This window comes from Myripristis murdjan, chromosome 13 (assembly GCF_902150065.1).
Source record: "Myripristis murdjan chromosome 13, fMyrMur1.1, whole genome shotgun sequence".
Classification (NCBI taxonomy): Eukaryota; Metazoa; Chordata; class Actinopteri; order Holocentriformes; family Holocentridae; genus Myripristis; species Myripristis murdjan.
In genome coordinates, this window is record NC_043992.1 from 34,880,430 (window position 1) to 35,024,608 (window position 144,179).

At 40.9% G+C, this 144,179-nt stretch overlaps 2 protein-coding genes across 4 annotated transcripts in view; both read left to right on the top strand.

Annotated features, from left to right (window-relative positions):
- The first annotated feature begins 7,073 nt into the window (after positions 1-7,073).
- b3glcta (beta 3-glucosyltransferase a) lies at positions 7,074-87,259 on the top strand. 2 transcript variants are annotated; one of them, XR_003929231.1, is made up of 16 exons: positions 7,074-7,392; positions 15,218-15,261; positions 28,208-28,247; positions 39,073-39,182; positions 44,344-44,420; positions 45,713-45,824; positions 48,259-48,395; positions 48,506-48,569; positions 50,332-50,463; positions 54,121-54,190; positions 56,851-56,964; positions 68,635-68,734; positions 69,207-69,326; positions 70,208-70,352; positions 71,840-72,073; positions 87,210-87,259. XR_003929231.1 is itself a non-coding variant. In XM_030067275.1 (15 exons), exons 1-15 carry the CDS (start codon positions 7,326-7,328, stop codon positions 72,005-72,007), a joined length of 1,500 nt encoding a protein of 499 aa, XP_029923135.1. In that variant the 5' UTR covers positions 7,074-7,325; the 3' UTR covers positions 72,008-72,373. The 2 variants fall into 2 exon arrangements, 1 of the variants encoding a protein (XP_029923135.1); XM_030067275.1 differs by lacking the exon at positions 87,210-87,259 and having other exon boundaries at positions 71,840-72,373.
- Positions 87,260-109,589: 22,330 nt separating this feature from the next.
- Positions 109,590-144,179, top strand: part of frya (furry homolog a (Drosophila)) — a 60,672-nt gene continuing 26,082 nt past the window's right edge. The window contains exons 1-27 of one of the 2 annotated variants that reach the window (XM_030067254.1): positions 109,590-109,959; positions 122,303-122,502; positions 127,370-127,423; positions 128,407-128,546; positions 128,722-128,812; positions 129,098-129,177; positions 129,256-129,336; positions 130,482-130,650; positions 131,344-131,436; positions 131,540-131,638; positions 132,321-132,422; positions 132,871-132,974; positions 134,888-134,996; positions 135,091-135,177; positions 136,766-136,937; positions 137,081-137,213; positions 137,439-137,546; positions 138,951-139,191; positions 139,727-139,909; positions 140,043-140,129; positions 140,701-140,960; positions 141,196-141,385; positions 141,644-141,768; positions 142,527-142,584; positions 142,721-142,812; positions 143,147-143,319; positions 143,808-143,968. In XM_030067254.1, coding sequence (XP_029923114.1) covers positions 109,743-109,959; positions 122,303-122,502; positions 127,370-127,423; positions 128,407-128,546; positions 128,722-128,812; positions 129,098-129,177; positions 129,256-129,336; positions 130,482-130,650; positions 131,344-131,436; positions 131,540-131,638; positions 132,321-132,422; positions 132,871-132,974; positions 134,888-134,996; positions 135,091-135,177; positions 136,766-136,937; positions 137,081-137,213; positions 137,439-137,546; positions 138,951-139,191; positions 139,727-139,909; positions 140,043-140,129; positions 140,701-140,960; positions 141,196-141,385; positions 141,644-141,768; positions 142,527-142,584; positions 142,721-142,812; positions 143,147-143,319; positions 143,808-143,968 — 3,609 coding nt within the window. In that variant the 5' untranslated portion in view covers positions 109,590-109,742. Of the gene's footprint in view, positions 109,960-115,344; positions 115,691-122,302; positions 122,503-127,369; positions 127,424-128,406; positions 128,547-128,721; positions 128,813-129,097; positions 129,178-129,255; positions 129,337-130,481; positions 130,651-131,343; positions 131,437-131,539; positions 131,639-132,320; positions 132,423-132,870; positions 132,975-134,887; positions 134,997-135,090; positions 135,178-136,765; positions 136,938-137,080; positions 137,214-137,438; positions 137,547-138,950; positions 139,192-139,726; positions 139,910-140,042; positions 140,130-140,700; positions 140,961-141,195; positions 141,386-141,643; positions 141,769-142,526; positions 142,585-142,720; positions 142,813-143,146; positions 143,320-143,807; positions 143,969-144,179 lie in introns of those variants that run through there. The other variant, XM_030067256.1, reaches the window with a different exon arrangement.

Below are 144,179 nucleotides of genomic sequence, written 5' to 3' on the forward strand. Positions count from 1 at the left end.
AAGCACATTGACTCCATAAATCCCAATGAGCCTTTGCACGTGTTCCTCTGCAAGTTTGCCACTAACACAGCTGCTGTACACTCGTTCACGTTAGGAGCAGAACAACATGAACTCTAAATGCTTCTCCGAGTAATGCTGCACTTACCTCTGGCTGCTCTCTTTTGCATTTTGAAAACGTGCAATTGTCCGGCTCCGGCAGCTGGCTTTAAGAGAGGTGGAGAGCTGTTGGGGACTCATTACCATCAGACTACAGCAGATGCAATGACTTTTGCACTGATGACTTCAGACTATGCAGAGGCACATGCTCTCCCCAGTTTTCCTTAGACAAGAGCGAACTAAATTAAGGACTGATTTTCTGCAAAAATGTAAAGCAATATCAAGATGTTGTCTTGGATGTAGTTCATTATAGAAGCTGGCAAAAGTAGTTTTATTGTGTAATTAATTTCACAGACACGAATTTACTTACCGTCACAACCTCCTCCTCCCCCACAGCTCCTCAACATCAATCTACTAGCTGGGGGAGTGGACATCTAACTTTAATGAGCCAGCTGCCCAAACTTCATTCGGAAAATAAGCTAAAATTAACTAAACAAATAACATATTTCACCACTACGGACCGTCCAGTGACAATGGCTAATTTGCAGAACGGACTTGTTCATATTTATATTGATGAATTCAGTGACTGAGGAGGTTGTCCGTCTTACATCATGTTCTTATTGTTAATCTGCAGGCCACAGACCTTCGAATTTGTTGGCCTTTTTGTTTCGCAAACGAATCATGTTGCTAACCCCCTCTTTCAACATCCTCATTAAAGTCTAATGCAGTGCCCTAGTTTTAGCCCCTTTCCACCTGCTGCACAACTTTAAGGGATGCAACAAAATGGGTGGCCTATTTGATACTGAGGTGAGTCCCATTGCACACCACCTGGCCTGGGTAAAGCAGAGGACGACAGAGAGTCTCTCAGTGCCTGATCGGACCACCTCTCTCTAGTATAAATAGTAGGGGCCGCAGCGTTTTACATCATATGATAGGAGTCCTGGCAAACACATGCATTCGGCTCTGTGCACCAGATACAACATTAAACCAATGGGAGGAGGGTGAGACCGAAGCCTGAAGCACAGTCATCTTTGTGCACACAAATTAAATTGTAACATAAAAGAACTGAAATGAGGATATGAGGTGTACTACAACACACATACAGTTGCATTTTGCATTTTTCATCATCCATTCAATGTTCCCCTCGATTTACTGTTAACCAGCAACCCTGTTCACATTTAATGCATCTCATGATGGATACTTAAGTACACTCACTTATACCACTAGTTTGTTGGTTAGTATGCAGATATGATGTTGGCCAACAGAGTCAACCGACTACTGGGCTTTTTAACTTCTGAGAATGAGACGAAGTGTTTGGGGTTCATTATTTCCTAAGCAGCTATTATTTTGAAGAGGCTTTATACAATCCCAGCAGTTGAAATGGCTTTGAAAAGGTCATAATAGTGTTAAAGTTGATTTTTCAGACAGGATGGCAGCAGGGGGAAGGGCTACGTTTCCCAAGAAATATCTGAGTTGTTTTATGGCTTTTGGGTAAATTCATATGTAAGCCAGAAATAACCTTGTGATAACAAAAATCATAATTATTAGTCACAGCTATGATTTAGTCACACCAAGGCTACACAGCCAAAATAAAAATGGTATTTGACTCCATCAGTGATGTGTGAGTGAAAATCAACCTGAAAACGTGATCTATTCAGAGACGCATGGTTTGTGTTATTCTTACAATCGTGAGACAGGTTTTCAATACTTATGGACACTAACAGCCCTGCCAAAACTAAAGAGCCAAGGCTTTAACGAGACGAAAACACGTAGCTGCTTCGCTGACAAAGAGCTGGAGAAAGGCTTTGCTTTTTGCATTCAAGAGAGCTCTTCTTCACTTTAGTGCCGACAGTCTTGAACCAGAAAATCCAACCCCATCTTTGTAAAATCACACTAAGTAACCGTCCCTGTCCACAAATTTGCTCGTTTATTTACTGTCTCTGGACTAAAATCCAGGACGACATTGTCTTGGTTTTCTTGTTTCTAGCTCTGGGAGAGACTTGTTTATGTTCTCAAATCTGAACTGTCAAAGAGCATCTGAATGAATGCTGCATTCGAGTGGCGACAGAAAAATCAGAAATATTGCTGTCAGGAGCTCAGCAGACATGAAACAAAGGGCTAAATACAACCACAGCCACATGATGTTTCTGAGACTGAGGGAATAAAAGCCATATCAACAACTGATGGTAAAACAGTTGCATTTCATCATGAGATGTTGTTTTGACTTTCTTTGTTGGAAAGGGTATTAGCTGTTGTTGTCATTTTCACTGTTTGACTTAACATTGTCACACATTTGTTTTCAATAAATGAATGCCTTTGGTCATTAAGAGACAAGTTGACTCATCTTTACCACCATGCACAGATGGTTTCCCACTCATCGTGTCTGTTCTCCACTTAGCACAATTTAACTGATCAAAGGAAGGAAATCTTTATGTGTGCATTAATGTAGAACTTGATGGATCTTCACACCTGCAGTGCATGCAGATTTTCAAATAAATCCAAATCCCTTTCTCTAATGAAATCATGTGACATCAAACAACACCCACACTTACTTCCAGCTTTGTTGCTGATGACTTTGTATGGACTGCTGTGATATGTACAACCAGCTACTTTTCTAGGATCACAGGACAGCTTGTAGGCGTAGTCATAAAAACTTGTTTGTGAGCTGTCAACAATTTTTTTTTTCAGTTTTTCAGTGTTTTTGACCATGTGACAATGTGTTTTTGACCTGCTTGGTCTTCCATAAGTATGAATCTGTAGCCTTCCTGCTATTTTTAACATCTTTGACTTCTCAGGCAGACAGTCACGTCTCCAGGTGACAGCCAATCTGCTCTAAGGGGCTGCCAGTGCCACCCCAGCTCCCCCTCCAGCTCCCCCCCCAACCGTGACTGTACGTGATGTAACAGGACACGTTTGCAAATGGTTCAGTTTGTCCTGTTAGCAAACTTTTTTCCAATAATGCACCCTCTTTGAAATATTTTTTCAGCCAACTACTCCCTGACCAGTGCAAAAAAAAAAAAAAAAAAAAAAAGCCTATACAAAGAGGTCCAACCCAGCTCCACCAGTATCTAAAACAACAACCTCATACTGAGGAGATTTTGTTGGCTCTCTTTTTGCTTTTTTTTTCTCACTTCTTTCTCCTTGTTTTCAGCTGTATGGCTGCAGCGTCTCAACAACAAATCCATTTTCTGGATTTTTGCTTGGCTGCCTGGTCATAGTGAACAAATGTTTTTACTTGACAATCTCATGGAACACATTTAAGCCAGAAATTTAAATTTATACTTTTTCTTTATTGAACTTATTATATCATATGGTAATTATTTTAGGCATTATGCATGACTGATATTTTTTGAATTAACTTTTTTTTTTTTTTTTTTAAAGATCTTACGTACCTCCTGCAGTACTCCAACGTACCCCTAGGGATACGCATACCCCCATTTGAGAACCACTGAGTGAGCAAACCAAACCAGTGCAGAGTTACTGTATTTTTTGCAGAATAGATCAATACAGCTGATAACCTTGGGGGTCAGAGAGCTGAGTTCACAGTCAGAAAAAAATTAATTCATTAATACTGAATTAATTTTGCACACAATGTTACCGTGCTTATTGTGACCTTTGGATTATGAGGTTATATCTGCTGGATGGAGTGCAGTTCTGAGACACCGAGCGCACCATCTGGCAAAACTGTTAAGCACTTTCTACCCTTTGAAATATTTATTCCCAAATGGCTCGTACAAAAGAAAAAAAAAAGAATAATGCGTGATGATGAACATGTGGATTACTCATCCCGTTTAAATAAAAAAGGCAGATAAAACCATATATATATATATATATATATATATATATATACAGTACAAGCCAAAAGTTTGGACACACCTTCTTATTCAATGTGTTTTCTTTATTTTCATGACTATTTGCATTGTAGATTCTAACTGAAGGAATCAAAACTATGAATGAACACATGTGGAGTTATGTACTTAAAAAAAGGTGAAATAACTGAAAACATGTTTTATATTCTAGTTTCTTCAAAATAGCCACCCTTTGCTCTGATTACTGCTTTGCACACTCTTGGCATTCTCTCGATGAGCTTCAAGAGGTAGTCACCTGAAATGGTTTTCCAACAGTCTTGAAGGAGTTCCCAGAGGTGTTTAGCACTTGTTGGCCCCTTTGCCTTCACTCTGCGGTCCAGCTCACACCAAACCATCTGGATTGGGTTCAGGTCCGGTGACTGTGGAGGCCAGGTCATCTGCCGCAGCACTCCATCACTCTCCTTCTTGGTCAAATAGCCCTTACACAGCCTGGAGGTGTGTTTGGGGTCATTGTCCTGTTGAAAAATAAATGATGGTCCAACTAAACGCAAACCGGATGGGATGGCGTGTCGCTGCAGGATGCTGTGGTAGCCATGCTGGTTCAGTGTGCCTTCAATTTTGAATAAATCCCCAACAGTGTCACCAGCAAAACACCCCCACACCATCACACCTCCTCCTCCATGCTTCACAGTGGGAACCAGGCATGTGGAATCCATCCGTTCACCTTTTCTGCGTCTCACAAAGACACGGCGGTTGGAACCAAAGATCTCAAATTTGGACTCATCAGACCAAAGCACAGATTTCCACTGGTCTAATGTCCATTCCTTGTGTTTCTTGGCCCAAAAAATCTCTTCTGCTTGTTGCCTCTCCTTAGCAGTGGTTTCCTAGCAGCTATTTGACCATGAAGGCCTGATTGGCGCAGTCTCCTCTTAACAGTTGTTCTAGAGATGGGTCTGCTGCTAGAACTCTGTGTGGCATTTATCTGGTCTCTGATCTGAGCTGCTGTTAACTTGCGATTTCTGAGGCTGGTGACTTGGATGAACTTGTGCTCAGAAGCAGAGGTGACTCTTGGTCTTCCTTTCCTGGGTCGGTCCTCATGTGTGCCAGTTTCGTTGTAGCGCTTGATGGTTTTTGCGACTCCACTTGGGGACACATTTAAAGTTTTTGCAATTTTCCGGACTGACTGACCTTCATTTTTTAAAGTAATGATGGCCACTCGTTTTTCTTTAGTTAGCTGATTGGTTCTTGCCATAATATGAATTTTAACAGTTGTCCAATAGGGCTGTCGGCTGTGTAGTAACCTGACTTCTGCACAACACAACTGATGGTCCCAACCCCATTGATAAAGCAAGAAATTCCACTAATTAACCCTGATAAGGCACACCTGTGAAGTGAAAACCATTTCAGGTGACTACCTCTTGAAGCTCATCGAGAGAATGCCAAGAGTGTGCCAAGCAGTAATCAGAGCAAAGGGTGGCTATTTTGAAGAAACTAGAATATAAAACATGTTTTCAGTTATTTCACTTTTTTTTGTTAAGTACATAACTCCACATGTGTTCATTCATAGTTTTGATTCCTTCAGTGAGAATCTACAATGTAAATAGTCATGAAAATAAAGAAAACGCATTGAATGAGAAGGTGTGTCCAAACTTTTGGCCTGTACTGTATATATATATATATATATATACATATATACATATATACATATACATATATATATATATATATATATATACATATATATGTGTATATATATATATATATATATGTGTGTGTGTGTGTGTGTGTGTGTATATATATATATATGTGTGTGTGTGTGTGTATATACATATACACACACACACGCACACACACACACACATATATATATATATATATATATATATATATATGCCATTTTCACTGTATGTCATCTGCACATTTTGTCCTCACTCAGCTGCAGCAGCCACCAACAAACAAGTTGCTTTTGGGTGAGTTTTATCACATTTTCAGGCCAAAAACACTTTGAAAGCCTCGGAAACAAGACATGAGAGATCAGGACATTCCAGAGATGCAAATTCATGGCGGGAGAAAAGATGACATTCAGGTCCAATTTGTAGACACAACATTATGTACCCCAGATCAATAAAATCGTGACTCAAAGAAATCAGTTTGTACCACAGTTATTATAGTTTTGTATTTTTTTTTTATTAGTTTGTATTTTTATTTCCTTTTTTATTTTTGTTGTCAATTCAATTTCATTTCAGTTTGTTTTCCAGACCAGACGGTGTTTTTTTTATTGTGAAGCAAACAAAGTATCAGTAGTTCAATATTCTTTGATATACACATTGCCTCATTTCAAATATGTGTAAACATAATATGAAACATGAGGTATAAATCACAAAATTAGTAAATAAATAAATAAACAACTCAAATAAAAAGTAATGAGACCTCTAACTCCCTCGCTGTCCCACCCCACCCATCAAGCACTGCTCAGGGCTGTGCTGTATCTTGTTTTAAATATGAGATTACTGGTCTCCAAATCTTTTTGAAGTCTTCCAAACTGTCATTAAGAGCATGTCGAATCCTCCAAATAAGGTAAGGTATCACATTTCAGTTTGTTTTCATAGCAGGTTTGCTCATTTCAGTTTAGTTTTTGTTTACAAATATTTTAGTTGTAGTTTAGTTTTACATTACTTTCAGTATTAGTTTTAGTTTTTTTATTATTATTATTTTTATAGCATGGGGGTGATTTTCAGGGGAAAGATTTAAGAAGTTCCAGAATAGATATTCTGAAACTTATATATTATATAATATTTGTATTTTAATTGACTTATTTTGGTAATTACATAATATTGTCTCAGTTAGTTTTTTTTCCTCTAAAGTCTAGTTTTTATTTTTATTTCATTTACCTAAAATGTTTCTTTACACCTAGCTTGAGCTTTTAGTTTAGTTTTAGTTAACGCTAATAACTTTGGATGGTAATCTGTTTTTTTTTTTTTTTTTTCCTAAAGTCTGGTTTTTATTTTTATTTCAGTTACCTAAAATGTTTTTTTTCTTTTGTCTTTAAACCAGTAATTAGCTTTTAGTTAAGTTTTAGTTCACTCTAGCAAACCCTGGGCGGTAGCCTGTTTTCCCAGCAGCACTTGAAGGCAGCAGCGTGCCCCTGTGTGAAAAGCGGGACGTTCCCCTTTAAGGTGTCCGCTCGCTCCGGCTGGCTGCCGGGCTCAGTGGACTCAGTCGGCCGGCAGAGCGCGTCCCTGCGCCTTGTACGGAAAGTGGGGATGCCACCACGCAGAACACACTCCCCGTTTTCCGTGAAAGAGTGAAAAGGAAAAGCCTCGTTTAAAAAAAGAAAAAAAGAAAAAGAAAAACAGTGTCAAAAAGCTCATGCACTGCGAGCTGCCTTGAACAGCACCCAGCACACAGGAGTCTCTCAGGATGCTCTCCAACAAGCCGCACGCCGGACACAAAGTGGCAGCTGGCTGTTTGCTTTTCCTCTCCTTCTGTAAGTACTCACTTACTTTCTCATGCTCATGTCAGGAGGCGACGCTGCACAGGGGGGACAACATTACTCACCAACGCACTCTGTGTTTGAAAATATATCAAATGTGTGGATTGTGTTTTCCAATCGGCCGTGCAGCTGGTGGCGGTCCGTGTGTCGAGCGACCCCGGGGAGAGAAGCAGCCCCGTGTGTTTGTGTTTCTCCATAACTGTTGGAGAAGTGGAGCCATGATTCCTCTCAACTTCCTGAGGAGTTGAGAGGCGAGCTGCACGCACAGTCCGGCCAGACAGGCGGCTGGCGCACCGCGGCGACCGCACTTTTACTTTTGCATTGATCATAAAGGAGGTCTGAAGTGACTATCGATCCGCTGTCAGCTCTCCCTCTCTTCCGCCCTTTCTGCTCCTCGCCGGCGACGAGCGGCTCTGTAGCAGCCCGTGTGCCTCACCGACGCTGTCAAGCCCGGGGCTGGAAGTGAGTGGACGCGCTGCAAATTCCGTGCATGTTTACTCATCTTGGACGCTTTGCACTAAAATGACACACTAAACAGCCGCGATTGTTTGATTTAAAAAAACAAAAAAAAAAAAACAAAACTGCTTTTTGTTTCCGTTCCAAAACTCATCTTCAAAAGTATGAAGCCTCACAGTGGCACTGCATTTTTCCATCGTACAATTTTTTTTTTATTAGTATTTTTCTCTATCTTTGTGGACATATTTTTATTCCGGTAAAGTTAGAAAATTGAGACATGGCATCCCCCTTCCGTCACGCCTGCACTTTAAATAGCCTTCTTAATTGAAGCAAATACTTAATTGCCACGATGGCAAGGTTTCCTGGATGTCACACACTCACACACACACGCCCTAACCTCCCATTAAAAAGGGCAAAAGTAATAGAGATGAGTGCACGTGCAGCGTGCGTGCAGACGGCACTGTGTGTTGTGCTCCTTCATGTGCACCGAGCAGGGTGGCTGCAGCTGGGGAGAAAATTGCTGCCAGTGACCAGTAATACATTGGCCCAGTGTACCGTCAGGGTGTTAGCCTGAACAGAATGAAATGCATCAAATAAATACTGAGGTCTGGAAAAGCCAACATCCCCTGCCTGGAAATTGTCACGGTGGTAAAGGTCTGAAATACACAGTTTTTTTCCTGTTTGTTTGTTTGTTTTTTCTGCAAGAAAGGGCAACAGCCACATGGATAAAAAGCATGGGGGTGGGTTGGGGGGTTTAAAATGCTGTCATGATGTGGGAGACCACAAGCAAACCATTTACATACTTAAAAAATTCAGGTTACTAGTGTATATATGAGTGCTAATGAACCGAGGAATTGGTATTTATGATATTCTGTATTAATGATTTACTGTTGGTTGCATTCTGCTTACAATAATCGATGTAGCTCACACTTGGTGTCATTTTCTCCTCTACCTTCCTCCTGCTGCTTGCATCAGATCATGTTCTTACCTTGGGAAAAGAAAATCTGCGTGGCTCTGATTTACTCTCTGCCATTTGTAAATATTGTGGGAATGCCGGAGCATTTGTGACATGTGTTGTCTGGCTGCTGTAGCTTTGACCCCCCCTTACTCCTCACTGTTGGCTGGAGATCCAAAAAATATAAGATAAGATAAGATAAGATCATTCTCCGGTTGTATTCATTTTTAGTCACCCCGGGAAAGAGTTGTCACCTAAATTCTTGACATGCACCCTTTTAGCCAAGCTTGAAAATGCAGTGCACTGAACGAAAATGTATAGTTGAGCGCAGCTCTCCGAGGACGTGGATCTGTCAGAATCAAAGAAATGCAGTCCATCTGCTTCTGCTCAGCCACACTGTGTGCCACCATGCTCAATGCACATGACAGAGCACAACGCTGAATGGAGCCTGCACATGCACTGATGGCTCGCCTTCTGTCATTTGGATGTCTTGCACTGTACTTGTGCCCTTTTAATGCGAGCTTACGGCATGAGTGTCCCGAGGTGGTATTGATGTATCACGTGTTGATTATTCTCTGACTTGCACTGACAAGCTCGCTCAAAGATAGTCGTAAAATCAATCACAGAACACCATTTTTTTTAAAACTGAGGATTAAAGCACCTGTGTGAGATCTTTGTAAGAAAACATGAAAGGTGAGTAAAGAAGCCTATTGTTGAAGTGTATGAGCTGAAGGACACATCTCCATAGTGACATATTAGACCTTATCTTGGCATCTCTGCTGTCGGCAGACTATATACTGGTAAGAATTCATACATTTGTAATGCAGACTGTTTCAGAAAGAGGCTGGCAGCGATGTTGTGGCGTTGGCTGTGCCATCAGTGCCCAGGTGGCCTCTGCTTATTTATACTGGACTGAATGTGGTAGTGGAATGCAGTCAAATGAGGAAGTGTTATAGGGTTTTGGCATATACCGTGTTAATGATTTATTTAGCTCAGATCATGCATTTTGAGTTTATTTTTAAGATCTGTAATCTAGTGAGATATGTAATTAGAGGAAAAGCGGGTGAAATCATGGTTTATCTGATCTTTCTCACCATGTTTGTTAAGTTTTAAGCCACAATTTTTTTTCAGTTCAGCACCACCTCAGTTTTTCTGGCCAAACTGTGCCCATTTCTACCACCAGTGGCTCTGCAAATGTATTAAACAATAGGCTTACGCAACATCACTGTGTTCGCGAGTTTCTCTGCTTTCAAAATCTATTTGAAAACGAAGCAGGCCTGTCCTAAACATGAAATAAACATGCCACGCACACCAGGCTGAATTGATCAAATGAGTGTGATATGGGCATATGTGCACTCCCAGATGTAGCCGGGTCCCAGGGGCCAGCTTCAGTGCTGAGCCTGCTCTGCTTCTCAGCTCTGCCTGGTACTTGAGCTTTAACATGCTTTAGCACGCTGAAACACAGGTAAAATGCGATTTCACCCTTTGAACACTGGTTTTCCTGCCATGCAAACCCACCTGCAGAATGACAGTTATGAAAAGTAGATGCACGCCTAAAATATCCGTCTGGTTACTGTAAAAGTAAAAGCACGAGTCTCTTACTCAGTGCAATTCTTGACCATTATGAGTTGAATTTTAGGCAGTAATCTTTATTTTTGTCTTCTCTTATAAATCTCTGGCAGAGTGAACTCATTTAGAAGTAATGCCACTTTTATTCCAATGATGCTAATCTTTCACCATGCCAGATGACGCCTGTGCCTTGTCTTCTTCGCTAATATTTTGGAGAGCAGTTTTCAAAAATAGACATATGAGATGCTATTATTACACTGACTCGTATGTGCAGTGCGAACTGCACCCCATCTGTGCCAATCTTTTGGGGAGCTATTTTTATTAGAACATAGTCTTTCTTGCCTGCGTGTTCACGCATTAAAAATCAAGGCAATATTCAAATGAGTCGCAATTCATATCCCATTTTTGAACAATGGACTGTGAAACATTGAGAACTAAGGGTTTTCTTAATAAGCATTTGTCTTTGTTATGAGACTAAAGAGGGGAAAACACACATATAAAGAAATATTGTGTTCTCGTAATTAAGTTTCTGCAAACACTGGAAAAAGATAAAAACAGAGGTTAAAGAGGCTTGAGGGTGAGGTAAGCCTGAGCGCCACATGGCACAGATGAGCTTACTGTGCATTGGAGTTGTAATGGAAGAATTATGCATGTAAATGAGTGTGATTGTCCATTTTCAGCCCCAGTGCACTTAATGTTCTTGAGCAAAGTCTTCCTCTTAGACCACTTTAGATAGTTTGAGTTTCTGCCACTCCTACCGCATTATTTTCTGTTATGTTTTTACCATTCCCCTGCATGCCTAAAGGCATGAATGGATAATAAACTCTTTAACTGTTTGCAGTTGTAAATATTTATTTTTCTACTCTTAAATACTTAACAAGTAAAATATGTTGGTCTTAATTCCCATGTCGTGCAGTAAGATAATACAGGAGTTTGCCCTCCAACTCCTACACAGATTGGAGCCTCATGCTTCAGGATGTTGTCTTGAAAGTGTTAACACTTATCTGCTGGAAAGCCATCAAGGGCAAATGTAAACTAAAGAGAAGCTCTGTTTCAAAAAGTTTGAGTGATTAAAATAGTTGATTCTTGTAATGAACATTTTTAATACGCCTGCTGTAACTTGCAAAATGACAAAATCATGGAAACACCTGTGAATCTCTCTCTCTCTATCCATATATGTGTGTGTGTGTGTGTGTGTGTGTGTGTGTGTGTGTGTGTGTGTGTGTGTGTGTGTGTGTGTGTGTGTGTGTGTGTGTGTGTGTGTGTGTGTGTGTGTGTGTGTGCGTGCGCGCGTGTGCGCGTGTGCGTGTGTGTGTGTAATAAGGGGTAGTTCCATGCTGGGTGTAGAACAGCTTCAGTCGTCACATGCCTGCTGTCCTCGACTGTGTTTAGTGGGACACTGAAACATCCAGCAGAAAGGAAACACCCATCTTGTTTTTTTTTTGTTTTTTTTTAAGAGATAAAGGACGTGGAAATGTACTTTGCACTTCAGTGTCCAGAAGTTCCCCTGAAGGTTCAGTGATGCTCAGATCAGCTGAATGTGGAGGCCTGGGACGGCTGTGAACTTCATGATGGTGATCATGAAAGTGCTGAATCAGTTGAATTTGTTCATCATTGCAGTGTGTGTGTGTGTGTGTGTGTGTGCGCATCATCATGTGGGACGATGTAGGGACATCGGAGCAGTATTTATGCTGTACGGCCGCTGCTCGTCCTGTTAAATGGCCTCCTGCTCTGTGGCTGTAGGACAGGCTCCCGGAGAGATGCTTCATTGGACTTAACGAGTCCGAGGAGGTGGCTGCCAGTTCAGTATCAGTGTACATCCACCACCATGTTTAACAGTTTTGTCTCGTTTTGTTTTGCTACCACTACCTGACTACCTGAGTTTTAAAAAAAAAAAAAAAAAAAAAAAAAAAAAAAAATTTGTAAGGCCACAGTTTTGCATCCTCTAGCAACTGCTTTCAAACAACCACCGATCTCTGTGGTGAGCTCTGACTTGCAATGACTGACTTTTTTCCAGTGAAGTTTATCTTTTTGTGGCACATGCCAAGATTTTCAAGACATTTCCCCTCACTACATGAAATAATTTTGCAGTTTCTGCTTTGCACTGTTTGTCTCTCATTTATTTGTTTATTTATTTAAACATACACAAAAGCGGTGATTGTTTTACTTATTTTAAAGGTGACACAATGCATAGTGGCACTCAGCTTCATATTGGCAAATTAATCTGTGTAGTTGTCTTTCTAAATGGGATTCAGTTCAAAATGAAAACTGTATCTCATGTTTTTTCCATTTTTGTGTCCACATGTGGCCCTGTATTCATTTCAAAAAGAATTTTTAAAGATGCTCTATGTACAACTGCATTGAAATGGGCGCTGTTTACTGTAGACTCAACTGACAGGAGGAATAAAATAAGCAGGAAATGTGAAGGTTGAATGTACACAATTTTCATCTTTGGCCCGACTCAGTGATGCATTACGGTCTTTTTCTGCACTTCTTTAATCAGTCGACTCCAAACGGTTTTTAGAGCAATTAACCATCATTTTGCATCTTGAAGTCCTGGATTTGAGCAACGAGTAAATCAGACATCACCCATCTGTCACTGAAGTAGATCATCACTTATCAATCACACAGTCAAATGTCTCTTTTTTTGAATTAAGGTCAGCAAGATATAGCATATGGTAGCAGGGCTGAGCAAAATTGACCGAATTAAATATCACGATATCTTTGACCCAGTATCTCAATATTCATCCAGCATTGTGACGATATTGTAGACAGAGACAGAGAGAGAAGTTGGGGGCTCCACCCTCAGCTTCATAAGATGTACACACATGATTTTTAATAAACAGTCAGAGGAAATGTGGATATGTTGACCAAGCCGGCAGAGACAATAGAGCAGCCAGAACAGTCTAATAAAAAATTAAGTCCCTTCACTTTAGTGCAGTTTATAAATATCCCTGACAATATTTAGCCTCATAATGTTGCTATATCAACCCGCCCTGTAGAGTCGGCTTCCATATGAAGAACATATGAGAGCCCTTTCGAGTTATTTTGCACAGCATATGTCTATAATTACGGAACATATGTGTGTTTTCGTCGTTGTTGGGCTGTTTAAATGTTGCTGGAATACGATCAGGAGAATCTGTCGGGTGTGAGGTTCCTGCATCAGCGCCGGTGACATCATGAAGGATGTACCCCTCAACTTCTGCGCGTCTCTGCCTCTTCGTCTCCAGGGTGCGCCATGAAAAAGATCGTGAGGGTTTTTGCGGCAGATGTAGCAGAATGCATTGTGAACTTGGATGTATTCCTGTAGGAAGCTTTGTTTCAAGCCAAATGCTGCATTTTTAATCCTGACAGAAACTGGGTTTGCCAGATGAGGATGCAGGCAGTCTGTAGCTCTGTAAGCTTCCGTTTCAGCGCAGAACCCATCATTTGGTGGCTCCTGTCTTATGTGTCTGAACTCTACATTGCAATCAGGATCCACTCACTTTCGAGCGTCTGTAAATGGTTTAGCTGACTCCTAATCGCTAATGAAAAAGCAGGCAATTTAATGGTTAACTTTGAAATAAGTACAAGTTCTATTATACTATACTATTATACTGTGTAATTTAGTAGTGCAGGGTTTTCTTTAAGAGTTTTATATGCCCTGTGAGATACAGTACACTTGGATGCTGCGGCCGTTTTTTTTTTTCAAGCCTAATGGAAACAAGTTAATGGGGCTTTGAGATTTTGTCTGTGAGATTAGGGCACTACCTTAATTAGGTTCTGAACTCAGAGATTTTACAGAGGTGTTTCCATCCCGTCCAGACCCGTTTATTCTGCCTTATTTCTTAAAGTAGCACAAGGAAAAAGCAGTGTTGCCGTGGCTTGGATTGTAATTTTCGAAAAACTGGCATGCATCCCCACTGTCTTCCTGGTGTGCTCATTACTAAAATAATTAGGTTCGTAACATTGTTCAAGTTTGTTCTGAAATGGTGGTTTTACTCCAGGCTTTACACATAGAAGTGTTTTGAAGTCAACTGAGCTCTCTACATAATTTAAGAGTTTCTTTCTACAATGGGTAGCATTCATTTCTGACCAATTTACTGGAGATTGGATTAGAAAAGTAGTCACAGAGTGTATTTATGCTATAAAATATGTATTATGTAGAGTTATATTAAGACTTTATTAAAATCACAGTACTGACTGTATCTTAGATGGTGGATGTTTAACTATAGAGGGAACTTCTATCTGTGTTTTCATTAATCTTGCAGATTATCTGTCTTTAATCAACACTTTTGGTTGCCCCCTGACAGGCAGAAATGAGATTTGTCTCCTGTGTCCTACCCTCTGATTAAAGTCCGATTTAAAGCTGAAGTCGGGGTGCAGACCGTTGCCTGATCTGATGTTGACGGGTGCATAGGTTCATTCTCAATGACGCCGGTGTTTTTGATGTATTGATTTGAAATCCTGGGAATCGTCTCGCTAAGATTTTCTTGTCTCAGAATCGATGGCGATGTAATTGGATAGAAGCTCTCTGGGCTCTAATTACAAACTTGGATAGATGAACGGGGTGCAGCGCTCTCAGAAATCCAACATAGACTCAGCACGAAGGAACTGGGCTCCGAGGTATCTTTTAAATCCCTCTCAACTAACCTTTTTGCAAAAATTATATCATGAGGCAGGCGTTTTTTTTTTTTTTTTTTTTTCCTGAGTCCCGCCTTTTAATTGCAACTTTTATTTAGAAGAGTGATCTAGCCTTAAGGCAGAAAGAGACAGTCTGTGATTCAGTCTAAAAGGATCAGTTGCTGTTTATATCGGTGTCTAAAATTAAATGAAATTTCTCCTTTTTTGTTTTTACAGTTCACATCAACCTTGCCACGGGCAGCTCAGGAAAAGGCTCACAGGTAAAGATTGCCTTGGCTATATATATATATATATATATATATATATATATATATATATATATATATATATATTTTCTTGCATGCAAATTAAGCTGACAATTTGTTGGTTTCTTGCTATTTTCTTTGTGATTACCATGTTCCTCATTAATTTCCCAATTTCCTCACCTCTGTTAATCTTTACTACCTGAGCAACTCACATAAATCTTCATGCTTTAAAAAAAAAAAAAGGTTTGATCAATGGCCGGTAGATCACTGCTCTACAAATCCATACCCTGTTTCCTCTCCCTCAAGTGTCAGATAATTTTCCTGCTGCATTTCTAAGTCTGCAGTTGCTGCTCAATAAATAATTAACATGTTCAGTTGCTCTACTTCTTATTGGTGTGAGAAAAGTTTGACAGTGGGGCTCTTGGCAGAGGTGCTTAGCATCACAGAAATGGGAAATTACTGTGTTGCTTTTTACCGATGTCAGCCATTTCTGTCCCCTCAGTCGATGCTTCACCCTTTCACTTTGTTACTTTTTCATCTCGCTGATTGTGAAATGATGTTAGGCAGAAATTGTCATCAAGGAAAAAACTACAGAAAAGGAAAAAAAAAGAGAAAGAAACCCATCTCGAGACAGCTGCTTTTCGCTTTCTCATTACATTTATTAGGAACGTACACAAAGATAATGATCACTCATATGGCCTTCAGAGATATTAAACTTTGCTTAAATCAGTTTTCCTTCGGAAGTGTTTTTTGTAGTGCTGCATTATTAGTAAAAATAAAAAAAAGCTCAGTCATAGCACATCCTGATGAAGGTTTTTTTTCCTCCATAAAAAGGAGGATTAGGGGACAGCTGTGCCAAAGTGAAGAGGGGAAGATTTAATTCACATCCATTCAGGAGAAGGAAGGCGTTCAGGGAATGAATATGAAAATGGAAAAAAAAAGAAAAGAATGGAAACATAATCGGGAACAAAAGTGATGTCTGAAGTGATGGTGTGAAAAGAAATCATCATTCTAAAAACTAGGAAAGCGCTCTATAATTTTTCTTTTTGTCTCTTGACAGTTGTTATAGTTTTGGACGTAAATGCTGTCGGAGAAAAGCATTAGAGAAGCAACACCAATAAACATTTCAAAGTTGATTTCTATCTCTCGCCTTCTCCTCCCATCGTGACCCTGACGTCTGCCTGTTAGTGCCTTTGAGAGCTCGCCAAGGGGGGCGTTGCCTAGTTACCACGGGGCCGTGGTGGAAGCTCATCTCCTTCATTCTGCCTTCAGTCTGCTCGTTTTTAACAAATGCATTGGCACCCCAGGGTTCCCATTGCCCGTGGCTTTTCTGGAGTAGCAAACAATTTTGGGAGGTGCAAGCCAGATGAGGAGAGCCAGGGAAAGGCAGGGAATAACAGAGATTTTTTAGAAAAGGGTCACTTTACAGTAATATACCGAAATGTTTTTTCACAACTTGTTTCACAAATTTGTTGTTGCAGATCTTGTCTTTTCTCCACATCAAGCCAAAGTGGAAGCCAGATTGTGAACCCTGCGAACTTTCCTGAGCTAAAAAAAAAAAAAAAGAACATTGGGGTAAAAACAACAAATCAGGAAGAATAAGAATTTTAGGTCAGCGCTCCAGTTATTGAACGTCATGGAAAAGTCATGGAATTTTACATGTGGGCCACGACGGGAAGCCTGACAGTCATTATAAATTTGCAGACTCAAACAGAATTAAATCATGAGCTCGAAAGTAAGTCGCTCTTTGAACAAAGCAATTAATTATGGCTCATTCCGCAGAGGATTAATCCTCGCTCAAAACCGTGCCAAGTTATACGCAAGTCTAGTCTGGCTAGTCTAGTTCACAACAAACAGTTTTGACGTCTTGAACATTTTAAAGTTTTCCTGAAAGTTGAAAGCATTTCTGTGCTCAGTTGTGTTTTTGGTGGAGTTTTGGTGTAATTCGCTGCATTCAGCACTACGTTGATGAACATAGAGCACATAGTTGTTGTTTTTTTTTCTCTCCTATACTGTGTAGCTCAACTCCAAGCAGCAAACATTAAAGACTCACACGGTAAAGACACAGAAAAATAGGGCATGGACTAATTCCTCTGACTTAACCTTAGGCGACACTGTGTAAGTTGTATCCCAGTTTAACCCAGAGGTTTTTCACCCTGACAGATCAAGGCTGATTGCAGCAGCTTTTGCAGCAGTCAGCCCCGGCGTAGTCAGCAAAGAAAATCTTGAACGTCAAAACAGAAACAAACAAACAAAAAAAAAAAAAATCATAATCTGTACCATTTACCAATATGCATGCTTTGAAATTAGATTGGGGTTAAGGAGCTGTGAGTTCAAAACATCTCTTTCAGCCTATCTTGTCCACTTTATGAAATCCCTCTATCACACACACACACACACACACACACACATTTCTTACACACATGGTTCTTGGTGTCATGTTTTCCGAGTTGAGATGTGTGTTTTCCCCAGTGGCTGTCTCATCACCTTGCGTTTGCTCCCATCCGACGTGCAAACAAATTATGAAAAGCCGCTTAATTACAGTGCGAATTTACCCCAGCTTTCATTTTTGGGCACGTTTTCAAAAAGTTGTCGCCCAGCTTTGATCAGTATTGTTTGTTGTATGTAATAGCTACAGAAAGCTTTATAGTGTACAGAGTGTGCAGTGTGTGACAGCATTGCTGGACATCACACTGTAATTTTCAGGGGCTTTCTTTGAACACAGACCACAGTCCTTTGAAGGCAGCCTCTGATGACTGACATTAATTTTAACTTGGAAGGACTCAGAAAAGTTGGCACAGGCGAGCACAGGTGCCGAGATGGTGTGCTGCTGCAGGGCTTAATAAGCAGCCTAAGTAACAAGTGCACCTACATCTTTGCTAATGTAAGCACCGGCGCCTTGATCTTATGCACTCGCAGGACGCACAACACTGAAGGGATGCAGGAGGACTACACACCGTGAGAAATTATGTACTAACTTCTGGTCGAGTATCCTTCAAAGGCCATGAATAACTTCAGCTACTTAATGTGTCTGTCACTCTGCTACTACGGCAGAGTCTCCTCAAGGTCCGTGGGGACGCCCTCAAAGGAAACGCCGTGGCTCAAGCAGGAGGCTTTCCACAAAAAGACTGAACACTTGCTGCTCTTAACCTTCAGGCTGTGTTCTCTGAAGCAAGACAGCGAGGCTGGAGATGGAAGCTTTACTCCATACACAAGAACTCGGCCACATCATACAGTAGTACAGTAGAGGCAATTGAAGGCACTGATCTGGTATCCTCTTGGTTCATCATTGAATTATTCCAAGTGTTTTTCAAAGGCTAAACGCCGGCCTCATGAAGTTATATAATCCAAACACTTTCTCGGCTTCATTTTCTGGCTGCGTTCCCAGAAGAGGGATAAGACAAGATTTGCTTCACAGACAAAAAGGACAAAATCTGAATTATTTCAAAGATATTTCAAATGCCAAATGGTGCCCTCGTAAACTTTTAAACCAGGCAGTACGTTTAAACCCTTCTTCCGCCTGTTGTTTCCGCTGTTTTAACTCAGTGTAATTGTAAAGCCGACTAGTTTATTGACAGTCACAGAGTTCCATTTAAATTGTTGATCAGTTCCACATTCATTCGGGGAGGGAGGATCTTCTTTGTCTTCCAGCTACTTGCAGATGACACACAATTTCAGAGTGCCAGCCATTTGTTTGCATAATGACCGATGTCAAGGAGAAGGAGCTGCGGCACTCCGTAATGACATACTCTTTTCAGCTCGTCGTGACTGATTGGACAATAACATGTTGTTTGTGAATTATTTCTGTATGTTCTGCCTAACATCATTTTGCAAACATTTGTTTGTAGTCATTTGTCTGTCACATCTGAACAACCGAAGTCACAGTCAGTACTTGCATGAGGATCTTGATTCTCCTGTCGCGTACCCTCAGATTGTTCACCTGTTGTCGTAGGTCGTGTAGCGCTGTACCTGACTCAGCTGAATTTCATCAGCTGAGTAAAATTTGACCATTCAAATACAACAGTTTGACTATTCATCTTTTAATTCACAGTGTTTCCGGCATTCAGAAAACACACAAGTGCCACAAGTTTCAGTGTCAATAGAACATGCTTATGAAGGTAAAAGGAATAATTGAATCATAGTCAAATGCAACAGAATCATAGCCACATATTTGACCATTTAAAATCTGTATGAGCCATTAAGACAGCTACATGAAGCTGTAATTGCCAGCCAATTTGAATTACTTTGTGTCTTTGTCAGAATAATGAGAGGGAATAATGAGACAGCTCACAGGTAGATCCGGTTCAATCTCACACTTAGATCACTGTTAATTTCAAGAGCCTGACTGTCCAGATTCTGTGGAGAGGGGGCGTCCATACTAAACTGTTTACATCTAAAACCACTAAATCATGGCTGCGTGGGCTGGGATTTTAAGTTTTAGCGTGTATTGTGTTTTGCTTGTAGATTAAAAACCCAATAAGCACTAGCGTAACTTTGCAGTGGTCAGCTGCTGCACATGGCATGGTATTAAAATTACAAATGATATAAGCTGCGCAGCCGTTCTCACCATTTGACAGCTGTGTGAAGCTTGTCGACAGCCAGCGCACTAACTTCCTCCGGTGTAGTGGTTACTGCAGGACAGCTCTCCAACGGTAGAGGGACAGAAACTACTCTCAGATCTCCCCTGGCGATCTGCTGATCTACAGTGGATACATTAATTAAGTTTCACAACGGCTACAAACATCTCACAATCTTCCTCACGGGGCTCCGTTCTGGCCGTGGTGGTTTCTTGTCGGTGCATATGTGCTGCTGCAATAGTGGAAGAAGTGCTCACGACGTCCCCTTTGCCTCTTTACATTTCCTGTATAGATCCAAAAGCTGTTGCAAGAGCATCTGGTTAAATGATGTTGTTAGAATTTATTTCTCTAAGCATTAGAAAAGTCAGTGATTAAATTATTGTGCAAATTAAACAGCGTAGGCTTAGTAGGCCTAGATACATGGTTCTTTCAGTGTTGCACCTAGTTTTTTTCTTGTAGCGGTGTCATCATCTGTGGAGTGTATTTTCAGCGGCAGTGATGCCACTGAATGACTGTAGAAATACTACAGAAGTGCTGAAATCAGCAGTGTATCTGCGTGCATCTCTCGCTCTGTTTGTGGAGTTGCTGTTTGTATCTTTGATCACGGAAGTGCATCTTGGCAGAAATAGACCACGTTTTGGCCCTTTTCGACTGCGAGAACTTACCGAGGCGTGCTGCACTCTGAAGGCTGTTTGACAGGTTCTGGAAGCTCAAGAGGGGATACTACAATCTGAATTCCAGGAACTTTTAGGAAGAGCTAGCAGGGCCGTCATCTTGATTGGTCCAAGTGGTGACTTGGCAACACTTCTGTAAATATGAGCTATCAGACAACAACAACACAAAGCAGTCAGCAAAAAAAACAAAGGGCGACAACATGCAGGAAAACAGTGCTGCTAGTTGTACCAGGTGCATGTGCTGATCAGTATTTGGAGGGAATAGAAAATCTACTCTGAATGCCTCGTGTGCACAGTTTAACAAACAACATACCAGTAACTCTGCTGTGTTGCACGCTATCCTGGGGCAACAAGCAGGATGTGAATGGAAAATGGTCTCTTTACAGCAGCTCCTGCAGAAGCAGGGGCCAGAGGAGGCTGCATCTCTCCGGAGGCAGAACAGGGGAAAGCTGCCCTTTCCATGCCGGGAGAAAAAATGCAGAGAAAAAAAGCATCAGTGGGGCTGGGCAATTAATCGAAAACTGATCGAAACCGACATTCACAACCTCTGACCGACATAATCTTAAATAAAAAAATTCTGTATACTTTCCCCACTGTGTGTGTTCATGTAATGTCCCCCTACAAACATACTTACCATGTGTGTGGTCACATGACAGTCCACAACATTGAAGCAACATGGAGGAGAGCTTAAACTGATTTTGGCTTTAGAGAAGATGACACCACACAAAAAGAAGTCATATATAAACAGTGTGGAAAAAGACTTTGAGTCACCAAAGGTAAAACCACCAATGTGTTTCAACATTTGGTGCACAATCACGTCACTGAATATGAACAGTGTATGGCTCAAAACGAGAGAGAGACTGGCAAGTGCCTCCACAAAGCAGCTGTTGATAACCCAAGCATTTACAAATGCAGCACAATATGAGAATGATTGATTGATTGATGATGGGGGGAAAAAAAGGGTTTGAAATTTCAATGCATTTGGAAGAGCTGGGCGTCCTGTGCTCCGCTAAACAGTGGGGGGAAATAAAGTAAGACTATAAAAATGTGAATACTGTTTTTATGGAGCACCTCCTATCCTTCATGGTTGGTTAATGCAGTGGAAAAGGTAACAAAAGGCAGAACCTGAACGTAACATGCTCTGGAAAATCCCGAGTTAAAAAAAGTCTCCCGGACAATCCAAAAGGGCCATTACAGCAGTATGGAAGTGCACTCTGACTGCCTTTTAAAAAAGCTCATCTCCAGCTTCCCTGTCAAATGCTAGGATTCTATCATAGGTGATTTGAATCATTGGCTTTCAGCGGGCAGCCCGAGTGCAGTGATACTCAAAAGGAGATGACTGGGTTTGATATTTTACTTGTTTGAACTTTGAGTATAACCTTGTGTATCCAGCTCCACTTCACTTCAGTCCTGCTGATTGAAAAGTCACTGCTCTAGCCCCCTGTGCAATGAGCTGAGCTGAGCTGAAACTAAGGATTTAATGTCTAAGAGTCCAAACATCTATCAGAGTTGCCAGTGTTAACCACAGGAACCAGGGACTCACCTTCTGCAATCAGATATAAACCACGGGCACTCACAGTATAGCAGGCAGTACATTCCCTCCATTAACCGCCACTGTTATCAGCGATACCCTCAGTATGAGCAGCTGATGGCTCCAACGGAGGATCAAGTGGACATGATGAAAACTCTCTTCTTTTATGAGGAACACTTAGAGAAGTTATATTTTTATCTCGATGACAGGTTAAGAGGGATCAATAACAGCCATCATACAGTACTCAAGTGACGCGTTTCCTTGTAACCCCACAGCTTTCAGTCTGGCTCTGTGTGAAACTGCATGCACTTAATCCCTTAGTTGCCTGAGTGTGATGATGATGATGATGATGCTTGAGACATTTATGGGTGTAGATCATTGGATGTGGGAGTAGCCAGTGGTGAGCTTGGCCACGGCTGTCCACTGAAGGGAAGTCTTTGCAACAACAACAGCAGAGTGCAGTTAGCAGCGAGAGAGCAGTGAAAGGTGAAAGGTGTGACAAAAACCTTCTCCAGAACAAGGGTGAGCCTTGTTTTAACTTGCAGATTGTCTGTGTTCGCCGTCTCCTTCAATAATTGTTGTGGTCTGTATGGAAGTTGTGTATAAAAAGTTGTGTATTAGAGCTATAAATCATCCTTGTACTTTCAGGGCACCTTCACCCACACCCTCTAAGTGCCCCTGGAAACAACTTTTTCTTACTTCTTGTTCAAGAATCAGTGGTGCCACATAATCCGTATCAGTGTGTGAACTTGTTTATAAAAGTGATCACAAGTTACAAACTAAATCTGCTTACATACTGCTGCACTGCAAATCTGTGCACTTTTGTATGCAAGGAGAAAAATGGCGACTCAGTTGTATTCACATCAACAGAGAAGTTATTTTATTTCTTAGCTTAACAAAATTTTATAAAATACAATTTCAGTATCTATCAGCAATTCATTATATTTGAATGCTAACAGTTGTGGTTTTAAATGTTTCCTGTTTTTTTTTTTTTATTGCACATTAAGCCTGTTTGGCATAAACGTTATATCTCCAGTTCAGCATTTCCCCTATACTGTCAGTATTATGGATGTTGTGGATACCTGTCCACTAATCCTAACAATTGGAATTTGAAAATAATTTTCCACTGAATAGGATAGTACATATGTGCAACAAAACCTGACTTTAATGTATCATAGAAACACAAATTTTCAAGACACTAAAGCTCTTTGATTGCCTATCATTTTGTCCCTGACATGCGGCTGTTTATCATAATAAATCTTTCCAGGAGAGTTGCAGCTTTGTGACAGCGTGTTTGTCATGCAGGCGTGGTGGTGTTCACTGGACTGCGGTGCACACAGCTCATCGTTTGAGTGAACACCATGAAAATAAACTGAAAACCGTTTTTCCCCGAAAAGTTAACTGCGAGCGCTCCCACACAGTTCCAGTAATTTCACTTTTAATGCAAAGGGAACAATAGTGCTCTGGACTCCTGTAGTGACAAGCTGTCTACCTGTAATTTCATTTGTTTGGTCACTATCATACACTCTTTGCTTGCCTAATGTTCAGCGTTTGTGTTGTCCCATGCAGTCTGTGTTAGGCTCTTTGCAGCATATAAATAGAGAGGAAAGCTCCTCATGCTTTCCCCCATGCAAGGTCAGATGTCAGAGGGCAGGGGCAGCTACTCAACAGCCCCCCTGTATCTGCTAGGCGTTTAGTGACTTGCTCAAGGACACTTCAGCTGTGTAAATAGCCTCAGACAGTTGTGCCTTGTGTTCTTCGAAGCTTACCAGGCCTGTTGCCTTGACCGATACCGACACCTGCCTTCCTGTGCCGGAAGATGTGCCAGCATCTGTGCTGCACTCTCTATCCCTCTTCTCTTGCCCTCTGCTTTCCACCTAAGAAGCAAACGTCTTTGCAAGTACATGATGATAAACTAACTAAAATATATTTGGGTTGAATCTTCTGCAGCACAAAATTCTGCAGCTCATCCACCAACCCCATGGTAGCACAGTGAGATAATTTAGTTCTTGTGTGATCAAGAAGATTTTCTTTTTTCTTTTTTTGGGAATGTAAAAAAAAATAATAATTAAACCAAAGGGGAATAGGTTTGTGGGAGAGTTAGGTGTTGTAGAAGATCTTGTGTAAAAACCAAGTTGCATACAGTGACCTTAAAGAACTTGTGGACAAAATAGTTAGCATTAATGATTTAAGTTTTCATTCCAGGATTTATCAGTTGTCTCTGCTAGTGATTGACATGGACAGCTTAAGCGATTGTTTTTTTTTTCTCACTAATTTTCTTTGTAGTCGACAACTGCATGAAGGCAGTCACACCCTCGTAGCCATGATGCAAAAATGATACTGCAGACTTGTATCGAGGCTAAGAGCGTGCAACGACCTTCCCTTCACACTTTTACTTTTCATGTGGTCAGCGGCTCTAAACACCGGTGTGCAATCCTCCTCCCTCCCGTCCTTCAAAGGGAACCCAACACTAACAGAGGAAAGAAGCTGCTGATGTTTAGAGGCTTCCGACTTATCAAGTCATTAAGTCATTAATTCTTTGTGCTTGTGTATGAAAAGTGAATGTTGTACGCCAGTGCATCTCGCAGCCTGTAATGAAGGATGGGTACAAAAAGGATTTTAAAACGTCCATCCAGTCTGCTTGAAAGCTTCTTGGAAAATGAAACTAACAATTTTGTTTTTATTTGGAAACTGTGTGTTGCTCTGCAGACACTTAATGGAGATGCACAGAGATCGTGTTTAGACAGCACATCAAGCCTGTTCGCATACAGTCAAGTACTGGGGCCTTTCCTGATATTCTCATACTGTAATTATGTTATTATAGTGTTTTTTTTTTTTCTTTTTTACCATGAACTAAATAAAAAAATAATAATAATAAGCATTCCCAGAATCTAAGGTTAAATTAGACGCATCACTGAAAAAATAACTGTTGTCTGCCATCGGAGTACTTGTGCTTTCTGGCCGACTTCTCTATATGTCACATTTTCCACTCGTATCTCAAAATTCAGAAATCCTACAACCTTGAATAGTTCCTGCCATCACTGAGCAGAAAGCTAATGTGACATGACGGGTCACTCATATCAGTGGAGCGTCTGTACCCTCTGGGAGAAAGAGAGGCAAGGCAGGAAGCCAGGCCTGCCCTGTATGTGAAGAGCTGCCAAATCAAATGCAGGGATCAAAGGGCCGTCTTAGCAGGTGTCCTTAGATTACACAACAATTATTAAGACGGCTCAGCATCCGTCTTGACAAGTTTACACATTTACTCTGCAGACGGGACAGCTTTCACTGCGGTGCTGCTGGTGTTGTGAGGTTACATGAGAACGCTGTCAGAGTTATTGGCAGACACAATATCTCTGTCTGTCTGCATCAGCACTGTGGTGCCTTTCTTGTTCTCAGATCAAAACCACTCAAGGGATGGTGAGACTAACCTTTTCAGATGGACAGTGTGGACTCGTTGCAATTCCTTTTTTAACACCTATGGGTTTCTGGACCCCACTGCAAATGGCAGACAGCCTGCTGTCAAATGGGATTAAGGAGACGGCTACCTAGGTGCAGAAGCTAGTAAAGGCCAAAAAGAGCCAGCTCTCTGAGCCGAGAACAATTCATTTCTCTGTAATGGTTAAAATGATGCTAGACCTGATCTGAGTGCTCTCTGCCGTTGACCATAAAATCTCTTACAGGGGAAAGATTTGTAGCCCACACTCATGTCACTCAAGTGTGGGAATCCACTGAAGTGTAGCCAAGGAATTTGAAATAAAAAGTCTTTTGTTGAGGGAAAAATTCACCCAGTAACATGTGGGATAAAGCAGCTGTAGGCGATGCATCTTGCATTCATGATATCTGGGTCCAGTTTTTGGTTTCGTGAAATAATACATGAAGTGACATCACATTAAAAAATTTCTGGCATATCTGCAGTAGAGCTTAATAACAACAACATCCTCAGCTATATAAAATAGTAAAAGTGCGAACCATTTGACACTTACCGTCGACATTACATGTTGATGATTTCAGTGTTAAACCCCCTCAGTCCACTATTTTGCACTAATGTTTAAAAATCCTAGAAGGAGGAAGCAGTCACAGAGGAGGCAGTTATACAATTTTCTCCACGGACAATAACCTCAATAGAACAGAATCCATTGCCGCTATTTTGTGTGAAGGACACAGCAGTGATCAAAGACATGCCACAGTGTTTATGAACTAGTTGGCTAGCTCGCTAAATTTCCGCCCTTACTCTTGGGCTTTACTGGAAAACACATGAAATCATTGCCTGTCCTAGAAATAGACAAGATAGCAAAAGCAAATTACAACACCTCCTCCCAGAATACCCCTGCAGCGTATTGAACGGCACTCGGAGAAGTCTTAACATTGCAAGAGGGTGGATTTTCCCTTTACATCTTTTGAAAGCACACTGAGCCTTTATAAATCACTTGCTTTAGGTGGAAGCCAGTGCCATGCTGAATAATACCCTGGATGCATGCACACATGCAGACCCGTATCCTCTCTCCCTCATGCACCGGCACACAATGTCCACTACCGGCGTTTCACAAACCGGTCAATCCGTCACAGCGGACATCTTGATTCATTTTGCATGACAGTGGCAGTGCAGTGATGTACTATTTCTTCTCTGCCTGCGAGTAGAGCTCTGCCAGAGGAGAGGGAGTGAAAGACTACTGTCATCCCTTGAGCGCTGCTGATAAGTCCTGTTGCTGCCACTCTTCTGTCACTCCTCTGTCACAGCTACCTTCCTCAACTAGTAGCACCGCCAGACTTATTGTCCTGAACCTCCAAGTGGCATTATAGTTATTCGCTTTGTCTTTATTCCCAACTCTTTTACACATCGGGATATTGTTCTGCACTGTTTTCTTTTAAATGAGAAAGATTTATGAGTAATTATGTCATAGACTTGAGAGATGCCATTTTCCTCGAAGTACCTTCCGCTAAGGAAATGATTTCAGAGGAATTGTGTATGATAAGATGAGACAGAAACCTTGTGGGCATGACTAATGCTACTGAGTCCAATTAAACTGATGTCTTGTACGGGCTAAATGAAATCAGCCTGATATGATCTTGTCTGTCTATGCATATATTTGCCTCCAGCTCTGATCACCTTAAAGAAAAAAAGTTTTGAACATGCAGATTGTCGCCGTGCATCACTCTAGTTGGAGAACTCCTGTTTTGCCCGTCATCCTGTTATTCGAATGCCTCCACCAGATACTTGTCAGGATGCTCTATTAAGGATTTGATGAATATCAGAGGAAGAGGAAGGAAGTGCAAGGAAACATGCACATGAAATGAATGATGTGCAGTTGTAACGGTTGCCAGGGAGCCAGTGAGCAGCAGGAAATGAGCTAAATTAATGGGTCCTTCTCTATTATTTAAATTGGTAGTCTTCCGAAGGTGCTGAGTTGGGTGGTTTCATTGGCTCATTCACACATGCGCCATCTGTAAAAAAAAAAAAAAAAAACAACAACAACAAAAAACCTGCACCACACCTAGCTGAGCGGAAATTTACGACTTGGTTAAGTTGCACCCTCCAAAGGCGGCAACAGCTTGAGAGCAGGATGATTGTTAGTCTAGAGGAAGTCATAAATCAAAACAGACCTCGGTTTGTCATTATCTATTAATACTCCGCTGCTCTTGCACTACAGACTTCTGGAAACTGCGAAAACTTGCACACTCCCGCCCTCCCCCAAGACTGAAAGACTTCCTCTGAAAGATGGAGGTGAAAAGACAGCTCTTCAAAGTTTGCTTGGGTTGTGATTGATTTACTCATCCCTCCATGGTCTGCTGCATGCGCTGACAGCTCTGGAGGTGGAACACTGTTCAATGCCTTAATTGAGCCGAATGCTCAGAGCTTAAATGCTGCAGGCACAAAACCCACACAATTAGGAAGGACTAATGACGTGGAGTATCACCCATTATTTCTCCAAATAACCCATAGGGGTTTCCACATTTAGTATCACTAAGTCTTAATGAGTGATTAGGAAGAGAAAATATACGGTCTAAATTTGTGCATGTTCACTGAAGTCCGTTTTAGATCGTTCTTTACCTTTTCTGTTGAAGCAGAACAGTGGATATGTGTAAGTCATTATTTGGAGGCATATTTGAACTGCTTGTTTGTTGCTGAAAAAAGTCACACTTTTTTTTTTTTTTATTAAAAAGTTTCTCCGTCTTTTCAGAGCCAAGATGATATGCATGTCATCTATAACAGTCAGCTGGGTAAGTCATTTTCTTTTTTTTCACCATTCATGAACAACACTAACAAAAAACAAAAAATACACAAAGAAAAACCTTTAAAAAAAAAAAAAAGCTTATTTCTTGGATAAAGTAGCAATATTCCTAGATAGCAGCCGCATTCAAGGCCGCTGTTAATTTATTTGGATCACATTTTGGAGTCTTACTGTGTTTGATATTTGGATGCTTCAGTGCGAATGACCATAATCTTGGACGACATTCAAAGGGATGAACTATCACTCTGTAATTCTTTTCAGTTGTAGCAGAACTGTATACTCAAAGGAGATGAATGTGTTAGTACTTCATATAGTCATGAATATGAAACCTTGAAATTAAAGATGTTGGACGGTGTGAAATTAAACTTGCACATGCTATAATGAGCACGTTAAAAGCACTTTCTGTCTGAAGTTTGACTTGAAGGATTCATCGTTCCTGGAAATCTAAGAGTCTTTGATGCTTATAAATACGGCCCCCTCTCTTCACTAATTTGACAACAACCAGGAATTTCATAAGTAGAGCAAATAAAAAGATCTCATGCTTGCCTTTCATGCTTGAGCGGGCTCGCACAATTGCAGTGTGCTCCATCTGAGAGTGATTTTCAGGAGCCTGCAGAGGAGTTTGGAGCCAACATTCTGGACCTCTGCCTGTTGTTCATTCAACTGGGTCACCACAGAAGCAAAAGCACACAAAAGCAAGTTCATAATGCGCTCATTTGGCACCCCAGCACAGGGAGGAAATACAAACAGACAGCTATCTGAAAAATGGAGCTGCGCTATCTGGCACTGCCGCTGTAATTCCCTTTGTCGCACCAGAAAAGCCACGTTTGCCTGCAGAGAATATTGTTCATATAGGAAAGACAGGACTTTCCTTTGTCATGGCAACTGTGTGATCATCACACGCCATAACTGACTTATTTATTTTAGACAAACTTGGGGTAACTTTTTTTTTTTTTTTCTAGAAAGCTTTGGAAATAATCAAAATGTGTGTGGCTCAAACAATGTTTCTTTGGAGGGGATAGATGGTGTCGAAACCGAGCAGGATAATGGCATGATGCACTGTATGGTGTTATCTTAAAATGTGATCACACACGCGGCAGATGCATCTATCTCCTTATCGGTAAAAAATCCATTACACAGTGTTCCTCTCTCCTGGCTGGGTAGTATTACATGTTATTCATAAATATGCAAGGCATCCCTCAACAGCACAGATTGTCAGCAGAAACACTGGAGAGCCTTGCCTGCCTAAATCCCTCAGGACGGGACAACTTTCAAACTAACAGCAATGTTGAAATGACTGTGAAATTAAAATGCTAGGGCAATTCATACCCACAACACGCATGCACACATACACACACCCGTGTCCATAGTCAGTGTAGCGTAACCCTCAACAAGACAGTTAGCAAAACACATGCATAATTCCCAGAGTGTTTTCTAGACAAATACACTGCAAAAAAAATCTCCGTCTAAACAAGTCATAGTCAGTCTCACAGTCTTGTTTCTCTTAAAATGAGGTAAAATCTGCTAGTATGATCACATAATACAAATTGTTCACACTGCTAATAAATTTGTCTCAAGATTTGTGTCATTTCCTTGATCCTAGTGGCCATGATCTTGCCTTATGCTGCCTTTTTCCTCATACAAAACAAACAAACAAACAAAACAAGCGAAACTGCAGTGGAAACAGGTGGGATTATCTCATGCCACTGACACATTTTTCCAGTTGTTTTAAGAAAAGCAAGATTTTATAATTAATTATCTGCCCAAATGACTTGTTTAGATGGTCTTCCAAGGTATTACATGTGTGCGTTGTTACATGTTGCTGCTGTCCAACTAAAACCTTGTGTCTCCATAATATCAACTTTTTAGAAACTAAGGAAAACAGTCTTGTGTCTTGGCTGACGACTGTACTTATTTCATTTTATATAATGAGTTTTGTGAAGGTTTCATAACCGAGAGAGTTATAGAACTGAATCTGAATTAAAACATGAAAATCACCAAAACTGGAGATACAAGGTTTTCAGAGGACAGCGACGATGTGCATGTTGCATGTTGCATGTTGCATGTTGCATGTTGCATGTTGCATGTTGGGTTTTATAGCCCCGACGTGGCTGCTGTTCAGGCAGGAGCGCTCTCCTCCCGCTGACCATCACGTATCAGTCTGTGGACGCAGATCTCCTCCACTCACACTCGATCTGTGCTTGGATCTTCTTATATTAAATCATAATGTTGATACCAAAGCAACATTATATTCTGCAGCATCGCCACCAGCAGTGGCAACAGATGAATAATGTGGACTGGGGTAAGGCTATTGACTGCCTAGCACCAGCAGTTTAGATAAAATGTTGATTTATAGGCTAGGTGTCAAGATAGATGAGTCACAGTAATGAATAATAATGCAAGTGTAGTACTCCATCAATCAATCCAACCTTTTATGTGTGAATGGTAATGAGTTTGAGATCATATCCAGTGTAAGTGCTTACAAAAGCAGTCAGGCTCACCTTTAGGGACTCATGCTGTATGTGTATATGAAGACCAGAGGTGGAAAAGTGTATTTTTGCTCATGTAGCGTATTTAAGTACAGTTTTGAGGTACTGGCACTCGACCATTTCCATGGTGTAACAAATTTCAGAGGAAAATATTGCACTTTTTTCTGCACTACATTTATCTGATGGCTGTAGTTAGTAGTTACTCTGCAGAATAAGCTTTTACATACAGAATATAAAGTGTGATGCATCGTGCAAACTGTGTGACAGTATATGTACCGGGAAGTCTTAGAACATTAAAATAGTTATTACAGTTTAATGCATCCATAATTTAACACACTGAAAGGAGCCATTCTTCACAGTGGCTACTTTCAAGTCTCATGCTTAAAGCTGCAGTAAGAGATCGCTTCGTCAGTCCTGCATCCTGGTCCACAGAACAAAAAACGAACAAAACCGAACAAAACCAAACAAAACCGTACAAAACCGAAAGTTGAGGCAAAAAAAAAAAAAAAAAATGTTTTTGGGATGGAAATGAGGGATATATTTCATTCTCTTATGGATGCTGTTGGATTACTTGGATTATTTTGTCTGACCTCAGATTCAATAATGTGGTTAAACTGCAGACTTTCAGCAACAAGGTAAACAAACGCTTTAAATGCGCTTTGTCTGTCGCCGCAGCGCTGCTTGCAACGATAGAAGCACTCAGGCCACTGATTTGAAATTTGGTTACCTTTATCTGCAGAATGTGCAGCTTCAGAGACCCTGTGCATGAAGCTGAAGAGGCCAGGGGGTGAAGTGGGAGGAGGGGAGCGCCGGTTTTATATTGTAAAGTGAGCAGCATTACATTCCAGGCCAGAATTTGACAATAACGAGAGAAGAGAAGTGAAAAAAAACTTGGTGACAAAAGTCTCCATGAGGCTCCGGTTTGTTCCAAGAGGTTCTGAAATCGCCTATTTCAAGTAAAATTTTGAATGCAGGGCTTTCACTGGAATGTTTTTTCATTATGTTATTGCTAATTTTACTTCCAAGTGAGGAATTTGAGAACTTTTGTCACCACTGATGAAGATGAAGTGTTTTGGCATCAACATTAACTGCTTTTGAATGTTGCAGACAGTTTAAAGGGCCAGTGATACTGCATATCAAGCGGAATATCTACAAAATGTACAAATTTCAAGTTGCTGATAATGTTTTCTCAAAGGAAGCAGTCAGATTTTATCCAGCCATTGGTCTCCATTCATGCCGTACTTTCCGAGACTTCAAATTTTCTTCGCACCACTATTTCAGGACCGTAATAAAGTCGTCCACATTCGTTTTCCTAACAGCAGCAGCACTGTTGTGATTCGATGACATGAAATTGGACAGAGAGGAAGGGTCTCTCCGAAAAATGTTCCCCCGAGGAAACATTTCCTTCACACAGCCAGTTATTAGTTCCTTGGTTTATGAAAGGCGACGACTTTGTTATCCGCCGCCGTTTGAGACACAGTCTGAATGAGACCGTCGGATGCGGTTCTCGCCAACCTCAGCTTTTTAAGTAAGTAGAGCCAAGCACATAATGTTCTGATCTATTATTCAATGTTTAGATGAGGCAGTTTTGACTGAAATCCAGTTGGCTGTTCACCCAGCCCACAGCCATTGTAAATTGCATTCACACAAAGGGATATTGCTCACTTTATTATTAAACTACTTACGGCTTTTTGATTCTACCTTTAGTTCACAGATGCCGCTGATCATCGAACGGATATGCTGTTCATTTCGGCTGACCCGTCGGTTCAGACGTATGAATTCTGAAAACACAAGATGTGACTGTGCTATATGTTAGTGCAGTTGACTCCTTTGGATTCAATTATTTTTGAGTCAGACTCTATGATATTTCCCCAGGGATTTTTGCATTGAGCCCCACTGAGACTCAGTTATGAAATCACATCTTAATATATTAGATGTCACAATATTCCGCTCTCTAAGTTGTTTTGCCGCCAACTCTGTCAGATTGTCTCGTGACCCACTTTTGGGTCATGACCCAGCAATTGAGAGACGCCGATTCGCCGAACATGAATAAAACGGGAGGAGACAACACTTGAGGGGAAACTTCCCACCCTTTGACTCTCTCAGACTATTAACTGTCATCAGTCTGTGATGCATTGCTGGGGCCATTTTGTGATAAAGTACTGTAATTTACTTTTTTTTTTTTTTTTAAACTTTCTCTACTTAACCTGCTGCATCTAACTCTCCTTCAGTTGGTTTCTTACATTTCCCAGAGTGCCTTTGGACAACCCACAAAGAACAGGCATGGAGTTGTTGCTTTCAGCTGTGGCTGATCCTGTGTGTAAAGGTGGAGAGGAAGGAGAACAGTGACAGCAATAGCAGCACTTGAGATTTTAGGTATTGCATTCTTGTGTATTGTGGCTTCTGTTGGTGCAGAAATTGGTATCTCTGCCTCGACTGCAATCAATTTCTCCCTTTGTCATAGCTGAATGGTAGCAGAAAATGCGACTCGACGAAGAAACCCTTTCTCTTTGATCCTGAGAAACCAAACCAAACCTATGCTGGAAATATCTCAACATGTTGCCACATGTCTATGTCTATTTTTGACAAGTTATCCATAAGAATCAGAAAAAATATACCATCAATCACCTGAAATGCAAGGTACATTACCAGTGACTTTTTTTTTTTTTTAAATCAGGCTTAAACTGTTTTAAGGTAGACTCTTCCGTTGGTAGCAGCAGTATTTGAGGGTATAGGGCAAATCTGTATTTCACAGAGAGGAAAGAAGGTCTGCCAGACTTGGAATCAGATTATCGCTATAATAATAATTAGGCCTAGAAAAGCAGTGCTACTGTCCCCTCTGCAGCAGCATTAGATCCTTGCAGTGGCTGGGAGCCAAGCCCTTCAGGCCATGGGAAATCAACACTGAAGCTTGTGGAAAGTATGTTCACAAGATGTTGATTGAACTCTTCCTGCTACCAACTGGCATTCTCGTCCTCTCTTTCTCTGCCTCTGTCTCCGTCTCCTTCTCTCTCCCATGTTTGCCAAGAGTGCTTGTTACATGCCTGTCCCTCGAGACAAAAATCCATTGTCTATGCTTTTATTCCTGAACACGCCTGATGACTTTCTTGTCCAGATTAAGACAGCACGCATTCAACCTGAAATGTCACAAACCGTGCCAACATATATCACTCTTTGGCAGGTGGAAGCCGCGTGTCTTCAAAAAACCTTTCAGCTTCTCAGGAATGTAGAAATACAGCCTAATTTTCAAATAGATATCCATCCATTTTTTTGAAATTCTATTATGGGTATTGAATCGGTTTCATAAGCAAAACTGGGAATCTGTTAAAAGTTAATTGCCTCAGGGTCCTGAATTATTGATGCAAAGTGGGGTTTAAGGCTGAATTCAACACTCATTAGTCTTCAGCAGAGTTGTCTATGGAGTCATGAACTCATGAGAACCTATAATGAGTGTGATTATTACAGGTTGCAGACCCTCTATCTCCGCTTCACGTGTTGAATCTGATGTGCGAGTTTGTGAGTGTGCGTCTGCTTTCATACTCGGAGAGAATTGTAATGAGCTAATTTTTACAGGAGAGTGGCTTTTCTCTCCTTGCATCGCCTTCGCTCTCTCTCTCTCTCTCTCTCTCTCTCTCTCTCTTTCTCTCTTCAGGATTAGTGCCTCTGACTATCCCTCTCTCAGTATTCTTCTTCTTCATTACATTATGTTCCCTTTCTCTCCTGCCCCCCTGCTATTTTCTTTCCTCTGTTTTACTGGGAGATATTTATGACTCTGACCTTTTCAGCACTAAGCTAAAAGTTAAATACACTACGCTGTCTATTGATCCTTGAGCAGGGTAATTAAAAATCTGTATTAATATGAGAATAGGGCTGATAGGAAATCGTTTCACTCGCTGCGTGACACATTGGCTGGTGCCACATTGGATGATTGCCTATAGAGGATATAAATTATTTTTATGTGGCTAAATCAAACTCTCTGCAGCCTCAAAGTTGGTTACATTGAATTTGTGCTACTAGATTGAATATCACTGCATGTCTGTGGATTGGCTATTAAATTCTGGTGTCATCCAGTGTGACGGTCATGGTTAGTTTGGTCAGGAAACTGCAGCCCAATTCTCTCCAGTGCACTCTGTCTCCTGGAAGCACCATTTGGGTGTGAGGAAGGGAGTGATGGTGGGATTTTTTTTTTTTTAAGAAGAGGGATGATTCTAGGCCATCTTGTCTCAGGGAATGCAATGATGTGAGTCATCTGAGTGAAGCAGTCCAGCGCAATCAGCCGCTGGATGGGAAGTCAAGCCTGCTGCCTATGAAAATAAGCTATTGACATCCTCTATCGTCTCTGACGATGTGATGGCAGTGAGAGCTCTGGATCTTCTGTGACAGTTTCATTGTTTCTTACATCAGTGTAATGGCTCCTCTCACAGAGATCCAGCTTTTTAGACGTTCGCAGACATTTGTCATTGCGATTGCTGTATCGATCGCGAACCCCATCCTATGTATGTTCTTCTTTTTGCCGCCAGAATTTTCCACCTGACTTAGCATCCCGCCGTCCCACGGTTAGACATTCTTAATTTGTGTATGCTTGACACAGAAGTCTGTTTATTAAACTGTGGGCATGTAGATTCTCCGGACGGAAATGAAAAGCTACTGTGACAGCTCTGGTGACTACACACACCTGCTCTTTGACACTGATGGAGATGACAGAGCTGCAGGAGTGCCCAGGGGTCAGCGTGCTCTCAGCTCCTCTGCCACTTGGCACCGTCTGCCACCCCGCTCTAAGGAAATGTCACCACTGGTTTGTGTCAATGAGGTGGCAATGCTGCAGGGCCAGGCCACCCCAAGAACACACAAACTACATTTCTCTGTAGATATTTACAACCACAAACACACAGTACACACACACACACACACACACACACACACACACACACACACACACACACACACACACACAAATACAAATATAAACACTGTATTGTAGTTTCAGCCTTAATTGGTTAAATAAGGGATAATCCACAACAAGGGATGCATCAAAGGGGTTTTTAATGCACTTGCTCCAGGTGATTCTTTGCCTCCACAGTGTGCATTAAAAGCCCTTATAGGACTACTCCAGTGTTTTGGAGTCTAGTAAATTGTATTGAACATCTTGTCTTAGTCTGGGTAAGCTGGAGAATTGCCCAAAACACTGGAGTATTCCTTTAAACACAGACCTCATCATGGATATTTTAGCCACTTGACAACAATAAAAAAAATTAAAAAAAATTAAGAGAGATAAATAACTTCGAGACTGATATGCTCTGAAAATAAAAATGTAATGCCTGCACTGTTTTCGTACAGAACAGACACCTTCACAGTGGAGACGCTACGGGCTGATCTGGCATACGTTATTCAGCCTCAGCCGCAGCATTGCAGACATCATGAATTTTCTAACATGGATTCATATTTGGCAGTAACTGCACATATCTACACAAAAATGGCTCGGCTGGATCCGTTTTAGTGCTATGCCGGTGTTAATTGCTGAAAAATAATCAATACATTTGATGGTGGTTGGTGTTTTAAAAGCGGGGCAGGATGTGGCAGCAGCGGCTAACATAGGATATTGCAGACTAATGTCGTCAGCTTAACCATTGAGTTTCCGTTTGTTGCTATGGATACATATGCTTTTTTTGAAACTTTATGCCCACTATATGAATTTGGCACAGTGATTAAACTTGAGCTGTGCTACGTGTGCATTACACGGTTTGAATGTACACCCTTCAGCCAATCAGAAACATGTATTCAGTTAGACCATGTTTTAATCAGTCCTTTACCGCTCTCCTCCATGTGCGGAGTTGGAGAGGTTTACACAGAGCCTGCCCTCGACCAGGTGGTGATGGTCTCGAAAGGGTGGCTCCTTGCATCGAGAAAAGCATCAGATCAGAGGGAAGGAGGCAGAATTCTCCTGTGTCTCATTTCATCCAATATATTTCAAGGCAGATACAGTCTTTTTATCTATGGAGGGGCCTCAGTGGAATACTGAACGAGTGAGGGGAGATAAACGAATACCAGGCTCATGCTTTCTAGTTCCAATGGCTTGGCAAAATAAATCACTGAGATGACCAGAAGCCAGCTCTGGCTCTATCTCCCCTAGATCCTTCCTTCACTTTCATTCAAGTCATATTCCTCTGACCCAGGAGATATCACTGGATAATCACAGTTTGTCACTGAAAAGTGCTTTGTACCATCTTTGGCACCAAAGTGCTATTTCAGATCTTCGCCCTATATTTCAATACGTTTACTGATTGCGTACTTGCAGCGTGGGATGGCCTGCATTGAGTGGCAGTGCCGTGTGCAAAGGTGATTGTGACCGGCAAGAAAAAGGGCACAGAGTGATGGAGTTGTGGGAAGAACGGGGCTAAAACCGGATTTTTCCTTTTCCCCTTTTCTCCCCGTTGTTTGATGATTAATCGAAACCCATTAGTGTGGAGCCGAGGCCAGTGAATTCACCCTTAATTAGGTTCTTTTTTTACCCCTCATTCTCCTTTGCTTTGACATAGGGTACGCTTTATCTACACAATGAGGGATTGGCAAACTGCTTATCTGATTCTGCCGTTAGTCTCATGCAGCTGGTATTATTGCTGTACTTTGCAGTATCAGGAGGCACTTAGCTCACCTGGGGCTTTAAGATACACTGCTTTATGTGAAACCAAATGTGCACACATACTCTCCCATGCTCATTCATTCAAGCAGACTCAGCATAAGGACATTTAGAGGTGGTATAGTGGTTTGAGAGACATATTCGCTTTCTAAGCGCAGCTCTCGGCGGAGGTTAGATCTGTTGGAGATGGACATGCTGAGATTTAGCAAGTAAATCCCCCCCTTACCGGGGCTTGAGGATCAATGGGAGCTTTGTTATGTGAGGAGCAGGGTAGGGACACACCCACCAACACTAAATTAAAAAGATCAGACACGGATACAGCGATCCGACATAGTGTCTAACCCTGACCCCAGTACTAATATCCCAGCCCAGGGTGGGAATAGGTTCAACTAGTGTAATTGAAGAGGCGGCAATCCATCTAATCCTGCCATTGTCAGCACTCCCACTTCCTCTCTCTCCTTGTATTGCTTTTGCACAACTCCAAAGGGAAGATTACATACCTGTCAGCCACTGCTGTTACTTATTTACGTTATTGAAACACTAAAATATACTTACTCAGCACATTTTGTAAAGCTTCCAAGAAAAAACCCTCCTGGTAATCATAATTTATGACACACGATATATCCTTTACGACTACATTCTGTACAAATACTTAAGTCGCTAATTAAAACGTCTACAGCTCATGAGAATTATTTGGCACCAACCCTCTTATGTTTGTTTGAGCTCAAATTAATTGGAACGTATAACACAAGAAGGCCCGCGCATCTCATTACCGGGAGCGTCTGAGCCACCCATCATAGCCGGAAAAGTTTGACATCTCTTCCACTTTTTCTCCTTACTTCTCACCTGGATATGGGCTGCCACCTCTCCGCTCTAAATCCTGACTTGAAACGGCTTTTGTGTTGTCAGTGAATTCAGCCAGGTGCTCCGACTTCATTTTGATCTGGAGGACAGCTTAAAGGATTTATGAGTTGCCAAACGTAATTGTGCAGAGCAAAAGACAAAACTGCTGATTTTTTTTTTTCCCTCCCTGCAATCTTTCAGTCTAGTTTTGATTGTATTGGCCGTGAGAGCCTCAGGGTTTATGTGGACTTGTTTGTGCAGCCAGGGTCATTTGTTACTGAGGTTTGTCACTTTTACTACCCTGTAAATGGATTTCACGTGAGGAAGAGGAACCAGCATGGCTGATGACAAAGATGGTATCTAAACATGTCGTGGGCGCTGAGGCAGCCTGTATTTGCAGTAGTTAAAGTGACACAGTTGAGTTACTACACCAAACTAACAAGTGGCTCCCTGTTAACCTCGGTGTTAACATGCAGGCAGTGCAGCTCCGTGGCTTAGCCAGAGGTGAACATCTGGGCTGTGTAAACCCAGTGGGTGTTACGAGACCAGATTTAAAAACTCATCTGACTGCTAATCATTATATTAAGTAATGCCGCCTGAGCTGTGACATTTGCATACACTCTCCTGAAGCCCATTAAGCTCTTGATGTGATGGTTGTTATCACCAAGCCAATAACAGGAGATTAGCAAAACAGATCTGTTAGCACCACCCTCCATCGCAGGAGTCACCTCGGCTATACAGCCCACGTCTCTTATCTTGTCGTGCTCTCAGAAGGTCATCGATCGCCATGATTCTTTTTCACAGTGTGTGAGCCGTTCTGATCTCTGTCCTTTGTGTTCCTCCAGACCTGCGGGAGATAGTGTTTGTCATCCAGAGCCAGAGCAACTCCTTCCACGTGAGACAGGCCGAACGGCGGCGAGCAGATTTACTCGAGCAGGCACAAAGTCTCACAGAGGTAAGCACCCACTGACAAGCTCTTAATTTTTCCATCTAATAAACCTCCACAGGCTCACATCTAGTTTAAGGGGAAGTTTCAGTGAACGGCGGCTCTATTCTAATGCATATCATCACTGCCATGCGAAAAAACTGTTTATACTGCCACGTGGTGTCCGCACTGATTTCGAAAACGGATGCAAATACTTTAAATTGTTTAAATTGGAAATCTATCTGAGAAGATGGCTTTCACGTCCCGTACATTGTCTATACAGAAAAAATTGTATTTTTCAAGCTTGATGTAAACTTGCCGTTTATCCCTACAACATTATCATCTTCAGTGTTAAATTCTGGTGCAAAGCGTTATATATGGTAATCTTTTTACAGTATTTTAAAGTATGAAATGAAATGCACTTTCAAATGGGCAGCATGCATTAGAATTCATTCAATAGTGCACTGCAAATTGGTCATTTATACAGTACGCTTATAATGTAATATAGAAATGAGGGAATTCTAGCTTTTTTGCAAGCAAGATCGAATGTCTTATTTGATTCTTAATAGCCTCTCTGATGTTATGGTGTTAGTGTGTTGTGTATGTGTGTGTAGGTGTGTATCTCTCCACTAAACAAACCAACCCGCCATCGCTGCCTGTCCAGGCTACTTTTGGCTTTTGGTTGCGATCAAGTGACTAGAAGCATTCAGGATAAGCTCGTCTTAATGAATGTTGTACTGTATGTTAGTCAAACATTACCCCCCCCCCCCCCCCCCCCCCCCCTCTCTCTCTCTCTCTACAGACTATCCTGCAAATATTTGATGTCATTTGTAAAATTTCAGTGAGCATATCAGGACCATGCCATGGCTGCTTCTATTCATTAAATCCCCTGAATGTCAGATCAAATGTAGTGTAATACATTACTATTCCATTTGGTTGATTAGTGAATGTAGCATCACTAATTGTGACATTATAGGAAATTAGATTAGGAACGGCTCACTCTTCCCGCTCTCTTCCTGCTGTATCTTCAGAGCAAGTTAGAGCCATTATTATTATTTTTTTTTTCAGATTCCTGTGGCGTTGGATTTGTCTCAGACTTTGATATTTTGACGTGGCTTTATGGGTGACACTTATCAATAATGTATTGCTTAACCTGTTGATTTTATTGATTGATTGGCAGTTGTCCCATTTGTTGGAATGATTTGAGTGTAATTAAAATATATTTAATATTTCTAACCATTTAAATGACTTGGTCTTTAAAAACGCTGGAGGCCCTCTGGTTTTGGTCAGGTCCCACTTTCTGTCTTCGTCTTTGACTTGGACTGAAGCCTTGACTCAGCTTGTCTGGTCTTGACAACAACCCAAACACCTTGCCCTGCATCACAGTTATGAAAGTATAAAGCCAGATCACAAATCCTGGGTCAAAATTACACATGAGCCTTTTTTTCCTGATACAATGGGTATGTTTAAAATGTTAGGGGAATGAATTTTGATTGTTGATGTTTCCAGCTGCATGGAATTTATGACATCAATTTCTCTCAATAAAAATAATGTGGATTTAGTTATAGTAATGGTCCTAAAATTGATATGATAAGGTATACTTAATGAATAAGCCGTGAAATGAATGAACCATGTCAGTCTTTTCATTTAACTTGTCAGAGATCTCCTGCAAACTCGACGCATAATTAATTTGAAGCAGCATCTTGTTAAGCCTGCCGTTGAAGATCTGACAGCTTTTCAAAGGAATATAACATGAAACTTGTGATCTAAATGAGTTATCTTGGCCCACTTATAATGGAAATAACATCAGCCAAAAAAACAAAAGGGGAAAAAAAAGCCAAATGGCAACAGTCAGAGAAATAGCTTGCATTACGAGGAGCAGCTCAGTCTCACTCAGGCTCATTGGCGTAGCACATTTTCTTACAAATGCAGCTCAACCTGCTTTCACAGAATAACGTGGCGCAAGAAATAAACGGAAAGCAGAAAATTCAGATTACATTTGCAACGTCAGGTTACATACATGAGAGCATACACAAAAATTTGCACTCCCCCATCCAACCCACTTACCACTGCAGCCCTCCTCATTTCTGTATGTAAAAGCTTCACTCCCAACAGGCTCCCACCCCTGTCACACCCACACAAACATAATACAACACACAAAGCCATTCTTACTGTATTATTTGAACGATAAAACACACAATAAGGCCTTAAGTTCATTCTTGAATGAACACATTGTTGGGGTGCATCTCAGTTCAGCAGGCAGGCTCTTCCATTGCTTGGGTGCACAACCACTAAATGCTATTTCATCAGACTTGAAGTGCATTCGGGGTGTGTGTAGAAAAGCCAGATGACCTTAGAAATCTGCTGGACCCGTAGCTGTTAAGCTCGACTGATATACTTATATTTTAGCGTAAGGCCATTTAGAGCTTAGCAGACCGGGAGTAAGACCTTGAAATCGCTTCTGAAATTTGTAGGAAGGCAAAGGAGACAGTTGAGCGCTGCAGTGGTATGGTCACACATCTATACATTTATGTTTTTTTGTTAGTCCCACTGAAGACAGCAGCTGCAGTGCTTTGGATAAGCTCTAGTGGGCATTACTGAAGTCGAGCCCGCTCACGATGAAAGTCTTGGGAAGTCTTCTTCTATTACCTTGAAAATTCAGGTCTGATATGGCAGAGAGTCCAAGCAAGTAAGCTCAGACTTTGCACTCAAGACGAGTCCCTCGGTTTGATCCACGTTCAGCTGAAGGAAGTTTTCTGACAGCCACAAATTTACATCTTTGTGCCAGCTGAGTAAATTACACTGTACACACTCGGCACCAGAAAGGAAGCCTTGTGTATTCTGTGTGATTTCCCACACCGCTTGTTCCTACAGTTTGAGATGCTGCCCTCTGGGAGGAATTTACATCACATTTATATTTCAGGCATTTAGCCGACGCTGATATCCAGAGCAGCATGCAAGGGCAACAGTAGAATGAGCTTAAAGTCCTAAATCTCTGACAATACAACCTAAGCTGCTCCCTGGTACCAAATGCAGCTGAGGAGGACGGCTGTAAGATGATGTTCATTTCAAGAGCAAACAGACTCTTCCACTCAAACAAAATGTACGTCTGCACTGCACAAGCCTCAAATGCAAGACATCCTTGAGCAGATATAGGGGTGTCTGGGTTGTTTGTCCTCGTGTGAACAAGAATTTTACATTATTATTTTTTTTTTTTAGAATGCCTATTAATTTCATTCATCAGACTGAGTGACTTTAATATTCTGCTAGACAAAGATGGTCAGTTATTGTGACATTTTTTGAACATTTTTTGTGACAAGAATTAACATACACTTGAAATAAACTGTTTTTTTCCCTCTTATATTCTTTCCTATGTGTTGCTTATTTAAGGAAAAGATAAACTAAGTTAAGAACAATTGTCTTATTTAGTGTTTTCATCATCCACCAGGATTCTCAAAAGTCAACAATTGTAGTAAAATGAGTCGAGGGGCTGCGTTTTCTGGTAAAACCAACCAACTGTCCAGCAAAGTGAAAATACCCCGCTTGTTGGGAATGAAATCAGGCTCTTACTGCAGTAGCGCTGCAACACCATACAGGCAAATGTTTTTGTAGAACTTACTTGCTAAAACGCTCGGAGGCTTGTGGCAGAATCGCAGTACATTGTGAGGATGTCCACATCTGAGGCCATTGCCAGCTTAAACTGCATATTAGACTGAAGTGCTTTGCTAGCCCTCTCTTCTTCTAATACAGCGGTAAAATAATCCTTGGTAAAGTGCGTCTTTATATCGAGGAATAGCACAACATCGGCGTGCTGTGCCAACAGTCTAATAGTTACTGTTAATTGACACTTTTTGTTGGGCCTTGTGGAAGATTACAGGTGCAGTTTCAATCAAAGGGGGGCAGGCTGTGCTCTGATTGAATGGCTCCACTCTTACATGTGAAAGTAGCAGTCAATCCCCAGTAAAACTGATTAATGGACTCCGGAGAAATCAATTGATAGTAACGATAAGTACCATAATGATAATGAGACAATTAAAACACAGAAATCACATATTTTATTTTAAAGTACCCTTGGAGAATTTGTGCACGTAACTAAGGCCACTCAGCTCGTAATCAGATCCATTGTTAAAAAAAAAAAAAAAAGAAAAAAAAGAAAAAGGTGAGGTCAGCAGTGCAGTGACAAGTGTTTTTAGATGAATGCTCCTCTGCAGTAACACATTGGGTCTGTAATGGCTTTTCCTGTGGATAACATACGTATGTCATTCTTCCCTGCAGCTCATTATAGCTGTGTCTTTTACAGGTGGCTGCTGTATCTACAGTCTTCCCTTGGCTTTGTCTATGATTAAAAGCATAGTTTCCTGTCGCTCCAATACAACGGGGTCTCAATGACCCCCATCTTCTCCCAAGTCACCAGGCAATCAGTCTCCTATTCGTTGCTAGCGTGTCCACAGTAGGACAGGCTCTTATCTCTTGATTAGGAGTCTGCAGCTTGCACAGCATGGCCATAAAAGAATCAGTCACTTCTGTTCAGATGCTTCCCTCATCACAGGAATGTTGACAGCTCTTTGAAGCAAAAGCTCTGTTTTTGACGCGGTAGTTTTATCCGTAGGCTGCAGTTTTTTGGTTTTCTATTTAATTGTTTTTTACATTATTGTTTTTTATGTAGCACAGACAACATGAATGTGGAGACAAATTGAATAAAACACTGCAGGTGTCATTGTGCCATTAGCTTCAAGATAACACGCATACTTCATGAGTGCCAACAAACCCCAAATGACTAATAGGGTTTAATAACTGTAAACAGTGTCAGACTCGTTGCTCAAACAGGCTGCAGTTAGACGGAGTGGCTCAGAGGAAAATGTTCCCCCTGACTTCGTTCATGATGAGTGGACCATGTAGTAATGAACCACAAGGTCTTACGCTCTGCTGCTTTGTTTTCCTCGCAGTGTGAAACATCCCCTCTCATGGCTCTTGCTGACAGTCACTCTTCACACGCCGTCTCCATTCCTGTCTCACTAGAGGAACATTTTTCTGCGACAGCTTTTCCATATTTTTGAACAACTGGAATTTTCCATGGCCTTGTTCTGAGACATAAAATAAGCTGCCCTTTTTATTGAGGAGCATGAGTGAAATGCTCTCAGCTGTGTGTACTTGATAAACAAATGATCTCTGGTCTGCTTGTCTCTTTCAGAAACCACCTGTGGTATTGCTCCTTCACAATCTGTCAGACAATGAGGGAGACTGGAGTATCCTTCCTCTGCTGCCTTAGTAAGTGTGTCAGAGCTCTCAGATTTGATTGTGCACGTTAAACACATGTCACTCTTAAATAAAAACAGCATCTTGCCATATAAATTGACACCATTTGACATGTATTTGGAGTTGAAAAGGGTCTCTGCTCAAGAATCTCCTCTTGACATAAATCTGTGTGTGGCTGTATGCTCTGATTGGTTAATTTAAAGGGAATAAATATGAACGGGAATATAACTGCACATGCTTCGGTGCATAGGACGTGCTGCCACATTGTTTGCATGATTTACATTATATTGATGTTATATGTGACTACAATTTTTTTTAGCCAAATTAATCAAAAAATGTTGGCTACAAATTTCAGCAAACTCGCAGACCACCCAAACAGTCCGGTAGGTCCAGTAGTCCAGTAAACAACACCATATAACACACAAAAAGGTCAATAATTATGATTGATTCCTTCATATGATGATAAGGATCCCTCCTGATATATCTGTAAGGATGACAATAGGTCTTTTGGCAAAGTGTTTGTTGTCATTCAGTGGCCTGACCAGCATGGTAATGATGTAATTTACATGCTCGGGTCTTCTTAATAACCAAATGTGTATTCAGGAAATATTGTGGGAGATGCCAAATGGCGCCTGAATCGATGTTTTATACTACCATCATAAAGATTTAGGACCCAGACGATCAAACACACCCCAAATCATTACAGGGCTACCAACCGTGGAAGAAATGGGTATGCGTGTGTTGGTTTTATCGTCTCTCTGTCCTCTAGGGAATCCACTGTTTGGCTGCTTGATCTGACTGGGTCAGGAGCCTCAGTCAGGTAGTCAGTAATCGCTATGAACCAGGGCAAGGGAAAGGATTTTAGCATCGGAAATGTTCAGGTTTGCATTTTGTAGCCTGAGTGGTTTTATGCAGGTAAACAGTCCATGTGGAGAGGGAAAGAGGGGGAATGCACAGGGCGAAATGTCGTCTGGACCGAAGACACCTACAAATAGTGTCAATGTCAGTGTATCGGTTAATGTGGTAGAAACGTTTGACTTGCATAGTAAATGAAACCGAAATGGAAATGCACAACAGGAATGGAAGAGCAGTCAGCTGCTTCACCGGAAGCCCTGAAAAATTGGCCCCAGAGGCTGAATCATTGTCAGACGATAGTCAGTGGGTTCTGAGATTCTGGAGCCAGAGAGACAGATTTTGTAGAATTTATTCAGTTGATGATTTATCCTTTTTATAACCCTGTTTTAGTGAATGGTACACCATTAAAAATTTGCCCATTTCTCTTACGCCTCCTTTTTTCTCCTAAGTTTATCTCAGTCCTTTGGGAAAAACTCATCTTGGATTGTATTTCTTGAGGAGGAAACCAACGTGAAGATGACTAAACTTGTTCAGGTCCTTGGAAAGTTTGACCAGAACAAAGTGAGTATATGCTCTTTGCGTGACTTTGCAGCTTTCTGTTTTTTTGCCAAATTCATTAGTAAGACCAAAACTTTCAGCTTCAAGCTCCAGTTTAGTTTATCATGTGCTCAATTAGAGGTATCAGTTTGGCTCATGTTCCAGGGCAGCTGCTGAGCTTCACTGCTTCCAGCTCACAGTGGAATCTGTTTGACACATGAGTCACTCCAGCCTCTGCTTGAGTCCTAATTTAGGTTCTGCCTTTCCACTCATAAAATTGCTTTTCTGTGTTTTTTGGTGTGTAACGTTTGTTTAAAACTACAGGTCAAATATAAAATGTTACTCTTAGAAAATGATGCATCGGCTGAGAACATTATATATTAACTCCATCAGCCGCAGCAAAATAGCCTTTCCCATGAATAATTTGTGGTTTGCTTTAGAAATTTTCAAATTGTCTGAATTCAATTAAGATATGTGATTTGTTTTGATGGCTTCCGTGGTAGATTTAGTACTTTTTGGAAACTCTGCGTATATGTTGACAAGCTTTGACAGCACCTTTACAGGCTTCAGCGGGCTTATGACTGCAACCAAACCGAAAGATGATGCAAATTACACTTGGAACTAATGCCTGCAGATGAAGAAAAAAAGTAACACCTGTGGATAAAAAACCTTTTGATCTGTGCATAATAGACCAAAGTCCGTGGTCTGTACGTAACAATTAATAGACACTGTCATATTCATGCTGGGACATTGTGGATCCTGCATGCTGTTTCAATTTCAAGTAGAGATGGAATTCATTATTGTGTCACAATCCGTGACCTTTCCCTGAGGAGGAAGAGACAATGGATACACCATCTTATGATTTGATTCATTACAACACACCCTAAGGCACAGACTTGTGAGCCGTCTCTCATAGGTGTTACAATTCAGTATGGCCAGTCTGGTGTTGTGCTACTCAGGCATTCTCCTCACAGTATATCAGCGAGACTCATTTCAGAAAAGTTCAAGCCATCTCTTTAGAATCAGCACCAGGGATGTGCAGTACTTAAACATATTTGAAATACGTATTTTAATCATCTTTTAGCATTTTGTCATTTGTATTTTATCAGTCTGAAAAAAAAATGTAATCTAATTTGTAATATGTCACCTCTGGGAGCGATATTTTGTATTTTAAAATATTCAAAAAGATCAAAAAAGGAGGATGAGTTATTTTCTAGCTACATTCATCAACGTCAGTAAAAAGAAGACACAATTGGTGCAGTTGTGTTTTCATTCAAATAGTGTCCCCTTAATAATATTATGATAATAATATGTGTCAGTTTGAACATTCGGCGATATTATCCTTTGCTGATGATCACTGATTGTCGCTGCCCAATCCGTACGTCCCGCCTGATTGGACTGGTCAGCTGCTTTCATCAAAAAATCGAAAACTCTCACAATGTCATTCATTAAATCTTTTTTTAAAAGCACTTTTAAAAATCTTACGGTTGCAGTCTTGCTTGGTGTTTAAAACCTCGGTAAAACCAGACTATAGCCTCGAGAAACTGTTTTCCGCATGAAAAGGATGTGAACCAAAGTGCATTCAGTCCTCAAATATTTCAATGTTTGGTTCCCCTGTTAACAATGTGTGGTATTGTTATAACACTGCCTGCTACTGAATTTAGAGAATTATATCCACAGTCATGTACATCACTTGTCTTTATCTTGACCGAAATTGCTGCTCTTCCTTAAGGATTTTATCAGACTTTTAAACACCAAACTTCATCAGGTTTCACACAGGAAGATTTTAAAATCTATCTATATTCTGTACTGTGCAAATATAGCAAGTCACATGTATTTTCTGTGTTTCTCAGGTTGTGCAAATTCACAGCAGTAGGAGGTGATAATAGCACGATGACGGCTACATGTGTTGATTAGTTTGACGTGTTCTTGAGTTCATACACAGTTAATAAGGAGCAGCTGGAATAGAATTAGCATTTTTCTGCAAATGTTTTTTGCCACGTCTGTGAGTATATTCCTTGACAAAACCTTTGAATTAACAACATCATAAAATAGAAACGTAGGCTGTTAATACGAATATAATTTCATGGTAAATTGAATCAATCTAATGTTTTACTAATGGGACATCTACTGCGTGAGCCAACTGGTGTGCGATTGTTTCTTAATAGGAAATTATTTTTACTCCAGATATGCCAACAGTTGTGATGAGAACCAAAGATTTCCATCACATTTCCCTTCTCACAACTTTGAGCTGCTTTCTATCAGCAGATCTCATTATGCCTCCACCCGCTTACGTTTAATGCAGAACTCACTGAAGAAAAAAAAAAGAAAAATCAAAGTTTTTGTGGCATGTGGAGTGTGAGGATTCCTAAATTGGGTCAAAATGATTGTTGCATCACAATAAATCTCACAGTTGTATCTCAATGGAAAAAAACCTGACATTTTGTCTGTTTATCAGGAATGGTTTCTTGGTAAGCCTCTCCACGATGAAGAGTCAACCATCATCCATCACTATGCCTTTGCAGAAAATCCCTCTGTCTTTAAATATCCAGACTTTTCTGCTGCTTGGGCCTTAAGCATCCCGCTCGTTGTACGGTCAGTCTGTATACGTGTAGTTGTTCAGTTCATATCACAGCGCTAGTTCGCTTTACAATGCAGTGTACTTCATGTTTCATTGGGAACTCCGTTTGCTCTTTCTGTTTTAGGCTTGCCAACAAGGTGAGAGATGAGCCACTTAAATCTGACTTCACCATTGACCTGAAACATGAGGTGAGATAACGTGAACATCGTGCGCTTACCCTTAGGTCCATTTTGTGATGAACTCCAAATGAGCTTCCTAGCTACCCAGTTATTTTCTCATAGTGTTTTGCCAGCGCAAACCTATACTGTCATTTATTTGTGCATAAGGCAATAGGCATGAAATTCATCTAACCTTGAAGCAAAATCTCATTACTTCCTATGACTGTCAAGGTGCAGTATCGAGGTCCTTTTTCCTTCACAGGGGAATACCACCAAATTTCAGTCAGAGAGAAAACAGAGGATTTGGTTGGATACAGTGTCAGACTGTTAAAGTGCAGTTTGGTTCACTTATAGATGAAGTTGCCTAGTTTTACTCTGGAAATATGAATGGATTATTGGGGCATTATGTGCCAATGAAAGGAATTTTAAGTTCCACAAAGCAAACTACAAATTTTGTTTTTGCAGATTGTGATTTGCCTTTTATTTGTTATTTATTTGGATCCCCATTAGTTGTCGCCCTAGGCAACCGCTACTCTTTCGGGGGTCCACACCAAATAAAAATACATACAACAATGAACTTAAATATAAACACTTATACAAACAAACAAATTAAATATAAACAAGTATCTAAAAAAATAGATAGATAGATAGATAGATAGATAGATAGATATACTTTATTGATCCCAACCAGGGAAATTCTTAAACAATGGTTAATCTGTTATCATCAAGAAACACAAAATTTGCATAACCGTATAAGCAAAGCATTCCAGATTCAATAGATATATAATATGACAGATATTTTCAAATGCAACCTCCTTTAATTATCCTATATTGCCATGCATTAACATTTGGAATGTATTTATCTTTATAATATTATGATAATGTGTTAAATTATATATAATACGATAAGTATACTTCTTATAATACAATCAAAGCTATATAAATATTATTATTGTTATTCTTACTATTCTTACTATTATTATTATTACCATCATCATTATCGCCGTTATCACCATTCTTATTAAAACAAATATATACATACTCTTTGTCTTGTTCCCAGTGCACATAAACGCTTCCTTGTTCTCAAGTTAAAGTTTTCCCTGCTGCAATAAATACTGTTTTGTTAATACTTCGAATTTATTAATGTGGGTGGTAAGCTTGATCTTTTTTGGCAGTGAGTTCCATACTTTCATACCAAAACACTGTACTGTGCACATTTGCCCCTTTTGATACACATACTGTGACAATTTTAAATTAAATATCTCCTCTATGCAAAAGTGCAGATAAATGTTACAAAGATCAGTGATGTCAGAGTCAGAATAATCTTTCAGTTTCTCTAGTTTGGGATTTTGGGTGACATTTGCTCATATTTTTACGGGCTATGGAAAAAGTGCATGTGAATGCTTAAATGTACTGATTTCATCTTATTATGCATATTTTATTGTAATTTCTCCATCTCCGTCTGTAGACTCCTTCTCCTCAGTCTTTGGTCGTCATTTTTGCTCTTTCAGAAAAGACATAATACTCACCATTTGTCATTTCAACCCATCCATCATGTCTTTATCTCTTTTGTTAGGCTTCTCACACATTAAGTTCACTCACCAGATTTTCTCCAGGCTGTTAGGATTCAGATCACCTTCCACACTGTTGTACCTCAATCATGGTTGTTGTGTTTCCTGTAAAGTACAGAAATCATCCTGCATCTGTCCTGTTAAATTTAGAGTAAGGATTTTGTGCCTGGGAGATACATATGGCTCGTAATCTTGACAAACATCAATATCTGTTCTCACAGGTTGCATTGTATATCTGGGAGAATGGGAAAGGTCAACATCTTACTGCTGTCCCGGAACTGTGCACCGAGCCAGACGACTCTCCTCAGGCCCAGCACTGTGCCACCACCCTCCGCAGTCTGCCTCCCCTGTGTGTGGGTACCTGGCTCCTAAAGTATCAGTTTGATTGTCTTTGCCTCTCAGGAAATGGATATAGAGCACAGAGATGGTTTTATTCAGGGCTGCCCCCTGAAAGCTGAGTTTCTTTGTGTCGAGTGCTTTTGTGTGTGTATGTGTGTGTGTGTGTGTGTGTGCGCGCGCGCGTGGGTTTGGCCAAGATGCACCTCTATGAATCAAAGTGACAAGCAACACGTGGTGACAGACAGAGCAAGACAAGCATGCACACACACTGCCACCTATGGTGTTGCTGTAGTAATTCTATAGTCATTCAGTAGCATTGCCACAGCAGATACACACACACACCAAGCCAGGAATCTCTAACAAGAAAGGGACCATGAATTTAGGACTGTTTAGGCCTAAGCTATTTAATAATTTAATCATAGTTAATGTTTAAAAATTAAAGAAGTGGATTACAAGAGCTTCATTTATCTAGAAATACCTGTGTGCTGCCTTATGTTTGTCTCATTATTTTGACAAAGCCTCACATTATTTCAAATTGCCTCTCACTTCAGCTGTCTCAATGAATTGTGTTGATTTTAAATGCTTTAAATTGTTTGTATGCTTCTCTTGCATTTGACTGACTGATTATGATTGCCACGATGATAATTAAGATGCTCCATCGAGATTAAAACCTGTGCCAATGCATTATCTCATTGTGAGAAAGTCTGAATTAAAAAAAAAAAAAAAAAGTAAAACAGTAAATAGTTGGATTGTTGAAAATCCAAATCTGATTCAACTGAGGAAATCCTGAGCAGGGTGCAGCCCTAGTTTCATTACAAATTGAAATCTGTAGTTAACAGCCGTTAAGTAATTGTTCTAAAGCTGAGCCTCTTATTTGTCAGATGGCAGGATGGAGGATAGTTGGGTTTGTCTGCGAGGGGGGAAAGAGGACTGAGAGGGCCAAGGGTGGGTTGAGAGGCTTCGGCATGAGATTTAGGGGAATAGCCAATAATCCTAGAGGTAATAGTGAACACTGCCTTAAGGCCAAATTTTGTATTGTGGTCAGAGGCACAGCGAATTTTAGATTTTGTGGAGCACTCCATGGCATGGCAGGACACGCTAGATGAGGCACCATGAAAGGAAAATGCATGAGTGTACTGAGTTGGCAGCAGAGGTGGGGCAGCAGGGTTGGAGAGCTTGAGTGCACCCCCTGAATGTTGGATGCTAAGGTTTTGTTGCAAAGTTCCCTATACTAGGTGAATTAGACATTTATCAGCGCAGATTAAAACAGGCAGTGAAGGTTAGTAAAGGTTAGGTCTGTGTTGTAGCTGGTGAGGCTGTGGCTGAGCGGAAAGCAAACGGACTGGTGCACAAAGTTCCCGAGGTTCCAATTTGTTTGACTGTAGCATGCTGTTAGCGGGAGCGTGTTTGCTGTTACACTGATTCATTAGCATGTTGATATGTTGGAATATTAGCATTTGTTTGTTTGTTGCACGGCAGTACAAAGTACAAAGCACATGTGCTGTTTGCACACATTTTTTTTTTTCACATTCGACTCTGATGTCATATGACAGGTTTTTCTTCAGATGTGAAAGGTGAAGTGTTTTGTTCCCCACTTTCCACATCATAATCTGCCATCACTTATGATAATATTTGTTTGACATGTAAAAACTAAATTTCACAAAGAGGCAATTCACTGTCAGGTTGCAAATGGGTCACAGATAGATTTCAGATGTGATGTATATATTTAGATATAGATATAGATAGATAGAGAAAGATATATATGAAGGATAGGAAAGCATACAGTGTGAGCTAGTGTTCAGGATATGAAATGTTAATGATTTAAATGGGAGTTGTGTAGTCAGAGTAGCTCAATACACTGTTCCCAGCTCTCATAATAACTGTTTTGCATGTGTTTGCTGCTGCACTTTCTGAACTGCTGACTCTGCTGTCAGACATCCTGTTAGCCTGTTGCTGTTGACACTCATAGTAACCTAAGAAATTATTTAGTAACAACAGGTTTGCCTCAGCATAAGTGCAGGGTATTGTGGATGGCAATAGCTGTTTTAGGTGTTAGGTTGCATTGACATGATAGCTGAAAGTCTCTCCATGTGACAAAGAGCTGGTGGTTTAGTTTAGTGTGAACCAAAAAAAAAGTGGTCTTTTCATTTTTGTTTTGGCTCAGCATCCACAGTATGTGGTCCTAAATCTAATACATATTTGATCTGTGTCCATGTGCCTGCCTTTTGAACTGTCACATAAGAATTAATTTGGGTTTTTTTGGTCACTATCTTCATGAATCCGCACCCATATGAGCAGAAAAAACAGAGCACAGCAACTGGAGCAGCCGGTGGAGAAACATCAAGGCTCAGGCTGAACTGGAGAGGACATATTGTTGTAATCACCCAGCGTTTGAAACAGCTGCAAAGAGAGATGACTGAGCAACGCCACAACAGAGTGTGACTGCAGTCTCAACAAAAATTTACCAACCTCAAAGCCAAATTCAAAGTGAAAGACACTCGACAAATGGCCATGTGCACATAACATGTCTTCTGTTCAATAAATTTGACAGTAATGTAGGGGTTATGCACATGTGTTGTGCAGGACCATCTCAAGATGGGGGTCTGCTCAAAGTGATAGAGGAAATGGGTCAATTCCAAAAATTAATGCGAACACGCAGACAAGAAAAATTGGGTCAGAACAAGAGACTGGACGCAAACATAACCTTTCTGTTGGCCTTCTGGAGGTTTTGTGGTCTAAATTTAAAGACTGACGGGAGGAGTGATGGGAGATGACTACTTGATACCACCAATGACGTACCTGCAGTCACACACACCGACCCTGCAGTAGGTGGCCGGTGAATAGTGCCGCCTGTCTGATGGTCCTGTAGATTTATGACAGTGTAGCCTGATGCTCTGTGTGGTCACCATTTCTAGGTTCGTTCATCATTTTTGACATCTAAATTGGGCTTCTGTGTGAATGCTCAGCCTGGTTTGTGGCACCAGAGACTGTTACAACACATGCTGTGTATTGATAAATGTTCCTGTGGAATTCATGGCTCACTCGTGCATAAACAAGCTGCAGACGTTTTTCAACGTAGTGTGCATTTTTAATGCATCCTTGCTGTTGATTTTATTGAGTCTCGCCATGTGATTTTTGGGGCACAGGCACAACCATGCAGCATCCCGAGAACTGTACTTCCCATTTTAGGTTGTGTATGGTGATAAAGGGCATAGCGATGCACACTGAGATGCTCCAATTCCAATTTCACTCTCTCATTCTCTTTCTTGTTATTGCTCTACAAGCTGTCACTCCCGCTCATCTATTGCTTACTTCCCAATTTCCAGTTCTTTTATATGCAAAAAATGTGCACCTAATTCAGCATAGAGCACTGAAATGTTTTGATAGCGCTGTGGTGTTATCAGCAGGGTGCATTGCATCTCTTTAGCCTCTGTGGGAGAGCCAAAGCTAGAGGGCCAAAAGACCTGAGACCATTTACAGTGCAGCAATGTTCAATTAAAATTCCACTCTTAAGTAGCAACTATCACTGATTAGGACAGCGCTTTACTCAAGAAACTCTGTTCTCTCACCTCAAGTTCCTACCACATTGCTACATACTAATTTAGATGTTAATTTGTTTTTAATTACAGTATGGTCATGTGAATTTTTCTTTGTTTCTGTTTTTACCAAAGGGGGAGCCCGTCAGTGCAGATGATGTATTTGTTGCTGTGAAAACGTGTAAGAAGTTTCACAGTGAGAGAGGTGAGTCATACACCCACTCTTCGATGATCCACCAAAGGCATGACGTTTCCCTGAAACGGAGCACATTTTTCTCCTGTTGTTTTCTCATAATGGATTTGTTGTACCTTTGACATGTGTGACTGTGTAAGTGCTTTTTCTCATTATCATATTGAAGTCTTAAACTGAATTATTCCACCGCCATGTCTTGTAAGGCTTGAAATGAAAACAAAGTGGAGGCTTAAAAAAGATCTCTGGGGACGAGGGGGGGCATTCGGCTCAGTTGCATGGCTCCCTTGATGTTGGAGTCGTAACATGATCATCCAAAAAATCCATCCAGAAAATCTTAGAAAATCAGAATTTTCACATATATATATAAATGAATGACAAGAATGTAGGTCGATTGTCTTATGCACTGATTACAGGCAGATCCGTTAAATTCCACATAACATTCAGCTGGTTTAACACAAAACTAATTGCACTGATTACCTCAGTTGCATTATCCTCTGCTAGCCTGCCTTGATCAGCCATAATGACAGTAGGATTAAAATGAGTTGTGCCTGCATATAAGGCTTAATTTAGACCCATAGGAAAAGGACATGAGTGCCTCATTAAATTTGCTATTCCACTAAGAGTTAATCATTTTTAAAGGAGTGTTTGTGTAGTATTTTTTTTTTTTTTTTTTTTTTTTTTTTTTTTTGCACAAAAAGGATGCTATGGACAGAATTAAAATAACTTGATTTTAACTAGTGATCTGTTTACTATGACCCCGAAAAAAAAAAAAACGTCACTGTGGAGACTTTCCATATCCATATAAGAATAATGAAAACCATTCAGTAAATTTCAAAACATAGCCATTTGACCGATGTGATTCATGTGGCTGAAGATCATATCCACAACAATTTTCAATCATTAGGATTATGATCAAATTGACCTCCCAAATGTCACTTTGTAAAAATGTAAACACAATCAGATTTAGTGTCAGTTTCGACTTTTTTATGACAGCACTTTTTTTTCATTCATGTTATTATGTTTTTGTTGCTGGAGATAGACCACATTCTGAAATCTTGAGGCTGAAGCCTTGCCCAGACGACTCACATATTGCGTAACCAGGGCAGTTCAGATTAAGGGCCTTATTTTTGTGAAGCAATGCGCATAACAAGGACAGAGAGGACATCAGCAGAGCCTAATGTTATGTGGTAACATTGATGCAGCTTCCAGAAATACCCTATATACCGTTTTGGAAGAAACAGACCTGGTTTGGATATCAGCGGGTGCCGTCATATCAAAGAAAATACAGAAATGGCCTCACAGTGGTGGGGAAATTGATACCATCACTGATAACCAAATCCAGAGTATGCCCTTAAGTGTGAGTGGCCCCTTTCATGTGCTGTAACAGAGCAAATGTTTCATGTATGACACCAAATAATTTAGTGGATTATCTGTGGATATTAAAATAACCAGTTATTATAAATGAGACAAAATTAGTGGACAGCTTCTCAGTGAAAGCTTCAACACATTTTTTTTTTATTTTTTTTTTTTTTGTATTTTGGAGGTCTGTAAACAGTAACCAGCAAGATTTGCAGTGTGCCTTTCAAAGCAGGCACTTATTTAAGCCTGCACCTTATTTTCTCACGGTTACTGCTCTGGTTTGGCCTGCAGTAGATAGATAAGATAGAATTCAAATGAGAAGAGAAATTTTAGCCACATATTGTACACATATGCTATAGTGCAAACTAATTATTGAGCTGTGCAAAGGTGTTTTCATGCCACAATGGTCTATTTGTGTTAGTGAGCAATTTCCTGCAGTGCTGTGCTCCATCTGTGTCATGGCGCACATTACCAGTTGTGGGAAAACAGTCATTCACAGCATTGCCATGTCAGAATAAAAACTGTTGCATTTTGTGTCGTTCCTGCTTTGGAGATTCATATCAAAACCAAGCTAGTGAAGTTATCCTCAGAAAGGGTTCATAGGCGTTTGAATAGGAATTCATGCACACAGTCACCCCTGCTGCACCTCTCTGCCCACCAAGGTGCAGTCAGAATTACTGTACATCAAGTCAGCAAATTGGTGAGGAAAAAAAGGGAATAGGGGAAGGGAAGAAATAAAATCTCTGCCCAATGAAAACACCACTTTTATGGCACAAAGCTCCACCATCCACCCTGTGCTGTTTTGAAAGTTATTAGGTTTTCAACTCTTTAAAGCTCTGCTTCATTCATTTCTTCATTACTCATTGTGGCAATATTTTCCCCGTATGACTGACTGAGATGAAGTGTAGGAGTTAGCACCGAAATGAAATCTCACATGAGGCCCAAATGACATGTTGCTCATATGTGTCTGAGGTTATTATGTATTGCATTTTTTTTTCCAAGTCACTGCTTCTATTTTCAAGAGTGGTGAGCATTAAAGGATATACACTGTATATAAAATGTATAATCCTAATTTAATTTCATCTATCTTAACCCCTTTCTCTACTCAGGCTAAACCTCACAAAGTAGAGGCAGACATAAGGGAAAAGGTGTATTGCAGTTTTGTGAAATAACGTGGGTTTTGATTGATTGCTGCTGCATTCATCATTTGCTCAAGGAAGAACAAACAAGTCCAACCTGCACACAAACGCAGGTCTCCCTGTCGGCGAACTTTTAACCACTGTATTGATTGGTTTTTTGCCCTTTTGCTGTAGTTCCAGTGGTAAAGAAGACTTGGGAGAAAGATGCCTTATTTTTAGAGTACTACAGCGACCATGCCGATCCTTCAATACCAACCATCAATTTAGGTGTACCGAACACTGAAAGAGGTGAGTCCTGCCTTTGCAACATCAGCTGCTTTGGCCTGTGTTGCAGCCAACAGATGCTGTTACTCCTGGACCTTATCATCATGTATTAAATATAACATTATAAATGAGACATGGTGGTTTTATATGCATTGCATGTAATGTTAGTCAAATTATGTTGTTTTTTTCTGTGCTTCTTGTCCATCTCTTTATTTATGCATTTGAGTTATTTGTCTACAACTGACAGCTATAAACTGAGTATTTTCTCACCAGAAGCTTGGCAAATATCTTCTGATGATTCCAAGTCCAAAGACTGGAGGGCTGTTAGGATTTAATAAAGGAGATGTTTGCTCCAGAGCTTTGTTTGTTTAGGAGATGGTGATAAGCTAAAAATAGTTCACCACTATAGCGGGGACAGACTGGGACTAAAAACCAGCGCTGGACTCCGACCCAGACCCGCCTATGATAATCGGTGCGCAGATACGCCACAGCCCCGGGGAGGGTGTCACGAAGCCTTGATCTTAACTCGCGATACAACACCAGCCAAGATATCACAATATAAAGAGATATCACAATATCCTGACCTGAATTTTCCTCTGTTGCAGACGTGCTCTGCCTTTCGTAAATGCTACTGTGCTGAATATATTTGTGTTTACGGATGAAGCACAACACCCTGATGTTGTTGACTGGATGTTGTTCCTTATGGCAGATACAGGAGTGGGTAGAGTACAGAGTAACTCTACTTTAGTAAGAGTACATTTACTGACCCAAAATGTAAAGGTACCCTGTTAGGAAACTACTCAAGTACGAGTAAAAAAGAGTCTTCAGTAAAAAAAAAAAAAATAAATACTTTGAGTAGTGATTACGCGGTACATTTTTAGTTGGGTCTATTTTGTGATAAAATAAAGAACTGTGATTCAAAGAGATAAAAGAGAAAATTTTTCCCCACATGGTGTTTACTGTGTCTACTCAGGAAAGGTATTCCCTGTGGAGAAATTTAACAGTTTCTTCTTCTTGAAAGCACTAATTTCTCCCAAGCTTTACACCGGGAATGCTGTGTTATCGGCATGGTTACAAATTTACAAAAGGGTTATTTCACTGTCGGACTTCCCGTGAAAGCGACTTAGCGTCACGAGCTGAGTCACAACAACAGCCGCTGAGACGGGGGAGTTTACATCGCTGCGATTTTCCTCTGCAGCGCTGTAAACCAGTTTTGTCCAGGCGTGAATCTTTAGATTAGAGAAAAATTACTAATTTACGTGACTTGTTACGCATTGCTACCAAATTGGAAGAGACAGAGGACAGACCCTGGAGGTGTTGCTGGCTGGATAACAGAAACAGGAGCCTGAAACGCACAACCCAAAACATAAATTATGCTGCTAATGTTTCTGGCACTACTACTACTGTTGCTGGTACTGGCAGTAGGAGCGCTGCTGCCAAACAGCCCCATCAGTTTTACACATTTGGATGCATCACTCTCCAGTAATTTGCATCTCTTATCTCATTATCTCTTACCTTTTCAGTCCCACCTTCTTCTTTGCATTTTTTGGATATTTCCATTCATACTGTGCACCTCCATATGTTTGCGTTAGTCTACTGTCGACTGTCAACGTAGCTCTGTTTTGCACAGAAATAATGAGAATTCTGACTCAGTCCTTTGGGATTTTCAGTGATGACAATTGCGTGGTGGCTCGATGGTCAAAAACAGCGGCCGCCGGCTGCCCTGAACTAGCGGCTGTTCTGGATTTTGACAGAGCTCCCAGATGGCCAGTCCGCCCCTGATAGTCAGTCACAGGGGTTTTCATGAGCACAACTCCTCCACATTTAGAGGAGAGTTAAAGTGGTTTTGGTACTTGCCACAGGGCATGTCGTTTTGGAGGTTTACCAGGCATAGCTAACTGGGAGGAGACCCTGGGGCAGACATAGGACACTCTAGACGAATTGCGTCTCCCAGTGGGCTTGAGAGTGCCTGGGGATCCCTAAGGAGAGGCTGGAGGTTGTTGCTGGGTTACAGCATGCTGCTCCGCTCTGATTTCCCTGTTGCCACTGTGGCCCTGAGCCAGATTAACAGCAAGAAAATAGATGAAAATTTGGACGGATGGATGGATGGATGGATTGATATGTATAGTGTGACTCCAAGATGGCTCCTAGCTGAAACCTATTTTACTGTGCCCTCAAGTGAGAAGTTGTTTTGGTATGGCATATTCAGCTTTTTATCTCATATGCCTTCACATTAATTCTTAGCTCTGACCACAGCTTGTGGTGTCTGAAGCAAGATTTTGTATTTTTGGATGGAGCTCCTCTATGTCCATACTGTATATCTAGCTACATCACTGTAGCACAGCCGTCACTTTGGAGGTGTCCTTGATGTGATACAGGCCTTTTGGTTTCATCTGTGGTCCTAACAGACCCATTTCAAATCATCAGGGTCATGATTAAGATGAAATTTTTCAGATTTGATAGGATAAAACTTCAGTGTTCCCAGTGGAAAAGCAGTGTTGTTTCACCAAGCATTAATCAACAAAGAAAAAAATCCCAAAACAGAGCACAATTTAAATAACAATATAGTAAATGAGAATATATAAGCATGCACAACTGCCAGTTGAAAAAAAGTAGAGTATATATGTTAAAATCATCATTAAAAATATACTGTGGATTGCAACAGTATCAGGGTGTGCAAAAGAACAGCAGTACAAGTTTCTGGGGAAGAAAACATAAATGTAGGGAATATGAAAAATGGAAACATTGCTAAATATCACTATGTATGCAGTATATGAAAATGGGAAGGATAGGACAATGTGAAGAATGCACATTTACAGCTGCTCATGCAAAATATATGCCGTTGTCACACTCAAAGGTCTGCCGAAGGCCACTGCTGTGTGCACAAAGTGTGTAGAAGTAGATTTATTCACATTTGCATCCTCAGTGCATGCACCCTACAGATGTGGGTAACACATGCAGAGAATGTGCCGATGTGGATGCATCACTCAGTGTCCCTTTATCAAAACTTGGGATGGAGGCATCATGTGTACAGAAAACTGACAGGGCTCAAAGTGCATGTGAGTTTTTCAGTATCACTTTCATCATAGGAATAAGGAAGAAAATTCAAACAGATCAGAAGCGAGTTCAAACAAATGCCATATAAAACAGTCCACAGCTAGGAAGACTAAAAGCAGCCCAGTTTGTGGAGACGGCACAAACGGCGAGCTTGTGCGCTCTCGACGGTGCCTGAGGCAGGGGCCATGTGGGCAGGAAGCATTGTACAGTCTGATGACTGTCAGCACAAAAGAGTGCCGAAGACCTTTCATGTTACACCTTGGAGAGATGAAGCACTGGCTGAAGGCACTGACTTTTTAGCAGCATCAGCTCACCATCGAGGGGGTGGGAGGTGTTGTCTAGGAAGGGGTTCAGCTCAGTCCTCCGCCTCCCTTCAGCTACCACATCCAGGCCGTTCAGCCTCAGTCCTCCTCAGCTATTTTTGGAACAGCCCAGGAACAGCTCATCAAAAATACCAAAAAAGGATATTTCCCACTTACCCCCGGTGCAGTCAATCCATCCACATGGTTTTTTGTGTGATTTGGTGAGGTTTCCACTTTGCCACGATCTTCCCTGTCTCCTTTCAGCATCATACAGTGCAACTGGGTGGGTGTTGTTTTATAGAGCTCAACCCGTAATATGTGGAAAAACTCACCAGCCGCAGCTCTTTCTGAGGAAAATAGGACAATATTTGATGTCAAGTTTGAAAGTTGTGAAACATTTAGGATGGTTTTTAGTCTTTCCAAATGTTTTTCAGGAATGTTTCAAAGCTCCTGCTGTAGTGGTACCGATAGCTGTCGTCTGTACAGCCATATGGTGATGATGCTGGTCCCTGTTTGTTGTGTTTGATCTTGTTTTAAATGTTGCACATAAATACTTTCTCATTATGTGTTTACCTTTGGATCAATCATTTTTCAGTTTAACAACAGTTAAACCAAAAGCTATACATTTTTTTTTTTTTTTTGCCTTTTTAATAGTGAAACAAAGAAGTTATGCAATTGCATGAATTGCATTTCTATTATTGTGAGCCAGCAAAACAGAGAAATGATGCTGCTGCTTTGTTGCTTTCAACCGGATCACATGAAATTTACATCAATTGCAGTGCAAGAGCAGGGACTATCGGCTTTCTATTTCAAAATAAGTACACTGTGGTGGCAGCGCTTGAAACTTGATTGAATGAGAGCTTTGACAAATCTTAACGTGCAACATTCAAGAACAAATATGTAACTTATTCATTCACTATACATGCTGTACTTTTTTTTTCTGCTGGCAAATCCACCCAGTTGTAAGGCTTTTGGATTTGCCACCACGTTTGACACAAAGAGGAAGACAGCACCTTATTCTGAAACATGTCAAAACTGTTTAGTCTTTCATTTAGTTCGTCAAACAACACCGGCAAACTGTATTTATCCACCCCAATTTGTACTTGTTGGATAAGATACTTAGAACTCACTGGTCTTCTATTGCTGTTGATGTTTCTTTCCACATGAAAATTATTGATGTTTTGAGCTCCACAAAAGAAAACCCATCATCAAACCCTGTCGTACTGATGTGGTGGGAGACAGGGAAGGTTGCAGCAGACGGGGAGCCTCACCAAATCACACAAACTATCCATGGATAGACTGTGCCGGGGGCAGTGTTGTGCAAGCTCGCCCTTCAAAAGAACTAGCTCACAGTTCCCAGTGTTTAATTTTGAAGTAAGTTCACAGTCCTAAAATTGAACTTTTTTTTTTGTAATGAGCTGATTTGAGCTCTTCTTTTTCAGTAGAGCCTCCTCCTATGCATCCATCCCCAGCCCCTGATCACTGCCACTGCACACTTCCTAAATTAAAAAAAAAAAAAATACAATAACAACAGTCATGAATGGGGACATATTTCATTCTTTAGCTGACTGACTGACTCTTATTTCAAGAAATAGATAACATATAAAGATGACAAAGATGTGAAAAAATGAACTTTGTGTTTACATTTGAAATTTCGGTAAACATTTGTTTTTGAATTTGTTTCTTTGTAAGTCAGTATCATTTGAAAGTAATAGCTGTGGTGTTATAAATTCCTATAGTTTATAGGACAAACAATAACTTCTCACTTCTAGTATTTTCTCTCTGATAATGTTTTTAGGCTTTGATAACGTTTTTTTTTTATATGCATGGTTACGTTAGAATAGCACGTTTCAGCCTTCACTAATCATCATCTTTATTAATAAAAGGCAAATCTTGCGAGGGTTAACAACACACACACTCACACACACAGTCATTAGTTGCAAACGGACAAGGTCACTGTTCACTGAAACCAAGAGAATGCTTAATGAATAACACTGGCTAAAGGGGTAAGGTGGAAAATATCTTTTTGTATTTTAGGTTAACTGTTCCTTTAATCCTCAGTGCATCAAAGAAGGGGACAGATTGATGGATCATGCAGAGCAGTGTGTGTTTTTACACGCATTTAAAGACCAGAGTCTCCTCAAGAAAAATCCTCTCTTGTGTAAGTGTTATCAGTCCAGTCCAGTTCGTTTTTTCGCTTTGCAACCCCAGATCCTTTAAAAAAAAAAAAAAAAAAAAAAAAAGTATGATCTCCACCTCCTCATGCTGGATTGGTGACAAGTCCCACTAGCTCCTTGCTCAGTCAAATATCCACCACAAGCTCTTCTATTGTACTGACAGAGAGCTGCAGATGGCTCACAAATGACAAAACCCTCCCTCATGGTCTTGTACTCATCCTCCTCTGTGCCCTCACTAAGGCACCCCACAATAATGGAGTCATCACTGGGGAGTTTCTGATGATGGCATTTCCCGCAGTTGAAAATGAAGTCTGATGTGTCGGGAGAGAGAAGGACGGGTGACAGTGCAGTCCCTGGGGCGCCACCATCGCACTCTGCAGCATGTAATGTACAATCATGAAGAGCTGGATAGCTTGCTGTAACCTTTTAAAAAGCTACAGTAAGAGAAATGCCAGGTTTAAGAACACTGAAGCCCCCCCAAATCTCTTTAACATGGTTGTGTCCTACCATGAGGGGCTGCTCAGGGTTAATTGAAGTTGGAAGAAGCGAACCTCAAGGGAGACTGATGCTGTCGGAAGAAATCAGTCATGTAGATACTGTGCAGGTCTGCTGTGCGGGAGCAATTTCAAAAAACGCTTGTTGAATTTATACTTTGGACACAGAGGATCTCTTTGGGTTAAATAAAGCATTAAACTTTCTGATTGCTTTTCTGTTTGCCTATTCTATTGCTCTTATTGGGTGACATTAACATATTGGCTTATTGATTGCACACCTCCCATCCCATTCTAAACAATGAACTGAGTGAACTAATGCTCCTGTTATAGATGGTGTTTTAAACTGTTGTGGCTTTGCCATTGCCATTTAACTGATTAAGATGCAGCTTTGCAGCACTTGTTCATAATAGGAAGCATATTGTGGTGTGTTTCCCAGCATGATTGGGGTCATTTTTCTAGCTTTTCTGTGGCTCATCTAATTTATTAGTTTCCTCATCTTCTCTGTTGAGTTCTCAGTAGTTTGGCCTGCCGACATGCTTTGCACTGCACATTTTGTAGTGGCCATCATATCCTAAGGGAAAGCAGCTAGTTAACGTTCATGATATAATTGGTACTAAACTAATTCTTTTTTGAGGACAAAGTGAAAAAAAAAAAAACACTCATTTTGAAAATTGTGAAATATTTTGCTGTAAATACCACGTCAAATTCCCTGCCAAATAGATAATACAAAACCCAGTATACAAATAATCCGCCAAGCATCACTTCATTTCAATAAAATTAAATTCGAATCAAACTAAGCTGTGTTGGCTGACACTGTTTCAGCCCACTACACTGTATTTAATTGAGGGAACGCTGTGGGAATAACAGTCAGACCCAAAGTTGAGATTTTTAATTAAGTAAGTGCTGCTTGATGTAATGGCTCTATTCTGAATTAAAGAGTGGCTCCTGAGTATTTGTAGAGGCTCTTATGTTAAAGCATTTATTTACCATCATTGGTAAACAAAGCAACATTCAATTCTAAGATATTATTAGTGTTTGGCAGAACATTCTCGGCACAGTAGGACCAGGGTAAACAAAACAGTGCTCCTGTGCTCACCAGTTGTGTGCTGTCAAGAAAGTGAGCTAGACGAATGAACTTCTTATTCCTCAGAAAACCACAGCACTGACCATTTCTCAACATTGAATTACTAGTAAATCCAAGTATTTTTTTTTTTTTTTTTTTTTTTTACAATAATGTCCTATTTACAAGAGACACTGCAGACAAAGTTTCTAGAGCAGACAGAGTACTTATATCTAACTGTGCAATCTGAAGCATTCAAGTATTTATTCATTTTTATTTTTGGAAACAAAAATTGAGTGTTGAACTTCACTGTAATTCATCTATAATAAATCAAGGCGTTGTGATTTTGTCCTGTTGGGTAAGCAGCCAACTGTATTTTCTAAAAGATTACAGAGCACCTCATTAGCTATGCATACCATTGACCAATCAGTGTTCATGATGTCATTCATATGTGGAAAATAAGTTAAATATCTAAAATGGTTTGATTCTGTCAGCTGATATTGTCTGTACAATGAAATATCTGTATTGGCCTGCAATGAAAAATTCTGCCAATGTGTGAAATAGGTCAGAGTGTCGCTGGTTGCAGCATCAGCCAAGCCTGTTTAAGCAGGATGAATCTTACAGATTTGTTTCAAAGAAAATGTTATATAAAAATAAATGTGGCATGTTGCACACAACCTTACTTGAAGTAGTTTTCTTAGTTTGCCCAGTAGATGTATACATTTTGAAAAGCATTGCATTTTATGTCTTCATCTGCCAGTGGGCCTTCACAGTAAGAGCAGGCATAAAAAATAGGTTAATTCCACTACAGGCGAGACTTGATGGTCTCTACAGTTAGGTGCAAAAAAATATATGTGCATACATCGGTATCAGCATCAGCAATCAGCCAAAAGAGTTGGCTAAAAAGGTCTGGGTAATTCTACGATCACAGGCTGTCGCTAAAACAGCATCAAGAGAACAGGAAATGCAATTCTCATTACACTGTATCTTTAGAATAAAACATGCAGTGGACTTTGAAGTATCACTGGTGAGTATGTATTGAAAAATTAATGAGTGAGGTCAAAGGAGAAGAAAGCAGCTTGTCTATCCACCGTACAATAGAATGATCAGAGATGGGGCATAATCAGGTTTAAAATCAGGACATACAGTGTGTAATTGACTTTGTTTGTTTGTTTACTTCAAACATTTCACTTGCTAAGAGCAGTTGAGGACTGTAGGTGTATTGCTGAGTGCAGCCCTGGAGTTCATCAACAGTCAGCAGACATCAATACCCCAGTAATCTGTAGTCACCACCATCATTCTCTCTTTTTTTCACCTTCCACTAACTCGCTGTGTTTCCAGAGCCAAGACTACACCACTAATGCAGCTGAGGCATACAACAATGCCATAATAAACTTTACTTCTCTATGTTCAGGCATAGCTTAGAATTTCAAGAGGACTGTCTAATTAATTTTAACAAATTTTCCATTAATTTGTGGGAAATTATTTGACTAACACACTAATTAGACAGTTATGTTGGACTAGACTGTGTAAGGGAGGAATTTGATGGAGTTTAAGTTAAAGGACACACAGTAATGACTCTCAGCTATTAAAATACATATGCGATAGATAGATGGATGGATAGATAGATTCATGCTAATTAATGTGTGAGAGTGCCGGGAAACTGCCAAGGGCATGACTGCAAATGAAAGACGGATACAATATTAGCTCATTACTCATAATTACTTATTATGCTAGAAATGAAATTGAATCATTGAAAAAGAAAAACCCAATCTGTCATATTGAAATATTAAGAGTCAATTGTTCATTCACTCATTGTAGATGAAATGGAAACAATGGAAACACCAGAAAGAAAGAGCTTAAAACTTAAAAACCAACTTGGAGATGAACTTCCAGAAACGAGCTTTGACCCCGGTTGACGCCATCTGGACTGTCGTCACTGCCGTCTGTAGTCGCAGAGAAATATTTAATCCATAGGAAACACGTGTTTTATTTTTAAAATACAAACACAAAATTTGACAGTTGAAGGTTAACAATTCTGGAGCAAGCGAGGACAGGAGTGATGCAAGAGATTGAAACGGGATTGCAGCATATAAATGTTATGCAGTAAACCCACAATCTATTCTCGGTCATGTGTGTCCAGTGATGACAAAGAAGCGTTGCAGAGCAGGGACCTGATGACAGAAGTCATTGCAGAGGCAATGCTAGAGTTAGCATTATAATTGTGTGGATGTCAGTGTGCTGCTTTCCCAACTGGTGAAATTTTCCTTAAAATCAGGACATACAGTGTATTTCATAACGAATGAGGTTTTCCTCTGCAATATCTGGTCGTCCACGATAGTTAATTGGAAACTGTCAGAAATATTTTTTTCTCAGTTTTCACAATAAGTAATTAAATATCATTGATCTTATATGAGGGCATGTGTGCAACAAAAATTCATCAAATTGAATTAGGATGAGAAATTTCACAAGATGGCAACACAATGTGTGGAAATATGGTACTATAAGCCTGGCTTCTCTGCTGTGATCCATATACTGCAAAACAAATTTCCATCTAACGAAGTCATTGGAAGAAGAAGAAGTCAGCAAGTATAAATATGTTGAAACAAGGCAGAATAAGGCAGATCAGCCCACTAAGATTGAGAAAATAACACTTGATTGAAAAGGAAACAAGCTGATTAGTGTTGTAGGATTATCTCATCCCACCGGCAGATGGTTTTTTTTTTTTTTTTTTTTTTTTTTTTTACCTTGTTTGAAGAAAAACTGGATTTTAAAACTGAATAGGAGATTAAATCACTTGGCAAGATGGAGATTTTCCTGCAGTGCAGTTGTGCGTCACATCAGGGCCCTCCTGTGTTACCTGTGATTTAGTAAAAATGTATCTCAGGCCAAGCACTTTCCATCATTTTAATGATAGATACTGCATGAGAGTTGGATTTGGCAGTTTCCACAGCTTCCCACCTCATGAATGTCACCCAGTAACCTGCAACAGGAAATAAGAACACCAGGCTAGTCAGGAGACCTGCCTCAAAAAGTGTGTATTTGGAATTTATTCCTGTCAGCAGTTCAAGGTGTCCTCTCTTATTCTAAATTCAGATACTAAGAAAAAACACCTTGGGTGCCTTATAAATAAAACAGTAGGGCCTCAGCATTCTTTGTGATGCTTGCCACCGGGGATTTCCATGTCTCAGCTCTCAGCCTTGGTGGTGTGTAGATATTTGGATTCTGATGGGTATATTTCTTTGGGTTCCTTGTATGTGTTGTGCGCCGCCTCTACTGCTGTTGTTTTCAAGGTGATGACAGAACATTTTGTTCCGTCTGGTGGTCATGCTACAAATACCCGAGCAGCTATTTGCTCTTTCCAGCCCATCATGCCGAACATACCTTATTATTTACTTGACATGTCAGATTGTAGGCAGTGCCTTTCTCTGTGCTCACAAAGCTCCGCAGTACCTGTCTCCACATTGAAGCCACATGGAGGATTCACTGGAATGCTTTACATAACAAATCCTGAAAAGGTTGCTTAGTAGGTTGAGAGACTTCAAGGCCACTTGTTCGATCCCCATAATGGTCGTTTCGGCCAATAACTCCTACCTGCTCACTTTATTGTAAGTCCTTCCACATAAGGGTGTCAGCTAAATGCTTAGGATATAAATCTAAAATGCAACTGTAAAGTAGAATTGTTCACCTGAGACATATTTTCAGCATAATGTGGTGAAAGCCAAATTCTCTCTCCTGTGGGAATGGCTGCAATGGATCCACTTGTCTTGTGTCTCATCAAGGGCTCTCCTGTGAGTAGAATGAAAATCTAATTAGTAAATTCTTTACTGGAGTGGTTCCCATGTAGTAGCATCATAACAATATGAGTTACATTCAGTGATTCTGTGTCTGAAAACTGACATTAAACACCCAAAAGCTGTAGACCACCACCGATAGTGGCCAGGGCCTCTATTTACCTCAACTGCAGAGACCAGGTCTTTTTTGGAAGGAGGCGTTTACTTTTAATTCCCTCTGATTGATAGGTATATTTGCTCATATTTTAGTAGGAAGCCTCTTTGTTTTCTGATGTGCTTTGGTCTGGGTAGTTGTCAAAATATTTGAAGCATCATTAGGTGACGTAACACCAAGCATAGAAGCTCAACTGTAGGCAACAGAGATCCAGTGAGTCCGGTGCGTGGAAACATTATAACACAAAGTGGATCATTTCAAGAGTTGCAGGACTGTGTGGTGACATTTCCATTTTCAAAAGTACATTTTTTTATGCTAAAATTGCACACACACTTGATACTAAATGGTGCTAGGACATATTTTAGTTCTCTAAAGCCAAGGCAGCCAAATACCTTCCTCTGTCAGTTACTGATTGTGACTCGTGGTCAGACTGTAGCCTTATAAATTATTTGACTTTATCATAATGATGTATGCAGCTTTGTGTGGCTCTATGTGTGTGTTTGTGTGCACACAGGTATCATACTCATGTGCTGGTAGCTGATTTTGTCAAATCTGTCTGTATTCCAACAGGCTCATTTATCTTTACTAAACACAGTATATCACCTGGTCACTATATGGAAAAGCCTGTCTTATCTGTGTTATGTCTCTGTTTGCAGGCCACTGTGGGAAAACCTTTGCAATACTAAAAAGATTTCTTAGCGACGATGTCCCGAAGACCAACTGGCTTCTCATTGTGGATGACGACACACTTATCAGGTATATTTTCATGACATGATCTGGGCCTGCTTTCCCCAATGCATTCATAGATTTCATAGAAATTGGTTCTTCACTTTGGTGTTTTGTTTATTTCTCAAACCTTGACTGACATTTAATCAAGAATTTCCCAGTAGTTTCCATCTCACGGCCATGCAAACAATTTATACAGTGAAAGAAATAACCGCTCTGAATGCAGCCACTTCAGAATAAAAAAACAAGTTTCAACAAGATCACCATTCTGTTGAATGTCTAAAATGCCCAGTACATAAATTCATTTCCATCTGGCTTCACCTCATATGTGTCGGATTGCCTCTTCATGTGGAAGTTACTGGATGTGTAATATTGCCTTGGGGAGAGTAGCTATTTCAGCATCTAAAAGGAAAGTTACATATGTGTGTGTGTTTGTGTGTGTGTGTCTGTGCAGACAACAGTGTGATGAGGGTCTGATGAGTTTGATCTATGCTTTCTCCAGCCTCCCGAGACTGCAAGTCTTGCTGAGCTGTTATGACCCCTTTGAACCAGTGTGTCTAGGAGAGAGGTACGGCTACGGCCTGAGCCAAGGCGGCTACAGCTACATCACGGGAGGTGGAGGGTGAGTTATGTGGCTCTGAGAATACTGATGAAACATCCGCACTCAACACAGGGACTATAAAACCTATAATCGGTAATTTAAAGGTAACACATTTTTATTCAGCTCAAAACTGTTGTCCCCTGAGGGAAAATTGGTTTTGCAGACGGTGTTTGCAATAAAAACATATACCAGATCAGCACAGCACACAACAGCTGATAAGCCTTGACATGAAATCAATATGGATTTGCACCCACAGAAAGAGAAACCTGTTGTAGGTCACGGCAAGCACAGCATCTCTTTATATTGTCTAAAACTATTGCTAGTATATAAGATGCATTCTTAAATACACAAATCGCTAATTATGTTTAATACATGGAAGTAAATTAAATCCGTAAATAAAATAATTGTTAAATGTCAGCTGTCGTTGTTGCATGTAAGATGTGCTGCAGGTAATTGTTGAGCTGTGGGCGAACTGCAGGAGTCACTCTATTTAGGGAGTCTTCAGTTATTGTGACATTTTACAACACTGCAACTGCCAGTTCTCTCAAAAGCGCTATCTTCTAAAGACTGTTTTGAGTGGCAATGAGCTATGTTCTGGCAGCCTAAGATTTGTCTTTTCTGGTGTGATTGCTCTCCTTTTCAGAGAGATGCCGCATCATTGTAGCGTAGAACTGCACAAAACGATTCAAAGAAAACGGCATATTTTTCTCAGCTTGATTTGCACAGTGTGGCTCCCAATGTCCCTTTTACTGAATAAATAAAATGAATATGTTGAACCTTTGAAAATCAAGGAGATGTTGTTTTGAGGTTATTTCTAACGTTGGCCACTAAAATGACAGTGTAGAATAAATGTGCAGTCTGCTTATTATTTTTGATGATTACATTCCATCCCTGTGTTGCAGCATGGTCTTCAGCAGGGAGGCAGTGGTCCGACTCCTTAAGAGCGGCTGTAAGTGCTATAGTAATGATGCGCCGGATGACATGGTGTTGGGAATGTGCCTCAACGCGCTTGGACTTCCTGTCACTCACAGCCCCCTCTTCCACCAGGTATTCGCTTCAAATGCACACTGTCTGATCCTCGCTGTGTTGGTGTGATTGTATGTAGGCCTTTTGATGCCTGCTACCTGCTATTTTCATACGAAATTGTGCATCCAGAGTTCCCCAAGAATTTTATTTCAGTCAGTCAGTCAGTCGACTCACATATTCAATGGGAACATTCAATTCGGTGTGAATGTAGGTATAGATTTTATTTGGCATCAAGGCTGCGTCTCACAGCAGTCCCTGCAAAGGGTAGTTGAAAGTCAGCATAAGCAGGAGCGAGGAGAGATCAATGGTTCACCCCATGGGGAATCATGAAGAAACAGAGCCCACAGCTGCATACTGGGAGGTGGCTGGGTGTGTGAGATGCATAGGCAGCAACAGCAGCAGAGCGAGCAGGTGAGTTTGACAGCTTCAATAGAGCGCCCAGGTGGTGAAGGCAATATGCAAACTCAGCTGACATATCAGCTGAGCTATCAGCGCCACTCGAGGTGTTTGCATGATTTAACTTGCAGGCTTAGCTTCATTTTTTTGACAGGATGGAATAGCCTCTGAAAGAAGCGTTTACCCTACATTCACGTGGTGCCGGATTTATTGGGTACACAAGTTTCCCACCAGGTAGCAGCACCTGAACGCTCTACTATGCCAGGTGTTCAAGTCAGAGTCACCAGGGATGTAGATGCAGCATGATTTGCCTTACTTGGACAAACGTCCACAGAGACATGGATTCCATATAATAAAGGAAAACATAAAGCACAAGGACATGGCTATTCCTTAATAACTCTGGTACTAAAGCATTCAATTTCCCATGGTATTAACATGAATATTTACATAAATATCCCCAGATTGCTTGCAAGCTGTGCTGTCTAGCTTGATTGATGGTGCTAACGTCCCATTTTTGTGACTATAGGCACATGAAAAATTGTTTTGAATCCGACGCCACATGAATACAGAGTTAGAGCATGTGACCCTTAATCTTTGTTCACATCTCAACATGGAGATGTTGTGGTAGGATACGCAAGGCCTTTTAAATAAAGAATTTACAAAAGAAATAAATAAATACGTAACAAATAAATGTGTAAAGAAAATCAAATGTCATTGCAGGCTTTATAGACTCTAATCATGTAGCAGTGGTCCGAGAGAAACATCCGTCTAATGAGCAGTGGACCGACATACCTAATAATGAATAATAAGGCCAATATCAGTTCAATGCTAAACTGTATGTGTTTGTGTGTGTCTGTGTACCTATGTGTGTGTCACTCTGTCAGTCAGTTATTCAGTCAAATAGATTGTTTCCAGTTGCCTGGGTAAAAAATAATGAATGTAAGCATCGCAATATCAAGTATCTCTCCATAGTCTTTGGTGTAAAGAATCTGTATCTGTGAGAACAAAATGTCGGACTTTGCCGCTTTCACTCTTGTTCTATGCAACACTTTCACACAGTCTCTTGTGACTGCTCCCAAATATAAATTCCTGCACTTAATCTTGCCTTTCAGGCACGCCCAGAGGACTACGCCAGAGACTTCTTAGCTCACCAGGTGCCTGTATCTTTCCATAAACACTGGAACATCGACCCCATTGCTGTTTTCAACAAATGGTTAAAGGATGACTTGAGGACAACAACTGCAGGTGGACTTAATAAGAGCACCAAGACAGAGTTGTAATCTTTTAAGCACACAACCAGCCTGTGTGTGTGTGTGTGTGTGTGTATGTGTGTGTGCGTGCGTGTGTTTGCGTGTGTGTGCGTGCATATTGTGGCATCATGGACAGAAATATTGTCAGGATGTGTCCTTCATTGGTGTAAATGTTTTTGTATTAATTTGTGACTCTTGAGGAATTATTAAGAGGAGCCATGCAAGCCTGTGTCCATGACTTAGTATTTGAGTACTTTCATGACTGAGTTGAGTTCATCGAGTTGCATGTTGAGGTTGCCGTTTGTTGGAAATATGAATATGGTATTCGTATATTTATGTCACATGGATAATCTAAGCCTTGTACAATGTACAAAGAAGGATCTCCATTTTGGGCGGGCGGGGTTGGGGGTGTGTGTAGGGGGGTGTCTATATACTGTACACTAATGCTGTATAATGTGCTCTATTTTGACATAAAAGTATCAATAGTTGAAAGTGTGCCGTCTTTCAGTTTAATTGGAAGTCAACTTGTTTTGTGTTTTGTTTCCCAATTAGAGCTGGCCAATACAATATTGTTACGACCCCGGCTCGTGGGCTGCACCATAACAAGGAGAGAGACACCAGAGATTACAAAAATGGGTGTTTTATTTCAATAAATACATAGCTTAAGTTGAAATCTAGGGGATGAATATAAAAACAAAGCACAAGCGAGAGAACAGTGAGCGCAGCAGCCACAGATCAGAAACGGTCACCTGTACAAAGTTACTCAGGTGACCTCATGCAGCAACAGGATACCCAAGTGGTTTGAGCCACCGCGACGGCAAACAAACACAAACTCGGAAATATCCAAAAACGTTCAGTTCAGCAATGACAGACAATCACTGAAATTGCCGCAGTCACCTCATGCTTGTTTGGCACTCACCAGTACACTCTACACCCACAAGGCAAACACACACACACACAACTAAATACTAAGTGGCTTCACCTGAACACACCGTACAGTAAAGTGGAGCACAGCAGCAACAAACCAGAAGGATTACACACAAAGTTTCTACACATCAACAACAAAAGTAGCAGCAGTTAATCCCAAACGAAAGTGAACTGATGTCACCACAACACATATGGTCCTGTACCATGTGAAGCACACCCACAAGTGACCAATCACAAGCCACACCCACAACACAGGGATCACAACCTGTGTGGCTCACTACATCACAGGGGAGGGCTGACTTCTCCACACGCCTAAAGGTCACATCACACAAATATACAATACACTCACCTCATCATCATTCAACTCTGGGCACCCACAAATGCTGATCTGCATGCTCACAGTTTATGTGTTGACACACACACACACACACACACACACACACACACACAGCTGCATCACTCAAAACACCACATGCCAGCTCACTTAAAAGTACATACAATAGCCTACCTGCACTGAACACTAGACCATCAGCGGCAAATGGTCTCCAAAAAGCTCCAACCTCGCAGTACACACTGGAGGTCTTACCACGAGCCACTTTGTTCGCAAAAACACCAGATATTGAAGGTTCCAACACAGCGCACGTCACAGAAACACACCACTCTCACTCAACCGTACAGAAACCCAGAGCGCTGCTGGTTTTAGCCTGTTGAGCAGCTCTCAACTTATCATAATAATCAATCTTCCCAATACCCTTAGCCAGAGTAGGGATGTAGTCCACTGCCTGACTCTGAAGCGTACCCCCACCAAGCATAACCACCAAACACAATAAACAAAAACAACGCACAGTTAAGTAAAAAGAGTTCAATTAACCACACGGTGAACCTTCACCACTCACCATGGACAACAACTGAATGAACATCTGAATCCTGGACTAACAGTGCATAACTATTTCGACATAAAAGTACCGATAGTTGAAAGTGTGCCGTCTTTCAGTTTAATTGGAGGTCGCATTTATTATTGTATTTTGTCTATAGCAATTAGGGCTGGGCAGTACAATATTGTTACAACCCAGACTAAAGCGGACACAGAGATGGGTGTTTTATTTCAATAAATAACTTGAGTTGAAATCTAGGGGATGACTATAAAAACAGCACAAATGAGAGCATATTGTTGTGGACATTTAATGGACATGTATGATTCACGAGTTGGTGTAGTCAAAGAGAATAGTTGTCTGACTTTATTTCCCACAATTTCTACAGTATCATAATATCATCACATGGGAAAACTGGTGTCTTTTTGCGGTTTTAAAGACGGAATTAAAAGGGTGCAAGTGCGAGTTTGGTCTAGCTGTTTTATCATTTGCCTTTACATGTTTGGTCATCATATTCACATTACTAATGATTGTTTCTCAAAAATATGTGTGTAAATATCTTATGAAAGCTCCAGTAGTCATCCCTGTGATAGCTTTATAATATTAATATGTAAGTATTAAAAATATCATTGTATTTGATTTTGCCCATATCGCCCAGCCGAAATGCCAGTGATGCTAAAATGTGCAGTTGTGAAATATTAATAGAGGCTGAGGCCAAGAGACTGACTGCACAAAGTGATCTGAATTTAAAATATGAACACACAAGCTGATTGGCGTAACTGAGGCGCTCCAAAGTGCTTAACGCGGTGACTGGTTGTAATCACCCCAGACAGGTAAAATACATATCGAGGTCCATCTGGTGCCCATGCAGATAAACATCCTACCTGCAGTTCACCTCAATGCCTCATCCGTTACCTGTTTCAGCCTATTTGTTCTCAAACAGAAAACATCCAACTTCTGTATTTTTCTGAGTAGACTTTAACCCTATAAAGCCATTTGTATCATATATGATACACATTTTCAATTCCGTTTTTCGTTTTCAGTTTAATCAATACTTGACCAAAATACTGTTGTATACCTTTGAACACTTCCCCTGTTCACCCTGGACCATACCATTGGCACTTCAAGTACATATCATATATCATACACCAGAAAGGTTGTGTAATAACATATTTTTGGATTTTTCTTTTTTATATATATATTTTGTTATCGGACTAAATAAAGGGTTCACTTTCAAAAAATTGGAATTTTCCGCCAATTCTTTCATAGTTCAGGCTTTATAGGGTTAAGAAAGACCATAACAGTGATTTTGCATGTTTAGGGTCATATCTTCAAAATGTCTGTACTTCACGTTTCTGCGAATCGTTTCCAAGAGCAAGCTGTCATATGTTAGAACTCGTTTGTCCTACCATTGGTTTCCATTCATTCCACTGTAGTATGAAAATTGGCTTTCAGAGAAATCAAACTCTCTTCACACCAGTATTTCATCACCGTAATAACGTCGTCCACATCAGTTTTCCTAAAAGCAGCGGCAGCTTTTGTGTTTCAGTGATGTGATGTGGTCTCTCTGTCAGAAAATAGTCCCTGGGAAACATTTGCTTTACACAGTAAGTTTTCTGTCCTGTGGTTTATGAATGGCAATGGTTTGTGAGCTGCAGAAGCTGGACGAGGTTGGTGTTTCAACCTAATAATCAAACTTGAAATTGGAGGGATTTTTGGTTATTCATTGTGAAATCTTCAGTACCCCGGCATGATTTGCAAAATGGGTTGTTGCAGCTGTAGTAAATGGACCAAAGATTCAAATCACTTGTATGGTCCTTAAATATGGGTGTAGTGGAACCATTAATTGATGTGGTGCTGAGGTGTTCAACTGGATCTCATTAGGAAAGGAACCAATTTTTTTTTAAATGTTCACCTTTTCTTCTCACAAAGTTACTGCCACAGATAATTAAATGGCAGACTCAGTGACTGACCATCATTAAAGGGTTCTTGAAGACCTTGAGTCTCACTTGAAGAATTTAACTTTTTTTCCCCCTTCTTCAAGAAGATAATTAGCAGCTGCAGTGCTTCATTCTCCCCCAAAACCTTGAGGCTCTTGTTCCTTCATAAATGTGCTAAGGTTAAGGTTATTGCCTCTTCATAGTGGTGCTAAAAAGTTTGAGTGCAAGTAGACACATTTTTAAAGTGTCATAGAGATTGAATTAATGAAAGTTTAACATAATAATAAGGGAATAAGAGGGGAGTCCACCTGTTTGTAGGACGGCTGTAGCATGAGCAGACTGAGGCTCCTGGAGGGACTTAAGTGCAAATAGTTGCCCCTAATAAAATGCACTTGAGATGATCGTTGTGCTCCTGTGTCCTCCTGTTCTCCCAGTATTCTCTCTCTGTGAAATAGACTCACTGGAATGCAGAGCATGTCCCCATACTTCCAGTTTTTCTGAATATTTTGGTGCTAAATTTACACTGTCCTGATATTAAGTGGACGTGAGTTCATCAAAAGTCAGTCAGCCTAAAGGCATTTAAAGCAGTGTAATAATTCAAGTAGACAGCTGGTACTATACCTATGAATTGTAACCTATTTGCACGAAAATGGAGTTAAATTCCTGCAGGGACTGGTCGCTGCCACCCGGAGATTGGGTTTATGAGCATCGGTAAGATGATGCACATTGCACTAAGAAAAACCCTCTGTGTAATTGAAAGTAGGTCCACACAACTTCTCTGTTCCACCAATCATTTTTTTCAACTCAGGCAGCATTTCAAACAAGCTGAATTTGCCGTTTAAACCTCCACCATAGTTGAAGAAGAAATATGTGTGTATCACTTTATTTTAGGCAGAAATCCTCTGTGTCCCCTTCAGGTCGGAGCCGTGATGGTCTCCTGGAGCAAACACCTATGAATGATTATGGATATGGCTTTTATGATCATCTAAATCACTGAGGGGGTTTTGCTGCATCTTACGCCGATGTGCCTCAAGAGTCACCTGTCTAAGCATTTCCTGTCATGCTTGTAATACAAACCTAATATTACTAGAAATACTGCCTTTTTTCTCTTCTCTCCTTCTTGTGTTGCCGCTATATTCACGCAGTTCATTCAGTGGTAGGGGCTGTCATATAAAGTGCTTTCTGGGTCAGGTTTTGAAACATGTGCAGTCAGTCACAGGGCTACAGATGGAGAGACGTCCTTGGCCAGTGTTTTTGAGCAGGTTGCCCGCTCACTCAGGTCTGCTTGGCCACTGTGCAGTCAGTCTGTCTAAGCCTCTTTCTGTTTAACCTCCCCTTTGAAGCACCAAATCAAATGTTGCCTATATTTAAAGCAGCTGAAAAGACGAGGCAGCCTTCACTTTTGGAATGAATGGTTTGGATACCGATGGCTGGTTTATTATCCATTAACATTTATTTGTTGAGAGAAAAAAGCGTGGCTAACCCACAGAGATCCCTGGCTGGAGGGAGGTGGCAGGACGTTCAGTTTTCAAGCGCGGCTGTTGGAGCTCGAGTGTGTTTTCCTCAGAGGTTTCTCTGTGGCCAGCAGGGCCTTCAAAAAGGAGCAGATGAGAAGAACGGCAGTCGATGCCATCTCGAATCTCCGTCGCAGCCAGCACAACTGAAGTTTCTCCGTTTTGTCATAGCCCTGTTTCCTCACTTGTTGCCAATCTGCCTTCCATCCCCTCAGGGTGACAACAACAGTGGCTGGAAAGATCTCTTTGGCAAAGCAATTATGGAACTTCAGCTACAAAAACTTACTACGAGAGATCTCATTACGCTAGGTCTTAAATGCAAACTGCTGACACATGAATCCTGCACCAGTTACTGTTGTTGCAGCCTTCATCTGGCCTAGCATCAGTTGCAATAGACATAAAAGCAAATGTTGTATCATATATTAGCTAACATGCAACTACTGACAATTTGTAATTGTGCTAAGAGTACATGTTGGCAGTCATTCCCTTAGATATCAATTTAAATTATAACTTTTTCTTTTTCATAGTTCATTAATATATGTCAATAACACGGCCTAATTGTACTAATTTGTGTCTTGAGTGCGAGACTGAAGCAGTGAAGGCATTTGTTTTTTAAAATGTTTGTTTGCAAGTGGAAAAAGATTATTCATACCTTATGAATTTTTGATGTTGTTGATGTGATTCCACTGGCAATCTGTCTCCCACAACTTGGTGTCACAGACAGGGCCAGGAGTTAGCCAGGCAGTATGTAATGTGTCATGCCAATAAAGATGAAATGAAAATGAAAACTGTAAATGCAAATAATGCACCCTACTAGAAGTAAAATTATAAGTTTACAAGGTTTTAACCAAAATGTTTCGTTTGCTATCTGTGGTTAAGATGCCACTGGTTCACAGAAAAAACAATATCACTGCCCACAGTGCTCACCGTCACTCCAGTCCTGCCTCCAAACTCCGTACACCTCGGATGTGAAAGAGCGATTACTCTGGAGAGACGGACTGTGGCTGACAGTCTGCGAGATCGACCTTATTTGGCTTGATCTGTGCTTTGAACCTGGACCATCCAAAGGTCATGCAGAACACATTTGAATTTATTCACAAGGTGTTTTTGTCAACAGGAAGCAAGCCCAAACCCAAACACTGAAAAAACCTGCCTCTGACTTAGGTTAGCATTAACATTTGGCAAGTTCACATCAGTTTGTATTAGGGGTGTGCAGAGGCATCACTATTTGTATTTGTATTTGTATTTGTTTTGGGGCGAAATAATTTGGATTTGGGAAAAAAGAGGGCGTGGCTCAAACTGGAAGTGTTTGTTTTTGTATTGTCTGGATTTTAAACCATAAAGAAATATTACATAACTGAAATCCCTGGGTAACAAAGCTCTATATGTTTAGGAAACCCACACTGTAAAACCGGATAAGTTAATTAAACTCAAAAAAATTGTTGTAACTGATTACATAAAAAATTTTAAGTGGCACTTACTCAGTTTTGTAAGTTAAGTAAACATATTTGGTTAAGTACTTTTTACTAGGTAAAAGTGAAACTTACTACTTTTTTTAAGTTAAGAAACTCTTCATTATTTTGTTATTTCTACTCAGTATTTTTGTTCTCAGAGTACTAATCAAAATTAAGTAGAACTAACTAAAACATATTTGTTATGTTTGACATAAAACATTTAATTTCTTAGCAAGACAATGTTCACTTTAAATTAACTTAACTTATTTAAGCTCAATATACTTAAATATTTCACTTACTTGTAACTTAAAATTCCACATTAAGAAACATGAAACTTAATACATAAATTGTATTAAGTAGCTTTGACTACAAAATACAAACATACTTTGAGTAAACATTAAAAACAGATTAACATAATTTATATACAAGTTACTCTTTTATTAAGTAACAGCAAGTAACAGCAAAGTAACAGTGCAAGTGCCTTTAGAAAATGGCAAGAGGATTATCCTAGAACCCTAGAAGTGGACAAACTCATTTCATGGTACAGGTACAATCCGACAATCCAAGCATTTCATCACACTGATGCCAAAATTATAGTAATCCAATATTGCCATAACCATTATGTATATAAAAATAAAAGGAATTACATGCTTATGAACATGGCAATATATCTAACTGTTAACTGTATATAGGATATCGCCAACCCTATTCACTTCCATACAGTACAAACACTCCAACAGTAACATCAAAAATATAGCACTGGTAGTACTTATAAAACAGTGCAAAGGCCTATATTATCATAAACAGTTCTGTTCACTGATCATCACCCATACATTAACGATACCACAGAAATGGCTACAGCAGTACAGTATAGCAAAAAATGAACGCCCTACTAAGAAACTACTTGTTTTACATTACTTCCAAAACATAAACTGTTTTCCAAAAAGATATTTGTACTGCTGTAGCCATTTGTTATACACATCCATACAGTACAAACACTACAGCAAAAATCACTTTTGAACAGTAACACATTCAAAATTCACTGAGAATACTGTAGAAACAGATCTCTAAGAGGTTTTCAAAAAAGAAAAACAAAGTGTATCAAGTGCATCCTGTGCAAATGTATCAAGTAAAGGAGGATCAAGTAAAGGAGCAACTTTGTTTTTGTTTGTCCATACACGCGAAATTACTCCACTTCCAAAATGGCATTTTTAAGGCTCAACACCCTAGGCTTCAGCTTCCCATCCTCCAGGCCCATCGAGACTTTCTGGGTAAAGTCAAATGTATTGGCCAAGACTTTTGGGTAACTTAGATGCAGCGCATAAATCAGTGCAAAAAGCATGACAAATCCATCAGTGAATGTGGGGAGATCAATAACCATGTTACCCTCAAGCACGACTGCAATCCTCTCTGGGCAGAAGAATGTAGCATCTGTTGAATTGGCACTGATCAAGAGGAGCCCAACTGGTACGTCGTCGATGTTTGGTTCGTCAGACTGCGACATCTGCGGACAAGAACAGAGATGTTACCTGTGACCCCAAACTGCCTCAGTTATTTCCCAAAAATACTTGCAGCAAATACATCATTGTTATGGACAAATAGCAGACCACTACACAAAAATTCTCACAAGCTCTTATCTTGAGTAACCAGGTGATGCTTTCTGGAAAGAAACATATCCCTTGAGTTTTTTCAAATTTACTTGTGTAATATTCAAACACTGAAATTAAAAAAAAAAAAAAAAAAAAAAAAAAATTCTAGATTCGAGTAACAGAAAAAATGTAACTCTTTGATCAAAAATAATATACTGACATCCCAGAATATACTTACATCCCATTGCTTCAGAAATCCAGAGTCATCCTCATGTAAATATGCAGGGAGAGCACGGAGGACAGCAGCACGTCTGACATGGACGTCAACTTGTTCCTTGGGTGTGAAAACATATTCTTGCTTTACTATGGCTGGTAGACAGCATAGCCACACAACACTGTAATATAACAATGAGCCCTCCTATGTCTTTAGAGGTCAGAGTCCTACCAAATATAAAGAAAACTACTGCAGCATCATTATCAAGCACCAAGAAGCTTACACAACGTACCTGGAGGTCATAAATCCTGAAGATCTCACTGAGGACTTCTGCTACTTTCCCTGTGCGTGCAGCTTTCTTCCTGAACAAGCTCAGAAAACGGGGGGCATGTTGATCCAACTCAGCATAGAAGCACTTCTTCAGGTTGATGTTTGAGATTCTGTGAAACTCTGCACAGATCTGTACAAAAATAAAATGACTGTTTAAGTCAGAGTATTGTATATGTGTCCTTCCTGAGAAGGAAAAATAAGAAACATGGAAATGGAAACTGCCACACTAATGCCCGTACACTGACATACTATGGCCACTTGTTAGCTTTTGGAGAAAAATTAATCTACATTAGAGTAAGACTGTTTAAGTTCTCACTGACACAACCACACAAAGGAATTAAATTTAATACATCTACTCAAATGTGTGTTGTAAGAAACATATTACCTGTGACTCAATTTTGAGGGCAGGCCAGCGTTCCAGGATCTCACCGACAGGTGGCTCATCATCGACGACCTCTTTGCGCAGCAGGGCAAAGGTGGTCTGCATCAGCTTTCCGATCAGGAGAAAGTTCTTGTCACTCATCTTCACTTCATCTACAATTTGGAGTCTCAATTGTTCAAGGCTTGCAGCATCTTCACCAAAAGTTTAAAGTATGCACAATTAATGAAAGATAACGTTAATACTGTCCACTTCAGTGGAGAAACAAATTAAAATACTAGTTTCAAATTTTTTCCCCCACTTTTACTGAGGCAGATGCTATGTTTAAATGAATACTCCGACGATTTGGTAGTTAAGTTATGCTATTTCGCTATCAATTCCATAGTGAGACAACATCAGCAATATGTTTTTTGTGTCTGTCCGAAAATTGCTTAGTAGAGGCTTTTAGCTGAGTTTCTCCCCGTCATTTTGAGTGCATTGAGCGTTTTTACTCGACGCATCTCGTGCAGTCCCCTGCACAGGGGCTCGTATTGAGGAGGTTAAAATAAACATTTTGAACATTAATTCGAAAAAAATCTTTTTTTGGTAGTTTTGGAAGAAGTTTGCTACACGGAGGCACACACCGGATACGTTTACTGTGTACCTGTTGCTCACCGACTACTGACTCCTTTCGACTTCACGTGTTGTCGCTAAACTAAGCTAAGCTAAATTCCGATGCAATGCTAAACGCTGGCAGCCAGCCACTGGACGTACATACAAAAAAGATATTGATCATATTGTCTCACTATGAAAAATATAGCGAAAGGGCATAACTCCCAAACCGTCGGAGTATTCATTTAACGTTAACAAACACGTTTTTTTTTTTCAAGTGCTTAAACTAAGTTTGAGCTGAGAAAAATGCATTTAATGAACAAAGTAATTCAACGCAAATTATGAAATGCAAACCAAGAAATTACTCACCAGAGCAGGACGACCAAGGAAAACATAAGAATAATGGCAGTCAGCACCGTGGCAGAAAAGAACGGCGGGTCAAGTCCGTTAGGTTTGGCGGTTTGCATGTTCCGCAAGCGCGAGTGACAGTAATGGCGGACAAACTTCCAGTTTGCCGGACAGGCACGTCGAAGCAGCGTCGAAGCACGTACGGACGTATGTGACGTCATCACGTGGTTTAGGAGTTGCTGTCAGATGATTTGAGTACAATACATCATAATCATCAAAGTTGTAAATGACTGTAAACTTAAAACTGGAAATTTGTTTAAATGACTCAGCCCGTTTGTGTTGAAATGGTTGGTTTTTAAATTATAAGTTAAAACATCTCATCTTGTTTGACCTGGTAAGACTGTTCGGTCTTACAGTGCACTCTAACGACTATGCATTATGAAAATCAAAAGAAATGTAGCTGTGAAAAAATGAGCTGGACTTCTGCCTCTGTAAATGTCAGCGGACATTTACTTAGCCCAGTTCATTGTTGTTTGGCTCATTTTCCCTGTGTAGTTCTTTAGTTTGTATGTGGGTTGTTTATCATGTGGTGTTTTTGCTGTGTTAGCTCCTTCCACTACGTACAATGTAGTGTGAGGTTTGAGTGCTGCTTCCAAATAGAAGACTTTACTAAAAGCAGTCACAGCAGTGCTGCTCTTCACATCAACATCAGACAGCGGGTTTATCAAATGCATTAAAGAAAGCCGAACCTTTCAGCAACGGTTTATACAAAAAAGGTAGTTAAGCAGAAATAGCTGTGTAAAACCACTTCCAAGTCTTTAGTAAGGCAACTAAACTTATTTAGAAATGCATCAGGAGGGCAGCGACATGTCAAGAGGAGAAGAGCAGGGTCTCAGGTGAGGTCTTCAATATGATTAGCGATGAATATGGGCAAGCTTATGCTTTATATCAAGCATTTTCCAAACACAGAGAGACTCTGAATCAATAAAGCTGGTGAAGCCGACCAAGCCGAGTGTTAGTTTGTTTGATTTTAAGTTTTGTTTCATTTATCAGGAGGTTTCTGGTATCAGGAGCAGGGAGGAGTCAGTGGGAGGAGAGGCTGGAGGAGCTACTGGACCTCAGATGAAGTCTTAAGATAGATGATGTATATGATAAATACTGCGTTCAGGGTGGGAGGAGGGGGCTTGAATGCATATGTGATGAATGAACGCAAGATTATGCTTTAGTTTTAGAACTGGCTAAACTGATATTTAGGGCCCTTTGCTTTGACATGCATCACTGTAGACACATTTTCAGGAGCAGGAAAGCAGCAGCTTAATGGTGACAGGAGGAAAGGAAGAGACAGGCTCTCAGGTGAGGCCTGTTAAAGGGAAAAGTGATGACATGCTTTATTCTGCAGTGGATTTAGAGAATTCATGCATGTGATTGTGTAAATCAGTTGTAGGCAGTCTGGAAATTGAAAAGTTCACTGATCATGACAAAACTATATTGAGTATGTAGCCGATGTAAAGGTTAATCTGTGCAGCATTGATGTATTAATTGTAAAATTTGTGGTTTAAAGGTGTTCAAATGTATCCCCCCAATATCAGCTACGCAAAGTTGAGAGTGCTGATTATCTTTATTTAAAAAAATAATAATAATAGTAATAAATGTTGCAATATGTGAAAACTGACAGTGCTGTAAATAGTTATTTGTGCACAATACATTGCACCCATTTAATGTGCCTTAGGCTAATGTTAGGGAGCTCACTAATTGCATGTAGGAGCCAGATGTTGATGAGAATATTGTAAACAAGGGGAAATGTTGCGTTATGAAAAGATCATGTGCAGGGTTAATGTAGCCAACGAAAATACAATGAAAATGTAAATAGACTGGGTAACTGTACAGTTTAAGAGAAGTAATTCTCTCCACTTTGTAGTCTAAATGTTGAAGACACACACACACACACACACAGATTAGTAGAATTAGGTTGTATTGACTGTATAAATTATAAATTCAAAAGGTGTTCCTCCTTAACAAGAAAAACGCTACCGTAATGAATTCTGGCAAAGTAATTATCTTTTTGTGTATGTATTATTCAGCAGTGTCATGTAAATATAATGTGCGCGTTCACACCACATCGCTCCTTGGTTAAAAAATCCACAGTCAGGTTCAAACACTCCAACGATCAATAATACAGTAGGTGCTCAACTTGGTGAAAGGTGGTGAAAGTCTGCAGTTTAAGCCAGGCCAAGGGCAAGTGGTGGAAGAGGAAAATCATTGCTATTACCGCTGGTCACACAAGATTGGTTTAATAGCTCAATAGGCAGATAAATAGCTTAGTGTCGGGCCGCTGTCAGCATTTAATCTATTTCTGTATATCAACAGTCTTAAGACTTTATCACTACTTATTTATCATAAGATAAGTAAACTGTATTGTCCCTGCAAGGAAGTCTGTCTTGGAAATCGAAGCTGCTGCAGTGCCAAAGGACATAAAAAGGACAAAAAAAAGAGAGAGAGAGAGACAGAAGCATCATACATTACACGCTCAGTATATCATGTTTAAAAATGTGATCAGTCGCTCCTTTTGAAAATACATTGTATACACATTAAAGGGGGGAAAACTAGGCAGTGTTTCTCATTAGGTGGTGTGTTTGTGCAGGGAGTGGTTTCAAAGTCTCAGACAAAGCTGAGGCAAGGCAGCTCCCTTAGTTCAATTCCTGGATGTCTCTGGGAGCATGCGGCTGCTATTTGATCCAGAAAAATACAGGGCTGACTCCAAAAGTATCTATTAGTTTGTCTGACTCTGAGTAAATAGCAAAAATAGTGAAATTCTCCTAAATTATCTATTTAACCACAGAACAAATGTGTGGGCTTTTTTTTTTTTTTTACAGCTCAATCTCCGTTTGATAACTGTTAAAAATCAGTAAAGCCTTTTTTTTTTCTTTCATCTTTTTCTGTCCAAGCCTCTGGGCAAGTTTGTCGCCCCCCTTGGGGAGGTCCGCACCTCTCTTTGAAAATCTCCGGTGTAGGAGATTTCTAGGAAGATCCGGGCTATTGCTTTGTGTTAATCGGTTTAATTTGCAGGCGATGTTGTATGTGTTCAGCGTGCACCGTAGGACACTGTGTCGTCTGTGTGGAGGAGGCGGGCGTGTTGTGGGTGAGGTCTGCTGTGATGTCTACGAGCCGTCTGTGCAAGAACATCCTAGAGAGACAGGGCTCCGCTGTTGGCACTATGATCTTTGTGGCAGCGTGAACAAGACACAAAAGTTAGCTTGTGGGAAGCTGCTTAGGTTTCCGCACCAGCCAGTGATCCCATAGCGTAAAACATTCAGAGAAGAAACAGAATTTGTTGGTTTGCTTCAAGGGCTTTGAGTCTGTTTATGTAAGACGTATAGGTGCATCCCAGGGTACGGGCTCTTTGCAGCACAGCTCCCCTATCTGTGTGTAACTCAAGGTGTTTGTATGTAGATGCTGAATTTTGTTTTTATTAATCCGAGGAGGGCTGAGTTGTCTGAGAATTTAGCAATGTGGATGTTTGGTGTGCTGCTTTTACAGGAGGTGCCAGAAAGAGGATGATGAGGGAGGCGAGAGGGGGTGAGGGCGCCTCTGCTGACTGTCACGGGTTCAGAGAGAGTGTCATTAACTTTAACGAGCTGTGTTAAGTGAGGAAGGAGCGATACAACTTGATTATATTAGAGTTCACTCCCAGCTGCTGTCTGAGTAACATGTTTGGAGGCATAGGGCAGATGGAGGTTTAGGGGTGAGTTTTCAATTAATAACATCATAACCATTTTTTTTTTTCTGATTCTTGGCCAGCATCAACATCTGCCTTTGTCCATGCCGGAGAGTTAAAAAGCCAGGAGTTGCTGTATTGTACTTGATTTTTATTCCAGTCCCAGGACTTTAATGTGTATTTTGTCTGCTACATACATCTACTCTGCTTCACCGCTGACCATATAGTTCCAGTATATTATGGTTTATGCACAGTGTGGCTGTGTAAAGGCACATTAGAGGGATGCTGGTCAGCACTGGCCCACCTCCAAATGCTACAAATAAGGACACATTTTACAGTAGTTTACTTTAGTTTAGCTTAGTTTAGTTGTTTATTTGTCTGGGACCATGCACAGCACTGTTGTACCTTACCTACAGAGCTCATTTTCAGCAGTACACAATAAAAATGAACAACATATGCAACATATTCAAAAATAATAAATGCACAGGATATGTGCCATGTGTTTCTGTGTATGTATGTATTTTCCACCAAGATTTAAAAGTTACTAAATGTCAATAACTGTTATAAAACAGCATTTCGGAGCCTGCATTCTCTGCAGTAATACATTACAGCAGGGTTGAGAGGGCATGACCCTGGTAAGATCAACCAGTTGTCCTGCAAAGTGAAAATATCCCGCTTGTTGGAGCTGAAACAGCTGCGGCTCTTACGAGCACCACAATGTTTCAGTGTTAACAAATAGTGCAGTTGATGTGAGAAAAGTCCACGTCTGACACCAAGTAAAGCTCCATATCAGACTGAAGCGCTCTGCTAGCCCTGGCCTTTTCAGATACAACGATAGATTGATAAAATAATCCTCCTTAAAATGTTGGATTTATATCCAGGAGCAGCACAGTATCGGCTGGTGTGCTGGTGAGCGTACGGTTAGGGTTCCTCACCGCAGCTTCTTAAGCCTTGAGGAGTCAAACACATGGGGGCAGGAGGAATAAAAACTGAGGGCATGTTCTGATTGGATTGCCCTCGCTCTCACATGTGAAAGTAGCTTTAAATCCCCAGCGGAAGGAAAAAAAAAGAGCTCGCTTGACTCAAAAGAAATCAACTGATAGGAGTTTCTGCAGAGAGAAGAGCTCACATTCTCAGTTTCATGATGTTTTATTAAAAAAATACATCTTAATGAGAAATTAGATATTTTATTTCACCATCCCTTTAAAGCTCAGGATGGCTGTGCACTGTTTAATACAGATGGATATAGTGCCACCTGTGCCACCAGTTGGTGATGAGCAACAGGTACACACAGTTTCTCAGTGGCCAGTCAAAAACCAAATAGTGGATACCGTGTGCAAACCTCCACAGGAATCTCAGTGTGTGTGTGTGCGCGTGCGTGCGTGTGTGTGTGTGTGTGTGTGCGTGCAGCCTGATAGCTGTGCAAAGGGAAAAAAACTCCACCTACAACATGGCTCCGTAAGTGTGATGAAACTAGTCAGGATTCCTCCCACACACGCTAATCCTCATTTATCTTTGAGACACAGAAAGCAGAGGAAGATGGCCACCTGTTCGGTTTCATCTCAGCATGAAATGCAATTATTTTGAGAGCTGTGAGGAACTTTGAAAAGCTTTAAGCTCCATACGTCAAAGCTACAGTCTCTGATGTGGGAATAATGTGGTGAAAACGCTGTGCTGAGCAGTTTTGCTCTTTGGTGGCCCACAATGACAGTGGGACAGACCTGTTGGAGCTTTTCAATTTTCAACAACTTCATTGCCCAGAAATCGTGTGTGATCATGGCAGTATACCTCACACCAGCTGGTCCTAGATTTCCTCTTCCTGGTAGCTAGTAAAGGTGGAACTGTTGGGAAAACTGCAACAGGTGCAGGGTCCAGGCTTGTCAGGAGGTTGCTTTGTAGGAGAAAGTTTTTTCCCCTTGATTAATAACTTGAGAGGATTTTCCGCTGGTGTCCATACTCGACCAGACTTACAGAAATATCATTTTGGCAGTTGAGACGAGTTTACCGGGTCTCAGTTGTTGGGGATGTAATGTTGGCCATTTAGACTGATGGGACAGGTGTAAATTTTTACATAAAAATCTCATCTTTAGCAATAAATACGATTATATATTCTGATTAACTTTTTTTGTCATCCACCAAAGTCATTCTCTAGTGTTATCTTACCCAGAACTACCACATTTCAGTAATAATTTACACGTTACGTTCAGTACGAATTTACACGTTGCTTTAATATAGCTTATTTGATAAGACTGTAATGTCAGAGCCGATATGGACTGTAGGTTGAATTGCTCTCTTGCTTCACCGACATTCGACATAAGGAGTTATGCTCAACCTAACCTAGGCAAAAAAGCAAATATATTTATCAGGCATGAAATGATACTGATTGATCAGTTTTTTGCCTTCATTTTACAGTATCACGTCTTCATTTTAAATAATTTCATCATATTACATCTACAAGGGCATGCTTTTGTTTGTTTACATTATAACTATCATACACAATTGCATGGTGTTGGTATATTTAGGGATCTGCACAAATAACTGTGTCTGGAAATGCAAGTACCGCTGATTGAAGCAACATTACAAACGTTTTTCTATGAATGGTAAGTGAATATTTGTGTTTCAACTGTGTTTTCTAATTTTCAAAGATATACTCAAAAACAGTAATAGGCTTTTTTCCCATTTGTTTTGTGTCTGCTTTAATCTTGCCTCATGTAATATCAAAACACATAATTTATATAATTTCTATTAAATTTGTAGCTTTGATGTGCAAGGTGCATTTGGTGAAAAATGAAACTGAAGTGGATAGTGGTGTGGATAATCCTCTTATGCTGACAGTAGCTGGTTGTTAGACGGCTTTTAAATAAAGCTGTAAACTGTCAAGATGAAATGTACTTTTTTTTTTTCTAAAGAGAGTCAGCAAGCCATCAGCCTCACATCTTCCTCCTGAGTATTTCTGCAACAGTGCAGAGTGAACCTTGACAGGAGAGAAACTAGACAGATGTGACATGATAGTGTCATGGACATTGTTTTTTTTTTTTTTTTTGTCACTGTTGCCGGCCTGGTGATGCATTAGATAGGCTAAGAAAAGCTAAGCTTACTGTGAAATATTATTCATTAGTTTTTCTTTCTTTTTTTCTGTTTTGATGTGCATTGTTGAATCGATCAGCAGGACAGGTACAGGACAACTTTTATAGCATGAATAAAAGATAACCTTACCAGTTGGAGCCAGTTGACACCCCATCTCCTCGTTGCTTCTCACACTCTTTATCAGCCCTATCTCTCTCTTCTTCCTTGTCTTTTTTCTTTTTTCTTTTTTTCCCCCGTTTGTCCCCGGGCTGGAACCAAACCATGTGGTGCCCTCCGTAGCTCACTGATGCACCGAGATGCCCTCGTGTGCCTTTTCTCTTAAAGGCAGACTGTGCGGTTTCCAAGGGGAGGGAGGGCACCCCACCTTGTTACAGTGTGGTAAACAGCGATGAATGCCACTCAATCCTCAAAAGAGTATCTCTTAGAAATGCCTCAGGAGATCAGAAAAACTCTGCTACCCCATCATAACCCAAAATATAAGAGCATTTCATTTTAATGTTTGTTTTTGTGTGAATTTGACCTCAAAACATTAGATTCAAGGCACGCATTTAAAAGTGTTACATTACTTCTGTGGGTTATTAGCCTTTGCATGAACCTGAGGGGCTTTGTTCCTCCCCAGCCACATCCTTAATATCAGTAAACAAAGTGGTTTGCCCTCTCATTTGAAACTGCATTGTCTGCTTTTTCTATCATCAGCATCAAATACAAAAATATTCTCAAGGGGAACCGGTCACATTTCCTTTCCATTCAGTATATAAAAGCTGAATGTAGACACATGAAAACATTAAAAATACACAAGAGCAGTTTTGTCTCTGCTCTTTCCTGGTTAAAAAATAAGAGCAACAAAAGCCTTGAGAGTCCATCAGCTTTGGTTCCTGTCCTTCAGTAAATGAGACAGTTGAGGACTTGCGTGCATTTGTAGGGATGTTTGGAGTAGAAGTGGCAGAGCACTTGAATAACAATACTTTGAACCTCTAACCTCAAGACCTTTAGCCAGAATAATATGGTGAGGGAACCGAAAAAAAAAAAAGGTGCAACACGCATTTTAATGAAGAGCAGAATGAACTATGAGCACTGTGAGTAAACAAAAGGAATACCAAAGACGTAGTTTAAAAAATTGAAGAGGTTTTTGAAGATTATTTTTGTGGCTTTTCTGCATTTTTTGATCGGACAGATACAGAGAGATGATGTAGAGCAAAATTCATGATTGAGTTAGAAATCCATGACCCAATAAACACATGATATGATATTAATATATGCCATTTAGCAGATGCTTTTATTCAAAGTGCACGTAATTGTAGCATGGGCGGGCCGAGTGGGAATCAAACCCATAACTCTAACACTGCCAGTGCCATGCAGTGCCTGCAGAGCTACAAGGACACTGAGCCAAGCAGGATTCCCCAAGAATGTTGTACAATCAAGTGCAAGTAGGAAAAATCAGCACAATAACAATCAGCAATAATAAAAGAAGACAGTCACTGCTGGGTCCTTTAACTAACACCCACTCAACAGAGCCAAAATAGCACAAGGCTGTGTGGCAATAACAATACCATGCAATACAAAAACACATAATGAAATGCACAAGGGAAGTCCAGAGACGCATTAACAATATTTTCAATACGGTGCCAATAACTTTTGAAAGAGGAAACTGTAACCTTATCATTTCCCAGAATCAGGTGTCCAGAGTTTTTATTTTTCCATTTTGTGCTTTCTTTCTCTGGTGATGTAAGATCACTGATGTAAGAGCAGTAGCTGTGCTGCTTCAGCAATAAGATCAAGCACCTCGTGTGTTTCTTTTCAAAGAGGCTTGCCCTCTGGCAAATCTGTACAGAGCTGTCAAGTAAGAGATGCTTGTCCTCATGCTGCCTTGTGTGTGCGGTGCGGCTCGGTCGGTTTCTTGTCTCAGATTGTTTACACAGACCACAATACTCTGTTAATACAACAGAGAAATCTTACTAATGATCACTCACTCTGTGACAGGAACAGGAGGTTGAGATCATTATTTTGCTCGAGCATTTGCATCTCCAGTTGCACTATATGATGAATGGGAAAAAATAAATACGGCAAATCCTCGTGTGTGTTTGAAATTTTAACCAGAGCAGGAAAGTGACAGTGGCTGAAACGATGAGGAAAACATGTCTGTGTTGAAATTATAAATGTTTTTGCCCCATCCACATTTTGTTCAGTTAAACTCATGCTTTAACCCCATATTTCAATAGTAACCCTGCACCATTGATCTTTATTATCATTACCATTACCGCCATTGTGACATTTCTCCTCACTGTTATTTTTGCACTGTCCTCATGTGGTCTGACATACTCATGCAGCAATGATGAAGACAGTGAGTGAGCCTTTCAGCATATCAGTACAAAAGGGGAAAGATATAACTAAGCATGACATCTAAAGTTGAATAAAGCTCTGCTGTTTCATCCTCTCTGTTCTGGGACTTTGATGGGACCCAGATACAGATTGTCTCCACTTTGGTCTCATGCAGTGATCTGCACTGTGCTGCATGAGCACTCACAGTTCACTTCATGTTTCAAGTCTAATCTGTGTTAGTGGTGTGTGATTTTTTTTTTTTTTTTTTTAATACCAAGCACATTGGTAGGCGTTTTGCCCCATTTTATTCCTACTCGGTTCCCTTCAGGACACATTTAAGTAACTCCCTTCACAATATGAACAGAACAGTGAAAGGCAAAGAAAGTTCAGAGGCAATTAAGCTTAATTTTATTGCTTGTGTTAACCTTCTCACCCACACATGATTGCTTTGCCAAGGTTGTAATGGATTTTTATTGTATTACAGTCATTTTTAGACTGAAAGTGGGAATGGGGTGCTTAATGTTTACACTAGTTACTGGTTATTCTCGAAAAACAAATCAGCAATCCATTTTAAACTGTTAATGGTAAAGGAAATGTTCCTGTTGAGGGTGAAGGATGAGGGTAAAAATACTGTTTAGCTCCCTTTGATATGCAGAAATAGAATGTGGCATAATGTTCATGAGTGATGGTGGTATTATCAGCGGTAAAGAACAGTAATAAAATATTGCCAATGACACAGTGATTTTTGCTGCATATTCCTCTCCACAAAATCCATTCTGTGTGGCCGAGAAGCTCTCCTCATTTTATTAGTTAATATTAAATTTGCCATCCAAAAGAGATTTAATATCGCTGATAAAAACTTTGAAGTTGACCAATCCAGTTATGTGAAGCAAATTAGTGTAAAATACAAAGGGCTGATGTGTTCACACAATTAAGACTTTGATTTCAGTGTCTTTCATCCTTTAGATCGCCACATGCTAATCAAATTAGGAGAGCGCCAGAGGACATAATCATCTCCTCCTCTCTCTGAGTGACCTGAGTACCAGTTTACCGGCAAACGTTACTAAATGAATAATAAATGACACTCACATGGTTTTTGTCAGCCACTTAGGGGTGTCCATCTTGTTCACAGGGTCCCATATTCCCAAGATCTTCTGTTCCCAGCCTCTATTTTCCCTGAAAGCATCATGTTCCCTCAGTCCTATGTTCCCACAACATAAAAAGAAGAATCATTTTCATTTCTTTGTTATATACATAAAACAAGTATAATCTTTTTGTTTGTTTGTTGGGTTTAATTAGTTCTGGTGTCTGATATTATAATGCCTTTGTGTGATGTTATGTCTTTAGAAAAGCAATGACAGAAAGCATAATCTGACCGATGTGCTCAGCAAGTAATATATGAACTGGAGTTTATCTGCTGCTTTCAAAGATGATCTTTTTCAGCAAAACATTAAAAAGGCCTTAGCATTATGGCATGGACAAGATTAGCCGCATACATAACATTAAACATCAGCAACATGCACAATCCTGTGTTCCCTCAACAAGAAAAGGGGAATAATGTCTGTGTTGTCTGTTATATTAATGAAAATGCATAATCTGACTGTTCATGTTGAGTTAGTCACATCTGAAATGGTGTTTGAAAATGGTGCATGGAAAAAAAAAAACATTGAGGGAACATACCCCATGGGAATACAGTTACGTTTCTGTCGCTGACCAAAATTTTTCTTGATGAACCAAAATTTATCAAGCAAAGCCCAGAGTCAACAAAAAGCCGACCAAGTGTGGTAAGCATTTTCATTTCTTAAGTTTTATTTTTGAACACTGCACTTTGTGGGGCTGGGATCAAATCCAGCGCACGGTCAAACCTGCAGTGACGTGCAAGAGAAATGTGAACTCCGAGTGTCTGTGATGAAACTTTTTGCTGCCTCATCTTTCAGACAGAACAAATAGTTTACATGAGCAACTTTGCTGCAGCAAGAGGGCAGAGTCTGAGTCGCTCCAGATGCCCTACTAAACTGCTGAAGCCACATTTTCCACCACCATGAGCTCAACCCATGTAAATAAATTCAACAATAATCCCCTCTTTTTTCTTTTCCCCTTTTTTCAAGCCTTTTTGTTGTTGTGGGGTAATATATTTCATTTTTGCAGTGCGTCCTCTAATTGCTGTCTTGGTGCAGCCTTCTTGTGAGCGAGCCTGCTGTATATGTGGGAACTCTTCAAATGGTGTTTCTTGGAGTGCCCTGATTAAGTTAATGGTTCTGTAATTATTAGCTCTGCTGCTGACGCCTCTCCAAACACTTCCACTGCAAACAGGACCATTAGTTGTTTGCCGGCTTTCGCTCCTCAATTTAAAATAATTCTCAGTTCTGCAGACATTACTGCTATCCAGTGGCTTTGCAGCAGTGGTGCACTGCCGCATGTGGTGGGTCACACTTGTTTATAGTTAATATGCTTTATATCAATCGGCATAAACTGATATAAAGGCAATTAAAAAAAATCATTTACCCTGATGATTCAGCTATGACTAGCAGAATGAAATGATCGATAACCTGCCAATCAATAGAGATTTACTTTCGATGCCTTTCTATAACTTTTTGCACTGTTAGTGTCTTCTATGGGAATATTTATATTGCTGAGTTTTATTAACAATTTATATTAGTCTGCTTTGTTTTTCTACTTGTCTGTAATTTGGGGCTGCAGCTAATGAATATTTTCATTATCAGTTAATTTTTTCTGTTAAATGATGAATCATTTAATTTATAAAGTGTTAAAACTAATGGCAAATGCCTCTCACCCACTGGCAAAAAAAAGAAAATATATAATACTATTTTTATTTTGCAATGATATGTAGAAAGGAGTTAGTCCTAAACACTGCTGCAACTTGCAAAAACTCCTGATTATATTCAAAAAGACCCACACAATTTCAGTCAGAGACATTTATCAGGCATTAAAGAAGTAAGACTGACACAATGCTGTAGAAAACATGGCATGTCCAGTCAGAGCATCAAACATGGACCGTAGTTTAGTAGGTGGAGCGGTTCAGAGGAACATTAACATCACCACGGGTGCATCGATAAGAATGTGAGGAGGCCGTTGCTATTCCCATTTAACACATTTATTGCCCACATTTATTGAGTGCACACATGTAGTTTGATGATGAAGCTTGGCATAGTTATGGTTTTATCTAGTAGTGGCAAACAAGCACCACAAATTAATAAACAAGATGATTAATTTCAGTGAAAAGTTACAATTAGGTGAATGAACAGTAGCACTCGGCCTCCCTAGGTGGGGGAGGTGGGGAGGCCTACCACTAATTAACTGAACAGAGTACGACAACACAAACCGCATAAATAATTCACCAAGGATTCACATGCTTGCATCTCCTCCATTAATCACTGTTAATAATCATGCACACTGGACACTTACATGACAGTCAGGCTGTAATAATAAGGCAAACAACCAAGTGACCAAACAACATTCATCAATAAGGATACATATCTGCAGTGTACATTGATTAATTATGTAGCCGCCTTCCAATGTGAATCCATAAACATTGAACTGCAGCAATAGAAACAAATACTCACATCAGTCAGGCATAACCCTTACTATCTGCACTGGTGAATGGGAATGGGGAATGGGGAATGGGCAGGTATATATGGAAGCAGGTGGAGGAGGAGTGATGACTAGTACAGCTCTCTTCAACATGGACAGAGGAACATGTGCTGGCAAGACTCTGGCGATACGATGCGTATCACGATACGGGGGCTACGATTCAATATGGCGCTATATTGCGATGCTGTAACCAAGGCGATGTACTGTGATGTTTCCAAATGTAATTTTAAGGAAAACTGATATGTGCTTGCCTCTTTGTCTCAGTTTATGTTGTTGTGTTGGAGTGGAGGAGTCAAACGGCTGAAGATCGATTACACAACACAACACAAAATGAACCGCTGTCTGCCACCAATCTTTGCGTGTAAACTATGAATTCAAAAAACGATAATATCTTGATACTCAAGGATCTTGATATTTTCTTACACCCTTACATGGAAACATGACAGCACATTACTTACCACGCAAATTGCACTGGATATAAATCAGCTGTTGTTGAAACAGCTGAGTTTTTTGTGGATAAAATCAGTCATCTTTGAAGGTTACAGCAGCGTTACAGCAGAACCTTCTGTCTAAATTTCATCTATTTTTGTTTCCACACACCTGCATAAAGATGACTCAGATGATTGTTTGTATTTTCTAATGATATGAAACTGAGAAAAGCAAGAGATGGTTAGCATATACTGTACAACTAGCAAATGTTTGATATTTTTACGTGATAAATGAATAAAATGATAAATGGATTATCAAAATTATAATTGATTACTTTTCCTTTGATTGACTAATCGATTAATCAACTAACTGTTATTTCTCCTCCACTGTCAGTCTGAAAAAAAACTCAAATTGAGTCGTACGTGCATCCATGCAAATGTCCCCCCCCCCCGCTGCACTAAGCCTCTGTGCGTGAATTACATATTTCCACCGCTGTGTGTTATTCCGTGCCCACAGATAACCTCCTTCCTTCTTTCCAAAGTCGATTTGATGAGCCCATCTGGGCCCCCTTGTTTGTTCTTGCATTTTTCAGTAGCATTCTTTACAACAGCCTCGTAACTTGAAGTAGTGTCGCCTTGCGGTGTGTTATATTTCCAGGGAAGCAGATTGTTGATACAATCAAAGATTAACAAGCGGCCATCCTGCGCTCTTCTGTGCCAGGTCCAGCCTGCTCTTCCCCAAGGGGGAGATTAGCAGGTAGAAGATGGATGGAAACCAGACAGAGGGGGGATGATGAATTGGAGCATCAGTTCCAGGAAAATGATACACAGTGCTCACCTCTGCTTCCCCATAGGGTCCTGGCACTGAGACTGAAACTATTCACACGCAGATGTTCTAGCCGCTTTCCAGCTTTCATATCCCAATCAATGCATTCCTCCCTATAACCTTGTGTAAGAGCCTCATAGTCTGTGTAATTCGATTTTTTTATTGGCCCACAAGGGCAGCAGCCTTAACGAATTACAGACTCATCCTAACAGCAACAACAAAAACACCAAGGTCAAAATGAGATTACACGTAATTATCACAGATAGTGATAATTAAGCCAGCTGGCCAATGAGATGTAAAAGTCATTAGATTCTCCTACATTTAATTTTTGGTACCTTACAACAGCGGTTACAAGGCAATACTTCAAATTCTTTGTGAGGGAGTGTGGTGTGCACAGACTCTGAATGGGCCCGAGGCAAAAAAGGGCAATTTTTAGACAGTCCTGTGGTTCAGCTAGCACACGATGTAAATGGTCCATACAATGTAAAGGACATGTCTTTAGTTCAGACTGGGCCTCGAGCCTCGGTTGCTTTTCAGATCCGCTCCCTCTTATCTTGTCTGTCTTCTATGTAAACTCACTAACAATACAGAAATGTTATAAAACTATATTTAAAAAGGCTTTTCCTCAGGATATAAAACCCCCTTAATTTCTTTTGCACTGTGGCATGCATTGCTTTCAGTGGCGAAAATACAATATACTTGCACTTATGACCTCTCACTGAGATTACTGTGGTAGCTAATCTAAAAATTACAGGTCTTACATAAAACGCAGTATGAAATTAAACAATGCTGAACTATAAAATATGACAGCCCCAGTTTCTTTGTGTAAGAAAAATCCTTGTGCTTAGCATGTAAGTCAAAAAGTGCTGTTTACTGCAAGAAGAGTAGAAACAAAAAAAAATTCAAATATTATGCTGCTGTAAGTGTGCACTCAAGAGCCAGGAGCAGGGACTTGATATACGAACAAATCTTTAGCAAAGCTCTTGAGCAGCAAGTTTCACTCACCGCTTCATCAGGCATGCAAGGCACAGGAAGTCAGGCGTGTAAATAAGGAAACATCTCATCTCATTCTGTTGCATCCATTATTCAATTAGCACTGCATAAAGTAGAACATATATAAAGTGTGAGGGAGTAACATAAACCACCCGCATTTCAATGACTAACCTTCTAAATGATTGGAGTTATCTTCAAATTAACAGCAAACACATTAAATTATACAAGCTTAATGTAAGGAAAATGGAAAAATGTAGATCTCATATAAATGAATATGACATCTTACATATTGTTGGTGTACTGTAGATCACAAAACATCTAATGTCTAATTTCTCATTGAGACAGGCCCCATGCTGTTCAAAGTAAAAAAAAAAATCAATAGGCCTCTCTTTGCAGCAGCTCCTCAATTAAGTCGCCCCCCTCTAGGTGAGAGGGTGACTTTTCAAAGCCTGTGGGTGTTTCAAAAATTTACTGTGGGTACTTATTCCACAGCAGAAATTACACCCTCTATTTGTATCCAGATGGAAACATGGAGGAGACCAGATTATCTCTCAAATTCAACGCAGTAGGGGTAGAAGTGAAAGACCTCAGTGGGGGATCACAATTCACACTTTCTGTGTTCACCATGATAGTTTTCCATTTCCGTATTCAAGAGACATAGAAAAAACTGATTGTGTACAAGATAAGAAATGCACTTAACCAGTCTTAGTATATTTGGTTTACACCAAAATAGTGAGGGTTTGCCTCCAGTAATTGAAATTTCTGCCCTCACTGACAAAGTGCTCTGTTCTATCAGTAAGAGTCAATGCTCAACCTTTTTTTTTTTTTTGCCTTTAAAATTTCAAGTGCAGCTGCAAGTGAAAGGCATTTTGAGAATTATTTTATTGATATTTTGGCATGCTATTAAGAAATAAATATAACCACACAGTGAACAACATAAAGAAACCACAAGAGAAATAGATGTAGGTCTAGGTTTGAAATTGTGTGACCCGGCCATCTGAAGCAGCTACAGACTTTTTGTGTGCACAAACTGGATAACCAGTCAAGTGTCTCATCATTTCACAGAAGATGAAATTTAAATGCTCTACACTGACCAGTGTAAGCTGCTGAAGAGAAGGACAGTGTGCTCGCCTGCGTGTGGTGAAAACACTGTGCTAGTGTGCCTTTCAGATTGTGGAGCCCTTTCAGTTTACAGTTCCTCACATGAACAATGTTAGTGATGCTCCATTTAGAGCTATCTTGGTGTTTCAATCTGAAAAGGGCACCTAGGACAAAAAGGTCGATGCAACCGTCTCTCTGCACCCCTCCTGCACGGAGGGATGCTCAGGGCAGTCCGAGCTGCAGCAGCCAATTCTGACTCTGCTTTGTGCAATGTTTGTGCTCTCACCCAGCTGACCTTACAGTACCAGTTTGAAAAGCCTGTCCATTCCTGACAAACAAATCAAGCTTTCCTAGCAGGCATCCAATTCAAAAGTGAAAACACTGGACAAACAACACAACAGAACAGAGTTACCAGACATTAAAGTAGTGTATTTACTTCTGTTAAGCCACACAGTGTCACTCCCTGTTGCACATGGCATGAGAAAACAAAGCTTACTCTCAATTCCTGCCTGTGCACTTGTATTGTCTTTTTGGGGTTTTCCTGTATCCATCTGTGACAGGATCTGCACGTCATGTAAACAAGCTAATGATGAATCTAAGTGTTTCTTGTTAGCCAGCCCGGCACTGCACTGTTGTGTGCAAAACGCTGACCGTGCATAATGCACTCAACCAGACAGATGACTCAGTTAATGCCCTGAACAACAAGTGGTATTAAGATTTGTTGCTAAGGTGGTTACCTCGTAGGGATGCAGCATTACATGTTGGGGGCGGGTAAGAAAAACTTATTAAGGTCCTCTTAAACACGCAGGCCGCTGTGACTGCAGTGCGCCATGCATGCTGTGCCAAGTGGCTAGTTGTGCATTAAAGGATATCATTTTCTGTGGCTGAAACTGCCAGCTGCTCTTTTGAGCCTTGGTCAATTGTAATTGGGTTATTGTAATTACATAATTTGTTCATTTTCCATATCCGTGTACTCCTATTCAGGGTCACGACGGCCTGGAGCCTGTCCCAGCATGCATTGTGCAGATGGGAGCAAAACACCCAGGATAAGTCCATCACAGGACTATCACGTAGACAGGCACACACACACACACACACACACACACACACACACACACACACACACACACACACACACACACACACTATTACATAATACCTTGTCTTCAACTGTGTCTCCTTGACTTCTCCCTTGTTGTTCTCAGCCCACAGTGGAGCGGGTCTCTCTGTGTCCACCGGCGTGTGGGAGATGTGTGCTATTCGTGTTCAGGTTAATTATCACTGGGATTCTGGTTTGGCCGCTCACTGTGTGTAGGCTAAATAAGAACTTTGCACCTCCAGACTCCAATATCGTTGCAACAGTTTTGCATGGATCATCACAGTGGAGATTGTTCTGGTATGCACATTAAGTCTATGTACAGGCAAGTTGCTTGGTTCTGCCAGCAACGGTATGAAAAAAATATTAATTATTAAAATAAAATAACACTTTATCAGTTTTATCAGCCTAACTCACAAAGTGGGACTGCAATAGACAAAAGTTTCATCGTCCCCTTAATTAAGACCCCAAGCATCTGCCCTGTTTGCATAAATTAAGTATGGACACAGGAACGGAGTAACATGATACATGAATCCTGGATAATGATGTTAAACATTTTTCAAGTACCTCTTTCTGCCATTGGGAGTTGCCAGACGTGAAGTTTCCATTTGAGACTTTGACGTTAGAAGAAAAATCACTGATTAAAGGCCTTGCTTGAGTATTGGGTCCTTCAAGATGGTAGCGTATAAAGATCAGTACAGTAGAGGTGGTGTCTTTACACCTCCCCCGGTCCTGTACGCAAACTGGAGGAGATCTAATGCACTTCCCATCTGTCTCAGAACCATTAGTCGCATCGACCAGCTGTTTATTAAAGGTAAAGCTAGACATAAATTTCAGGTCCTTCCAAGTTGCCTTGAAGTTCTTGTTTGGCCTTTGAATGCACTCACTCTCCCTTCCTCTCTTGTTCTTCCCACAGCGCTAACAGCATCATCACCAAACACTGCAATCTTTTTACACAGCGTACTTTGCCACTTTTTTCTCGAAAATTCAAGGTTTAATACAGCTTCCTCGTGAAATGCTGCATGAAGTAAACTCCAAATATCTGAATAGTGACATTGTGATGTTTTGTTTCCTTACTTCAAGGATTTTGAATGGGGATTCAAACGATGCCCGTGAGAGTTAAGCATAGTCTTTTTCTGAAGACGTGTTCATGTATTTTAGATGAGCAGCTAGGGACATACGGTCCATTTTCACTAAAGAAAGTGTCCAAGAACTGGTCACATCCTGATTATATTCCCAAAAGTCCACAATAACCTGACATTGGTGTTGACATTACAATAAAATGCATCCATTACAATGAGTGTGGAATCAAAACGTCAGTGTGTCCCCTGTTCAAACACTTAATGGAGCTCAGTCACTGCAAATCTCAGCTCATCAATATTTGCAGAATCGTGCAACGCAGAGCAGTCCTTGCACTCAAAGCATTGTTGCGAGACATGAGAGCAGTCATTGATCCACTGCCGCTTCAGTGCCTTCTCCCTCAGCAGGCCTCGCTCGGCGGGGAACTGATCTATTGTGATGTGATTCAAAGGTTTCAAAGGTCTGAGCGTGGGTCCCTTAACCGACCTGCACACTCCATTAATAGAGCAAAGCATACATCCAGGGTCATCGCGGTTTGGACTTCCGTTTGGTGCACATAGCAGGTCAAAAACAGTTCAGTGGCTGTTTCATGTTGTAGCGAAAAAGAAATCTCTCAATATGGAGGAGTACTGGCAGCAGCAGAACACAGTATTGCTTCTATACCCCTCATGTAGAGGGTACAAAGTATGGAATTTCCTGCTTTGAAGAGGATGTGGCTAATGTGATTTTACGCGTGTCTGTTTGGGTCACGGCTTTCACACCCCGGCTTCGTGAATCTCTTTTTAATTGGTTTGCCGACTTTCATCCGAGCTGAAAAGTACCTGCATGTGCATCAAGGCGCTGTGCTGTGACAATCATCATCCTCAAACCTTACAACTGCGCTTCCTTTATCCTGCATTTCTCTATTCCTCTGAGAAACCAGACAGGAGTGCTTGATCAGGTCAGAGCGGCAGTGCTGAATTATGCAACTGCTTTGAATTTTATGTTTCTTGTGTAGTGTGACACTGTGATTTACCATTTCATTGAGTAGTAACAGAATAATCACCGCATACCAGCATATTGTAACTGAGCTGAACTTAAACTTGAATTAAAAAAAAATTAAATAAAATCAGGAGGAATCAGGACTGTGCTGAAGTTCAGGAAGACAATTTGTTTGTTTGTTTTTGAATCATACCACCAAGGATATTGTCACATACATGCCCATAGTGACTGATCTTTTCATTAGGCATGACTGATATTGGATTTCTTGCTGGTATCCGATATGTTGGTATTTTCCAAATCTTTTGCCCAATCACTGATGCTGATACCGATCATTTTTTTTCATCTAAACTGCAGAAAACATCAAGTCTCACCTGTGGTGGAATTAGCATTTTATTATGCGTGATCTTATTGTGAAGGTCCATTGGCAGATGCAGACATAGAACACAATGCATTTCAAAATCTACACATTCACTGGGCAAACTAAGAAAACTACTTCAGCTTAGGTTATGTACAACATGCCATATTGGTTTTATGTAACATTTTCTTTCAAACAAAACTGTAAAATTCATCCCACTTAAAGAGGTATGGCCGATGACGATATTTCATTCTAAAGCCGATATCAGCCGTTACCGATGATGTGCCGATATTATCGTGCAGCCCTTATTTCCATTCGTCAAAGTGTGCGTGTTTCTTTATTTTTTCTATCACTACACCTGGTGCTTTCTTATCACCAGCATGGTTAAGGCTGTGCTGTCAGTGTGGCGTACTGTAGTGTGTGCATACAGTTGACAAAGCAATTTTCTTCCTTTGAGGTCTGCATGGAGCTCTTGGGTGTGCTATCATCTTGAATCAGTGCTGTTGTTCTCCCTGAGTGCTAAAACAGTGATGTCTGAGGGAGGCGGATGGCCAGCCATTGAACTCCTGCGACTCCGGTCATGCAGGGTATCTGCTCTCATCAATAGGTGCATCTGTCTAGTGCCTGGAGTTCACACGGTGTGAGGATCTCTTTCCAAAAATCAGCCTGGGACATTAACCTCAGCCACCCCTGCTGGGTACACGTGAGAGATATCTGTGCAATTTTTGCTCTCCAGGTGTTGAAATGAATACTTGCAGCTCTCATTCAGGAGGAGAAACGGTCAAACCTTGTCACGGGGTGTGTGTGAGAGGTGTTCTTGAAAATCATCCTCTCCCACACCACTCATGCATTTCATTGCAACTACATGTCAGTGCGGCTGCTCTTCACTGCCGTTTGCTGAAGAGACATTTCCATTACAAGTTGGTTATTCTTTAGCGTGTTCTCTGATGCCATCTGCTGGATCCTCGTGTTCCTGGTCAAAGCAGAGTCAAAGGTACCAGTTCCTCTAAAAACTGAGCTACACAGGGTTTTACTCTGTTTCTGTGTTATTCTCACTAGTTTGTAGATACTTGGTGGCAGTTCAGTATGGCAGAATGATGATGTGAGCAAAGTGGAGATTGTCCATTTTCTTGGCTGACACACCAAGACCTCTTTATTGATTAGATGTGCAGATAACCAAATAAATAGATGCAAAAACATGGTGATGTGAAATGATAGGCCACAGAACAGTAATCTTGCATTAATTTGTTTGTGAAGTTTATTTTGTAAATTTCAGCGTTTTACATAAGAAGCTCTGAGTTTGAACACTTATAATTCTGCAAAATGATAATTTTGGAGACAATCATAACAAACTTTCTCTCTTAGGTAGTTTTTACTCTTACCTGAGTTGATTTTCTCACCAGTATTTGTATGTATAATAAACTAAAATAACAAATAAACCAAAAACCTGACAGCATTTTTATTAGAGTCAGCCAAATTCTAATACTTTTCCCTCCATTGCCTGGGCACCTGAATATATGCCAGTCCAATTTAAAACAAGTAGCCCCAAATTACCACAGAGGTCATTCAGAAGTTATAAGCTGATGAAAGATTACCTAGCTGCTGCTGCAGTAATTGCACAGCACACACTCCTATGTAAAATCATCTTAATATTCTGTCCAATAATATACTGCACAGGGATTTGTAATGTCTCTGCTGTGAGTCTGCAGTGACCTTATTGTATTTTATGGATTCTTTTTACCCCGGTGGTGCAACTTGAAATATTTCTGTGATGTATATTTCTGAGTAGAATAATAGTAGCAGGTGCTGTCTGTGTAGTTTCAGTATAAAATGCACCACAGCTTGTTCACGGTCCAGGGCCAGGTCACCAGGCAGAGCACAGGGAGGCAATGCCCTGCATGCTTTTTTTTTTTTGCATGCTTTTCATTATTCAAGAAGGCATCGGGCTGAGTGTCGTTGCTGGGGGTGGAGTTTGTCTCTCGGCTCGGGCGCCCAGTTGATGGAGAGACACCAAGTGCAAAAAGTGCATCTGAGCAAGTGGAGCGCTCGAAGGGACCACTGAGGCAGCAACTTGGACGGCTTTCACAAGAGGAGATGGAGCAACCAAAATAACCGGCCTGCTGCAATCGGAGGTATTTATCCTGCTTTTACGTTTGCGCAAGAAGCCGCCGCCGCTTCCAGGAGCTCGTCCGCTGGCGCGTAACTTAGTCCTCTGCCAGGAGGGGTGAAAAAAAAAAAAAAAAAAAACTATTCCCAGTGTTTCTCACTTTTTTGTTTCCTTTCTAAAACTTCCTAGTTTATATACAAAGTATGTGCGTGTCCTGAAGTTGAAAGGCAAGTCTTCTCTAATTGGCATAAAGTTTGCTCACGGAATTGACGTCGCCTCGCGTTCCTCACCTATTGGGTCGTCGTCGAGGGTGACATTTCACTGAGTTTGTTGGTACCAAAGCCTCCATGTTACATAAATTAGTCAGTGTCTTTAAAAACGGACTCATCTCTCTGTCAATAAATTATGAGTCACGGACGCAGTCTCATTCTGACGCCTTGTTCCTCTTTACCAAACACTAACAGCCCACCATCAACTGGAAAATGGCTGTAAAATTCAAATAGCAGAACAGTAACAGAAGTCAGGTTGGCACGACATGCTTTCCCTGGTGTCTTGTGGACTAAATGGCCTCAGAAAGTGTTGCCACTGTGACAAACACAAAGTCAGTAGTCTGTATATAGGAGATGATGCATTAATTTTGACCCTGAGTATTTTACATACTAAAACACCCAAATAAAGACCATTTGAACTCACCTTATTGCTCCACATAGTGAGGCAGTGTGTGGAATTGATGCTGGAAGTTGCCCTCTTACAGTTTACAGTATTTCACTTTACTGAACATCATTTGACCACATGTACTTTTGGATGTTTCTATGTTCATACAACAAATGGCTTGCAGGCTCCAGTCTGATGGTTGTCACTGTTTCAGTTTTGTTTAGGCCCATACCAGGATAAAAAATTTGTGTTCTCCAACTGCAGGATAATTGTCATTCTTCAGTTCAGTAACTCAATTGTTATGCACAAACATTTCCTTTAAAAAAAAAAAAAAAGACAGGCTAAATTAGCTTCTGTTATATTCAAAAGTAATGATATACTAATGATGTGTAATGATGTATCAGTGGTTCAGTGAACTGAGACAGAAAAATGTCATAAATTAGATTTCCATGGCAGGGCTAGCTTTCTGTTTACATTTAAATTGAGGATTATTTTTTTTTTCTCTCTAAGCTGCTGGTTGGGAAGTCATGTAAAAACATAGCCCTGCCATGAAAAGTTACTAGAAATTAGTTTTTAAAGATAGAAGAGCGTGACCCTGGATCCAGCCCTCGCTCATGAGACGACCTGCGTGCCTGTAGGCAGTGGATAAAATGTAAATTCTGGCAACTGAAGTTAGCATTTCCATTTAGATATTCATAATTCATAATGCCTTCTGAGTTATTTAGATAAACCGCGGGGTCCTCAGCTCAGCTAAAAGATTGAAACAGTGACCATTCACTCGGATTAATGCATGTTATGCTGTGAGGTTGACCATTATTCAAATATCCATCAAGTTTTGTCTCAAAAGGGAGACAATGAGTGGTTGTCAACCTGACTGATGCACAATGTATAAGAACATAATCACCTCGCTGTAATTAGATCTGCGTGGTGCTCGCATCACTAGGTCTCCTTTTTTTCCAAGGCCACAGTGGGTGCAAGTGTTCAGTCCTAAGCCCCTCCCACCCCAGGTAGATAATAGGCAGGTAGCGGAGGGAACAGGTGCACTTTGTGGACCTGTGTGGAGCCACTGAATGGTCCTATTGTGTGTTAACCCTCCCTGGACAGAGCAGTGTGGAGAACAAGCGACCCGTTCAATAATTACTTGCCATGTGGATGGCGGGTTTTTGTTGAATTTCTCTCTCACCTGTCACATGGTGGAGTTATATAGTCTCAGGCTAGTTGGTGATTGTGATACGGTTCATGATTTTAGTCAATATATTTTAGGAGGAATATTTTTTTGCATTACAATTTTCATTTTCACTGAATAAATATCATAATGGTGTGATTTTTGATGCAGTCTGTTTTCTTACATCTACACAATCCAATTTGTAGGCCAGAGCATCTCTGTTGCATCATAATTCTTTAATTACAATCTTTTACTGCACTTGCAGCCTTTATCAAAAAATTGCAGCTCCTTCAATTTGGGTATTACACTTGGCTGTATTGTGATTTCGATAATATTTCGATTAATTGTTCAGCCCTGCTGGCTAGCGTTAGATAATGCAACTTCCATGCAATTAGTCGCAGGCTGCGTGTGAAACTTGTACTGCGCCTGTGTCACCCAGCCAGCACAGAGCATTTCAGATGATGATGCAAACCCAACTCATGATTTTCATGGGGTGGTTCTCCTGTGCAACGCCAACTCAACCAAGCAGCACAGAGCAGAATTGCATGCGAGTTGCACCATGCAAAGCTATGCAGTGTAATGCTTTAATAAAAACATGGTGATAGATGATTAACCGTAATCATGTGAAAAGACATCCTGGATCCCATCTACCATTAAGTTGTCATCATTCCACTTTTTATGTTGGGCATTTATAAAGTTTAAAAGCACAGTAGCTCTGTTTTATAATTTATCTGAGAAAAAGAAAGTAATTGAAATGCACTGGGAGGCCCACACACAGTAGCATTATGCCTTTTGAAGTTGATTAGTGTTATGTGACGTCTGTCTGTATCCACCTTCAACAGGATCCTCAGTGGGTGTGTTGGCCCACTTTGCATGTATGCCATTGAGGAGTCCATGCATTAGCATAGCTGGAATTAACCTTCAGTGCCTATGTACTAACATTAGGGCTTGATATCTATCAATTATTCATCATGTTCTGCTCTGCCTGTGCAAATCCAAATACTTCTCACCATGGTAACAGCCTTCTGTGGCAGCCGGAGGGTATTGGTTTCCCCGGCCTGCCGACTCCGGCTCTCAGTCTCTCAGTCCAGGCAGCCCAGCTCTGCTCCACATTGTGGCACAGATACCCACATACCAAACCTAGTTTAATTTTGCCGTTATAATGAGGTTTTAATTCAACAGGTGTCTGTTACTTTGAGTTGAATTCGAGGGTGGCTTAGTTTGAAGAATTTTAGACGACCAGAGTGTGTTGACAGCAGATGGGGGGCTTTTCTGGAGGAGAGTTTTTTTCTTTCTGTGTCGATGTAGCCTAACAACCGAAACACAAGCACGTTTGTTGGTTATTGACTCTTTTGTTTATTTGAGGTCATGCTTGGAAACACAGAGAGTATAGTTGAAGTTGCATTTTTTCATTTACTGTGTAGATGAAGGTCATAAAAGTTTTATGTAGCTCATTTGATCTTAGTTAACTTTAGTGTGCAGCCTGTATAATGAACTTGTAGGGTACACTAAATACTGCAGCTGTCTGTCAGTGCTGTGTATGTTTCCTCAAGGTCAGACATGTCTGCATAAGTCAAGATAAATCTCTCAAATGAAAGAGTTGGACCAACATCAGTTGTATCAGGCAGCAGACTTAACGGCCGGCTGTTATTGGTAAAATATTAACCCGGTAACACCTGCATGCATGTGTGTTGTTGTTCCGTGATGGCAGGACTGCAGCCACATCTCATGTAAAAGCCTCAGTTTGAGGGAAATAACCTGCTTCCCTTCTCTGGATTTATTGTTTTCAAAGAACATGGTTTATTAGATTCAGCTCACACACTCACACAACAAACAAATAACCACACATTTTCTTTGTGAACAGCAGGTCTGATTTCAGTTATGCAGGCTACCTAAAAATCAAACTAGAAAAACAGCAAAAAGTCCAGTCTGTGATTAAACTGTACCTGACAGTCATACTTTACTGTGGGAGTATGCAATTATTCCTCAATACATTCTTTATTCAACAGTAGGGGGTGCACTATCACCACAACATCCTCTGCCAGAGCAGTCATTTCATTCTGCATCACTGTATACAGTTACCTGTGTCTCAAATAGTTTACATTGATCTTACAATAATTTAAAGGTGCACTATAAGCTCGGTATTGATATCTTGCAATAAATTGAATGTCTGTCTTGTAGTTTAGTTTCCCCTAGGACTTTTGTAGCTTTGCTTACTTGAAAATGTAAGGTTGTATATAGGTAGATATGGCGAGACATAAATGTCTTTGAGCTTGTATAAGATAGAAGCAGATAATTTGTCATGGTGTGAGAGTTTTTTTTTCTTTTTCTTAAACTGGAGTCACATTGCAGGTTTACAATGTAAAATTTGTTTTTCAGAAGTTTGAAAAGTGGAGCAAACCCATTTCCAGGCTCATTCATAGAGATCAGTGGGAGTTGGCAGATATGACTAAGCAAAGTTTTGATGTTATTTGGCTTTCTTTGTGTTTGGGTGCAAGACTTTTTTTTTCCCCCTTTGCCCTGCTGAATTAAAACCATTTCCTCAACCCAAAACAGAGAGCATGCCTTTAGATGTTGTGGACAAATTCTCTTTGGTGTGTTTGTTATGCCTCTGTTTAGTGTGACAACATGATAATCCTTGTCCTGAAGGAATTTTTTGAAGTAGGTCAGGAACAGCCTGCAAGGTAACTGCAATTCAAACTCCCTTAATCCCTAAGAGTGTCAGAGACATGATGCATGTCGTGTGTGGTGTTGGACACATTTTTCAGGTGTGTTCTACAAGCATTCCAGTGAAAGGTTTTTCTTTAGGCAGCCCTTGCCTTTGACAGGTGGATGAATAGTGAAACTACTGCTAGAGTCATTACATTGTTCAAAAACATGTTGCCAGGGGCTCCCCGGTGAACGCTGTGCTGCAAGTGTTTTCATTTTGCATTCTCCAGCATGGTATGTTCGCTTAACTTTGAAGGGAGTTGTACGTTTTAAATGTGACGTGTGACATTTTAATCATGCATTTCTCTATGCTGTAACACCAATCCTCGGAAAACATATCGGCAGCCTGAGAACAAGAGAGCATAGGCCACTTGTTCCATGCTCTAACTGTGGTTTCTCTCTAAAACAGAAAACGCCTTCACGTTCATACACAGGGTGTTTGTCTTGCTGATGTAGGTCAGGCTAGGAAAAACTGGTTCATGTGGTAGGTGTGTCCAGTTTGTGTTCACTTGAGTAGTTGAAAAAGACTGATTGAACAGAGCACAAGCTAGGAGTTGTGTGAACATTTCCTTGGCTTTTCTTTCTCTCCTTACTAACTTTACTACAATTCTTGGGTTCACTACTTTTCCCTGATTTCCTCAATGTTCTCGAAGTCATGAGCATCTGGAAATAACGCTGTGGGAAGACCAAGCCGGCCTCATCACAGAAGCCCGGACATACAGCAAAGTGCTGGGAATGTGGAGATGTTGTGTGCAGGATCTGTGGAAGCAGCGTGGACTTTTGCTTTCTGCCGTGCATGTGGAGGATGTTTTTCTGTCGGCCACCACGAGAAAAACAACTTTTAAACAGTTGTTTTAACTCTTGTTAATAATGGCTGCCAGATCATTAAATAGAAAATGGAGACTGCCAGGGGCTTGACATGCTTGTTAGACTTTGAGGTAGACTCTTAGACAATTAGAGGATATTTATCCAGGAAGACCTCGTGGCTTACAGTAGGCGGTTAATGTTGTAGCTGTCAGAGCTCTGTTTGGTCCGTCTCTCTCTCTCTCTCTCTCTCTCTCTCTCTCTCTCTTTAGGTATTGCTTTGCCTCTCTTCTCTCTGCCTCTCGCCTTTTTGCTGAAAAGAGGAGGGGCCGTCGAGTAATCCAACACCTGCCCAATTCATGAATGTTACTGTAACTTGCTGAACTGCCCTGACAAGTGCAGGGGTTAAAACACATTAACCGACCGAAGCTGGCGGCCCCGGCTGCATCTCCAACACAGGAGACATTCATTACTCGACCGAGAGACAGAACTAGGAAGGAGGAAAAGGAAGAGAAAAATTAAACATTCCGCTGAAAACATCCCCCGACGCAGCTTCAGATGACTCTTTTGGAAGAATGATTGAATCTGCTGTGGGCTCCCTGCCATCCAACATGTCTTTAGAGGAGAGTGCCGGGAGAGACGTGGCTGAGAGCGAGACGGATTGCTCTGAGGGACTGGATGAGGTTGTCCTGGGGCGCATTGCCAGCTTACCTCTGGATCTGTTCCCACCCAGGGACTTCAGAGGGAAGTTCAAAAAGATGCGCCATAAGAAGAGGCCAACCATTCTTGAAAGTAGGTACCGCTTTAACTCTGTGGAGCTGTGGTGGCTGCCTCCGGAGTTTTTTGATTTGTGCAAAATGGAAAAAAGTGTTGTGTGGTGGGCTGAGGACCAGCAAGTTGATGTTGGACACATTTCAGCTACTATTGCCGTCACTTTGTGAAATGCCTCACCTCCCGGTTGTATTTGTCATAGTTAACTAGGAATTTGGTGTCTTGTTAAAAATGGAGTCAGAAAGTTGGACGGGTGAATCACATGAGAGGGGATTTAATTGACAGATTACACATTGGACACTGGTTTGAGCTCATTGTCACTGGCTTCGCTTTCCAAATCCCCTCCCTGTGTCCTCGGTGAAAAAGAAACACCAGGGAAATTGAATAATAACCTTAAATAAGTGATTTGGGATATTGAATTATTGAATATGTGCGTGGGGAGAGAAAGAGGAGGAAATGAGAGGCGCCAGGGGCTGAGAGAGTAAAAGGGAGTCAAGAGTTTGAGTCTGATACCACAAGGATGGCTGAACTGGACATGCCTCACATTCCTCACCTTCATCAGAGCTTAATAATGCCTTTAATAAGTGCTTAATGTGACGCAGCCCTCGCCCACTTAAAGCCTAATTAAGGATGATGTTTACAACCATTTCAGTAATCAGCGATGCCTTCCTGATTGACGCATCTTGTGTGTTTATCGCTTGACTTTGACGCTGAACATGCCCGTTGGCGATGCAGCCAATAAACAGACCTGCGGGTCATGTGCTAATTGTGAGACTGTTTCACCTCAGGGGCGTCCGTCTCTGAAAAGCAGGCTCATCTCTGGCCCTGCAGCAGGCTGACAGTGTAAGTCCATGGCTTACATCTGATTTGGTTTGGTAGCAGTGTTACCCGAGTGACAAGTTTAGAGGCGTCTAGATAAGGCTGTTGTAGCTCGACAGAAGTTCCTGATATTTCCATGGCGCTCATTAGACAAATCTCTGATGTGCAGTGACAGCTTTGTTATCTGTAGAAGTGTGTTTTTCACTGCTTTCTAGCACCGCGAGCTGCAGTCTCTCTCAAAAAAGAAAGATCCACTAGACAGGCTATTACTCCTCTTCAAATAGTTGAAGTTATAGAGGAAGTGCAGCCTGTCAGGACAGGAGAGGCTCATAAAGCTCATACCCTCACTGTTATGAGTATGCAGCAGTTTTATAGCAAGGACAGGAGAAGTCAGTGCCTCATGTTTTAACTGTTTTACTACTGTGCACCGACAGCTCGGTACCCCTGAAAAGGGACAGTCATCACAACAGGACAGTTTTTCACAGTGACGGTTGCAGCAGTACACTCATTGAAATTTACATAAAAACAAATTTGGCAGAAAAAAAACTTTGCGCTTGGTTAAATTTGCTTCTTTCAAACAGGGAATAGATGCATAAGTAATGCCTTATGACAGCACTGTAATAATATTTACTTTTTATCATGTTTTAGTTAGTCATAGTAAGACTTTACTTGATGCAGACAGTTGCAACTCCATGATTATGTCGTGGTTTTAGATGATAGACAGATACCGTTACACTCCCAAATGTTATCTTTTTTTTTAATGGCTCATGGCATCATGTGGTAGGACTGCTTTCAAGCATGGAAGTGGTTCATAGTTTTGTCTGTCTGTCACCATTTAACGCAAAAAAACACGGGGAAGTCTGGGATATCTCCGTCCGTCTGCCTCCGCTTAACTTTTTCCTGTTTAGCAGCCCTGTTGAAAAACTCGCGAAATTAGTCAGCTAGGGAATTACATAATCATTTGCCCTTGGGACGGCCTCTTACTGGCCAAGTCAAGCTGACCAGATTATAACTGATGGATAAGGAGAGGAGAGAAGTGAACTCTGTGTTTTCACCATTAAAAGGATCCATTAAGGCCAGTTGCTGTTTATGGTAAAACTTTAACTATTTTGCCATAATAGGTCCAACAATTTCCCGCAATTAGCTAAATTAGCCACACGCACTAGACAACAAATTAGTACTTATCACATTCTTAGCGGAGAATGTAATGTTTCAGATTTTCCCAGTGTTTTTGTTCATTTGTCAAAACCACTGGACAAATCTGAAACATTAGATCGTGTGCAAACAGGGTGTCGTTGCAGTCTCGAGGATTCCTGCTCCCGAATCATATCTGAGAACATAGATGCTTTGCAGAATACATAACTTTTGTCATGTGGGAAAACTGCGACATTAATCACATCACTGATAATTTGCAGAGAGAGTGTATGGTATGTGCCGTAATAACCCATAAAGCGATTCAATGTACTGTTGAAGTGTTCCTCCAGCACAGCGTTGTTATTGGTACATTACATTATACGTTGTCAGAGTACATGGTGATCACTTCAGACATGGGGCAAATGGCTGAGAGGCCAATTATACTGACATTGATTCACTTCTAGTTAAAAAAAAAAAAAACTGTCTAGAACAAGCAGATACCCACTTACTTTCATTTAAGCCATATGAATGGGAACATACACTACAGCTCAAGTAGGCAGTAATGAGTGGGAAATGCAGATTTTTGTCACTTGTCTGCAGGATCTTCATCAAATATCTCATTGCCATGTGAGGTGTGACAGTACCAGCGCTGTGTTATGCAACCTGTTGCCTGGTTTTTGAATGCCAATATATCATTTGCATCATCATTTAACACTTTAGTGCACTGGCACCTAATGCTTTTCCACTGCCACCTGTGATCACATATGATAACAAACAGCAAAACATGAATAAAACAAGCAAGCAAGAAATGCACCTTATTCATATATTTATTTATGTTCATTATGCTTATTATCATTACCATTTTTTTTTTTTATACCAATGCCAATATCTGATATCTTCCTGCCCACAATGGCTGATACTGGTTCCAGGACTGGTATGACTTGTTGTAAGATTGAGAATACAAATGGAGCTGCAAAACAGGTTCATTTTTTCAGACACGCCTGTCTTAAGATTATTTAGTGTTTTGTAAACAAAAGACCAGGTTAGTTTTGTTCTGTTGCTGCTCTGACAATCTGACAGTCGTATCAATTCTTGAAAAAAAAAAAAAGGTCACACGAGTGCAAAATTTCACAATCAGCCACCAAATGTTGGCTGTAAAAAAAAAAAGGGTTTCAGACTGATAACGTAATTGCTTTTGGAAGCTCATACTGGATAAAACCAGGAGCTTGCTGATATATTGGTCCATCCCTAGTTTTTTCTCCATTTGTTGATATTTGACGTTTCAATGCTGTTATTTTCAGTTGGGGTGAAAAAGGTGCAAATTGATAGTGATCATTTCCTCATCTTCATCTTTGACTTGTCATGTTTAGTTTGTGCTGCAGCTCCAGTATGCAGGTGGACAGAGCGAAACGAGAAGAGACAGGAAGAGCTTCTCGCACCTGTTGAACAAAAATATTAGTGAGCGAAAAAGTCCCTGTCATTCTGTTCTATTTTTCCATAAGAATCATAATATTTAGCGTGTTTCATGTTTTTTTTTCCCTCATTATAGATGGTTGTCCAGTAGTGTGCCATCTCAATATTGTGCAAAGGGACAGAAGTTAACACCCTTGAATTAGCATTATAGTTGCTATAAAAGAATACATATAAACAATTTGTAGCCTTTTGCTAATGCATGTCACACAAAAGTTAAATTAATGTATGCAACAAAAATAGAGGAGGTGCAATGGTGAATATACTACCAGGCCAGTTTTGATGAATCCTCAGAGATTAAGGCCTTTTATGTTGTTTTATCTGTCAGATTATGGCTTCAGTGTGTGGTACACCGTAGGTGAAATGAATAAATGTGATTTTTTTATACATATATCAAATCAATAATTTTTATGTTCACCTATCAATACTGTGTGTCTGTGTGTGTCTGTGTGTGTGGTTCACAGGGTTCAGAAGTATTGATTGGGCTAGACTGCAGTACACCATTGTGTATCATTGAGCTCTTAAGTTTGGTGGCATTCCCCTTTAATGTGAAATAGTAACATCTTTATTAGCATAACCAGTGGAGCAGCTCCACAAGGTGCACAGTGTCACCAGTCATGATATCAACATATGTAAAAATGAACGCCGCCCGGCTGCATATGTGGCCTGATAAAACGTGTGAGTGCGTTATGTAATGAAGGTCAAGTGGTTATCGCTTGATGGACAGACAGAGTTCTGATAGGATTAGACTAATGTGCTGAGAGGCAGGGGAGGACGGGGGATTGGAAGACATATTTCATAGCCCACGTGTTTAAAGTTACAGGAAATGGCAAAATGGAGTTGAGATTAAACACTGAAACGTTCATTTTACATGCAACTGGAGTGTGATAAGAGCATAATAATTACATCCATGTGAAGGCAACCAGGGGATTGGTTTGCCTATATGGGGCGTGCCTGTTTCTTGTTATTCACCATGGAGATGAATGTATAATGTCATAAAGTGGCTTTGCCCGCTCCCACTCACTTAGGAACAGGCTGATCATCTCCGAGCTCTGTTATTCCAGTGATGCAAATGAAGGAGTGTTTGATATCAGATGTGCAGCCAGCCTTCCTGTTTCTTTCTCTCTTGGCAGAAGCCAAACATGTCTTCACTGACTTATGGGTTTTCTGTCACGTAAAACATTTTGCGCTGTGATGCAACCGCGAGACACACAGCAATGGAAAAGGGAATGCAAATACTACTAATAATGTTGATAATAAACTTTATTTTTTTTTATAGCGCCTCTCTAAAAGAGAATTTAAAAAGTGCTGCAAAGTAATAAAAACAGAAAATATGTCAAAAACAAATAAAGTCAATTAATAATGGCGGGGAGAATCACCCAGAAGAAGCACATAACAAAATAGGACAGGAGTAAAAAAACTGCAACAATAAAAAGAAGCCAAAAAAAAGGAAACGACTCAAAAGTTGGTACTGATTTAGTTAACCTGATCTCCTCAGGCAGTGCACTCCAAAGTTTAGTTTCTAACTAGCTTTTTTGATATGTGCATTTGGGTTAAATTGCTGGTGTAAAGAAGTACAAGGGTTATAAAGCCAACAGTCAGCCCCGTCTCCCAGATCCCATGTGTACAGTTAAGGAAAGCTCTTTAATCCCAGTGGCTTGCTGATCACTTGAGTGTCTTCCTCTTTGCTCTGTTCTCCCACATGCTCGCTGGAGTGTGTCATGCCTCCTGAGCCCTCCGTCTCCTCTATCAGTGCCAACTGCCGGTCAGATGCTCCCAGGCACGCCGAAAGACGCACAAGCCCTGTGCTATCATCTTTATCAGCCCCTGCATGCAGACAAACAGTAGTTATTATTAACTGTGCTCCGCTAAGAGGATTGCTTCCTGCACTCTCAGCCTCCGCGCAGTTATTTAAAGGGAGCTTGCATCGCCGCCCACTGCCTGCCACAGCTTTAGAGAAACAGAGGGAGAGAGAGAGAGAGAGATTGAGAGAGAGAGACAGAGAGAGTATGGAGGGGGCTGAGAGAGGGAGATAGAGGGAGAGAGAGACGGCTGACAGCCAAGGACAGGACACGGGAGGAGGAGGGGTAGAGCAGCGGCGGTGTGTTTTCTCTGGGTCTCGTCAGTGCCACAGCGTTGTGCGCGTCATAGAGAGGTGACAGCGGGTTCTACCTGCTGGTCCCAGCTCAGCTGCTGCTGCTGCTACTGGAGGGAAACCACAACAACTAGAAGGGGGACACTCAACAGGGAGCTGCAGCAATGGCCAGCCAGCAGGATTCAGGCTTCTTTGAAATCAGCATCAAATCCCTGCTGAAATCATGGAGCGGCAGTGAGTACAGTAGTTTACTTGTTTGTTGCTGTTGTGGTTGCTGTCGTATGCGTCTTGCTGATCGTGCCTGCCTGTCCACCGGGGAACTGACTTTGTAGCCTCTTCTTCCTGTTGTTGTCAGTGGAGAGGACGCGATGTTGCGTGTCATTGACAGATAGGAGCGTGATTTTGGCGTCCCTCAAAGCCTCTGCTGAAAGTTAGAAACATTTCACGGTTAGCAAAATGACATCACACTTCTAAAGGTTTGAAACTGTCTCATAGCAACAGCCAGATCCATAACTGGGACCGCCTTTAAGCACAGACTGAGAAATAGCTGCTCACTGGACACAGGCCCCTAGCACGCCAGGCTCCGGGAATGAGGGTACTGACTTAGAAAAGTGACACTCTGTTCATTTAGTTCAGTCCGCTAACGTATGGGTTTAATCCCCACTGTTGGTTATTTAGCATGTCATTTTTTTTTTCTGTTTTTGTTTTAGCTTTCAGCTTTATTTTGCTGTAGGTGAGTCTGCCACAGAGTGTAAATAGCTCATATTATGCGCCAGGACACTGTAATAGGATTAGTGGAGGTTCAGCTTGGTTGAATGTCCTGTACGGTGCTCACAGCTCCATTACCTCCCATCATGCCCCATAAAGGAGAGATGGGATGCTTTATGTGGTTTTGTTCACGCCATAATTCTGTGTGAAGTAACTTATGAGAGGTAGGTTTGCAAGCTGCACTCTCTGTGGAAGTATTTTGTAGATATTTGCAGAAATGTGGAAGAATACACATAACATAACCAGGAAGTGGCACAGCATGTTCCTCACTGGTAGATTCCCATTTGAACATCCATTCATTCATCCTCAGATCTGTTTGTATTTTGGTCGAGAAGGACTGCCTCAAGTATCATGATGACCCATTTGTATCTGTTCAATCTGAATATGAAGGGAAACCATAGCGCATGCTGTCCCTGTCCACATATTGAGTGTTGTGCCATCTCCTGATGATGTTGCATAATCCTCAGAGTAGGTCATTTTGCTGATAAAGGCACAGACAGATATTCTATCAGCAGAGACTCACAGCTATGCTTTTAACTTTTTTCAATAAATGTGCAATCTCCTAATCTCATCTCTCCCCCAAAACTTTGCCTCCATTTGTACAGGCCGTCGTGCAGTGAATCACAAGATGGCATCAGAGACGGAATAACTAATGAAAACGAATCAAAAAACACTGTCTAGTTGAATGTCAGCTGCTGAATAGGAAGTTCAGGGTAGCGCTGTTCTTTTTATTGTCAGCTCTTGTGAGGAAGGCTCCTCAGTGATCAGTGAAACTGGGTGAATTAGTGCATTGAACTCCTACCAGATGCCTTTCTGCTTTTTGTACTTGAGACCGAAAGGTAAATAAAAAGTCCATGAGGGGGCACACATCAGTGTATCCAACTCTGATAAGAGACAGTGGATCAGTAGTGCACAGATAGTGGTGTGTGTTTTTTTTCCTCCACCACCCATGCCCTAAGGATGGTCCCCTGTCAGCCAATCAGAGCAGGAGATGAGCTGCGGTGAGCCAAGCACAGCGCTGATCTGTAATGACTGGTCAAATATGCTGTGTTGCCATATAGCTTCTGTGTCTTCTCCAGTTCAGATATATTGATTTCTTACATATAGTTTTTCATTAATTATTTTATTTTAGGCCTATTTTATTCATTTGTTTTTCAGAAGAGATGTTCCTTATGAGCCCTTGCTTTTTTTTTTTTTTTTTTTTTTTTATTGTTCAGCCTACACATTTTTGATTTTCACATCTTTTGGTGTTTATTCTTTTTCTTTGTTGCATTTTTTTCCAGTTTATTATTTCTTCTGTTCACTTCTATGCCTTACCTCTGTGCGAATAAGTAAACTTGATCAAACTAAAGCTTCTCCATGAGGATGTTTGACCTAAAGCGACCATAGATTAACTGTATTAGTTTGCTCTTTCTTTGATGAGCTGAAAGGACAGGATTTCGACACCACCTTAAATCGCAGAGGGTCTTGATGAATCATGTAACAGACGTACATTTTAGCAGGGGCTTATATAAATGGCCTCAAATGCTCTCACAGCAGGCAGGAGCAGCAGTTTCCAGCATGATGTCAGCCTGCTAAAACAGGACTGATGGTCAATAGTTTGAGACCGACGTTTTAATCTGCTTTTCACAGAGGTCTGTAATCACTCTCTCACTCTCTCCACTCCCACTCTTGTTATGTTTTTTTTTTTGTTTTTTTTTTGAGACACTGAGACTGTGAACTTAAAACGTGATAATGTATTAGTATCCGGATGTTGTTGCTCCCTTGGCTCCAGCTGTCACATCCTCTTTTGACAAAACAGCTCAGCAAGCAAAGGACCCGCAGTTGGTGAATTTCAACTTGATTCTTAGTAGCATCGCCGATCGACTTGGAGGAAATTGCAGCTTTTGGACTTTATAGTTCTTGAATAAATCACCATATTATCTCTGAAATCAGGGTCACTCGTTAATGACCTAAGTAATTAATCATATCTAAACTCTAATTCTATTCATTCACTCTCATTTTCGGTATGGAAATATAGCCATAGTGGGACATCTGGCCGTTAACAAGGACTTTGGTTGTTTCCTTTTAACCTATAACTTAACGACCTAAACCAGACAGAATTTTCCCCTGCATTACGTGACATGACGCAAACTGTTTTTATTAACACTTACCTTCAGTGGAGCACCCAAGCACAATATCCCTTTATTCTCTGCCTGGGAGAAATATGTGTTAATAATAAGGGGTGGAGGGGAGGATTGAGTAATACACTGTAAGAAAAAAAAAAAAAATCATTCAGTCTCATATTCATTCTTAAAAAATCCGCCGGTGGAATGAAATAATTCCACTTGTTTCCAGAATTTTCTTGAATCAAGTGGGCTCATCTGCCTTGTTCTGCCTTGTTTCAACACACGTAACCTCAAAAATCCCGTGACAAGTGAAACTGCATTGAAAATAAGTGCGATTATCTCATCCCACCAGCAGTTTTTTTCCCCACTGGTTTAAAGAAAAACAAGATTTGAAGGCTGAATATGAGACCAAAGGACTTGTTAAGATGGAGATCCTTTGCAGTGTTGCCAAATGTTTTGCTGTCACGGAGCTTTCAGTGCCCACTACTCATTCAGAGAAATGCAGTGTCAATATTTTCTCCCAGCAGCTGGACATGGTGGTCCCAAATGTCTTTGCTGACACAGGAATGTCGAGTCCAGTTAAGGAGGTCAGTGGTATCTAAATATCCACCCACTCTGTTCACAAAGGACTCCGAAACTGGTTGTTTACTCAGTGGGACTGTCCTTCTGGATGTGGATAGGGAGCTGCATTCTTTGTATGCATGTGTGTGTGTGTGTGTGTGTGTGTGTGTGCGAGCATGTGTGTGCGACTGTAAAAAAGAGAGACGCTTGTTATCCTGTTATTCTGCATTGTCCTCTAGGGAGCACCACCATGCTCAGGGAGTTTTCAGCATAGCGATGATGTAATGCACACTGTGTGCCCAAGCCCCTTGTTTGCCGAGTCACATGTGGCGTCTCGGTCTTAGTGCGGTGCCCGGTTCCCAGAGCGAGAGAAAGCGGTCGACATCCACACTGGTTGCTTTCTTCACATCCCATCTCCAGCTGAAGTCGAGTAACACGAGACCAATTCATTCAAAGGAGACAAATGTTGGATGTGGTTTCAGCTTCCTTATATTTCATGAAACCTGTTGTGCTCTCATTTGTGGCTTTAAATGTGTTTGCATTTGCACACTGCTCCCAGGAAGTTGGAACCTCATGTTCAGCTATGTTGAAATATTTCCCTTAAAAAAATATTCCTGATAGTACTCATTCAGATTCTGTAGAAACTTGTCCTGTTGCAGCCTGTCCGGGCTTCGAGGGAAGTGCGCTGCAACGGTGCCTGATAGAGAATGGTGTTTACACTCTGGTGGTCTGTGCCTCGTGCTTTTGGAGCACAGAGGTGGAGGAAAGGGGAGGGCTGCTCTGTCAGTATAGTGTGTACCCCGGGATAAATATAGTCACACAACTATGCCACCATAGCATGTTAGACCTCATCACTGTGCTGTGCCTCAGCTAAAAATTCCTGCCTGACCTTCACTCTTGGAAGGCACCGGCTGGTCACAAGGCTGGAGCCAGCCACAGAGAGGGGAGCACTGAGAGAGATCGACGCCCGGAGATTGCGTGGTCTCGGGTAGAAAACAGTTCTGCCACTTTTTAAATCTCGCCCGCCGGTGGCTCTGTGCAACATGGAGACTATACCCAGGAGGACAGAGCCAGCTGACACACAAGACATGGACGTCGGTGGATTGTACTAGCGTGCATTTGCCTTGACTCAGAACAACCCTGGATACCATATCCTCTTTACCCGCTATGGACGGAACGGCTGTGTGCTGGAGTAAGGCCAGCGTGATCAGCTTCATCAAGGGTCTGGGTAGGTGCTGAGCTGCCATGGGTGAGGGAAGCAATGTTCCAAAAGCCACGCCAGATAGTCACACACGCAAGGCATTCCCTGACGAGCGTATCACCATGCCCCATGTGCTGGAGCGAACTGGTGAAGAAGACCTGTCTACTGATGCCAGACCCCGTTCTTCTCTGCGCCAATATGCAGCTTTGCCAGGGCTGCATAGTAGGGGCGTGAGTCTTTGGCTTAACAGAAATTCAATTCGACTGATGATTCACCAGTTGGTGATTCGATTGTTGAAATGATTTGATTTGATTGGAGTATTGCGGTAATATAAGACCCTTTTCCCTGAAATTTGAAAAAAAAAAAAAAAAAATTAAACTTAAAAAAACATCTTTGATAAAGATTTGTGGTATTCTGTTCAATAACCACAACACGAGGTCCTTTTCTCTGAGAACTGTGAATGATTCAGTTTAAAGCATTTCCTGTTGATCAAGGCTAAAATCAGGATGGTTTATTCTTTTTGTTTTCGTTTTGCAGTTTGATGCAGGCAGAATTCATAATCTGTGCATTGATTCCATTAATGAAGCATTACACTCCTACTGCGTGCTCTAGCAGTGTATGCTTATAAAAACATAATTTTGCTGAACTGATGTCACTGTGCAGCGGGGCCTGTGATGAGTCAAATCTAAACTCACCTGTCCAACTGGGCCAGTGTGACATCTGTATGGATTCCCATCAACCCTCAGTAAAGAGGAGTAATTATTTTGAGTAAAGCTGGTTAAGCAATCCATTAGATGATGTTGTCATCCCATTCACCTTTGACCCATGAGTAAATTGATGTTGCTGCTGTTGGTCCCTCTTTTGGCAGAGTACAGAAGTCATTTAATTGAATTAGAGCTTATCCAATTCCTCTGTTCGATTTCATGCTGCAGGTCGTAGATTTCGTCCTGTGGCAGCTCGGCTTGATGAACGTAGAGGATTTAAATTTCATGGCTCTGGCTGATTACATGTGTCCTTATTTTAAAATGTTATGTTTGTCTGCTGATGACACTCTGATTATTGTAATAGGTCAAAACCTGAAGTTCAAGTCAGTATGATAATTAGCACGATAAATAGCTGCCCTTCAAACATGACATGAAGTTCCTTCACAGCTTTGATGAAGTGTTAGATATTCTGGAGCACCCAACCCAGAGTAATCCAGTGATCATTTTCTTTATATTGCATTCATGTAAAGTCAGCTAGTCAACCGTACTAGCACTATGCTGACTTAGATCTTTTATTTTGATACCTTGTCTTAGGATCAATACCAAATTTAAGTGTAAGAGGGATTATTCATTATTACTTATAATTACACAGTGAAAACCTGCTGAGAAACCCACCACAGAGCCTGATGTTTAATATGTGGCTTTGACAGATGTAATGCTCCCTGACACGGTGCAAGCTGCACTTCAGGTTAGCTGCTGCCGATCTGCTTGCTGTCCAGTCACATTTATTTATTACACATACACACAGAATGCAGCAGCTGTGGAAAATGTGGTTTTCGCTTTTAGGCAGTAAGTCTAGTTTGGCTGTCCAAATGGCTCTTTGAATATTTCACACTGATTTACAACAGTTCACGAGCTACGCAGTTATGGGTTGTCATGATTCAAGCAAATGAATGTTTTGCACTTGTAGTGAGCTGTTTGTACACTGTTCTTAACTGTTTGTAGTGCTTTTTGTTTAGAGGAATCAGGATGCAACACTGAAGTTAATTATAACTTGGGAGTTAGTGTGTGGGGTTTTATGTGCTAAGACGAGCTACCAGTAATTAAACGTAGGCCACATTATAGCGCTGGCTGATGCATAGTCATATGCAGGAGATTTTTGCTTCCCTCAAAGGGCAATGACATCGTTGGTGCAAAATGAAAACACCAGCTGTTGGCCATGGTGTTTTCACTTCCATATGCACTCTGAGCACTGTAGCATTCGGAAAGAAAGAGCAGAGTCAGGGCAAGCCAGTGCCCTTTGGACAATCTCCCTCAGGAATGTTCAACATGTTGGGAACTTTATGTCCATGTTTGGAGACTTCACAGTAAGACTCTATTCGGCGATCTGTCTCTGTAAACAGATCTGTGGCTGAACCCGTCCCACATATGTGTGCTTGAATTGGCAAAATTTTAAGTTAGTGAAACCGTTTCCAAACCCTGGCTTTGTGTGTTATTTCCGCAGCCTCGCCCGTGGGGAACGGATACAGTAAACCCTCCATCCCTCCAGTCTGCTGTCCTCAGGGAGAGAAGGGTCCCCCAGCCATGATGCCCATCAGCATCGACCCAGAGAGCAAGCCGGGCGAGTACGTCCTCAAGAGCCTGTTCGCCAACTTTACCACACAGTCGGAGCGCAAGATCCGCATCATTATGGCTGAGCCGCTGGTGAGTCAGCAGAGCATGGAAGTCTGCATGATTCCTGCTCTTGACGTCTTGTGGTTGCTCTGATTCCTTTTATAAGCAATTATACAGTGTAGTGCATGACTGCTGAGTGTGTTTTACTATAGAGGAAGCTACTAAAGCAAAAAAAAAGGGTATTGATTCTGCCTGAGGGAAGTGAGGTCATCCCATAGTTTGGTACTTCCTAAGAAAGTCAGGCAGGAGGCCAGGTTGACAAGTCTGTAGTTGCTGATCTAATACTAATGAATTGTAAATTGTCAAAGCACAACCTTTGGGCACTTAAATGCAACATCTGACACGCTGAGTCACACCTGTGTGATTATCACATGGTTCTTAATTGAAGTAGAGCTGCCTCTGATGTAAAGCTGTGAAGGGGGCTACTGTCCTACAGGCTTTACCTCTGCTGACAGCGAGCATGTCACCCAATTTAAAATACAAATTTTCTGTGAGAAGCAGGCAGCCTTCATCTGAGTCGTGCTAATGAAACTCAGCACTGATGTGTTACTGCTGGGGCCCTGGATGTACGGCTGAGTTTCAGCCACAGAAAGGGGAGGTGTTAAATACCTTGTCATGTTAAATTGCTGTCAGCTGCAGGGCCTGGTAGGTCTGTGTGAAACAGCAGTGCCATCAGTGCAGTACAAAGAAACACACTGGGGACAGTGTGTGGATGTTTTAGTCAACATCATACTGCATGTTCCCTCATTACAGGCTTTTACTATATGAGAGAGTACCGCTCTAATAAGCTTGGCTCCAGGTGATGCTATAATGGTATACATGGTAGTTAACAATAACTTTTTTCTTTTTGTCATGGCTGTGGCCCTCAGCAGTCAGTGTATGGCCAGTCAAAGAGTGAGATGGTTCACTCCTCTTAACCTGGGAGCTATAAAATAGAGGTGTGGATGGTATGGTCCTGCAGGTCACGTACAACTCGCCTTAGATGTTGGCGTATGGGTATTTTTTGTCAGCAGGCGGACACAAACAGGCGGTCACGTTGACCGTCCCTGTTCCCCGCAGCCCACCACACATGCACCAAATCGCTGTTTGGCAACAGCTGAGTCAATATTTGGTAAATCTCATTATAGCTGATATCTTTGATGTCATACTCAAGCAGTATTTATGGAAATCTTTTATGAGACGTTTGAATTAGGACTTAAAAATTTAATGGTGGATTGTGAGGATAGCTGGCAAGGAATACAGGTTGCTGGTTGGCGGGCGGTCATGGTGCAGTGGTTTGCGGGTGCGGGTGGTTGCAGCAGAAAATGGTGTGGGTGCAGGACAAAAGCAGCAGGAGAAGCCATATAGCCTTGTACTATGAAAGTTTGTCACTGTGTGGTTAAAAAAAATCATTTTGAACATTAAACATTAACAGAACAGCTCATTCCCAATACTGGAAACCAGAGCCAAGACTTTGTAGATAGTATGTAAATAGGGAAAAACCAATCCTGGAGTTGTTCCAATAGAATGACATACAACCTTTGTGAACATGATAACGGTAACCTGGGGGATTTTCATGTGAATAGGGGCGTATTCTCTGGCTAATCAGTGTTAGTAGTGCACTGAAGCGAACCTCATGATGATGCTAAAACTAAATATTTGATGGTAAATTAAATATTTACTATTTTCAGACTCACTGTCAGTCAAGTCGTGTTAGGTTTGATCTTGTGATCATACAGTATCAAAGATTAACAAAGTGTTGTATCTATGTTGTCCAGCTTTGTAAAAAAAACAACAAAAAAAGTTGGACAACAGAGTTAGTTATTTGCCCAAATGTCACAGCTTTTCCCTTGAAAATGCATGTGTGGGTGATGCCCTATAGGCTTTGGATTCATTGTGTATCTGCTTGATGTAGGGCATTATACTGTATGGACTGGTGTTGTCATCCTTAGTGGAAAAAAGTCACTAAACTGTTCATTAGAGTGGACTAATCAAATCACACTGCACTGCTGAATCTAAAGGACTGAAAAAAAAAACCCAATGTAAGTCCAAGTACCACATTTTGAAATAAGAGCAATATCTCCATTGACATTAACATTAAATTTGAGACTTAGAGATGTTCCCAAATGCCGAATATTTTGCTTAGGGAAATTAATACATGCTTTTATCAAGTTTTAAAGTTCACGATCATTTCAAAACTTTCAAAACCATGTTTAATCAAGTCCATTGGGAGATTATGGAAATCTCTTCCTTTTTATGTATCGTGTTTTTTCTTTTTGTCTCAGTACTGTGACTAGAGATATTGACCCTGAACTGGAAAATATAAAGGGAAAAGCTGCCAATAAAGTCTTTGAATCCGTTTTTTCGTCCAGCGGGGGTCGGCTCGGCCAACGTCAGCTGTCATAAATAATTCTGTTGACAGACAGACGGGGAAGAGCTTGTGTGGGTTAATGTGGGCACCAGTCACCACCTGCTTCCCAGACGACATTAGTATCTTACCAAGTGCTACTGAAAGTCAACTAAAAATGAACAACTAATCCATCTTACCAGGAAGGGCAAGTGGCTCTACACGCTGGTTTAGGAGGCCTTACATACTTTGGCATTGTCCAGAAGCTCAATTAGCTTCCTTTCTGTCTGGTTTGAACATGCATGACGTACATGTAATTGCTGGTTTTACTTCTGGCCTTTCATCAGTGTGATGTTTGCGGACATGCACTCCCCAGATCGAGGGAACTACAGGAAGCTGTTAGTCATTGGCTTTGGTCCACAGGGAAGTGTTAATTACCATAGGGAAAGTGTGCATCCCCTCCTCGCAGCATGCACCTCTCCAGAAATGTGTATAGGGAGGATGCCGCTCTCTTTGTTTTCGCTGCCAGTGGAAAAGTGGCTGAGTCATTTATTCAAGCCCTGCCTTGTAGTTCCCGGCATGCAGTCCAGCCCATCCTCATCATTTTGCCTAAATTTGTTTGTATAAATCCAGTATGCTCAATGAACCAAGGACAGGATTTTGTCAATTATACAGAACAAAAGAAATAAAGTAACTTGAGATGACCAGTTAAGAGGTGATTTATTGCTAAGCTTGTAATGAAATCAAAGCGGAAAATTAAGTCACCCAAAACTGTTTTTTTAACCTGTGGAGTGATTGAAGATGAGTAATGGTGCCGGATCAGCTGCCACCAAGGGCAGTGAAATCCTCTAAACCCCAGTTGTGCATGAAGCATTGACTTTTCTGTCATTGTAGCACAGACGGGTTTCTCAGATGCAAGCATTTGTCTGAAAAACTAAAAGGTTCATTAGCAAAGGGGCTTAGCTGGCACTCCAGCTGCATGAGAGAGCGACATCACCATCAGCCCACGCAATGTCGGTGTCAGACACGCCAGATATTTTGCTATATGGGTTGAATCATCGAGTAAGTGATGTATTGTGTCGTCTGGTCTAACGAGGATGCACAGTGATGCATCTGAAAGCATATAGTAAGCACAAAGTTGAGGAGGGGCAGATACTTTGATTTTTGAAAGAATAGAGTATAGGGTACTTGTTATTTGATTGTTGATTGTTCCAGCTGTACAATTTGTACATGGTAAATTAAACTTGATTATTGAACATTACTAACTTGTGTCAGGGTTGGCCACTGCCAGTGTGATGGAGGATTTCACTGACTGTAGCTACATTAAAAATTGGTCACCTGCAACATGATTTTATATTCTTTGCCCATTTTATTACAGTATTCAATAATATTGTTTGGAAAAACTCGCTCTGCCTTAAGGAGGCAATAATCCCAATAGATCTTCATTATTCTGAATTTCAGTGAGAGTTTTAGTGTCACATGATGGTTTGAATGCTGTTTTAGAAGCTTGCCTACCCTGCTAAGAAAATAAATATGAGGGAAATGTTCAAGTTTTTATGTATTTATTTTTGTTTGAGCACGGAAACAGTTAAATATAAAGATAATGAATATGACACAATACACTGAACATCACTGACTTCAGTCTCATTATGCCATTATCAGTTCTGGTCTTCAAAAGTTGAAGGCTAGGTTTGTTTTTGCAGTTGCAAATGTAATTTAGAATAATATATGCTAATTTAAAACTCTTATTTTTGGGCCAATTTACAGAATAAAGCCTGTAGTGTGATCATTAATGCTAATCCATGTCTTTAGATTTGCTTTCATGCTTTGCAGCAAAGTTTAGTTAGGTTGGTAAGGACAGAGACCTGCGGTAGCACCGCAATGTGTGTAAACTTATTATCAGGCATTTTGAAAATTAAATGGCTTAGGTAATTGTTATTCTCTCAGTTGAAGTTGAGGCATATTTCAGACATCGGGAATCTTGTAGTCAAGCATGTGCAATTATACTTTTAAAGGCTTTGTATTAGGCTGTTAGCTAGATTTCATGTTTTCAAGTGTTGCAAAATTGTCTTTGAGCTTGACTTATAACAGTATCAGGATGATACAGTGTGAATTAATCAGCACAGTATTTTTATTACACTTCCCATTGTTAGTAACGGCTCCTAAGCTCTTTACACTGCAGTCTTCATTTGTGAACGAGGTGAATAGGATTTGTAAATAGGATGTGCCACTATGAAGTGTTAGCAAACGGCAGCCAAGAAACCACCCTGACTGCAGGAGGAGACTGTGTTGAGCCCAAATCTCTAATGAAGGGCATTATCCCAGATGATAGAGGACTGTAATAATGTGAACTGTCATTAATGTCCCATTCCTAATATCTGAGCCAGCCTGGCGTCAGACTGATGGATGGGTTTCTCATTATTGCTGGGCTATCAGTTGCTCTTCAAAAATATTCCACGCTCTCCAGGCGGGGCAGATCGAGTTATGGACCGAACTCCAGAGAACATTGCCTCTTTAGATTTTCATGAACATTTGCACAATTTGTAATATCTCCGTTGTTTGTGCTTTCAGGAAAAGCCATTGACAAAGTCACTGCAGAGGGGTGAAGATCCTCAGTTTGACCAAGTAAGTGCTATGAAATGCATCAGATCAGGATTAACAGCAAAAAAAAAGAAGAAAAAAAAGAGATACAATGTGTGGATGAGGAGCATCAATATCTGCTGTACTACTACTGTGCTATTTTTTTTTCACTGTTTGAAAATGGCATTTAATGAAGGACAGTCTGCCTTTCATCACTCATGTCTCCTTTTTTTAAATAACCTGCAAGTGATACTGTCCTCTCTGCAGAAATGTGATTACTTAAAAAGACATTAAGATTACCTCTGAACTGCCTCAGTGCTCCTTCACATGAACAACTACACAAGTTCCTTTTCACATCCCAAATACTGCCCCTAGTATGATCCACTATAACATTACATGAAAGGGCTGATGGGTGAAAGCCCTGCTCACATCCCCGAAAAGGTCTTTCAGAGCCAGTCAAGGGCAGGAGTGTTTACCTAGAGAGCTGGCACTGGGTCTGCGCTAGGTGTGTCCAGCAGGTCTGCGGCTCTGCAGAGAGGGCCCTTTCACTGCCACAGGGGTGTGTTTGTGCTGCTGCTAGAGGCCATTCAGCAGCCGCACAGAGCTGGGATTCTTCTCTAGAGCCGCGCTGAATGAAGGGCTCGCTGTGTTCCCTGGTGTGACCAGACCCTCCTCCCTTCCTGTGTGCCCAGCCCGTCCCGCCTTTCCTTCCTTCCCTCTCCCTCCCCAAGACAGGCACAGGCCACCCCATGGGCACCTTGTCCCTCTGCACAGTCCCAGAGAGGTCCGTCTCCCCTCTCCCTCTATTCGTCTTACTCTTTTTAGCCTTGGGCCCTTCACACAGGCTCACTCCCCGGCCTCAGCACGTTAATTATACAGCGTAAGAAATGTGAAGGCCAATGCAAATAAATCCAGCGCAAATGCTGTAACAAATAAACAAAGGAAACACTGATAGTTATCTGTTATTTTGGTATGTTAATCGACAGAGATGAACATGCATTTGCACAATGTATATCTTGTTCTTTCAGTTGATAAGCACCATGAGCTCCTTGGCTGAGTACTGCCTCCCCTCCATCCTGCGCACTTTGTTTGACTGGTACAAGAGACAGAACGGACTAGAGGAAGAGCTGCACGAGTACCGCCCCAGAGCCAACACCAAGTCCAAAAAGTGAGAATTGTTAAATTAATTTGCTGCATGTCACAGTATGTCACGCGGTAGAGAGTGAAAACAACGGAGGCGTTCAGGAAACATTTGAAAATGTTATTATAAACACTGTCATCTAGTATGTTCTGTTTGCTTTTAACGAACCTGTTGCTCTTGTTTTTTTCTCTTCCTCCTACAGTGATGAGCAGCAGAGGGATTACCTACTTGAAAGGAGGGATTTGGCTATTGACTTCATCTTCTCTCTTGTACTTATAGAAGTTTTAAAACAGGTGACTGCATTTCCCTCAGTGCTTATTTAATCCCGTGATAGTCAAAGGAGTGACTCAAGGCTAGGCAAGTTTAGTAGGACAGCACATTTTATGCTCAACAGCAGTGTAAGGTGACTTTCTCAGCTTTTGACTAGTAATTTGAACTGTAGTTATATGTCAGTGTTTCCAAACTCACTGCAGCATGTCTGTTTTGGTTCACTACTACTGAAACATAAATGTATCATGGCTGTATCTGAATATACACAAACTTTCATTTCTAATGATGTTATCTTCCCTCAAAACCAGATGCCGCTCCATCCGGTCCTCGACACTTTGGTCAATGAAGTTATTAACTTGGCCTTTAAGCACTTTAGATACAAAGAGGGGTAAGCTTTGTCTTTTTTTTTTTCTTTTTTACCTTTTTTCAGTAGTCGGTTTCTTTTCACGTGTTGTGTTTTCCACAGATACCATGGTCCTAACACTGGCAACATGCACACTGTAGCAGACCTCTATGCAGAAGTCATAGGAGTATTAGCCCAGTCCAAGTAAGTAGCCAGGTTTTGACAAAAACACTGCACCAATACAAGACAATCACATAAATGCTCATTAATGATGAAAGAACCACGTTAGATTCACAAGTGAACATTGTCCATAATATCAAGAATTATAATGCCATTAAACATGTTATTTACCACAATTATGACTCTGTGTCCATTTTCATTGGCTGTTAAGTTTGTACTCACTGGTCTGTTGTGGTTTGGTATCATGCCACATGATGATGGTGTGTTACCATTCCTCAGGCCTTTCAGTAAAACATTCTCTGGTTCAAGAGACTGGAACATAATGTAGGGACACACTTTTGGACAAGTCCCCCTCACACCAAACTAGGACTGGAAATTGATGTCTGTTTATTTGAAGTTTTCAGATCATTGCAGCAAGGAACAAACCCTTAAAATAGAGATATGGTCGGTCAGCAGTGTGCATACCTCCTCTCCAGAGCGCTCTCTGCTTAATTTCCTGCAGGAGATGCTTCACTGAGAGGCTTTTATAGAAATCTTGGGACATCGCTTAGATTTAGAGGTCAAGAGTTTCGCCATATGCTAACTGCATTTTGAAAGGATTCTGAGAAAATTCATAATGATATTTGGAATGTCTTCCGAAAGATTGACGCTGTCCTAATCAAGTTTTGAAAACGTGGTTTCTCAGCCGCTGTCCGTATCTGTGAACACGATAACAATTGCTCCTCACATGACCGAGCGCAGCTTTTCCAAGATGCAGTAACAGCTGTGTTCAGTTTCTTACCAGCACAGTTCGAACCACCAGGGAAGAGGTTAAGGGATGCTCACATGGGCTCCCGTGATGAATTACCTTCTAAATTTAGACCAGCAGAAGAATCCCATCTCTGGTTCAATTTGGGCAAGGGATCAGGTGCTAGACAAGCAGATTATCTTTTGGCACAGACTCGCAGTCTGCATACAGAGGGCAAGATGAGGACGGCATTCTTGGGAGGTGTGTCCTCCTCTTATCCTCCCCGCATCCCATCCTTGTGAGACGTCTCCGTTTTAGATTCATAATAGATGAGAGCAGGCACTTCGGAAGTGCTGTTTTGGGATTTGTCTTTCTGAGCTGGGCAGGCATCTCTTTATATAGCTACTCATTTAGTTTTTTTTTTTTTTTTTCTCCACCTCAGGTTTCCTGCTGTGAAGAAGAAGTTTATGACTGAGCTAAAGGAGCTGAGGCAGAAAGAGCAGAGTCCCTACGTAGTCCAGAGTACCATCAGTCTCATCATGGGGGTCAAGTTCTTCCGCGTTAAGATGTATCCTGTCGAGGATTTTGAAGCCTCTTTTCAGTTCATGCAGGTACTACGGACCGCAGCTGCTGCATCATACTTCAGTTCTTTGAATGTGTTCGACATGACGATATTAAACACAGATCTATTTTTCCCAAACTGCCCTTCCTTATATTGTTGATATACAATAAACTCATATGATTCCTTTCTTTACTCAATAATTGGCTTGTTTTTGTACTGTGTGTATTAATGGTTGACCCAAATCAGTTTAAAGCCTATATTGTTGGTGATTTCATTTTATTTTTACTTTTATTACTATTATTGTTATTATTATTGTTGTTATTATTATTGTTATTATTATTATTATTATTGTTTTTTTTTATATAAATAGGAGAATTACCAATATGGATTCTGGCATAAGAGAGAATTTTTAATTTAAATAAATAAATAAATAAATTAATAACACAGTGCAGAAATTACAGGTTAAATTTTACTTGAAATAGAATAAATAATGATCAATATAATGCTAATAATAGATTGATACAATAACACATTGCTTGCCAGTGCTATTTATGTCAGGAATCTTGACCTTGACTGTAGATCTCATGGTGCTTTGGCAGAAAGTTTGTGTATGACATTTAATTCTGAATCTATCAAAATTATGTAGGGGTTAATCTTTCCCCAGGACTTTTAATTTGTGTGTTTTTATATATCTATAAGAAGCTGTGCTGTGTTAAGCCATTTGCTCCCCTGTTTTTTGCAGGAGTGTGCCCAGTATTTCCTGGAAGTCAAGGACAAGGACATTAAGCACGCCTTGGCTGGCCTCTTTGTAGAAATTTTAGTTCCTGTTGCAGCAGTAAGTTCTCTGGCAATACATATAAATGTTGTTTTTTTTTGTCATTTTGATGGGAAAAGAGGATTATCCCGGTCATGTGACTGTGTGTGTTGTGTTGTCCTAGGCTGTGAAGAATGAGGTGAACGTACCCTGTCTGAGGAACTTTGTGGAGAGTTTATACGACACAACCCTGGACTTGTCCTCAAGAAAGAAGCACTCGCTGGTTAGTGGCCCAGTAAAAAAAAAAAAAGAAAAGACACAAATTGTCCTGCCTGTTTGTTTTTGTACACGCTTGTAGTCGCTGTGACAGCTTCTGCTCCACGTTTACATTGCTTGGATGCCTGTGGTCTCTGTGAATCCTCAAGCATTTCAAGGTCACTCTTGTGTAATGTTCCCTCTCAGCGTCAGTGTCCACACGAGGAACAATTCACCGGGAGGGGGGGGGGGCAGGCAGAGACAGAGCATGATAGCTATGCAGCACAAATTAAGTGTATGTGATGTCCAGTGGCCCGACAGTTTCGTCATTTAACACTCCACCGTAGCAGTTCGCAGCGAGATGGAGAGACAGCAGCCCTTATGGAGCAGCAGTTTGCACTTACAGAGGGCCTGCATTCCCCTGAGGCCGCGCTTGTGGCTGCAAACCGCGTTTTATGGGCGATGCGTTGTCAGTGCAAACACGAAAAATGAAGAGCGCCTCATTGTGCCTTAAAAAGAAACCTGCTTTTACTGTACGGCTTGCAGATGTAGTTCAGCGCCCAGGCACAAAATAACCTCAGATATTGTACAAATACCCCGCAGTGGTTCAATGGTATGCATTTTATTTTCTAAAGCTGTTTGGAATGATTATAAAAATGTGCCATGTGACAAAATGCAGTCTAAATCCCCACCCACTGTCCTCTACACAGGCTTTTTACCCGCTGGTGACATGCCTGCTGTGCGTCAGCCAGAAACAGTTCTTCCTCAACAGATGGCATGTTTTCCTCAACAACTGCCTCTCCAATCTCAAGGTAAGGGAACCCAGAAACCAGCAGCCATCACCTCAGATTTGGGTGGTTATGACCGAGGGTGGAGGAGTCTCCGGGTGCCTAAAGGTCGTGTGAATGTGCATTAACGTCAGACATCATATCTGTCATCATGACAGTCGTCCAACTGAGTCACCAGAGGCACGCCAGCCTTTGTCATGGTGGCGTTTTGTCGTCTGCATGGCATGACAAAAGTAGTCTGACTGCTTCAGCCAGTAATTATCGTCACTACCCTTGTCATCATTAAATATATCAACATAGTGTAATTATAATAATGATCTTCATAACCATGTCATTATGTTATATCATATGATTATTTCTTTGTTGAAGCGGTGAGGGTTTTTTTTTCTTTTTCTTTTTTTTTTTCAGAATGTGTTTTTATGGGTTTATTATTGATTTTACAATGGGATTGCATTCATCCACTTTATTACAGAGTAAAGATCCTAAAATGGCCCGTGTTGCTCTGGAGTCCCTGTATCGTCTGCTATGGGTCTACATGATCAGAATCAAGTGTGAGAGCAACACTGCAACCCAGGGGTAAGTGTCCTCACCCGTCGCATAATTCACTTTAATTATCTGACATGCGGCAGGTTTCCTGATGGTTTCTTAAATGTTAGGAAATCAAATCCTGTGTCAAGACGAGGGCAGGGTGTTGGCAAGGATCTCATGATACAAACATGAGATACAGTTTGTATCACAATACATAGCAATGCTCTGCAGATTTATAAAAATAAAATATATAAACAGGTTAAAATACCGACGACTGCATGACTAATAAACTAAACTGAACTAGACTAAATAAAATATGAGATGTATTATGATTTTAAGATAAATAGGTTGACAGACTGCATCAAAACAACTCAATGCACAATTCCCATTCCCTTTCCAGCTTTATTAAAACACGTCTGTTTAGCACAATGCACTTATTTAACACAGTGCGCTAAAATGTAGATGTCTTATTATTATTTGCAGATGAAGCACATCAACGGTACAAACCAAAAAAATCAATTCAAAAATAACATTGTGATACTCAACTGTGTGGATTTCTTTCTTTCTTTTTTTTTTTTGCACAGCTGTAGTCAAGGTGCACCTGAAGTTTCATCGAATTGCCTTATCAGAGTATTTTTCTGGATTTAATGGGGGAGCAAAAGCGGTTATTTTAGATAAGGCTGGTGGTGTGCACACTAGGGGATTTTCTAATCTTAACCGATTTTCAAAATGTGGGAGACCAAAGACATTAACGACAGATTTAACAGACAATTCAGTCAAGACGCAGGATCACACGCTTGGCATTTGCACTAAAGGATCTCCGTGCAGCGATTTGGGATCTTACATGCATGAGATCCCAGTTTTGTATAATATAGCAAATCTGTATGTATTATTTGTTTATAATATTGTATAATACTTTCTGTTACAGTCTAAAAATATTTGTTTATTTCTGTCTACCACAGATAACGTAGACTGAAGTTAGCCGTTACTTCGCGTCAGCATTTTAAATCGCCTGGTACATTCAAAGCTAAATTTCTGACCAGCTCTTCCTTGTCTGTCCTTTTGTGGTACGTCTGGCACGAGACATTAAAGAAGCATTCGTACAGTTGCCATAATCCCACAAGCTTGTCCTCCTTTTCTGCTGTCCACCTCGTTTGGGGAACATAAGTCAGTCCCGTACGGTCGGTGACGCTCCCTGGTTCATATCTGCGGTCGGCTTGCTCTCATTGGCTACTGGGAGGTGAACGGCTCAGATGTCAACCGCTGTTCCTTTCACACCGCAATCGTAAATATCAAACATGCTTGATATTTATGATTTGGCATCAGAGAGCCTCCAAACTAGGCGATAACGTTAAGATCCAATCTGTAAACCCCTCACATTACAAGATCATCTGGGCAGATAATCAGCTCAGTCCTGCCTGGAAATCATGAACGCCCCTCTGACTGTCAGGAGGGCTGAATCGAACCCAAAATGCCTGATTATCCTGTGATTTCGGGCCAGGTTTAGCAGTTTTAGACCAAATGCTCCCTCCTTATTGCCTTTATCTCTACTTTGGTGGATATGGGGAAAGGGGAACGCTCAATTCTGTGTGTACGTGCACAGGAGTACAGGCCTGGGGTCCGTCCAGCCCAGATTAGCTGTGCTGGTGGCCTAGAGGTTTACCATCAGCTCACAGACATGATTACGAGCCTTTAGCCCACTTGAGGAATCACAAACAGGTCAAGCCAGACTTTTCACACGTGTTAATGAGGCTCAAAATAAACTCTAAAAATAAACCTCTTTTCAAGAAATGTGACAGCGTCAGCGTGGCCTGTGCAAAACAGGCCGAATTCATGCAGCGTTTTGTGCCATTTGAGTTTATATTTTCAACCATAACTTTTCAAAAGGGTGTTGAATTTTCCAAAGTTTTTTACTATGCTTTGTGTTTTCTGTTTTTTTTTTTTTTTCTCCCCATCCACAGTCGCCTCAACACCATTGTTACGACCCTTTTCCCCAAAGGATCACGCAGTGTGGTGCCCAGAGACATGCCCCTCAATATCTTTGTAAAAATCATACAGTTTATTGCACAGGTAAGCAGGAACATGTGGGAAAACCATCAGCAAAAGTTGCACTGTAACATGGCACGACAGGAAACTCACCTTAGTTTCTCTTCTTTCATTACAGGAAAGACTTGATTTTGCCATGAAAGAGATTATCTTTGACCTTCTTTGTGTTGGAAAACCTGCAAAAGCCTTTAGTCTTAATCCCGAGGTACACTTTTTACATTTTATCTTTATTGTGTGTTTATAAAGCAAATGCAAAAAAGATTTGCTATGATTTGCGGAGGTTAACTGTGTAGGTTTCCCAGTTCATGGCAAGTTAAAACTGGCCGTGTCTGACTTTCTGTTTACATTCTGCCTTAATCAGCTGTCACTGTGTTTTTTGTTTCAATACAATGATGTTATTGAGAGGGGAAAATGATATTTTATTTTGAGAAGCGTTATTTTGGCTCATACTTGTCTTATGCAATCTAAAATCTATTTCAGTGTCATTTTCAAAGATTAACAAACATCCAAAAAGCCTCCAAAAATCACTTATCCATCATTAGTGGCGTCTAGATCTTATAAGATAGGCTTTCTCAATGGATAGCAAACAGCTGTCACTTGAAACAAAAACAAAAATCTAAACTGCATGACAGTGTGAAAACATGTTTTGAGCTCACCAGATTCAGTCACAATACAGAAAGGAAACAGAGAGTCAGGTCAGACTTGTGCCCTGCAGATGTGTGCTTCCTGTGATCACTCTGTGTTTTAAGTCAAGCAAATGCACATTTCTAATAATAGTGTGGTGTTTAAAATTACATGGGAGAGCCCATTACTATCTGAAGTTTCTCATGTGAAATACAATCTGAACAATATCTGAACAAACAAATTTGAACCATACTAAGGGTGCTCGTTGTCACAGGTCGGGCATCATCAACATCAACATCACCTTAAGTCTTATATGGACTGTTAACCAGCGACTCGGCATACAACGACAGTACATTTACAGCATCTAACTCCATCTCTGCCAAAACAAAATGAGTTCAACAGAAACACTGCATTAAAAACCCCACTGTTGCTAGGTAACTTTATCTCTTGCAACTGTAGCAACTGTAGGTACAATTGATTTCCTCTGCTGAAGTTGTTTTCAGTTTTGCTGTCAAGACGCCACTGGGATTAATAATGCATTCCTAATACAGTAAAACTGAAGGCGTCTGTTTCTGCTGTGGCTGCCTTGGAAATGGATTAAAATAAACTTTATTTTGAAAGGAAAGTTAATCCTCATGAGGCAGAAGCTGGAATAAATTACAGTGTTTACAACATGAAGCACGTTCCATAAAAAGGTAAAGACGATCCAGGCACTGAAAAAATACAGGAGAGAACATAGATAACAATGTTATGTAATAATAATAATAATAATAATAATAATGATGATAACAATGATAATAGGTAGTAATAGATATAATAGATATTAATAATGTTGGGTCAAAACATGCTGGTGTTTTTTTTTTTTTTTTTTTACAAAGTAGCCATGCTGAAATTAAGGCTTTTATTTATGTTCCTTCCTGTATTGTGTTTGGATCATCTCCACCTTTACTTGATGGCCTCTATTACAAGAGATCTAAGATCCAAGTGAACTATTCAACACCTAGACTCATTTAAGCGCTTGCCTCTTGTTTGTTGAACATGTTCCCTCCAGAGCTGAGCTGTTACAGCCCTGCCTGTAGTTAGATTTATGCATCAAATTCTCTCCCCTTCACAGGCCGTCTATCATTTGATATAAAGTAAAGTAACAGAAGGCTTTCTTCTCTGTTCAGAGAATGAATATTGGTCTGAGAGCATTCCTGGTCATAGCTGATAAACTGCAGCAGAAGGATGGCGAGCCTCCCATGCCCAACACTGGTTGCAGTTTGCCCTCTGGGAACACACTCCGAGTGAAGAAGACCTACCTAAGCAAAACTCTGACAGATGATGAAGCCAAAGTCATTGGTGAGCGAGACAAACTGCTTTCAGCAACCTTGAAAGAGTCAAGCAGTTTGCAGAGTCTCACAACTGCACCATCAAATCTGATGGAAGGTGGAAGTGTGCAGACGAAAAACAGCGATGCGTGTCTTCTCTGTCTTGTTTCCCAGGTATGTCACAGTATTACTTTCAAGTCCGGAAGGCTATTGACAACATCCTCCGACACCTGGATAAGGAGGTGGGGCGCTGCATGATGATGACTAATGTTCAGATGTTGAACAAGGAGCCTGAGGACATGATCACGTAAGTGTTGGATTCATCTCTGTCATCCTGACTGCCAACTCTCTTCAAAGATGGCAAAACTCCCCGGTGACTCATGAGCACAAAATTGGATGCGATCCAAAGCACTCCTGGGAATTGAATCAGACAATGTGGCGGTTTATCACAGCACTTGTTCATTTAAGCATATTTAAACGTGTGGAATTAACAAAATGAAGGCGCCTGAACTTGATGTTTTTACGCCTTCAGGGGTGAAAGGAAGCCCAAGATCGACTTGTTCAGGACGTGTGTCGCTGCCATCCCTCGGATCCTGCCTGATGGGATGTCCAAGCCAGAGCTGATAGACCTGCTCTCTCGGTGAGCATTTGGACAAACGCACACAAACACAACCCATCCATTAGATTGCTCAGAACCTCTCTCAAAATGACACTTTTCACTCAACACAAACTGAAAACCTTGATGCATGCACACATAATCTAGTGATGGTCTGATGAAGTTATTAGATGTTTAATTCGATGATTTATTACGGTTAGGAACCTTTCCACACTGTTGGAGTTCTGGCAAGGTGAAAAGCTGCAGGCTTTGTTTCATTGGTTGTGTATTGGCTTTATGAAATGGCTTTCTTACAGCTTCACAATAATGTGTAATAAGGAGGAAAGTATTTAAACCACACTTTAATTTTGAATTTTAAAGAGTTTCTTTGTCGCATGAAGGCATTGAGTTAGGTAAAGAGAGAGTGACTTTTAACGTGCATTCCACACCTTGTTAACGAGGAACTTGGCAAGATATTGGATCCAGATGTTAGTTAAAGGAATGTCTTGAATTTCAGCTTGTCAGTGATCTTATGAGACACAGAATTGTTTCATTTGTCCTTGGGTGTCTCAAAAATAACGTTTTATCCCTGTTTGTATCCTCTGCTGAAACCAAGGGGCACAGTTAGCCACACGTTACGTATTATGATATCCTTAAGGTTTTCTCTGTAACTGTTGATGATCCCAACGTGAGCAGAGTCTGTGCCTTTACGTAGTGAAAAGTCACCTCACACCTTCAGTCCTCCTCTGTAGACTTGTCCCGTCTGGCTGCTGAGCTTGCATGCAAACCAGACATTTTGGGCAGCCTTATTCCCTGAGGGGGCAAAAGGGGAACATGCCCAAATTATGTCTTTTTATTGCTTCTCACTGGTCATAAACCAATTTTAAAAACCCATTAATGCTTAAGATTAATAGTCTGGTTGCTCTCGGCTGTCAAAAAGAAATTATAAGTGAAATTTGGCTGCTCTCCTCCAAATAAACAGTATATGTTTGTCTGTCAGCTCCACAGAGCAGACCGTGTAGACTGACTGATAGTTAAATGCATGTACTTTGGCAACGCCGGCAGTGATATCTCATCTCAGTCTGTGTCTATCTTAATATTCAGGAGGCCTGTCTTACATAGACTCAGTAAAGAAGTGCATCAGTGGATCTGCATGCTGTTATCAGATTTCTGCCACCTCTGTGATGGATATGATTTTTGTTCTGTGGAAATGCTGCGTGCCTATCAAATAATCTTCAGACTAACTTTATCTGAAATGAAATTTACTGCTTGTGGGTAAAGTGGGAACATAATTTTATATGTCTGGATGCAGAAAAGAACATACTCTCTTTCTCATCATGATATGAACTGATAATTTCCTATTTTAATCAATGATACTATGTCTTTGTGTTGGTATGTCTGTGAGCTTGCACTTATCAAGAACCTTTTGTTTTTATTTTTGTCTTCCAGGTTGACAATCCACATGGACGATGAGCTACGACTCATAGCCCAGAATTCCTTGCAGAGTCTCCTGGTGGATTTCTCCGACTGGCGTGACGAGGTCTTGTTTGGCTACACCAACTTCCTGTTGCGTGAGGTCCAAGACACCCACCAGGGAATGCTAGATACGTCTCTCAAACTGCTGCTGCAGCTGCTCACACAGTGGAAACTAACACTGGCCACCCCAGGGAAGAGCTATGACACTGCGAAGGTACGCCGTGTCACCAGCCTTACATATGAATATCACTGCTGTCGCGTGGACGCCTCCGGTTTTTGTTGTTTTTCATTTTTAAGTCCAATTAAAACATTGAGCTGAGACAATTATTACATTTTGGAAATGCAAGATTTTCACCCAACCACAGTGATATGTTTTTTTCTATTATGGCAGATTTTTGGGACATACAGAGTGTATGACAATTTCCAAATCCAAGGCTTTGCTATTTTGAATTTTTTTTTCTCTGCCATCTGTATTGTTAATATCCCTCATTACACCAGTGGGTGCCACTAATTCCAATTTAGCTAATGAATTTATGATTAGCTGTTAAATCTGCCAGTTTTTTGCGCAGTGGTTTTTAATAAACTGACATATCAAGACAGAAATGTTGTGACTTTTCATCACTGTGACAAGTGACTGAGACAAAAACACAACCAAGTACAATTCAGAACACTAATGTAACTTTTCATGCCTGACCCTGTAATAAATTCAATAAATCAGCCAATATTTGACGGTGACGTTTATGTTGCAGCTGCTGCAGTCGAGTGCGAGTCACAGGGTCCCTGCGGAGCGGAGCCCCCACTCCACTGTGCTGCACGCCGTGGAGGGACTAGCGCTGGTGCTGCTGTGCTCCTGTCAGCTGAGCACCCGCAGGCTCGCCATCGCCATCATGAAGGAGATTCGCAGTCTTTTTATGACGATTGGACAGTCTGAGGTAATATTAGTGAGCGAGAGCACAGCAAAAAAAAACATAGGAGAGAAAATAGGAAAATAGGAGAATTTGATAATCGAGGTCACACTGCAGATCACAGAATGTTTCACCTGGTTTTGTGTTTTATCGACTGCAGGATGATGATAAACCTATGATCGAGGTTATGGACCAGCTCAGCTCTGTAATCCTGGAAAGTTTTGTCAATGTGGCAGTTTCTGACACAGTAAGTTGTTCTCAGCTGGGTGATGAAAAATGGAGTTACTCAATGAATGTCTTTTGCCTCAACTTCCAGATAGTGACAGATGCTAGTAGTTGTGTCTACCCCACGGATTTAAGTTACTTCAAAGCCCTCAACAGACCTTGTTGGTTTTCATTGATCACTGCAGACGTGGTAAAATTTACTCCGGCAAACATCCACTGATAGTATTGACTGAGCAACAGCAATACAACTTTATCTAATGTGTAAAACTGAATTAACATCTGGAGCTGCACAGCTGCTGGTGATTAGAATTCCCTCATTTATGTAATAATCAAGCTGACAACATGACACTGAGAAGAAAAAAAATGTATCTAGAGCGGGTTAATGCATTGCTGGTCTTTGCAAAATTAGATTTGCATTTTGAAATACATGTTAATCGCATTTGTGGTTCCCCCTCACAGATTTACAGCATTTAAATAGCTACTCCATACTATCAGAATGAATAGGCTGAGGGATAAAGCTGTTCTAATTAGACGCCTGAGACCTCTGACCCCTGACCCCTGACCCCTGCTGTGTGACCTCCCGCCCCCCCCAGGCCACCATGCCAACAGGCCACCATGTGGATCTTCAGTGGCTGGTGGAGTGGAATGCGCTGCTGGTCAACAGTCACTACGACATCAGGAGCCCCTCGCACGTGTGGATCTTTGCCCAATCTGTGAAGGACCCCTGGGTGCTGTGTGTGCACAGCTTCCTCCGCCAGGACAACCTGCCGAAGCACTGTCCCACCGCGCTCAGCTACGCCTGGCCCTACGCCTTCACCCGAATGCAGCTGCTCATGCCCTTGGTGGACCCGAAGTAAGCGTCCTTTAGTCCTCCAGCACTGCAGTCAGGCCAGCGGGGACCAATAAAAACTATTTTCTCTTTAGATCCATACTTAGCATTCTGCTTTCAGCTGTATTAAATATCACCACCACGGTTCTGCACGGCACATAAAAAATCACCCCCAAATCACTTTGTGAATTACAGTGCAGCCAAAAACAAGGATCTAACAACATTTTCTGTGCTTTTGTTTGCTCTGATAATTCACCAGTAACCCGGTGTATGCGAAGAAGACGAGCACCTCCGGCAGTGGTGACAGTTACGTGACACTGTGGAGGAACTATCTCATCCTTTGCTTTGGTGTGGCCAAGCCCAGTATCATGAGCCCCGGCCATCTGAGAGCGTCGACACCTGAGATCATGGCCGCCACACCTGACAGTGGTGTCAGCTACGATACCAAGGTAGCTGCCTCCCTGTCCCCCAGCCTTATTAATTCCCCCGGTGCTTTGTCTCTCCAGGATCAGGTGTTCTTGCAGAGCTTGTTGACATCCAGGCTCAAAGTGTCAAATTACACTGCAGCTATCTGAGAGGAGCAGAATATGAAGCTCGTATATTTGCAACTGGATAGAAAGGTTTTGCATGTAATGTTGCATAGTTAGTGGTGTTTATGCAGTACAGGCTTGTCTATTTAACTGAAGTGCTGATGTTTGATGTTTCAGGTAATTGGGAGTCCATCTGTGGCTTGGCTGCTGAAACAGTTGGTACCACTGATGAGGGCAGAGAGCATTGAGCTGACTGAATCATTAGTCCTGGGCTTTGGTCGCACCAACTCCCTCGTTTTCAGGTATTTCTAAAAGTAATGTTATAAAGCTTTCACCTTTCCATTACAGCCTTTTCATTGCTGGAGCCAGCCAATTTGTATTTGAATTAACCCTTACTGAGTCATTTTTCTAAACCTACTCGAAAGCAGTCACACATTCACACTGTTAACTAACTGGATGGAAATAGATAGTAGCATAGCAGCGTAATTGTGTGGTTTTAGCTTTTTGTAACGTTTTGTCTGTTTTTGCGGCACAAAAGGAATGAAATGGAAATTATTTCACAATCCATTACTTTCACTGTAATTAAAGTCCGTGTTGACCTGTATTTCTGTGGATTTAAAAGAGAGAGCTGAACAAGGGATTATAGTTGAGTGGTGCCTTGCTGCCATTTACAGTTGCATCTCATTTTTTTCCGGGAAATCCGATTTTTAGCTCAAATACCTTTTCCTTGGAAAAGTCAAATCATTTTTATTGCACAGTTACCCTATAATGCTATTTAATCATTAATATATCTGTTTTATGAATTGACTGATCAATTGATTATACTTAATTGTCAACCAGGGCTGAAATTTTTCATGTTGATTTAATTTTTTCGTGTTGATTTAATTTTTCATTAATTAAATCAACACCAGCACCACAAAAGAAAGAAATTAGGACAATAAACAAAACAAAACAAAAAATGCATACACTTAGTACAGATATCAAGGAGTTTTAGCAGAAACAATAGAATTTTGCTTTCTATCTCAGATGCCTAGCTTATATTTTCTCTGTCTGTGCACAGGGAACTCGTGGAGGAGCTACATCCACTAATGAAAGAGGCGCTGGAAAGAAGACCAGAGGTTAGTTGGTCACATTTACAACACAGGACAGCACAGAAGCAAAACTGGGAAAAAAAAAATCAGGCGTTATAACTACCAGAGATCTTACATGTAGCAACGCCTTTGGCACCAAGGATGTTTCTTGTTGATTTAACAGAATAAGAAGAGGCGGGAGCGGCGAGACCTCCTGAGGCTGCAGCTGCTGCGGATCTTTGAGCTGCTGGCCGACGCAGGCGTCATCAGTGACAGGTCAGTGCGGCACTGGTTGACACATCACAGCCTCTCACTGGTCATTTTCACGTTCGCTGACACAATGTGGCCCCACACTTAGGAGTACAAATCAGATTACACTGGGGTCACTGGTATTAATCACAAACAACTCCAATTACAACACTGTTTAGACGCTGTTTTTTTTTTTTTTTTTTTAATCACCTTATTGGTTAATTGCCGTTGCGCCATTTGAGTTTGGACGAACACTGACAGAGGAGTTGAAAGTGCTGCTGTTCTGTGTGGCCCTGTTTTCCTTTCATTGGGCATTTCCCTGTTTCTCTGTGTTCCTGGACTCCTCTATCATTTCCCACAGTACAAATGGGGCTCTGGAACGTGACACCCTGGCCCTGGGCGCTCTGTTCCTGGAATATGTGGACTTAACCCGGATGCTTCTGGAAGCGGAGAATGACAAAGATGCAGATATACTCAAGGACATTCGAGCTCACTTCAGCGCCATGGTGGCCAACCTCATCCAGTGTGTGCCAGGTAAACAGAATAGATTGTTTTAACTGGCTGTTCCATAAAGAGTGCAGATTTTAAAAACAGTACATGTTTTTTTTTTTTTCATATATGGATGTCTGTCTAATACCATCCAGCCGGGAATGTCCCTTTCTGCCATGTGGGGATTGTGAATTATGAAACAGGCTTCAGTTTGGCCAGAGCTAGTACAACACATGGAGCACAAGACTCTTGACATTGATCTTGATTTGGACATAGCCCAAGGGGAGTAGCTCCAAAAATAGTGCAGCTTAAGGATGGAGGAGGCAAGAGCAGATGATGACTCATGGATAGTCAGGCTTTCAGGAGTCTCTGATGAATGGCAAGTAATCTGTCAGGGGGGGGAACAGCACTTTATTACTGCTTTCCCAGAAGATGCCCTTTTAGTAGTTTGGGAAGTGTTTGGGATACCTGACTGTTTCCGTTGACTCTCAACTATCTCAGTAAGAGGCTCTGTGCTTGTGTCCCTCCCTCAGTGCACCACAGGCGTTTCCTGTTCCCACAGCAGAGCCTTCGGCATCACCTCTTCATCCTCTTCAGTCAGTGGGCTGGTCCTTTCAGCATTATGTTCACCCCACTTGACCGCTACAGTGACAGGAACCACCAGATCACTCGATACCAGTATTGTGCTCTGAAGGTAAACACTCTCTCTGCAGACTTTTTACATTCCCAAACTCTAACAGTGACACTCCCCTCCATGCTTAGGAGAGGAGATTGATATTTCTTGGCATGGGATTTGGGGTTGGTCAGACTATCAAAACACAAAGCATATGTCTGGAAAATAATCCATGAATTTTCTGTCGACGGCAGAATGAAACTGTAATATTTACTTTGTTTAGCCATTGTGC

Coding starts and splice junctions, on each gene's coding strand:
- b3glcta (XM_030067275.1), top strand. CDS start 7,326: ATGCTCTCCAACAAGCCGCACGCCGGACACAAAGTGGCAGCTGGCTGT. Junction 15,262..28,207: donor GCTCAGGAAAAGGCTCACAG/GTAAAGATTGCC, acceptor CCGTCTTTTCAG/AGCCAAGATGATATGCATGT. Junction 50,464..54,120: donor GCAGTCTGCCTCCCCTGTGT/GTGGGTACCTGG, acceptor TTTTTACCAAAG/GGGGAGCCCGTCAGTGCAGA.